The following is a 144,179-nucleotide window of genomic DNA, read 5'->3' on the forward strand; positions in this document are numbered from 1 at the left end:
TCTCCCCCTTTCTGTCTTTTTTCCTTCTGGGATCCTATTTACACTGGTACCCCTTTCTTCTGCCTTCTGAATATTTTATTTTGACTGACCTTCCAGCTTCTTAATTCTCTCCTCACCCTTCCTCAGCTTCTGTTTAAGTCACCCACTGACTTCTTAATTTGAGTTCTTGTTCCTTTTTGTTTAGAATCTCTCTAGTTCTTTCTTGATAGTTTCCAGTTCTTTAACTCTTCTTTTAGCTCATGAAACATATTAATCATATCTGATAACATCTTCATCTGAATTACCTGTCTATCTATTTCTGTTGTCCATTGTTTTTTCTGGTATGTATTCTATTATTTTTGATTGAGTGCTAGACAGTGTATATGAAAATAAAACTACTTTGGTGCATAGGATGATGTTTTCTTTCTCTATAGAGATGCTCATTGCTTTGGACAGTGGCTGGGGGAAGTAGACATCCTGGAACAATCTTATCCACTTGTGGAATTAATAAGATTTTAAGCTGAGTTTCAGTTCCCAAGAATGCTGACCTCTTTTTGGTCCTCATTATTATGTGAGTGAAGCTTTTTCAGGGATCTGCTCTTTGTAGACAGTGGACTCTGATTTTTGCTCACTATGTCTATGAGGTTGACAAAAGTTCTGCTCAACTTCTAAATTTCTCAATTCCTGCTTTGGAAATTAGCAGAAGCCCTTGGGGAAAATGCCCCCAATGTCAGGTTCATTAGCATGGTTTTTATATTCTCCTGGATCTTATCTTTCTTACCTTGTTATTTCTTCAGTGATTTTCAAACACATTAAGTGTTTTGTTTTCTTTCTTTAGTTGTTCTGGATGGCAGACTTGGTACACATTACCTAGTCCTACTAGTCTGCTAAGGCTATGATAGACAAATACCTCAGATCATATGGCTTAAATAATATAAATTTATTACCACATGGTTCTAAATTCCAAGATCAAGGAACTTGCAGTTTAGTGTCTGTGAGGATGTGCTTCCTGGTATATAGACATGATGGGAGGGATGAGGGAGTTCCATGGGGTCTCCTTTATAAAGGGTGCTAATCCCATCATGAGGGCTCCACCTTAAGACCTAATCACCTCCTAAAGACTCCACCTCCAAACATCTTGGTGGTTAGTATTTAAACACATATATTGGAGGGAAGGGACACAAATATTCAGTCACTAGCAAGGACCAAGTCATAAAACTCTTAGTATCTTTAGAACTTTCACATTGTTCTACTGACTAGTGCTATCTGCTCTTTCTAACAACAGTAGCAATAACAGAAAACCCAGGATTCTCTATTATAAAAAGTCAAGCCAAAAAAAATATTTAAATTGTCTTCAGGAAATCCATAAATAATTCACTAATTTGAATCTTTTAAAAAATCTGCTTTATGTAAATTAAGCAACTACTAAATGTCAAATTTATTCTTACATTGTTTACGATAGATTTATTTTCAGTAGTTGTTTTATTTTCTGCAAAGTTCATGCCAAAAATGTGAAAATGCATTTTCCATTAAATTATATAGAAGTAAAGTTTGTTTGACAATTTCTACATTTCCTATTTTCAAGAAAAATTTATGCCTAAACCTAGACTCTTGTAAATTGTTAAAAATCATCCAAGTTATTTGTTTTATGAAGTCTTAGTGTTTATGGAAAATAGCCTTTAAAAACTACCTTTCAGCGTGCAGAGGAAGAGTGCCAGGCCCACTCACAAAGACTGCTCATTTGTGGCAAATGTGCTTTGCTAAAGGGTAATCTAAATTATTTTCCTAAGAAATGTTCAGGCTGGAACACTGAAGAGGTTTACAGAGCTTGGAAATTAGTTGGTCCAAGCATAACAATGGTTATTCAAAAACTCTGAGAAGTGACAGTTCTGAAGAGCACCATACTGGAAAGCAATTAACGTACAACAGAGTTCTGGCATCTCAAGAAGGAGACGTAAAAATAAGAAAATAAGTGTTCCACTGCAGGTCCAGTGCCATGGTGTTTGGGTATGTTTTTACCATGGAACCCTCTCTTCTTATGTGCTCTTACTTGGTATCTCAAAATAGGAAGCATAGATAAAGGCAGAAATTTGTTGTTGTTTTTTCTCCCTTCCTCCCTTTATTCCTTCCTTCCTTCACTTCTTCTATTTTTCCTTCCTTCCTTCTTTTTTTTATCTTTCATTCTAGAATAATTTGTCGTATATACTCATTATTCTAATATTCCCTTGTTATTTACCACCCATTGGTAGCAGGATTTACGGGTGATTGGCAGGGCTTTATGTCAACCTCAGTCTCCAAATTTTGTCTGCAATGTATTGTGTTGACACTATATCAAGACAGACATGACCAGCCAGCACGTCTCAGTGGTTGATCGTGTACCTATGAATCAGGAGGTCATGGTTCGATTCCTGGTCAGGGCACATGCCAAGTTGTGAGCTTGATCCCCAGTGTGGGATGCGCAGGAGGCAGCTGATCAATGATTCTTTCTCACCATTGATGTTTTTTTCTCTCTCTCCCTCTCCCTTCCTCTATGAAATCAATAAAAAAATCTTTTTTTAAAAAAAAGACAGTCATGATTCACATGGGCACATAGTTACTTACATACTCTGTTGTATGTTGCTCATGCTTATCTTAAATTAACACACACACACACACACACACACACACACACCCTCTGGAGAAAAGCTATAAACTGCCTAAGTAATTTCCTATTTAAAGAGCTCAAAAACAGAAATAGGAACAGAAGAAAAACACTTACTCCATGAGACACCACGGTAATAACCACCACAGGCAAGATGTGCTTATGACATCAAAATCAATGGGCAAGACTTTAAGAAGCAGGATGCCTCCCTGGTCTCAAGTACCTGCCCCACAAATATTAAATACTGTGGTAATTTTAATGTATGTCTCCAAATTCCTGACACTCCTCAGTCAGTGCAAGCTCCTGACACGTGCCCCTTGAGTAGGGGCCACCCTTCATTACTCTAGTGAGTAGAACATAAAAGAGAACAGCAGTGACTTCACAGTGGAGGAACCTGGCTGAGTCAACTTCACCAACAATAAGCTGAGTCAACATCCTTTACCCAAATGCAGCATGATGGGGAGGGCTCCTCACCTTTGTAGGATTCTTCCCCAAACGAAGATAGCAAACAACCCAAACTGAGGGAGATCCTACAAAACCCCTGAATGGCACTCCTTCAAACTGTCAAGGTCATCAAAAACAAGGGAAGTCTGGTAAGAACTGTCACTGATGAAAAGAGACGTGTCGACGGAACGCCATGTGTTACCTGGGCTGGTCTCTGGAATATCAAAAGAACATGAGTAGAAAATGATGAAGTCCTAACGTTTGCAGTTTAGGGTTCCGTATAAATGTTCACTTCTTAGATTTGATAAATGGGCTGTAGTTATGGAAAATTTTAATAATATGAGGCAATGTGGTTTATCCATACAATGGAATATTATTCCGCCTCAAGAAAGGAAAGAAATTCTGGCATGTTGTAACACAGATGAACCTTGACATTATGCTAAACCACTCACAAAAGGACAAATTCTGTATGATTCCACTCATTTGAGGCATCTAAAGTGGCCAAATTCATGGATACAGAAAGTAGAATGGTTGTATCCAGAGGCCAGGGAAGGAACTGGAGAGTTATTGTTTAATGAGTTCAAATTTTTCAGTTTTGCAAGATGAAAAAATTCTAGAGAACTTACAACCATGTGCATTGAGTTAACTACTGGACTGTACAATTAAATATGGTTAGGATGATACATTTCACATTGCATTTTTACTCAAAGAAATATTATTTCTTTTAAAGTAGTCTCTTTCTCCCCAAGGAAACAAACCAACTTAAAAGGAATAACCTAAATCTTTTTGCTTCTTCCCCACCAAAGCTGTCTATTGTATAAGATTCATAAATACAAATCTTAGAGACAAATTATTGCACGTTTGCCAGTAGAAAAAATTGCACATCCTCTGCCTTGAATTCCTGTTGAGTTTTTTATATTCCAGAATAATAAGAATAGCAAAAACTCTTTGTCTTCAGCTCTGCAGCTGCACATTGTGTCCAATGCTTTGGGATTTGTTATTCTCCACAACAAAGCTGACGTCGCCTTCTTGTCAACAGACTGGTTGCACCTGCATCACCTACAGCTCTAATGTCCCTACCAGATACTTCCTGTTTTTCATCTTTGCTCTATTGTCCTTTATCCCACTGTGGTCCATGCAGCTTTTCATCTTTAATCCCCATTATTCAAGGAGTCCTAAATTCAACTGTGTTTTTCTTCTTTTTCATGGACAGTACATAATATAATCTGGAATGCCAACAGCTTTCATCTCTTCTAGGGAGGAAACTATGGGGATGCAGATACAAGATAAAAAACAACCATATGCTTCTTAGATGTTCAGACAAAGTAACACATCCAAGGGACCAAAGTGTTAGATCTGTCATTGGGACATCTAACTACAAAGTGGAAAACATTCCACCTTCCTGTTTTTCGTCCAGGTATTTGCATTTTTTTGAATTGTTCCTTGGCCTCTCCTCAGGGATTCATGTTGGCATTCTCCCAAGTGCTCAGACCAGAACCTGGGGTGATCCTGGAGCCTTCACATATCCTTTCTTCCACAGCCAGTCATTTGGTCACTGGTTCTATCAGCATGACTTCCTTGGTTCGCTGGGGCATCCTTGTCACTATTTCCAGTGTCACCACCTGCTTTTAGTTACCCTAGGTTACAGACAACCGCCTCCTAACTAACCCAGTCTCGTGTCCTCAGCAGCCCATCCAATCCAAACCATTCTCCCTGGGGAGCTATAACATATAGCAGTCTTCCTAAAATTAAAATTGATCCTGTCAATATATTTTTCCCATTTCTTAAAATATTCCAATGAGTTCCCTTTTCCTTTTAGCAGAACCAGCATAAGAGACACAAGTGCCTCATTTAAACCGGTAATCTGGCAAGCCTTAAATGTACTCTCTTTAAAACTTGTACAACATTTAATTAATGAGAAAGAAACTGGCCTTTAAACAAAGATTATCTCCTGTTCTGTATACAATAAGGGATTTACTACATGCATTGAATATTAACACATAATCATCTTATGTAGAATTCTTTGGTTTTGCGGCGTTCCCATATTCACAAATCATTTGTCACCTTTCTCTAGTACCCCTTTTAAATTTTATTTTCATGTTTGCCATGTCCTGCAGTTGTACTGAAAATCCAGAACAAAGCACCACAGAGACGCTGCTCACATCTCCATCTGCACCGGCAGAGGGTGGGTTAACTGATGCTCATTAACTGTCCCTCAAGGTGTTCAGCTGCTTCATGAGCAGTTTCCCCAGGTTTGTAAGGTGGTAATGGCAGCGGTCACCTGAATCAGTGCACAGCCTGTCTCCAGTTTTTCCACAGATTGGCTCCTGGAGCATCGGCTGTGCTGGCCCAGCCCGTAATCTGCCTCCAGCCTGGAGAAGCTCAGATTCTTCAGCAGGGTCCTGGGTACCCCACACTGTCCTCCTCCCTCCCCCAGATCTCCTGTGCTGTCTCCCTGGGCCCCCTGAGCCTGGGGAGACATTCCTGCAGGCTACACAGTCTACCTTCCTGGGTAGTAGAGCAAGACAGAGAAGGAGATGGTGGGCCTGGTGGGCAAACATCACCCAGCTCATCTCAGATCATGTGTTCCCACAGGGAGGGGAAAGGCTCTCCCCACGCTCATCTATCATTGCAATTATTAAACGTGCTCCATTGTCAGCTCCTCCCTGGATGGTAAGTTCCCGGAGGGGAGGAGCTGCACTATCCCTATGCTGGCAGAGACAATGCCGTCAGACTGACGGCTGGGGTGCTGGAAAAGACGTGGCCGTGAAGTGGACATTTCAGTAGAGTCTTAAATGGAAATAATTCTCCTCTCTAAAAAACAAAGTTTGAGAAAAACCTTTATGAGCCTTTCTAGAAAAGTCACATAAGTAATTTGTGCATAAAATCATTATTTTATTAATTAATTTATTTTTTAAAAATATATTTTATTGATTTTTTTACAGAGAGGAAGGGAGAGGGATAGAGAGTTAGAAACATCGATAAGAGAGACACATCGATCAGCTGCCTCCTGCACACCTCCTACTGGGGATGTGCCCGAAACCAAGGTATATGCCCTTGACCGGAATCGAACCTGGCACCCTTCAGTCCACAGGCCAACGCTCTATCCACTGAGCCAAACCATTTAGGGCACAAAATCATCATTTTAGAGATTGTGTGTGTAGGATTTACACACCTTCTTAATATTTAAAGTCTGTATAGCACAAGCACCTCTTCTTCCTGTGATGTGTGTTCCTAGTAAGTAGTTCCTATGTTTTTCCCCTATTTGAGTCTAGACTAGTTCATTTCCTGGCTTCTTCATGGTGTGTTCACATCACTTTATAGGATAAAATTAATCACGATTCATTAAATTTGCTAAAAAAAAAACCCCCACTCATATTCCTTGGGCCAGGTTCATTAAAAAAATCTCTTTGGTTGGATTATGAATTATTTCCCCTGAATCTGAAGGCAGCTCCTATGAGGCACCAGTGACAGGAGGCCTCCCAAGGCAGATCTGGGGACTGAGCAGCCAAAACTCAGGGCCTGCGTGGCAATTTCTGGATGAAAACATCGCCACGGGTGAGGACGAGGCATATGGTGGTGCTCTCTGCTCGGCATCACTGAACTTCCAAGCACAGACGGTAATTAGATTCTGCACGTTGTGCTGGGACGTGCTGCAGAGAGAGTCTGTGTGAGCTGGTGACACAGCTCCTGTGTCAGAGCGAATCTGTTACCCATTGAAGGACTGTAGGCATTTATCTTCTGAAAGCCACAGTTGGGAAGATGAAACTTTAGATCTAAGACATTTCTCCTGTATCCTCTTTTCTTCCAAAATTAAGGTAAATTCTCCCCAATGGATGGTGTTTCCACGTCTATTTCTATCCCTTGGTCTCTTTTGCAGAGGTGGGATATATTCCTGGTTACCTCTCAGATGAGTTTATTAATGTATGTTATTAATTGGTATATTAATGTATTTTATATATAATAATATATTAATAGTAATATCAAGAGTAACATATTTTTAAGAGCCACATGCAAATATCTTAAGGAAAATAAGAGTTGGTTTTCAGAATGCACATCACGAGAGGCTCTCTAGGTGTCATGTGCATGCCATTTCTGCAACTCGCATCCTGACAATGTCTCCACACCTATTGGAAAATGCGCCATTTGCCCCTTGCCAAGCATGTCCCATGTCTGAATCAGCAGGTTATTTATTCATCAGGTTAAGCAGCCCATGGCTGCCAGCACAATGGTGGATGCTGCCAGGGGCAGAGGGAGCAGAGATGCTGCTGGAGGTGACAGCTGAGAACACAGAGCTGCAAGCCCCAGGCGGCGAGCCCTCCAGGGAAATTGTACAGGAGGCTGGAATGACAGCCCTCCAGTGGAAGGGACACACCCCTGCTGGTCTCTGAGTCTCCTCTCACCTCCTGCTCTTGAGTCTGGCTCTGTCTCTGGGCTGCAGGGACCCTGCTCATGCCCTGTGCTCAGCTGCCCGTGGGGAGACTCCGGTCCTCTGTTCTCAGCCCCAGGTGGAACAGGCTGACTGGACCCTGATTTAGGGAGGGACACAGTCCCAGAGGCTCTGAGAGCTCTGCTGAATCATTTGGTACAAGTTGCAGAAGTCTTTGAATCCAGCAAAAAGTGGACTCTCAGAATAAGCTACCAAAATATTTTCTCCAAAGTGTTACTTAAAAGATATTAGTAGCCCTAGCTGGTTTGGCTCAGTGGATAGAGCGCTGGCCTGCAGACTGAAGAGTCCCAGGTTTGATTCCCATCAAGGGCACATGCATGGGTTGTGGACTCGATCCCCAGTGGGGGTGTGGAGGGGGCGTGAAGAAGGCAGCTGATCAATGATTCTCTCTCATCATTAATGCTTCTATCTCTCTAGACCTCTCTCTTCTTCCCTGAAATCAATAAAAAATATAGTTAAAAGAAAAGACATTAGTAAATAATGCCCGACGTCAAGGGATTGCCCCATGAAACAACCTCATGGGGCTTCAGATGTGATGGTCCCAGTTGGTTTCAGAGCATCCATTCCCCCAACTCCTAAAAATAAAAGTCACCTATACATGTTTTTAAAACAAATATATTCAAATTATGTTTTAAAAATATTTTTTGTTTTAACAGTTTTATTGTGATATCAATGAAATAAAAGATTATATGTATTTATGGTGTAAAATTTGATATTTTGATATATGTTGTGAAATAATTACTACCATAAAGGCAATTAACACACCCCTCGACTCCCATAGCAACCTTATTGGTGTGTGTGTGGTGAGAACACTTAAGATCTACTGTCTTAGAAAGTTTCAAGTGTACAATACAATATTGTTAACTATAGCCACCATGATCCCAAAACTTATTCATCTGATAACAAAATTTGTATCTTTTGACCTATATCTCCCTTTTTCCTGTTCCCCAGTCCCTGGCAACCATCATTCTATTCTTTGCTTCTATGAATTCAACTTTTTTAGATCCACATATAAGTGATGGTCACAGAATATTTGTCTTTGTCTGGCTTATTTCAGTTAGCATAATGTCCTCCAGGTTCATCCATGTCACAAATAATAGAATGTCCTTCTTTGTAACCTTTGAGAAAGTTAGAGTGGCTCAGTTAGCTGGAGCACTGTTCCATGCACCAAAAGATTGCCGACTGAATTCCTGGTCAGGGCACATACGAAAGGCAACCATTGACCTTTCTTTCTCCAATCAATGTTTCTCTCTCCCTTCCTCTCTCCAAGTATATGACCTCGGATGAAGACTAAAAAATAAAAATGATTGAGATTATGAAGCGAGAGAATTGGGGAGAGGGAGAGGAGTAATTATCTTTGATCCAATTAGCTTTTATAGATAGTATCAGTAACCTTCAGTTGGCTCTTCACATGTACTACTTCGTAATGTGACTAATTCTTATGCTTTGTATTTGGAAATAATTCTGAAGAAAGAGGAAGTTCTAACAATAGTTTTGTAGAGGCTCAGGTAGCCTTGACTCACCTTCCCCCATGATGTGAAGGTACAGGATTGCAGTTAAAGTTCAAAACCAGGATGCTGATAGGCAGTGCTGGGAACCAGACCATGCAGACCTTACTCAGTGATGACCATTTTTCACATACTTTAGTGTGTGTGTGTGTGTGCGTGTGTGTGTGTGTGTGCGTGTGTGTGTGTGTGTGCGATCTCATGCAGTCTAATCCTGTGAATAAACTTCTATAACCATCACATTAAAAATGCAGAGCTGCCCATTGCCACTGAGGAGCCCCCTTGTGCTGCCCCTTTATACCTGCGCCCTCCTCCAGCTTGCTGTGTACATCATGGATTTATTCCTCTCTATTGCCAAATAGTGTTCCATTCTAGGATGGACCACAGTTGTGTAACTGTTATGTCATAACTAGCTAGTTAATATTAATAACTAGTGGCCCAGTGCACATAATTTGTGCAAGGGGGGGAGGTTCCATCAGCCCATCTTGCACCCTCTCCAATCTGGGACCCCCCTGTGGGATCAGGCCTAAACCGGCAGTTGGACATCCCTCTTGCAATCTGGGACCTCTGGCTCCTAACCGCTTACTGGCCTGCCTGCCTGATTGCCCCTAACCCCTCTGCCTACCTGCCTGATTGCCCCTAACCTCTCTGCCTGCCTGCCTGCCTGCCTGATCACCTCTAACTGCCCTCCTCTGCTGGCCTGATCTCGCCCCCAACTGCCCTCCCCTGCAGGCCTGATCTCACCCGCAATGGCCCTCCCCTGATTGCCCTTAACTGCCTCTGCCTCGGCCCCCACCACCATGGCTTTGTCTGGAAGGAAGTCGGATGTCCAGAAGATGGCCAGTTGACCCAGTCTAATTAGCATATTACCCTTTTATTAGTGTAGGTAGATTATATAGGATAGGATTGCTTAAATGGGGGGTGGGGGGTGGGGAAGCCTTTTACAGCAGGAGGAGATGCTCTTGGCAGACAAAAATACATAATACTTATATCTGGACTGATAGCCAGCCATACGCACTATACTGCCAAACCGGTCATTAAAAAACTAAGAACTGCTTTCTTATACCTTACACCAAATAGCTGTTGCCCTTAAAACCCTTCCTCAGCCCCCACCTTAGGTTCTGCCTTGGCAGTTCACCCAGATTAGGTTTTGATTGGTCAGTTTCTATGCCAGTCAGCGTCAAAAGCTCTGCCTCCTAGATAGCCATTGGCTCCTCACAGTTCACTCAGATTTGGTTCTGATTGGTCAGTTTCTATGCCAGTCAGTGTCTCTGGGCCTGTCTCCGGGACTGATCAGAGAGGCGGGGCTGATCATCAGCCCCCATGCCCGGAGAGAAGGAGAGAGGCAAGGGCTGATCAACAGCTGCCACGAAGGCTATGAATCAAACCCCGCTTCTCCAGGCCTCTCTCCAGGCCTGATTCATAGCCCCCTTGGCAATCAGTGCTGGGTCGCCACTGCCCAGCACTGACTGCAGGATTGACTGTCAGTCAGTTGAGCCTTCGGTCATTTTGGACATTACAGACCATGGGTTTTTATATGTTAGGATAGAAAGGGAGCAAAGGGGAGGCCAGAAATTATAAGCATGGTCATCTGGGCAGTTTCACCAGGAAGCTACAGCTTCACACTCCCCAGGGAACCACCAGTCGAGCTCCTGCAGATCACTGGGGGAAGGAGTCAAACAAAGGAGAGATGGGCACATACACAGTGAAGTTGGGGTGACATAGGGAAGGCACTTGCCTGTCAATCTAGCCTGGGAAAAACATAATTATCTAAGGGGGTGAAGCCACTGTAAGCATGGGGAATCTTGAAAGGTTAATAGGTTAAGCTCCTGGTTATAATGCCCAAAGAGTTCTCTCTCTCTCTTGCTTCTCTCTTGCTCTATGAACCACACTCACCTGCCATGTGGCTGTAAGCAGCAGCATGACCCATGGCCATGTGGATTCCACATGCAATGAACTACAGCTGGGAACACAAGTTAAGTTAGCCAAATGCTGTATTGGACTTTATTATGGAGTGAAGACACTGGGAACTGGCCTTAATACAAAATTGGACCTTTTCCATGTCAGGACAGAGGGAAATAGGACATTGGAAACCCAGGGGTTTAAGTCCATAGAAATAAAGATTACTCATCCTCCCATGTGAGTCTCAGTGGTACTGTTGTCATTAAACCAGTTATTAATTATCAGGAAAGGGGCAAAAGGAAGGCCAGACAATAGAGGCATTCCATTTGTGCCAGAAAGCTGAAGTTTAACACTCTTTAGGTTTGCTCCCCACAGATCTTGGGGGAAAGGACTGGACAAAGAAAGATTAGACACATGCCCAGGAAGGTCTAAATGACAAAGGCAAGGTGATTACTTGTTAGTCACACCTGGGAGCAGGTTATTGGCCAGAATAGGTGTGCTCACTGCCAGGGCTCCAATCTGAGATACATAAGCTCCTGAACAAAGGAAGGCCCCTCTCTTCACCCTCTTGCTCTCTTGGGACTCTTGTTGTAGGGGTGTGCCCTCACACGCTACACTTGCCCACATGGCCTACAGCCCTGTGGACCCCACACAGTGGACTAATGGACTGTGACTAGCCTGATGCTACATCAGATTCAAGTCTACCATGGGACAGGAACTTTGGACACTGGCTTTGCTTCTAGCTCTGCTGAAACCCCAGCTGCACCCTTTCCAAGACTGGATTAAAGGATGTGGGACTTTTGAAAATGAGGGATATAACTTCACACAGATAAAAATCACTCACTCTGCCATGTGAGTGATTTTAAAGTCTTAGAAAATCCTCAACATCATAAGAACCCCACCTTGACTAGCAATGGATAAAATCCACCTGCTCAATTCTTGGATAACATTGGTGAATTCCTTTCCTTGTGACATTGTAAGAACTCCACTTCCACTGGTAACAGGTGGGGATGCAGAGAGCAACCCATCAATAACATAACCTTTCACCATTGAGGAAAATGTGTCCAGTTTTTTTGCTGTGATAAAGGAAACAGCTCTGAGCAACCATGGGCAGCTTTTTGTACATACCAATTTTCATTTCTCTGGGATAAATGCCCAAAAGTCCATTGCTGGGTTATTGGGGGTATTAGTATATGTTTGTGTTATATGAAACTGCCATACCCTATCCATTCCCACCAGCACTGAATGAGAAAGCTACATCCTTTCCAGTACAGATGCAAGAGAAAAGTATCCTTGCCCTTTCTGTCTGTCTGATTGTGGCAGACAAGATTGAATGGGTGAATACAGGGGGGAAAAAAGAAAAAGAAAAAAGAAAGCTACATCCTCCCCAGAATTTGGCATCATGACTATGAGGGGACAAAATTTTGCCACCCCAAAAGAGGCCTTTTGGGATATTGATTTTAAGCTGCTTATAAAAATGACTCAGAAAGAACCTTTGGCCCTCTCCTTTTATCTGCCTAAAGGAATACAGACCTGTTTCAGGCACATTCACCTGAGCATATGTGGACTGTGTGTGGTAGACAGGGAGAAAATCTAACAAAGCCTGTTTGTTGGACCCTCGTCTGAGCCCCATTGTTTCTGGGTGGCCACACAAAAATTTATCACATGTTTGCTCTTTCTCATCTACCTGTGAATTGTCTGCTTTCCCTTTTATGCCTTTGAAATTCCAGACCCCTGCCTGCCTCCCCTTTGTCCAGAATGCCTCCTGGGGTCTCAAATTCTTACGGAACCCATATATATACACATGTAATAAATTTTGAACATTTCCTCTTGTTAATTTGATGAGTACCCAGCCAGAAAAATTTAGACAGGTGGGAAATTTTTTTTCTACTTCCACAGCTCCTTTTTATTTTAAGTGTCCTACGAGGTGTATAGTAATATCTCACTGTGCTTTAATTTGCACATTCCTAATGGCCAATGGTGTTGAGCATCCTTTCATGTGTCTTTTTGCCACCAGTACCTTCTCCCTGGTGAATATCTGTCCATGCTTTTGCCCATTTCCTAAATGAGCGGTTTCTTTTTTTCCTGTTGAGATTTGAGAGTTCTTTACATATTCTAGACCAGTGGTCGGCAAACTGCAGCTCGCGAGCCACATGTGGCTCTTTGGCCCCTTGAATGTGGCTCTTCCACAAAATACCACGTGCGGGCGTGCATGTACAGTGTGTTGGAAACTTCGTGGCCCATGCTCAGAAGTCGGTATTTTGTGGAAGAGCCACACTCAACGGGCCAAAGAGCTGCATGTGGCTCTCGAGCCGCAGTTTGCCAACCACTGTTCTAGACCAAAGTCTTCTCTCAGATATGTGGCTTGCAAATAGTATCTCCAAGTCTGTAGTTCATCTTTTCATTCTCTCAACAAGAATTTTCAAAGAACAAATTCTGATACAATCTACAAAGAATTAATTCTGATATAATCTACTTTATTAATTTTTCCCTCTTTGGTTCATCCTATTTTCCTCTTAGTCTTGTAGTTTATAGTTACTTTTAAATCTACGATCCAATTTGAATTAATTTTTTTAATACAGTGTGAGGTTCAGGCCAAGGTTGTTGTCTCTCTCTCTCTCTCTCTCTCTCTCTCTCTCTCTCTCTCTCTCTCTCTCTTCCAACATCATGTTTCAAAATTATGGTTAAAAAAAACACCTACAATTTATCATCTTAATCATTTTTAAGTGTAAAGATCAGTGGCATTGAGTACATTCATGATGTTGTGCAACCATCACCAATCAGAATCAATCTCTGAAAGTTTTTCATCTTCCCAAACTGAAACTCCATAACCATGAAACAAGCACTTCTCATTTCCCCCACCACCCAGCCCCTGGTCTCCACTTTCTGTCTCTAAGAACTTGATTTCTCCAAGTACTTCACATGAGTGGAATCACAGTATTTGTTTGTTGTAATTGTCTTACTTCACTTGGCATAATGTCCTGAAGTTTCATCCATGTGGTACCATGTGTCACGTAGCATTTTTTTTTCTTTTTAGGACAGGCTAACTATCCACTGTATGTATAGACCACATTTTGTTTATACAAAAGACTTATTTAAAAATATGTTTTTATTGATTTTAGAGACATGAAGGGAGAAGGAGACAGAGATAGAAACATTGATGAAAGAGAAACATAGACTGGCTGCCTCCTGCATATCCTCTACGGGGAATCGAGCCTGCAACCCCAGCATGTGCCCTGACTGGGAATGGATCCATCAACCTCCTGAGGGTGCATGGGGAAATGTTCAACCAAGTGAATGATATTGCCTGGGCATATTCAAAAGAATTGAAAGCAGGATTTGGAGGAGTTATTTGCACACACATGTTCATAGCATTATTCACAATTGCCAAGAATTGAAACCAACCAAAAATGCCCAGTTTTTTGAAAAACTGTTCTTCCTCCATTAAATTGCCTTTTCTTCTTTGACAAAAATCTGTTTGGTGTATTTGTGTGGGTCTATTTCTGAATTCTCTACTCTGTTACATTGGCCAACAGTAAGTTGCCTTGATCATTGTAGCTATTTATTGAGTCTTGAAGTCAAGTAATGTGCATCTCCCCACTTCATTCTTTTTCAAAATTGTTTTAAGTGTTGTAGTTTCTTTATCTTCCAATATCAATTTTAGAGTGAGCTTGTTGCTATTGACAAAACACTGTGCTGGGATTTTGGTGGGGATTTTCAGAGGTCAATTTGGAGTAACATGGCATCTTTACTAGGTTGAATATTCCAATCCTCGAACACAGCATGGTTTTCCATTTATATAGATCTTCTTTAATTTGTAACTGATTTTTAACTACATATACGTCTTTTATTTTTATAGATAGGTTGAAATTCATGAAATCCTTAGTGACAGCTTTGGAATCATGTCCAACGAAATGCTAGAAATGGCTCATACCAACTCATGAGGGCAATTGTATGCCTTTCTTCTCAATTCTGACCTCGGTGATGTCATTGTGGTAGCCTGAAATTGGCCATGGACAGTGGGCAAATGGACAGTAGACAAATGCTACAAAATAGGCTCTTTCTCCAACCCTCTGTGCCTTCCTTTCTTCTTTCCTATTTCTTTTCTTCTTCCCTTTCCTCCCTCCTCAGTCTCTCTCATTATCTTTTTTACATTTTTAATTTTTTTTTGGAGGACACTGTTAAAGGATGAGTGAGAGACTGAATTTAGAAATGTCCCTTTGGTAGAGCCAAAGACCTGACTTCAACTTGTATATACATTGGAAGTGGCAATTCATTAAAAAAAATTTATATTCAGAAAAAGGACAAATTGGTCCTATTATCTATAATAATAAAAGGGTAATATGCTAATTAGACTGGACATCCTTCCGGACGTCTTTCCTTCTGGACAAAGCCGCGGTGGGCAGGGGTCGGGGCCAAGGCCCTTGTACCAATTTTGTGCATTGGGCCTCTAGTGTATCCATAATTACCTATTCACCTCCTCTTTAAATAAAACCTTAATCATAGTCCTATTGATTGCCAAATACAATCCTGTTGGCTAAAATTGGTATTTTAATTATTTACACATGTTAAACTATTTGGTCATTTAGGTAGTAATTTTGATCCAAAAAGGGAGTTTGGAAATTGAGAGTCAATCATTCAATGAGAGAAGATCAGCTGTCACACCTCTTTCCTCTCCCGCTTGAGCCTGGGAGCACTTGGTCGAGGTTGAACAGGGCAGCGTGGGACAATCTTAAAATTTGGAATCAGCTCACCTCATGTCTGAACTCAGATTCTGTGTTTGTTTTTTGGTTGTTGTTTTTTTGGTTAATCCTCACCTGGGGATATTTTTTCCATTGATTTTTAGAGAGTGTGGAAGGGAGGGGGAGAGAGAGAGAAACACGGATGTGAGAGAGACACATCAATTGCTTGCCTCCTGTACTGCCTGGGGCTAGGGATTGAGCCCATAACCGAGGTAGGTATGTGCCCTTGACCAGAATCAAACGAGGGACTCTTCAGTGCACGTGCTGATGCTCTATCCACTGAGCAAAACTGGCTAGAGCTGAACTCAGCTTTTGATGCTTCTTTTGTCTTTGACTTTAATAAATCGCTCTATTCCCTTTTATCAGTCTTTTTATCACTACAACATAAATGCTATCATTTTGAAATATGTTAACAGTTTTTAAAACATGGAAAAACAAAAGACTAACAGATGATCCTAAGCTCTTACTTTGAGGGTCCAGAGAAAGCAACAACTGCCATTTACATGAATCCTCTTCTCGGTCTTTCCCTGTGCCAGGATATAACTATTGAACTGTCTTCTTTCTCCTTTATTGCTTCCACCACCACCAGAAATATTTTGTCACTGACCCACATTTTGTCAATATTTTCCTTTGTCATAAAATAATGTTGGAGACTTAACAATAGCTGCAAATAAGTGAAATGATAGGCAAAACCCAGAAACAATAACCAAAAACAAACAAACAAACCCACCAATAAACAAATACTTCCCACGTGTCTGAGAATAAAATAAGATGATGTTGAGTTAAAATGGCAAAGAATTCTCATGGCTGTGATTATGTTTAGGACACAAGAAACACTTGGATTAACATTATAAAAAGGGAGGGTGCAACTAGGAGGATCCCTAGAATCTTTGTTTGAAAGTGATTATTGTGATGGATAATTTTCATGATGAAGCTGATGGAACCAGTCTGTCTTGTATGCTTCTAATACAATTCAGACTGGGGAGCCAAAGAGGATCTGGACAGCCTTTCAAGGTCCTTCCAAACCTGTGGTTCTGTGATTAGTCTGAATAATTGATGATCTAAATTGTAATTATTTACCCCTTCACGGTAGACTATGCATAAAGGCAGTTGTGGAGAAATATTGTTCAAACACTCCAGGGGTCACTGAGATGCTGATATTTCCTCCTTAGATCTGCTGTGAGTTACTGCTTGTGTAGAAGCAACTTTGCTTCAGGTCACATCACCTGACACCCATGACAGCCTGCCATAACTTATCAATAGTGCTTTTCTTGTTCTTCCTCTTCTTTTCCTTGTTTGTTTGTTTGTTTATTTATTTATTATTTTATTATTATTCTTTTTCTTAAAAAACAATGGATCATGGAGAAAGAAATTTATTTCCATCCTCGATTGGATGCTCCTTGGTAATTTGCATGTTGTATAAAAATTCCGCAGTCTCTTGTCATTATTGTCTTAATCTAGCAAAACAATACCTGTAGGGAATTGCTTCCCTGGACACAGCTAAGGACTTGCACAGACTCCATGCCTATGAACAGAGTCATAGACTGATGAGGACAGAGGTAGAGAGAATCTGACCTGGAATTAACCCACTGGGATGTGACCAGCCACAGATACTGCCCTTAAAAGTCACCCCATGCCCAGTACCCGACCTCTCTCTGCCTCAAGCACAGCCCATCACTCGCGGTCAGTGTTCTCACTCATTTTCCTCTATCTTCGCTCTATTTATAGTTGAGAACACTCCACTTCCCCCAGGTTGAAATACATTAGTTGCTATGGAAACGTGATGTCCCCTGCAGATGGAGTCTGATGTCATCTACAATTGCAGAGCACAATGGTGGGAACCCAATGTCCTGGCTGGAGAAATACCCGAAGGGCCAGAATGGGAAGGAGGACACGATGCGCAGCATAACTGCTAGAAAGGGGCTATGGAGCTCCTGGACCAGGTGTTCCAGAAACAGAACAGAAACCCACCCACAGCGAGGTAAAGGTCGCTCCATGGCCTAAAACCTCCAGAAATGTCTGGCGGGTCTCTCTTTTTTTCAGAAAATGAACACTGGTTTTATAGATGACAGCTGAAATACCTACATCTATGTATAGTCTTTTTATTTTATTTTTTAACCCCCACCTGAGGACATTTTTCCATTGATTTTTAGAGAGAGTGGAAGAAAGAGGGAAAGACAGAGAGAAAAAATTGATGCAAGAGGAACACATTGATGGGTTGCCTCCTGCATGAGCCCCGAATGGGGAGGAGCCTGCAACTGAGGTATGTGCCCTTGACCGGAATTGAACCTGGGACCTTTTGGTTCGCAGGCCAATGCTCTATCCACTGAGCCAAACCAGCGAGGGCTCTTTATATTGTCTTGATAAGTAGTATAATAATTTAATTTCAATTGAATTTAGCTTTTTTAAATGATTGTAGGGGATATGATAGCACTCTCTCCATAGTGTTTCTAGTTTTTCCTGATATAAGAGGTAGTTTGTACAGGTTATCAAGCTTCTCTCTAGCTCAGGCTTCCTTGGGAAAGTGTTCATTCAGGAAATTGAAAGTGGGAATGGATCATGGAGTCAACAGACAATCATCAGGTCTCTAACTCAGAACTGGAATAACAGGCCTTCTGATCCTTCAATGTTATCTCTCTGGCCTCCCCAGTGTGGGTTCTTTCTGGAGCAGGGCAGTGACCTCCTCGCCAGTACTAACCCCAGTGTTTCCATCCCAAGGTGCATCCAAATATCTCAGGTCCCCTCATCCATAATTATATCCCCACAATCTTAATACAGCTGGAGAGCAAACAGGTAAGTGAGCAACACTCACATGAATGATGTGCAATCCTGTTAAGGTAGTTCCATTCCACACAGATTTCATCCTTCTTGAGATATCACTTTCACATTCTGCTATATATAATATCTTTATTTCTTGAAACTTAGCAATGCACAATATACTATTTTATATATATACTAGTAGCCCGGTGCACAAAAACTTGTGCACTCGGGGGAGGGGGGTTCAGTTATTAAACATATATCTGCACAACACTGACCACATTGGTGGTGGTGGTGGTCTTGTCAGAATGTGTTATATTATGCAGATGAAAATCTATTTAAACAGATTTGACGTAGATATTTTCAAAGATGGAAGAATTATCCCTGTCAACTATTTTAGTTGATTCATATCTTCACTAATTGTCATCATTGCAAAGTTTTCAGTCCCCATATGGATTGCTGGATATAATAGATCATGTTCTGTCCCTGTCCTTTGTAGCCTTTGTTACCTTAAGGACTCTAGTTTTCCATTTATATGTTTAAGTACCAACCTTACCGGCTTAAAAATGTAAGCTTTTAACACTGCTCTCTCTGTTCCGTATCCTTCCAATGAAAAGTGGAGTTGGGTTGCAGCACAGGAGAGAAATTCAGAAGGGGAATATTGAAGTAATGATTGCAGTAGGAGAAGAGGGAACCTATTTCCCTGGCCACAGGTGCTGGCGTCCTGGACCACAGGGCTGGCAGCTTCTCCCGGTGGCTGCAGCCTGGGACCTCGGGCGAGTGGCTTGTCCGTCTCCTGGGCTGCAGCCAGCCGCAGGGACTGGCGCCTGGACCAAAGGTGGGTGGCTTCTTCTTCTGGTGGCTTCTTCTTCTGTGCTTCCAAGGAGGGCAGTCAGTTATGTGTATATGTGTGTGCATGCAAACATAGGCGTGTACACGTGTGTATGTGGAAACCTGCTGGGCAAGTCAAACCATAGAAGAGTTGCCCCCTATCTCTTGAATCTTCCAGAGATATCCCCCATTTTTTTATTCTATCACTATTGGAGAGTCAGTATTTGCAGCCAGCCAGCCAGTAACTCTCTCAGTGTCTATTTCTGACTTCTTCTTTCCCTGTCTGTCTTCCAACACCTAATCATATTTCCACCTGAATGCATCATATTTACTCCCAATATGCTGTATAGAGAAGGAGTCAGGATGCTGTCTTCCCATGAATAGTACTCAGTAACAAGCCAATTGCATTATAGTTGGGCAATGCCCCTACCCGCCCTTCAAATCCCTTCCACCATGCATTTCTGTTTCCCTTTTTGTTTGTTGGATTGTTCTGCTGCTCCTTCTCCTCACCCAACCACCCTTGGATCATAATGTAAAATTCTTTTACCATGTCAAGAAATTATTAAAAATACAGGTACTTTGAAAAAAAATACAGGTACTTCTCTGATCACCCGCGCACGGGGGGCGAGGTCGGGGGGGGAGGGCAGGGAAGACGTGGCTGCTGGCTACCCGAGATCTACGTGGCAGCACGTAGAGGCCAGGACCCGGTCTCACGGGTTTTATCCATGCAGTTTGAAAGGTGCTCGCGATCTATGTGGTGGCCTGGACCCGGTCTCATGGGGTTTGCAGTTTGAAAGGTGCTCGCAATCTACGTGGTGGCCAGGACTCGGTCTCAGGGGGTTTTACCTGCACAGTTTGAAAGGTGCTCACGATCTACGTGGTGGTCAGGATCCAGTCTCATGGGGTTTGCAGTTTGAAAGGTGCTCGCAATCTACGTGGCAGCACGTAGTGGTCAGGACCCAGCCTCATGGGGTTTTACCCACGCAGTTTGAAAGGTGCTCGCGATCTACGCAGGGGTCAGGGCCGCCTCTTCCCTGCCCTGCCCGGCTTTTCCGATCACTGATCACTGGTGGGGGAGGGCAGGGAAGAGGCGGCAACAGGCGCTGCCTCTTCCCTGCCCCACACGGCTTCCCTGATCACGGCTGGGGGGCAGGGCAAAGGTGGCCCCGGTTCTCAGATCATGGCTGGGGGGTGGGGCAAAGGCCCCGGGTTCTCTGATCACAGCTGGGGGGGCGGGGCAAAGGTGGCCTAGCCTGCGCCTGGGTTTCCGATCACCGTCAGCGGCAGGCAGCTTCTTCTGTCCTTCCCCTTTCGCCAGCCAGCATTGTGCCTACATATGCAAATTAACCGCCATCTTTGTTGGTGGTTACCCACCATCTTTGTTGGCAGTTAATTTGCATATCACCCTGATTAGCCAATGGGAAGCATAGCAAAGGTACGGTCAATTACCATGCTTGTCTATTATTAGATAGGACTAGGGGCCCAGTGCATGAATTCATGCACCTTGAAAGGAACCATGGGCCACGAGGCTGTGGTGGGCACAGGGGCAGGTCTCAGCCCATCCTCTGTGCCCCCACTTGGCACCTCCCACTGCAGCTCCTGGTCCCTTGTCTACCAGCAACCCTGCTCCCATCACCGCCACTCCCAAGCGCTGACTTTGACAGCGCCAGCCCTGCTCGTACCTGCTGATGACGCAGAGCGATTGGAGCCGGCGCCAGCGCCAGCAGTGGGTGTGAGTGGCAGCTGCTGCCCCAATTGCTGCTCAGGAGCATGGGGAGGTGGAGAAGCCCTGTGGGCGATCGGGGCCAGCAGCTGCCAGGCTTTCCCTTCTTCCCAGGTTCTTAGTCTGTTTTATTTTTGGCCTCTGTTCATTTCCTGAAATCTGGAAATTAACCCCCACCTTGCTGATTTGCAGGTCAACAAACTCAAGTCAAAAGTTGCCTCAAATAGCATCCTTTCTTTCTTTCTTTTTTAAAAATATATTCTATTGACTTTTTTTTAGAGAGGAAGGGAGAGGGAGAGATAGAAACACCGAGAGCCAGCAGTGGCTCCAGTGCCGGCAGCAGGTGTGAGCAGGGCTGGTGCTGGCAGCAGGTGCAAGTGCCAGGCAGGACCACTGAGCATGGGAGCAAAAAATTTTTAGTAACCACCAGAGGCTCACTCTGATGACAGCAACCATCACCCCGCTCACCTGCTCCACCATCCTGCCATGGCCAATGCCTGCCATGTTCCATGTGCGCCCTCTGGTGGTCAGTACATGTCATAGTGACTGGTTGTTTGGTTGTTCCTCATGTGGTCTATTTGCATATATATATATAATATATTATATATATAATATATATTATATATATTATATATATATACAACCTTCAGAGAGGGAGAAAGAAATAGAAACATCAATGATGAGAGAGACGCATTGATTGGCTGCCTCCTGCATGTCCCCTACTGGGGAATCCAGACCGCAACCCAGGCATGTGCTCTGACGGGCAATCCAATCGTGACTTTCTGGTTCATAGGTTGATGCTCAACCACTGAACCACAATTGCTGGGTCACAGTATACTATTTTATTCATTGTTTTTCTCTTTTCATGTGATGTTGGTGCTGGCCTTATGGATGATTCTATGCACTATTTTGTATTTTTTTTGTTCCTCAATATTTAGCAATGTATCATATAACCATCAGATTATTATTACTCTCCCCCCTTTTTGGAGCCTGAGTCTATAATATTTTATAGCATAGAAGGCAAAGACGTTTCCTTCTAATTGTTTGTATGGATCTAAGACCGAAAGAGACACTCACTTTTTGTGGATTAATTGGAAAGAACTTCCCTGGAACACCAAGAACTCAGCCCTGACTCTGCATATGGCTCAGGAGAAGGGAAAGAGCATGGGGATGGGTAGGGTGGGAATGGCGGATGCTTATTTAGCAATTTCTCTGTGCCAGAAACTAGACAAAGTGCTTTACATACAATGTCCCAATTTAATGTTTACCAATGCACTCTAAGGGAGGGTACCCATTTTTAATGTGGGAAAACGGAGTGTTTAAACAGTTACCAAATAGGGAGCCAGGACCCAGTCTGTCTGATTCCTGTGTCCTTCTCTCAGGCCCTACCTCACATATGGCCTTTCCTTAAATTGCTTCAACCAGTTCTACACAGAGGCAAACAACCACAGAGAAATGCCCTGCTGGTGGCTTTCCCTTCTTCCCAGGTTCTTAGTCTGTTTTATTTTTGGCCTCTGTTCATTTCCTGAAATCTGGAAATTAACCCCCACCTTGCTGATTTGCAGGTCAACAAACTCAAGTCAAAAGTTGCCTCAAATAGCATCCTTTCTTTCTTTTTAAAAAATATATTCTATTGACTTTTTTTTAGAGAGGAAGGGAGAGGGAGAGAGAGATAGAAACATCAATGATAAGAGAGAATCATTGATTGGCTGCCTCCTGCATACCCTCTACTGGGGATCAAGCCCACAACCCAGGCATATGCCCTTGGACGAAATCGAACCTGGGACCCTTCAGTCTGAAGGCCAACGCTCTATCCACTGAGCCAAACCAGCTAGGGCCATCCTTTCTTTCTAGTCTCTCCTCTCTCTCTCTCTCTCTCTCTCTCTCTCTCTCCCCGTCCCTTTCTCTCTCTCTCCTCTCTCCCAACTTCTTGCTTTATAGAGTTCTTGTCAGAGTACCAAGGTGATATTTCAACAACATAGGAAAACCTGTGGTATAAATCTAATAAATGAATAAAATTCAGCCACTGAACCCGCAACTTTGCTTCTCTGAAGTATTCCCGCTACACGGTTACACTTCCAGTTGGTGCCTATAATTGCAACAATATCAGCTGACATTCTTGGAGATAAAAATAAAAAATATATAAACCCTTACTTTGGTCTGCAGGGAAGAAGCACATGCTCTGCCTGCCAGTCTAACTGAGAAAGTCTGTTATCAGATCTGACTCTATTACTGGAGTTGAGTGTAATTGTGTCTCGGGTTGGGATGTAGGATGTGAGGATGTGATTAGAGCAAGTCATTATTCTGTGGATTAATGACACAAGGAGGAAGGGAGAGAATGACCTGTTCTCTGGATAAAGGACAGAGTAGAAGCTGCTCAGAGAGGATCCCAGTGTACTGAAATTGCTTATTTGCATACAAAGGTGTTTAATGGAAGTGCCATTTCTATACAAATATGTCATAAATAAATTAGTTGGTTAAATAGATAACTTAAATATAAACCCAATAAAGGTTAATGATCTTTTCTTTTCTAAAAGGCCACTATAAAATAAATCAAAGGCTTATCAGGTGATCACTTTGTAAGCTATATAAATGTCTACTCACGATGTTGTACATCTGAAACTAGTACGTCAATTCTAACTGAAAAAATACATTTTCATAAATCATCTGAAAAGCAAATTGGTCTAATCTTACTTTATTTGGCCATCAGGACAGGGAGATTCTTGATTACAGAGCTGTGTACAAGGCTATCAAACCCGTTTGTAGGTGAGCAGGTTTGGAAGCTGAGCCACCTTCCAGATTCATGCCCAGTGTAACTGGCCCCCCCACAGGAACTCTCTTCACCAACAGCTACATAATGGAAGTGGGTGGAGAGGAGGACCCCTGATTTGTAGGGGAAAAAAAAAGAAAGAATTCTTAAGTTCATCTCTACCTTTTGGTAAGGAAAGGCAATAAACATTGATAAATAATTATAAGGAATGTTTATCTGGAATTGATCTACCTTAAAAAAATAAAATGCATTATAAAAAGATGAAGAGCTGAGAAGTACAGATTGGCAGTTACAAAACAGTCAAGCATAGGAAATATGTTCAATAATATTGTAATAACTGTGTACGGTGCCAGATGGGTACTGAGAATATCAGGGGAAATGCTTTGTAAAGTATATGATTGTCTAACCACTATGCTGTACTAATGCCGGGGGTCTTACCCAGCATCTAGAAGGGTTCAGGAACCTAGAGAAGGTGCTGTGTGTAAATTAATAAAGAGGCTAGAAATATAAATTTATACAATCCATGGGGGAGCCAGAGAAGACCTAGCTTCAGTAACCAAGTTCTCTGAATCTCTGGACCCCTTGCTCTTTATTAATACAAATTGCCCTAAGGCAAAGCAGATATAGATATCAAAGGTTAAGGTTTGGTATACAGTAGGCATTGTCAGATTGGGGGAAACTGCCTTTGGCTGTCTCAGTAGCAGGCAATAACATGTAGTTTTTCAGGTTTGGGGAAATGTCCTTAGCTATTTCAGCAGCAGGTAATATGTATTCAGCCCTGCTGAATCCCCAAGTTCCATCAACCTTTTGATGAAACTTCTTGCATTTATGACATGCTAGAATTAGCTTCTGGCACTGTACACCTGACACTAATACAGGATAATATTGATTGTAAAAAAAAAAATAAAGAAAATGCTTTTTCCTGTATTTAAAAATAGATGATGTATGTCAAATTAATATGGGACTTATATTCTACTGGATACATTTAGAAGACTGGTATAATACTTTGTTTCTAGCCATACACTATTTAAAAAAAAAGAATAGCATTATCTCTAATAATAAAAGGGTAATATGCTAATTAGACCAGACATCATTCTGAACGTCCTTCCTGACAAAGCCGGGGCTGGAGGGAAGCCAGCCCAGGTCCCAGGTGCCTGCAGGTGGCCAGAGGAGGGAAGCATTCCAGGTCCCAGGTTGCCGGAGGGAAGCGGGTGCCAGCAGTCGGGGGAAGGAAGGTCTACTCTTGCACAAATTTTCATGCATCGGGCCTCTAGTACATTAATAAAGCTTCAGGTATTTAGTTAGCAAGGGTCATAGAAGAAGGAATGGGGGATCTTTCAGTTTGAAGAAGGTGCAGATCCTGAAATTGTACAAGATGGACCTGGGCTACACGTGGACTATGTTCTAAGAAAAAAACTGGGATCATGGAAGTTGTGCTCTCTCCTCCCAGCTCCTTTTCCTGCAGACTCAGCCTCCTGATTGCTCCTGCACCCTTCCTTTCAGAGGGTCATGTGTCATCTTTATTTGGCTCATTGAAAAAACAATTTTCCAAGGTAGGCTTTTGTATTTAAAAAATGAAAGTGTTAGGACAAGGAATTGAGGACAGGACGTTGCTCGTTAGTCAGCTTTCCCGACAGTGTGGCAGCGTGATGAGGAGTGCCGAGTTTGGACATGGAAGGAACTGGATTCAAGTCCTGCTCCATCACTGAAGGTCTGTGAGCTGCTGGTGGTGGGCCCCTCACTCACCCGCTTCCAATCAGTTTCTGCATTTGAGATGAAACGTAAGGGGGGAGTGGTTGATAATATTCACTGTTCAGAAATCCTCTCGAGATTAAGCGCAGTGTAGGTGGAAAGGGGGCACAGAAATTGTGGCTTATCAGTGCTTAGTACAGGAGAGCTGCCTTCACTGCTCCAACTCCACAGCCTAGCAATGCAGACCAGAAGAGGAGAATGGCACGCGCGATGCAGAAAAATCACCACGCCGAAGAATCAAAGAATGCTTTATTTACAAAAACCTTAGAAGCAGTCATCCACAGGAACTGTCTAAGTCAGGAGCAGGCTGGCTTCCTGGAGCATCTCGCAGGCCCCTGAGCTTGGTGCAGGGCTCTCCTCCTACTGTCTGGAGATTCTTAAAACCTTTTGAACAAGGGAACCCCCATTTCACTTCATACTGGGCTCTGTGGATTATATAGGCCGCATTGGCAAGGCAGGATGGTGTTTATGGGGGTGAGAGTGTAGCTGTTGGCACCCTTAGCCCTGGAATCTGACTCTGAGAAGCATGGCTCCAGCTGAGGGGTCAGAGTCAGCAAATGAAAAAAATTGCACAGATATACTCATACTAAAAAAAATTATTCATTGTTGATCTGAAATTCAAATGCAACTGAGCAATCTGTATTTTATCAGGCAACCCTACTCTCGGCCATCCCATCATTTTTATTATCCCAGGAAATTGAGGTGTATCAGGTATCAGCCATGTGCCAGATACCATGGTAAGTGGTCTGTGTCTACCAGCTCATTCAAAGCTGTTAGCACACATATCCCGTGAGTGTTATCATCATGCTTGTTCAGACAAAGAAACTGAGGCACAAGCAGGTGGATAAGTCCACGAAGAACCCATGACAAGTAAGTGAAGGTGCCAGGTGTCTGGCCACAAAGTCCGGCTCTTCCATCTCAGTGGCTGAGAGGAACTTTGCAGAGAAGATGAATTTGGACAGAAGCTGACTCAGAACTCACAGTCACTCCCAGGCTCTGCTGGGTCTGACTTAATAACCCAGAACCAGTCAAAGGGACAGATAAGATAGTTCACTTATTGTTGCAGCCGGTTTTGTGAAAGTAGTGTTTTCTAAGAAAAACAATCCATGTACAGGGTGAGTCACTCTCGAACTAGTTTACTCATTGCGGTGTAGGCAGAAATTATTGCATGTGGCAGAAGGTTGAGATTAAATTCCTTCAAGCACGTCTGAAATCTTATAGGTTCAGAAAAATCCCAAGCTTTTCATCCCGGTGCCTTTTTTACTTTGAGGATGAAAGCTGCATGCAGTTAGAAAGAAACGTAATCCACATATTCCAATGTCATTTCCACTTAATGCATCAATATGTCAGTTTGTCAGCTGATGTTTGTGTAAATATTCAGAGCTCTTTTGCTGCAAAACACACAAAACATTCTTCCTGTATATTTTGTGGTGCAAAATACTTATTTTAATTTCCTAAAAAGTGAGTACATCATTTTTATCTCTTTCTGCTGAAGCTTTGCAAACTGTAAACTGCAGTTTCACATTATCCGTGACTGTGCCCAGGTGTTTTAGGGGCACCTGGCTGAGGAGCTCCCCTCTCCTACCCATGAGTGGAGGTGGGTCTTGCCCTACTCCTCCTGACCCTGTGCTTCCTAAATTGCCCATGGCTTTTCCTTTTGTGTCTTTGCTCATTCCACTTTCCTGATATATTCTTCAGCTCCACCCAACATCTGTACAGAAGCACTTCCTACTTAAAGATTAACTTAAATATTAGTTTTTTTCTGCATTGAAAATATGTATTGAACCAATGAATCAGTCAATTGGCCTGTCAGAATCAAAAAAGGAAAAAGATCAGGGTAAGGCAAAAATATTCACTATTCCCTTAAAAAGAAACAACATTAATGAACTTCAACACATGGACAACCTTACATGGCTATAAATAAAGAAAGGCAATGGCTCATGTTCCTACAATGTCAGAAATCCCCAAATCACCCACATAACTCTTTAAAACAAAACAAAAAAGCAGAGGTTTTTTTGCACATAATTAAATGCCATTTGAAAAATGAAAACTTTCTTCTCAACTACAGCTTTAGTTTAGATTCTTTTTTTTTCCTGCAAAAGCCTCAAGAAATAGCACAGAGTGTGAGAATTTAACTTCTAAGACAGCGGTTCTCAACCTGTGCATCGCGACCCCCTTGGGGGTCGAACGACCCTTTCACAGGGGTCGCCTAAGACCATCGGAAAACACATATGTAATTAGATATTGTTTTTGTGATTAATCACTATGCTTTAATTATGTTCAATTTGTAACAATGAAATTGGGGGTCACCACAACATGAGGAACTGTATTAAAGGGTCGCGGCATTAGGAAGGTTGAGAACCACTGTAAATATTTATTCTATGAGAGAAGCAAGAAAAAATATTCCAAAAGGACATAAAGGGTTGGGAAAGAAGTTTTCATAAACATGTAAATATAACAACCAAGAATAGGCCAGGGATTACAATCTTCAATCTAAAATGTTTTTGTGTTTTTTAGCTTTTTAAAAACATAGCTCTAAAGAATGAGTGAATTCCCTGAAATCACTTTAGCAAATCCCTAGGCTATCTTAAATAATTGCTCCTGCATTAATATATTACTGTTACTGTTAATAAGGTAGAGAGATTATATTATTATTATTAGTTTTATTCTTTCAAATGAAGATATTGAGCTATTTACTGGGACAACCAAAGTTATTCAGTGAATAAGTAATTAATATAAAAGACAAAGCTAATTCTTTTGAGACCAATTAAACTATGGGTTTCTAATAATTAGTCTTGGAATTTATTTGATATTTTATACATTTTAAAAAATATTTTAAGATGTTTAAAGCATTAAAAATAATTTTACCTAATAGATTGGTGATATTATGTTTTCATGAGTTTAATTGGATATTTGTTACTATTGTTTAAATATCTGTAAAGATGTGCAACTATTTAGAAGGGTGGTTTGCTATTAAGGAATATTAATTGTTTAATAGATGATAACATTAATACATTGATTATCATAAAATGCATCACCAACAGGTTTTGCCACATAGGTTCCAGCTGAATCTGCTCAGCTAACAAACATGTCAAGTAGGTATAAAATTGTGGATTTGTCAGAAGACGCAATGTGACAGGGAGTGGAGTCTGAGTTAGACTGCGCCAAATATGGAAATGTTATTATAACAGGTTTTTGAAATTGTTTACTGTGGAAAATTGCCATTTCAAGGAAGATTTATAAATGTTTTACATAATGGAGTGGAGAAGTCTAGTTAGTTTGGGAAAGGCTGTATGCTCTGTCCTTTTTTGGGCCACGCAAGGCTCTTCATATTCCAGGTGCTGAGATATCCTGCATGGGGGCTATCAAACAGAAATGCAACAGGAAATCGAAAATGCCTTTTGGGTTTTTCTTATAATCATGTTGAAAAAAGAATAAAATGAACAGGTAAAATGAATTTGAATAATATATCTAACCCAGTATTTCCAAAATCTTATCACCTTATCACATAATTAATATAAATATATTAATGGGCTATTTTACTTGTTTTTCCATATTTTTTTAAAAATATATTTTATTGATTTTTTACAGAGAGGAAAGGAGAAAGATAGAGAGTCAGAAACATCGATGAGAGAGAAACATCGATCAGCCGCCTCCTGCACATCTCCCACTGGGGATATGCCCACAACCCAGGCACATGCCCCCGACCGGAATCGAACCTGGGACCCTCAGTCCGCAGGCCGACGCTCCATCCACTGAGCCAAACCGGTTTCGGCATTTTTCCATATTAAGACTCAGAAATCCTGTGTTTGTCTTTGTGCATCTCAATTCAGAACGGTCACATTCACAAGTGGTCCTTTACTGAAGAGACCTGTTCAATACTGTTCAGTGTCCACCATTTCACACCTATGTATGACATTAGCAATCTCCTCAATTCCTGCACAAATGTTCGCTTTCATCTGGAAAATTACTGACATCTCTCTGGACCCTCCTGTACACTGAAGTCATTTGTAGGACGGCCACCAAATGCTGGGCTGATGTATAAAATTAAAAATTTATTTTCTAATCCATGTGACATCTTCTTATTATTAAAGCACTAGAGGCCCATTGCACGAAGAGATTCGTGCAATAGGCCTTCCCTTCCCCTGGCTGTTGACACTGGTTTTCCTCCGGCACCTGGGACCCAGGCCTTCGCTCCGGACGGAGCCTTCAGTCTTCACGGCTCAAGACGGAGCCTTCAGTCTTTGCTCCGCCACTTTGCCCCTATGTATGCAAATTAACTGCCATCTTTGTTGGGTTAATTTGCATACTCTCCTGATTGGCTGGTGAGCATAGCAGAAGGATGGTTAATTTACATGTTTGTCTATTGTTAGGTAAGATAACTTCTTTTTCTAAAACACTTGGTGATCTCAAGCTACCTTCAGTCATCTCAGGATCCAAGGGATGATGGTTTTTTCCCCCCATCAAATTTCCTTGCTCCTCAAGGCTCCGCCTGACCCCAGCTCAGGCTGCTGAGGACCTGGAGCAGAGGGACCTGAGTCCGCGGTGGTTGGGACAATGTGGTTCTTTGTGTGGGACCTGGTCCAGGATTTCCTGTTCAAGCTCAACCTGGAACCTGCCGAGGGCAGCCCGCTGGGGCCCTGGGCCATGCACCGTGGCCACAAGGAGGCCGCAGGCAACCTGATGTCCATCTTCATGTACAATGTGAAGCCTGGCTCCGAAGAGCAGACCCAGGTGGCCAAAGCTGCCTTCAAGCTCCTCAAAACTCTCAGGTACCCCAACATTCTGGCCTACATTGATGGGCTGGAGACAGACAAATGGATCCACGTAGTGACGGAGGCTGTGACTCCACTGGGAGCAGAGGCTGTGGCCCCAAGGAGCTGGAACTCTCCTGGGGGCTGCACCAGACTGTGAAAACCCTCAGCTTCCCCCTCAAGGACTGCAATCTCATCTACAACAATGTCTACATGGCCACTGTGTTTGTGGGCCGCACCAGGAAGTGGAAGCTTAGGGGCTTGGACTACATGTACTCAGCCCAGGGCAATGGCGGGGCACCCCCTGCAAGGGGATCCCTGAGCTTGAGCAGTATGATCCTCTAGAGTTGGCTGATGACAGTGGCAAAGCCATCACAGAGAAGTGGTCAGCCGCCATATGGCGCTTGGGCTGCCTCATCTGGGAAGTCTTCAATGGTCCCCTACCTCAAGCCACCCCTCTGCACAACCCTGGGAAGATCCCAAAACTGCTGGTGCCCCATTATTGCGAGCTGGTTGGAGCCAACCCCAAGATGTGTCCCAACCCAGCCCTCTTCCTGCAGAACTGCCGTGCACCCAGTGGGTTTATGAACAACCGCTTTGTGGAGACGAACCTGTGCCTGGAAGAGATTCAGATTGAAGAGCCAACTGAGAAGCAAAAGTTCTTCCAAGAGCTGAGCAAGAGCCTAGACTCGTTCCCGGAGATTTCTGCTGGCACAAGGTGCTGCCCCAGCTGCTGACTGCCTTTGAGTTTGGGTATGCAGGGGCTGTGGTGCTCACCCGCCTCTTCAAGGTGGGCAAGTCCCTCAGTGCTGAGGAGTATCAGCAGCAGGTCATCCCTGTCAGGGTCAAGATGTTCTCATCCACTGATCTGGCCATGCACATACACCTCCTGCAGCAGATGGAGCAATTTATCCAATACCTTGATGAGCCAACAGTCAATACCCAGATCTTTCCATGAGTCGTGCATGGCTTCCGGGACACCAACCCTGCCAACCGGGAGCAGACGTCAAGTCCATGCTGCTCCTGGCCCCAAAGCTGAATGAGACCATCTTCAATGTGGAGCTGATGAAGCACTTAGCTCAACTGCAGGCCAACGATGAGCAGGGCCCCATCTGCTGCAACACCACAGTCTGTCTGGGAAAAATCAGCTGCTTCCAGGCTGCTAAGGACCCCTTTACCCCATCTCAGATTGCCAGTGTTCTGGGCTTCGCTGCCACCCACAACTTCTACTCAATGAATGACTGTGCCCTGTGCTCTGTAGTCTCACTGTGGATCCCAAAAAATCTGTGCAGGTCCAGGCCTTCAAGGCCATTTGAAGTTTCCTTTCCAAACTGGAGTCTGTGTCAGAGGACCCCACCCAACTGACCAAAGTGGAGAAGGATGTCCATGCTGCCTCCAGCCCCGGAATGGGAGGAGCCGCAGCCAGCTGGGCAGGATGGGCCATGACAGGGGTCTCCTCGCTCACCTCCAAGCTGATCTGTGCACACCCCACGGCTTCCCCTGGTGAGCCCAAAGTCTCCCAGAGACCCACACCCAAGGGACTTCCTGTCCCAGCTCCCACCCCTGCCTCTCCCACACCCATTACCTCAGGAAACTGGGAGGCACAAGAGGAGGGCAAGGACACAGCGGGGGACAGCAGCGCTGCTGACAGATGGGATGACGAAGACTGGGGAAGCTTGGAGCAGGAGGCTGAATCTGTATTAGCCCAGCAGGACAACTGGAGTACTGGGGGCCAAGCCAGCTGCGCTGGGCAGACCAGTAACCCTGACCACAAATCTCCCGAGTCGGACTGGAGCAGCTGGGAAGCTGAGGGCTCATGGGAACAGGTTTGGCAGGAGCCGAGTCCTCAGGAGCCACTCCCTGAGGGCACACTGCTGACCAGCAAGCATAACTGGGGTGGACCAGAGCCCAGTGACAAAGGCAACGCCTTTGCTGATCTGTTGGGTGTTGGGAGGTTGGCACCCAGCCAAGACCTGATTCGTGGGAAGACAACTGGGATGGCCTGGAGACTGGGAGCTGGCAGGTAAAGGCTGAGCTGGCCTGGAAGAAGCAGGAAGAGCGTCAGCGGGAGATGGAAGCAGAAGGCCGCCAAAGGTCCCATGATGCTGGGGACCCGGAGGACTGAACTGCTGGTGTGGGTGGTTCCCGGCCACAGAGAACAGCCCCATGGATGTATTTATTGCACACACCTTGCCAGCCAGCCAGCCTGGCCAGGCACATCTCACATGTACATAATCAGAGCCACAATAAATTCTATTTCTCTCTCTCTCTCTCTCTCTCTCTCTCTCTCTCTCTCTCTCTCTCTCTCACACACACACACACATTTTCCTTACTCTTCATAATTCTCTGCTGGGTGAACTTGAGCTGCAATGGGAGGACCAGGCCTCTGTCCAAGTGTTATTTCATATTTTATTTTCCATGACAAAGCCTAGCCCCTTCAGAGGATACATCTATAGTGAAATGTGGGTGCTCTGGGGGACCAAACGGGAAAGGGGTTTGGTATAGACAATCTTTGGGTGCTGCTACTTTCCAGGTGTTAGGCCGATCAGCTCCATCCCTCTGTGGTCAAGGCCACCTCTTGGTGGAGAGATGTGCACCCCAACTCTCTTCCACTAGTTTACATGCTATTAGCAAGACACCCCAAACAGCAATGAGCTGCTTTCTAAATGGAATTAGTCCAGTGTACCTTTAAAAATGTCAGGGAGAGAGCCACTGCAGAGATTCAGAAATCGAGGGCTTACTAAGAGATGTGAGAGAAGAAGCCTCACCTGTAGAGCTCTGCAAATTACCTGCAGCTTCTTTTAAAAAAAGCTCTTTGGCCTGGAAACATGCGAGGAGGCTGCTAAACCAGCAGGTTCAGAGAAAGCAGCACTCAGGAGATTGATTTGAAGCCAGAGACACAGCTTCTAAGGTGGTGACGGGGCCGAGGGGGTCACTGAGTAAAAGGATTTCTCAGAACTGCTAATGATCCCGATTCGGTCATTTTCTGCTTAAAAAGACACTTTGACCTTCTCCAAACCCAAATATATGCTTCCTGATGGGAGGTGGCTCCATGCATAACCTACTGAAGATTAGATTTATCAGGGAAACTCTGGTAGATCCCTAAACCCAGCAGGAGAGGCGATGCTGCTCTTATTAATTGATTAAATGATCTCTTTTATATGGCATTATGCAAACATGTATATATGGCATAAATTATGCAAAACCAGTTTCAGCATGGTTAATAAAAAGGCTGAATAAAAAGTGCTAAAGTAGGTCCTTTTATTGATTTTTTCTTTAAAAATTAAATGGCATTTTACTTAATAGCATTAATCAAACTGGAAGACCATCTGTATTAAAACTTAAAAAAACTGTTTTCGACTGAGGGGAGGCCTGAGCACCTGGGGTGTGAATCCGGGTTAGGATAGCCCTGAGATGAAAGGGTTTGCCTGGGATGTACATTTGCTTCTCAGGGTTCTCTCCTACTTAACACATTGCAGACGGATAACAAGAACTCTTGCTTCATGTTACACAGTGTTTTACAAAGTATCATATTTTAAAAAGCTATTCGTTTGTAAGAACATGTCATAAATAACTTCAAAATGCAATGGGTATTTAATTTTAAAGCATGACTTTAACATTTATGTAAAACATTTTTTGTACTTGTTCAATAGAAACTTATGTGGCCACTGGGTAAAGCTAGCAATAAAACTACTGGTCCACAATGTGTTAGGATGAGTCTAAATAGGAAAGAGTATTCAAACGATTTGGGGCTTTACTTTTTCACGATGGTCAATGCCTGTGAAATTGATCAAAAAAGAGAACACAGTTCACTGAAACTATCTCGATGTCAGATACCCAGAGTTTGATTTCCAGTAGGGGTAACAACTAGTTGTGCTACCTTGGAGAAGTCCCTTAGCTTCTCTCAGCTTCATCTATAAAATGAAATGAACATTTACCACTCATAGTTATGGAGAGAATAAAATGAAATAGCAGATGCAAACCTCCAAGCACCAAGCTGACAACTGGTCAAGAATATACACACAGGCTATGATAAACCATTCAGAGTACTAATGTAGCAACTGCATGGTAGGCCCAAGAGTTCAAATGTCATCCATGGGGCTGATGACCACAAAAGCCCCATCAAAAAAAAAAAGTATGACAAATGTCCAATAAGCACATGAAAGGATGCTCGATATCACTAAGCCTTAGGAAAATGCAAATCACAAGCACAATGAGATATCACCTCATACTCATTCGGATTCCTAGTATATTTTTCAAAAAAGCTGTTGGTGAGAATGTGGAGAAATATGAGCCCTTGGGTGCTGTGGGTGGGAACATAAAACGGTGCAGCTGCTGTGGAAAATAGGATGGTGGTTCCTCAAAAAATTAAACATAGGACTACCATATAAGAAATTCCACTTCTGGGTATTTATCCAAAATAACTGAAAGTAGGGACTTGAACAGATATCTTACACCGATCTCATAGCAGCATTATTCTAACAGCAAAAAAGTGGAAACAACCCAAGTGTCCTGTGGTTGCCAGGGGCTAGAGGAGGGGAGAATGAGGAGTTAATGTTTAACAGGGACAGAGTTTCCCTTTGGGAAGATGAAAATGTTCTGGAGATGGACGAAGGTGATGGCTGCATAACAATGTGAAGGTATACTTGGAAACAGTTAAGATGGTAAATTGTGTGTTATGTGTCTGCTACTACAATTTAAAAATACATACTGTGCTAATAAAGTCTTTTCACGTTGCAGAATAGTGAGGTAGTGATAAGCTTCCTTTTTGTCCTGTTTTCCCAGTGACAATACATTTCTTCACTCACATATTTGCTCATTCATTCATTTGGTGCTGAGAGTTGTGTTGAGCCCCTTTAGTACATCAGCTACTGTGGATGGCAAAAAGTAAAGAAATAAATGCAGCCTCGTGTGGCTCTTCCCAAACTTAAAGCCTTGAAGGAAGGGTATCACAGGAATAGATAAACACAGGATCATGTGACAAGTGTAACTCCTAGAAAAGCATTTGTAAGATACTGAAATAACATAAAGAACGGGAAACACGAGGATGAGAAAAGGAAAAGCAATGGCAAGAAAAAGAAGTCCATTTTACATAAACTCAGTGGATGACTATAGGCATCTCATTGGCCTCTCTATTTTAAAAAAGAAAAGATTAGATTTATGTTATCATTTCTGCCATTTAGTTCAATTTTTTATATTATAAAAGAACTAGAGGCCTGGTGCATGAAATTTGTGCATGGGGGATGGGTCCCTCAGCTCAACCTGCACCCTTTCCAATCTGGGAGCCCTCAGGGGAGCCCTCTCCAATCCGGGAGCCTTGATGGCATAGGCCCACTCTCCATGGTTCTCTGCTCTCTGTGGGGCCTGGAAGCTCTAAGCCCACTGCCCAGAGGCTCTCTGCGGCCCAGAGGCCCTCCATGGCTGGGGCGGGATGCTTGCCTTGTCGCCACAATGATGACGCAAACGTCCCTTCCCAGCCACTCCATGTGCACGTGCACTGCCCAGAGGCCCTCCGCATCCTGCCTTGGCCACTCTGCGCCCGCTGCCCAGAGGCCCTCCACGGCCGGGGCAGAACACTTGCCTCATGCTGCGGTGATGAAGCAAGCATTCTGCCAGGCCGCTCACGCTGCCCGCTCTCAGCAGCCCCCCTCCAGGACTGGGGGATTTTGGCGGGGCTGAGGGGACTGGGCGCCGCCATCTTTGTGATGGAGTGATGGTTAATTTGCATATTACCCTTTTATTAGATAGGATCATTGAATTGCTGAGAATGCTCAAGATAATTTAACCTACTCTGCCGGGGTCCAACCCCAGCAGGTCCAGGGGTCCCCAAAGGTGTGGACGGAGTCGGTGAAGAAGGAATGACACGGAGGCAGCATTCAGTTGATCAGCAGCCTAGCCAGGATCTCCAGTGAAGTTCTGGTCAGGATCTCCAGCAAAGTTCTGGTCAGGATCTCCAGCCAGGCTCAGGTTCTGTAGCCATGTTCCCTCGCTAGGTTCTCCAGCCAGGTTCTGTCCAGGTTCTCCAGCCAGGTTCAGTCACCAGGTTCTAGTCAGGTTCTCTTGCCATGTTCTATCCAGGTTCTGTAGCCAGGTTCTGTCTCTAGGTTCTTCAGCCAGGTTCTCTTGCTAGGTTCTGTCTCTAGGTTCTGTGGCCAGTTTCCGTCCAGGATCTTTTGCCATGTTCTCTCCAGCGAAGTTCTTCTGTCTCTAGGTTCTGTGTAGGTTCTGTGTCTAGGTTCTGTCCAGGATCTTTTGCCATGTTCTCTCCCTAGGTTCTGTCTCTAGGTTCTGTGGCCAGTTTCTGTCCAGGATCTTTTGCCATGTTCTCTCCAGCGAAGTTCTTCTGTCTCTAGGTTCTGTGTCTAGGTTCTGTCTCGGTTCTGTGTCTAGGTTCTGTCTCCTGTTGTCTTTTTACATCTGTATTTATACCAGTTGATTCCAATCTTATCAATCTCTATTCCAAAGGTTAGGGCATTTCTTATCTCCATTTCAGGGAGTAAAGATTATGTAGCTTAAGCATGATTGTTTGTAGTTAAAGTGATTAATTACCCGCCTGGCACTTAGTTAAGGGGTTTTATTCCCTCCCTAACTTCAGGGGAAAATCTCTACCTGGGGAAACAACCTTTCTCAGAGAGGTGACCTTGGTTAAAACACATAGTGCCAAGAAGGTGAGCAAACATATTAAGAACAGTATGCCATATATGCCAGGTCCCTTGAAACAGCAAGGATGGACCGGCTCCCGGCACTACTCCCTACACTATTTTGCACATGAAGAAACTGAGATAGAGTAAAAGGTCCCACTATAAAATTAGTATCTAGAATACAGATTTTTTCAAAAGTGCCTGTTTTTTTTGTGTTTTTTTTTTAAATACCATACTATTTTTTCCAAGGCAGCCAGAAATGTACCAGTAAGAACCAGAAATGATCCAGTTCTTACTGACATCACATGATCTCATGTTTATATAGCACTGTCTTAGCTTTTCAAATTATCATTGTCAGCAGTAAGGTATGCTTTTACTTCTGAGAGGGTCAATGACTTCATTCTGGTTAGAAAAGTCATGATCTATGCTGCTGACGTACTTGAATGTAAGTCTGTTCATTTACTTATTAGTCATTCATTTACTAGTAACACACACTGGGAGTTAGGTGCTGTTCAACACAGTGGGAGCACAATAATGAAAGGACACACATTGCCCTAACCCAGTGGTCGGCAAACTGCGGCTCGCAAGCCACACGCGGCTCTTTGTCCCCTTGTGTGTGACCACCAAGTTTCAATCACACTGTACGTGCACACCCACACGTGGTATTTTGTGAAAGAGGCACACTCAAGGGGCCACAGTTTGCCAACCATTGCCCTAACCGGTTTGGCTCAGAGGATAGAGCGTCACCCTGAGGACTCAAAGGTCCCAGGCTTGATTCCGATCAAGGGCATGCACCTTTGTTGCAGGCACATCCCCAGTAGGGAGTGTGCAGGAGGCAGCTGATTGATGTTTCTAACTCTATCCCTCTCCCTTCCTCTCTGCAAAAAAATCAATAAAATATATTTTGGAAAAAAAAGAAAGGACACACATAATTCAGCAGTCCCTTCTTAAATAAAGTGTTTCTTACCATCTTTAACAAGTGTCAGAATAAATTTTTTGGACAAAACCCAAGTAGAATTTCATAAGCAGTTATGTGCTTAAGTGCTCTTGATATATTAGCCACTAACATTTAATTTTTCTATAGGTTTTATTTCCTATTTGGAGCCTGAGACTAAAAATTGATCAGTATCATTATGTGAGATGGGGGCTCTAGGAAGCAGAGAAGATCTTACGGCAGGGAAAGATGATGACTTTAGTTTGGGACCAACTGAATTTGGATTTCCAGCAGCATGGCATCTGGGAATACTGGCAGGCACTTGAAAGTCTGAGTGGAATTAAATGGGAGGTCAAAACCAGAAATGGAGACTGGAGAGTGCCCGCAGAGCCGAGAGTTGAAGCGTTGTGTGATTATGCCTCCCGTCAAGACGGCCAGGACACCTCTGTGGTCCGACGAGCTGCAGCAGGCACATGCACCTGGGGACTGTGGGGCATCTCAGCAAGGGGGTGTTAGGGAGGACTCAGAGGATTGGGCTTATACAGGTGGTTTGGGGGAAGGTCAAGGATGCGGGGGTCCACCCTGGACGGAGGCAGGATAACTCTATGACTGGGTATCTTCATAAATCCTTTTTAGATGTAGAGCAGAATGGAGCAGGACAAAAGCTAGAATTAGAATAGAAGAATCCTATTGGTCTGAATAATGGGACGTTTGGTCATTTTTGCAGCTTGTACAATGTTCATAGTTTGTGTTCAGAAATAATTACCCTAAGGTCTTATTTGTGTCTTGATCCGTCTGGGTCTCAGAGTGGCCTTGATGGATGTTGATGTTCAGTTTTCATGAGAACACCCAGGCTTATCTGGATGTCCCAACTGGTCCAGGATGGCAGGGCAAGGCTTCTTTTTCAGGAGGAAGGAGGGAGGAGGTTCAAGAAAGCACCTTGGCACCCCCACTTTCCTCCTAACTTGCGATTTGGACAGTGACAAAGAAAGTAGAAGTGGAATGAGAAAAACCCAGAAAATGCAACATCAGCTTTCCCTGTTTCACACTTTAAAACACGCATACTCCTGTGTTGGAAACAACAAATAAAACAGTATAGTAACGTGGTGTAATTTAGAATCGCCATCCGGAAAAATGGGTGTCATGCAGAAAACTGTTCCCTTTGTTTATTATATTTACTTGGAGTAGGTTGTAGTCAGTCAGTGCCTGACTAAATCCCACAGTTTGTTCACAGCTTGCTCTGTTATCAAGACTCCTGCATCATTCTTTAGAACTTGCATCAATGAGATAAAATCGTGTCTGTCCTTTAATGTAATTTTCCATTTGCCTGTGACGATTTTTCTGGATCCTTCCTGACCTGCTTGGTTCTTGTTAGGTTGGATTTTAACATTCTTGCCTCTTGCTCAGACTCACAGGGATGTTGTGAACATGGGATAAATGGACCGCTACGCTTTGCTTTCAAGAACAGCTTCCCAGACTTGGTTTTCCCAGACCAGATTTGTAAAGTTCCTGCAAGCGCCATGGTTACTGCTCCTTTCTTCCACAGCTGATTCTGCATATTTGCGTGGGATGGGAATCTGCCTCCTAACCTCAGATTGCTCAGTTTCCTCATTGAATGTGAGTTTCTTTTCATCTTGACCCACACCTTCCATTGTACGGGCCATTGCGTTCTACACCCTCCATCTCGGCACCTCGGGGGGATTTGAATGTGCGTCTCCTCTCAACCCTCCTAAGATACAATGCCCGGGATGTCCCCTGCCACAGTGCTCCCTGGGGAATGTGAGAAACTCTGACACCCCTCAGCCTCCCTCTGTCTGCCTCAGAATCCCCATGACTCCCCAGAATGAACTCAGCGAGATGGAAGTTCGGGGAGAACAACCTGGCACAGAGCAGGCTGCAGCCTTCTTGGCCGAGTCCCATCTGCCTTTCCGGGTCATTTTCCCCTGGGAACAGCCCTGGTAGGGAGTGTGCAATGTGTGGGTGTTTTCCAATCGGGACTTTGCGCCGATTGCTTTGATGGCTCCATTCGTTATGCTCATTTTGATCTAGCATTTGAAGTGTGAAGACAGTGAGCACGGGATAGCCATAAAGGAGCTATTGTTGCCACATTTCTTTAGACCAGTAAGGAGGCCTGCAGACCGCTGGTAGACTGCCAGCTACAACTCTGCAAAGCTCCTCCCTCCGCTGGGGTCTAAGACATTTAAAGCCCAGAACTGCGAGTGGCTAGGAGCCATCCTCAGCCCTGTAGGAAGATTGCTTTGTGGATTAGGAATCAAATCTGAGCAGTTTTGGAGCCTGAGAGATGTCCACAGGCCATTGTCATTTAAATAAGGTCCTTTCAAGCGGCTCTTAGTGAGCTGAGGCCCCGAACACTGTGCACTTTTCCTCCCTGGCTGACGCATATGTGGATGTTTCCCACTACACCGGAATTACACAGGATCTGTCAGCAACTGACACTGTTAATAAAGGATTTACACATATCATGAAAATGCCTACATACAGCTGAAATGCATGCCAATTGGTTAAATTAATGTTGCAGCAAGATAGTTTGGAACTTTTATTTGAGTTCTTCTAAGGGGTAATTGGGCCCTTAAATAAAAACATATGGGTGGTAGAGATCCCAAGTGCTTTAAATCAGCAGAGGTTTGGCAATCCCATGGCTTTTAGTGTATGTGACACAAGCAGAGTTCATTAGATCCAGGCCCAACCTCGTACCTGACGTCAGCAGAGTAATTAATCTTAAGAATTCCCTGAGCCAACAACTGACAGTGCACTCATAATCCACAGCTGTGTCCTCTCTTTCACTGGGGCCACTGTGACTTTTACTACTTCCTAAAATGCCAGCTTCCAAGTTTCCTTTCCTCAAGTCTTCTGGTTGGGAAGGTCAAATGCAGATCCAGAAAATGAAAGAAAATTGTCCATATTATGTGTGGGGAATGTACTGATACACCTATGAATCCATATTAACAAAGACACACAACCCATTCTGATATGGTTGGATGCTTATTTTATGATGTAATATATTCCTGAAGATAAATAGGTCTATTATACAAGTTTGGCGTAATTGAGTGGAGACCTTGCAATTACTGGGTAATATGTTATTCTTTATTTTTAAATCCTCACCCAAGGATATTTTTCCATTGATTTTTTTTTAGAGTGAATGGAAGAGAGAGGGAAAGACAGAGAGAAATATCTCTGTGAGAGAAACACATCAATTGGTTGCTTCCTGAATGCGCCCTGACCAGGGCCTGGGCCAGGGAGGAATCTGTAACTGAGGCATGTGCCCTTGACTGGAATCGAATCCGGGACCCTCCAGTCAACAGACTGATGTTCTATCCATTGAGCCAAACTGGCTAGGGAGGTAATGTGTTATTATCAGATAAATAAAGCTGTGAGATAAAAAGCAGTGAAACAGAAAACCACAGCTTCTTCCTCAATAACCCAACGATTTTTTCCCATTTCCCTTACATGCTTGGGTTTTCTTTTTCATGTACTATAGTTACAGATAAATTTTATTCCCATAATACTAGTGTTTGAGAGAATCTCAATGAACACCAAGTGGAAAGAAGATTACTTGACATTTAAAGTTGGGAAACTCAGGTTAAAAAACCTATTTTTAGTAGCTAAGCCCTGTGAAATATAGCATACATAATCCATGTTAAAATTCCAGAAAGCAGAAAATGTCTCTTCAATTAGAAATATATTCTGTAAATGTCGTACTCTACTCTTGCCTTTCATTTTACCAGTAGGTTCTGCTTTAGTAATACAAATTTTAAAATAAAATTTAGGTAAGGAATCTAAATGCATATAATTATGCACTATTACAGTCTTTTCTAAACAATAGAAAATTTTTGCCAGTCCAAAAATAAATTATCACCAGTATATCTAAGCAAAAATTAATTTAAATTACAATTTATTTTATTACATTCTTTATAGATATAGCAAAATAAAATCACAGAAATGTTTTGTGAAAATTCTTTAGAGCAAGTTTATGGAAGCATTATATTTTTAAATTATGAAAACAACTGTATCACATTATCCAAACAATGATAGAGCTTTACATCACCACCTACAAGGATTCTGACTTAACCTTTTTTTTACTCAGAAAGAATATGTTATAATTATCTTAAAATTATCTGTTTTATACTATAAGGCATAGCCATTTTCAACTTTATGTCTTATAAATTCATTTTTCCTTAGGGCTTCATCTCAGAACTTTCATTGAAAGTAAATTGTTTGGAAGAAAAAAAAGAGCATTGCTTCTTGAATCCATAACTCATGCATTCTTTTATTATCTCAAATGATTTGAGAAAAAAGGGAAATGTTCCTTTCTGTTAGTCTTGGTTGATCATAAGTTTTTTGTTCCAAATTCCTACAGTGATCCCCTGCCGTCACTGGTATTTTTAGAAAGGCAACAAGGAGAAATCAAGAAAGAAGGAACTAAGTGACTGGTAGGGATTATAGAGATCATCTACTCCAACACCTTTAATGGACCTAAAAAAGAAACCATGACTGCAGAAGGTAAGGGAATGTTGGAAGGGCAATGGGGAGAGCAGCGTAGGAGGGTGATCGTTTGAAAGCTGGAGCTTCATGATCCTGGACCTGGCTGCGTATCTGCTGTGTGAGCTTGGGCACATTGCTTCCTCTGCCTGCTGCATTTCTTCCCTGTGTAATGAGCACCATGACCTACTCATAAGCTTTCTGTGAGCAGTAAGTGAGATGAGATGGTACACAGGGGATTGGTACTGAAGGAGTCTAAAGCTTGCCACACTAAAGCTGCCTTTTGGAATATTGATTTTAAGCTGATTATTAAAAAAAAAACAAAAGACTCAGAAAGAACATTTATCTCCCTCCCTTTCCTGCCCAAGAGATTCAGATAGAAAAACCCGCTCCAGGAAGGAAATCTCAGATGGTCACATTAGCCTAATTTGAATGAAGTGTGGTACATAGGAAGGTGCCAAGCAGGGGCCTGGAAGCTAGATCACCTCCTGTGTCACATTGAAGCAAAATTTCCCAGCTGCGTATGTTCTGCTCTTCCTCAAGTACCTGTTTCCTTTAAAATCCTTTCATTACCCCCCATTTTTCCTTTGTTCAAAATGAGATATATGCCCAATTTTATTTCACTGTCTTTGGGATTTTCATGCTTATGCATATTCACTGTGTGTACATATTAAAATTTGATTTTCTCCTGTTTATCTGTCTATGTTAATTTGATTTTTAGCCCAGCTAGAAGAAGTTAGGTGAGAGAAAAGGTATTCTTTTTTTAGCCTCCACATTCCAGAACATCCTCCCCCCAATCCCCACCTTGGATACAAAACTTCTTGGATGCTCAACTTCCTTATATAAAACTAGAGGCCCAGTGCACGAAATTCGTGCATGGGTAGGGTCCCTAGGCCTAGCCAGCAATCGAGGTCGATTGGGGCCTTCTGGCTGCCAGCCAGGACCTTCCTTCCCCAGCTGCCGGCCAGGGCCTTCCTTCGTTCCCCGCCACCTCCTGGTGGTCAGTGCACATCATAGCAAGTGATCAAACTCCTGGACTCCCGGTCTAACTCCCGAGGGGCCACTTTGCATAGTTGATGTAATATTTGCATGTAACCTATGTATATTCTCTAGATGATTATAATACCTGATACAATGCAAATGCTATGTAAATAGTTGTTACACTTTGTTGTTTAGGGGTCAACTTTCTGAAATTAAAAAAAAAAATTTCAATTGGTCGAATCTGCAGATACAGAACCTGTGTAGATGGAGACCAACTGTGTATGATGTCTGTTGCTGGCTGTTTCCTCTCTTAGGAGAAAAAACATGTGAGCTTAGGAAAGAGGGGATGAAAATAAAACACAGAACTACTGAAAATAGCCTTTGCCTAGCCTCTCTGATCCTTCAAACACCTCCACACTGTACCCCAGATACTGAAATTAGGAGTGCGGAGTGAGCAGAGTGACCCATTGACACGTGCTTCCACCCATGGCAACTCCAAGCCGCCATTTACCCCATTCATTGCTGACATGGAAAGGAGCTTAGACAGCAGATGATTTTTCTGGGGCCACTGATTTTCCTGGGGCCAGGATGACGCTCCCAGTCATAGAGTAAAAGAGTCACTGTCTGAATTTCTTCCTTTTAGAGATTCAGTACCTTAACCTAGAGTGTGATTCCTGTTGAAATGTAATGTGTCTGCCTATCTTTAAAGTCCTAAATCTGGTTCTTGTCCTACCCATGTGAATTCATTTTGCACAAAACTCCGACAGGAGCCTCTCATCCTCCTCTACTCATCCTATGTCAGAGCCTGGAGCTTTTGATCTCCCTGTTCCCACATCGAACAACCTTCTCCAATCCTTCTCATCATTCTAGGCTCCATGCATACCCTCGGCAAATCGGTATCTCTTCTTGAAATCTTCAACAGCTCCATTCCAAACGATTTCCCTCATCTCCTGAAGGCTGTGGCATTTCTGTTATGCACAGTTTAGCATCATCTAAGGAAATATGCAGGGGTTGATGACTCCAAAGAAAACCAAGAAAGCAATTCATTCATTCCTCTAGTGTCTGCTATTACTCCGTGCACTGCGGAAGGCACACACTGATATTGAAAAGTGATTAGATGTTTCCTGTTTCTTAAGCATATAAAATATTGTAGACTTAATAAATATTTGACTAGAAAAGAAAAAAAAATGAATGAATGGATAAATAAACGGCACAAGGCCTGTGCCTATACAGTCCTTGTCTCCAGAAATTTGCCATATGAAAGGGAAGATAAACTGTGCAATTTTCTCTAGCATAAGACAGAATGGCCACCATATCAAAAATATCTGTGAGTCGACAGAAGAGAAAAACTAATTATGAAAAGGCTTCATAAGGAAGATAGGATGTGAGTCCATTTTGAAGGAGTTCAAAGATGGAGACAATCTTGAAGAAAATGCCAGAAGAACACTGTGGGGGAATACAGGACCTGATGGAGCTAAGCCATGGAGGGCTGGGAATGCCTTAAATGCTAGTCTGTGTTTTACTTGTTTTTCTGTCCTCATTCTCATCCCATTGCCTGTGTGCCAGCATTGCTGCATCAGTATCCGGTGCTATGTACTAGTAGATGGGTGTGCTCCCAACAGGTGGGGATTTGGCTATTAGAACATTTGGCAGAGGTGGGAAGTGAGTCTCACAGCCCGAGGGAAGGTTTAGATGCTTGTCTCAGGATATAAGGCATGATAGGATGGTGAACAGGACACAGTCTCAGTCAGCTCAGGCTGCTATCACAGAACCCCCCAACCAGGTGGTTTATAAAAACTAAATTTATTTCTCACAGTCTGGAGGCTGGAAGTCCAAGGTCAAGGCACCTGTGGATTCAGATTTGGAGAGAGCCTGCTTCCTGGTTCATAGACAGTCATCTTCTCACTGTGCCTTCACGTGGCAGAAGGGGCGAGGGAGCTCATTTGGGGTCTCTTTTTTAAGGACATTTATCCCATCAGGAGAGCTTCACCCTCATGACCTTATCACCCTCAAAGGCCTCACCTCCTAACACCATCACACTGGGGGTTAGGTGTTGCATATGCATTTGGGGGGATGAAAACATTGGCAAGGAAGTGGAAATTTTGGAACCCTTGTACCCTGTTGGTAGGAATCTAAAATAGTATCTCCACTATAAGAAACAGTATGGCAGTTCCTCAAACAATGAAAAGTACAACTACCATAGGATTCAGCAATTCCCCTTCTGGGGATATACCCAGAAGAAGTGAAAGCAGGATCTTGAAGAGGTAGTTGTACACCCATTTTATGGCAGCATTGTTCACAATAACCAAAGGTGAGAACAGCCCAAATGTTCATCAACAGATGAATGGACAAACACAATTGGTCTATCCACACAAAGGAATAGCATTCAGCCATAAAAAGGGAGGGAATTCTGACATATTTTACAACATGGATGAACCTTGAGGACATTACGCTCAGTGAAATTTGCCAGTAACAAAAGGACAAATACTGGATGATTCCACTATATAAGATACCTGGTATAGTCAAATCCATACCGACAGAAAGGGCTGGGGGATGGGAGTGGGGAGTTATTGTTGAATGAGGACAGGGTTTCAGCTGAGGTGATGAAAAGTTCTGCGCATGGATGGCAATGGTGGTATCACAATATTGTGAATGTATGCCACTAAATTGTACACTTAAAATGTAAATATATGTAAATTTCCCCACAACAAAAGAAAGCCCTCTAAATCTCCTTTTTGTTTTTCTGGGAAAGATAACCTAACACAAATTAATAGAGAAAAAGCATCCTGAAATAACATCTGGACTTTCGGCTGGTGATGGTTATTTGACCAGACTTGGTGCACATCTTGTTTTGGCTGCAGAGACCTGGCTAGAATGTGAAGGATAAAAATAGAACCTCTGCTTTTAGCAATTTTTTTTCAAAAGTTGGAAGCACTGACACTTTTATGCAAAGGTCAACATTGTCTTCTTGTGTCCTCTTAAGAAGAGTCACTTCATAAGGAATAGCCCTCGATTTTGTACAACCCAACTGAGGGGCAGGGTAGAAATTAAATAGATACATTCAGATGAGATTTCCTAAAATCTGTCTTATACCATTAGGTTCCTACCACCTCTTCTGAGCTCCTAATCACATGAACATCAAACATTTGTTCTCCAAAGTACATTTTAGCCAGAAACATGCCGAAGAAGCAAACACAATAAGTGTGGTGCCACATCATGTACCTACAAGCACACAACTTTGATGAGCTCACCTAAGTTGTCAGGAACTACTCCCTCCCAACAGGATCGATGGCTCAATACAGTTACCTGAATGTCAACCTATTTTTCTTTTTCAGTTTTAGTGTCACTCCCCTGCAACAAGTAATGTGAGATTCTTTGAAATTCTCTGTGTTTTTGACACTGGTCTCCTAATGAGCATGAGGTTTTAATTTGCATTTTCCTGATGGTTAGTGATGTTGAGCACCTTTTCATGTTTCAGAGGGATTTTAACTCTGCATTCTCTTTGGTTTGAGATTGGCCTTTTACTGGGGAGTCTAACAGTGGGCTTATACCCCCAGTGGAGCTGGCATACACCCCAGCTCAGAAGAACCCTATCCCAGCTTTGGGAGGAGCCCCATCCATGGTGCACAGCCCATTACTCTGGTTTTAGGCTTGTTGCTGAGGTGGGTACACTGCTTACTGGTGTCGCCACTCTCTGACTTGTTCTGCCTCTGTGTGAAGTGGGTCCAAACCAAGGTCCTCCAAGGATTCAGATCAGGACCCCTCTGATCTGGCAGCAAACTGTCAAATTCACACCAGGAGCTAGGGGGACTTGAGGGGTCACCTAGACCAGTGGTCTGCAAACTGCAGCTTGCGAGCCACATGCGGCTCTTTGGCCCCTTGAGTGTGGCTCTTCCACAAAATACCAACCTCTGCGCATGGGCCACGAAGTTTCAATCGCACTGTACGTGCGCCTGCACGTGGTATTTTGTGGAAGAGCCACACTCAAGGGGCCAAAGAGCCGCATGTGGCTCGCGAGCCGCAGTTTGCCGACCACTGACCTAGACCACTGTTTGCAAACCCTCGAGATTCCCTTACGAGCCTCTTTCTAAATGAGGTTATGGTGGGACAATGCTTGTGGTGCAGCAATGGGGTTGCTTTGCAAGAGGGAAAGGGGGAGGCAGGCTTCACCTGCCCACAGGCCCCCAACATAATGAGCACAAGGACTCTGTTGGGGAATATGTTCAGAAACCATAGAGCTGGCCAATCTCTAATTATATGGATGGGCACAAGCTAGTCTATGGTGATACAGCCCGTTGGTGACTGATGGAAGACTAGAACTCCAGCTCCAAGCTCTCTTTCTAACCTGCCTCTGCCCTGACCCTGGTGACAGCATCGCCTGGGAGTGTTAAAGAGTTGGGGTAGAAGGAGGGATTACTACATTATCCATAGTTTTGAAAACAGAATTTATACTGTTGTAGATGCCATCATGATTTCTATATATAAATTATATGAATTTGATAAATGTTTATTTAGAAATATCTAAGTGCTAGGTATTTTGAAGGATATAAATGTTAATTAAATATAGATCTAACATATTCACCTCAGGGGAAATCAAACCATATGTGAGTTTGCAGATGCTTGGGAATATAAAGAAGGGAAAGCTGCCTTCTAAGGGGTGAGGAGTGGGCTCAGGGGCCCTGGTGCATGTGGCCATGGGGGCAAAAGAAGGCTCTGCTAGGAGGGAAATAGAAAAACATTCAAACAAACTAAACTGACTTTTGACAGAAGGCTAAGGCTTCAGTGGCAATGTGGTCAGAATGGGAATTGAAATCTGAGGCCAGAAGACCAGTTAAGACCATGTGAGTGCAGATTAAGGCAGTCAGAATGGGCTTATAAAGAAGCGGCCCTGTTTGTGGGAACCAAGACAAAACTTCAAGATGAGGACTATCAACTCCTTTAAAAGTTCTCTAGTAATATTTGCTAAGGACACAAAAGGTATAGAGTAATGAGCACTCAAAATATAAGGAGGATTCTAATGCTGAAGAAGGATAAACTGTTTTATTGGCCATCTTCAGAGAATGACCATCTTAAAATGAACAATACTAATGTAGACAGGGGAGAAAAAAGAATTATGTTCACACATCCATTAAGAGCAAGGATTCTCTAGAATCTAATAGTGGGAGCACAGACCATGAAGATTCTTTATAGAAAACTAGAATCATGTCCAAAGGTCTTACCTACCAGAGCAGGGAATAGATTACACTTATACACGGTTTAGCTACTTAGCTGACTTCGGTCTAAGTTATAAAAAGCCAAATGTTAGGAAAAGTTCATATTCAACAGCCTAAAAGATGGAGCTCTCTTCCCTCATCTACCTCCATTATCCTTCCCTCCCTTCCTTCCTCCCTTCCTCCCTTCCTCCTTCTCTTCCCTCTGTCCCTCCCTCCTTCCTTCTTTCCATCCATCCTCTTTTAGAGTGTGGAATTCTGAAGAATCCAAAGTCTTCAGCAATGTGCAAAGGTGGTGTTTATGGTACCTGGTGTTGTTCGTGCAGCATGGAGCCAGGATGCTGGGGCAACCAGAGATGTAGAGATAAGCTTTAAGGGACTAAGGAGTAAGAGAAGGACTCCTGGACGTCCACATGAAGTGATTTCTAAGTGGACAAATGGGTAACACAATGGTGAAAATGAAAAACAACTTTATACCATGCTTTGAATGCTGTGTGTACTCAGGATGGCCCAATAATAAAATGTTCTTGCTGGTGATGGACATGCTTATGGATGTTTTGCATACCTTTACAGATGCTTATGGATGTTTTGCATATGTTGTAAGGTACAATGGAGTGATCTGAGGGCATTCCTGGCCAATGAACCAAGGAGAAAGAGAGCTAGTCTAGGAAATGACAGAGTCTGTGAGCCACAGTCATGACTACCAAAAATAAATGCAGTGTTTGAGTGGAAAGAGTTTAAAAATCCTTTAATCCTACCACCTTGCTGAGAGGTGGGCATCCCACTATTTTGACAGATGAAAAGAGGGTTAAGTTACTTGTTCAGGATCCAATAGCCACTCTGAGGCAGGGCTCTTATTAAAACCCAGGCCTCTGATTCTCAGCCAAAGTCTTTCCAATATGCAGCCACCCAATGACCCACTGGTAGAGGTCACCCAAGCCCATCTCCTCCTGCAGCTGGTCAGCTCATGTCACTTTATCCTCCACTTGAAGCATGTTTGAACCAGGCACTACTCATTCGGCTTTGGACAACATGGAGAAATGACTTACGTACCACCAGCCTCTAGCCATCATTTTAAAGAAAAAAATCACCATTCAGATTTGGGGTTCTCTAGGTGACTATAAATGTATCTCATTGCATATTTTATTGGGCAATAATTTTCTTCCTGCATGTGCAATGATTCCTCCTAGATTAGCTTTACAATCTGGTGAATATTAAATTGTTATCACAGCGTGGCTCCTTCCACTTCATTTTATTTTACTACCACAGTTAAGGGCTCAATGTTGTAGTTACATTTAATTTCACTTACAATCAGGGTCTTTTTGGTCACCTGTTACCTTCCTCCAGCTTTGTGAATTGGCTTCTGTATCTAGGGCAAAGCCAGAACAGGCTGGTGCTCAGGCAGCAGGCTTGATGTAATATTTCTAAAAGAGGTGATTCCTCCTATTTTAATAGTGCCCCGGTACCCCTCCTATTAGTGGTGACATAATTGTATTCGTATAATTGACTTGCCTTGTTCCTTTTTCTGGATTCCCTAACAACTGTTCTCTCCATACCATTGTGTTGACCATGTGCCTAACATTTATAAACCTGATACTTTAACATGCTTTGTTCTGGACAAACTGATAACATCGAGTCATCACACCTCAGCCCTCTTCTCCTTGAGGGAGTCCTACTTCCTTGGGCATGCTTTTCAGATACAAGCTTAGCAGTCCAGAGCCTATATCCCAACCCATTCTCTATGGGGTTCTCACACTCCAGGCCACTGATCCCCTGCTCTAGTCACTCAGGGCTGATACCAGATAACCAGGGGCAGCCCCTATGGAAATTATCAAACCAGCGAATCCTAAGCCTGTTTGCCCTGCCTTGTTGTTCTTCCTTTGGAAACCACAATAAAGACTCTTGACCACATTCCCTCCCCCTCTGCCTCCTTGCAGAACCTGGTGTTTCCTCCTGTGGCCCTGCATAGCATGGTGTGCCCTCACCTCTTGTCTCCTGATTTGTTGGCCTTGGCATCACTCAAATTTTCTATTAATACATTTTATTTTAAAACCTTTATGTATCTTTACTTATTATCAACAAGGATATGAGTGAACAACAAACACACCCTTTTAAGGATTGTAATCTTTCAGGAGTACCCCTGATGTGTGGGAGGTGGAGTAGGCTGCACTTGGCGGTGAGCTGGGAGGTAGTGGTGGGGTGCAGGCTGGTTTGGTGAAAGTCTCACTTGGAAAGCTGTAGTGTTGTACTAGTTCTTTTTGTTTTGTTTTGTTTTTTTAAAGCTTTTCCAAAGTTCAGACTTCGATTATAGTACTACCACTAAACACTTACTTCTTGTAAGAACTTGTCAGGGTTCCCACTATTTTAATGTTTTCTACTCCTGGCCTGATATCCTAGCCATAAAGCACCTACACACCATTTCTCAGCTCAGAGGCCGTTTCTTTTTGGGAGAGAAGTGTGGCGAGGGTTTAGTATGTAGACACTTCCAAAGCTCATGGTCTCTTTTTTTTATTTGAAATTTAATAACTATGAATTATTACAAAGGTGATTAATTAAATCAGGCTCTTTCCTTTACTCTTCCAAAATAGTCTCGAAAAGCTTCCTAACTGGAAAGTCACTAAAAATGAAAAAGGGTGAGCTTTGGATTTACTCACACAGAAATGTTCCTGCCTGCTGTGGATGGCAGTAATAAGCAGATCTGTTGCACTGAGTCTTGAAAACCCCGGTGTTGCTATGCGATAGATATCAGAAGCATTCTCCCAACAAACAGCTGTGCGCAGGGCAGCACTTGCTGATGAATGTCCTGTTCTAGCAGGCTGTCCCCAAAAACTCGGTCAGCGAAACAGAAAACTAACACCAAAGGTATCACTTTCTCCAAATATGGGTCTTGTTTTAAAAAAGCCACTTTTAGAAGCACACAAAAGGAATATTTACAATGAGGACACAGGAAATAAGGCATTTGCTGGGGAGCAATGCAGCGAACCTCTCAGTAGAGAGACTTGTTCCTCAAGGAACAACATATATTTCCACTAAATAAACTCAGGGTGCTCAAGTGACAGCTCCCTCCCTCCACCTAGTTTGCATTTGCACTTGCTTGGAAAGGCTGACCAATGTCCTCACGGTCACCTTTGTGTCAATGCAGACACCGAGACTAGTTCCTACCCACCGTTCTTATGAACCCTGACTCAGGAGCAACAGATGACGAAGAACAACACGTGTTCATGACATACCTGGTACATGGGAGTAATGTGAATTTGGTGTCACCCCTTTTTCCTTTGGATGACAAACCTCCATTTTCCCCACCTTCTCAGCATGCCTGAAAGGCTATAAGATGCTGTTTGAGTACCTGACCATCCTTCAGGTTGATCCACTCAGTGGATGAGACCGTGAGGCCCACCTAGTTGTAAACCAGTTCTACTAACACGTTCATGAATTTTGAAGAGACAACATATCTGTATATAGTAATGATTTGAGATAATTTTTAGTTGAGGAATAAACAAAAATTAATGGGAAAAAACAAATCCTTGGTAATGAACACCATCATGTGAGGAACAATAATAAGAAAGGATATTGCAAAGTCAACAAAGTAAATGAAATTAGAAGGAACCTGTATCCAAACTAAAAATCCCCCACACCCCAATATCTCTCTCTCTCTCTCTCTCTCTCTCTCTCTCTCTCTCTCTCTCTCTCTCAAAAGACCAGGATAACCAGGGCTCCCCAATCCTGAAAACATCTTGTCTTTGCTGACTTGGTCTTCACCCCTCATGCCCATCCAAGGGCTCACCGAGTGACCAGATGCACAGGCCATGGCTAGACCCTCGAGAATGTCTATAGGACTTAAGGCTCAGCCCATAGGCTATGTTGTGCATTAACTCCCCACATTTCCCAGGCTCTGACATCTAGCTCTGGGAGTAAATAGCTACACTAACAATAGATAAGGCCAGAAGAGACCCTCTATCTTTACCAATTCTGGGGAAAACTGCTGAACCAAATGTAGGAAACTGTACTAGTCAAATCGTGGAATAGCGGCATTGGCACCACCAGAGGTGTGCATGTGCCCATGCACACACGTGTTAGAAATGCTTATTCTGTCCTGGCCGGTGTTGCTCAGTGATTAGAGCATTGGTCCATGCACAGAAGGGTCTTGGGTTCAATTCTTGGTCAAGGGCATATACATCGGTTGCAGGTCCGATCCCTGGCCCCTGCTGGAGCTCATGTGGCAGGCAACCAATTGATGGTCTCTCTCACATCTCTTATGTGAGAGAGATGCATTGATGTTTTTCTCTCTCTTCCTCTATTTACCTCCCTTATACTTTCTCTAAAAATAATCAATTGGAAAAGAAATATATACTTGGGTGAGGGTTAACAACAAACAAACAAACAAACAAACAAACAAACAAACAAATGCTTATTCTCAGGCCTCATCTGGCCCTGTGTGTCCAGAACTAGCATTTAACAAGGTCGTAGGCCATTTATTAGCTCATGAAAGTGTGAGTAATACTGCTCAAATCCAGCAGTTCTTAAATGTCTTGGTCTTAGGGTTGCTCTGCACTCTTAAAACTTTCACAGTTTTCGAAGAGTTCTTGTTTACTGTATGTGGCTTATGCTTATCTGTATTTACCGAATGAGAAAACTTTAAGATTTTTTATTACCTTTTTAGAAATTAGAATAATGAGCACATTCCATGTTAATATGAACAAGTGTTTTCTTGAAAAATTGCCATGTTTCCCATAAAACATTAGTGAGAAGAATGATATTATTTTATGTTTTGTGGGAAACAGCAATTCTCTTTCATGTCTGGCTTAACCCAAGGCAGCTGGGTTTTCATCTCTGCTTCTATGTTCAACCTGTTACGATAGTATACATCACATGACCTCTGCAATACTCCACTTACATTCATGAGAGAATGAAAGCAAAAAGACAAAAAGTACTGGAATCATTATAAAAATAGTTTCTACCTGACATGCTTTTTGAATATGTCTTGGGGATCCTCAGGGTCCCGGTACTAATGCTGCAGAACCACAGTTCTAGTCCATGCCCCAAATTGACTAGCTTTTATGTCTTTTTCAGCCAGTGGTAACATTTTCTATTTTTCTTACTTGGAATAGTAATTCAACACCAGGTTATACTTTCTCTGAGCTCCACCTCTGTTCTGAGCACTTTCACATCGTTACTATGGAGACAGACACAGAAAGAGATTCAGCAAATTCACTTGACTCGTCCACCTAATGAGAAGCTAGAATTCAAATAACAGATCTTTCGAATCTCAGTCCTACCTCCCAGAGTTGTAAGAATTATTTGTAAACTGCAAGTTGATGAAGTGCCATAACATACTGCCAAGTATTATTATTTGCAGTGTCTTTAAAATTCCTACCAGCTAGTCAGTTTAAAATGACAGGCTCCTCCATGAATACTGAGCAGAGAGAAAGGCACAGCCCTACAGGGACTCCACAGAGAAGAGACCAAATTTTTAATTTGCTAAATGCACATGAGACTCTGAGCAAGAGCCAGGAGCAAAGGGAGCCCATGCCTACGCCTAAATTAGCCAGACAGGTGGGTTAGAGTCGATAGGCCATGATAAAATATTGTGTAAATCAACTTCAGTTATGGAATTGGACAGTGTGATGTTTTGATTTTAGGAGAATTGGGGAAAATGGGATTTTGTTGGTTTGAAGCAGGATTCTTTAGTTTAATATTCCAAAGCCAATTCTGGAATAGATAGAGAGACCCAGTCAGGAGCAGTGGCAGCCACAGTGAGGGTCTTAGGGAGGCTCTGACCTTGACTCACATGTAATTAGGTGCCAGGTTAGCACAGCCTGCCCATAGCTTGTTGGGAAGAGCTGACCTCTCCCTCTCTGTCACAGTTAACGCTCATTCACTCTTTTGCTACAAGGGTCTTTGACCGAAGATCTTGCTGTCTCCTTCCCTTTTCAATAATCTGCTTTGCCAAAAAGTAATAATTAATCTATCCTACCTGTTGGTGTACTGGACAGTCCTACCTAAAGGAGAAATTAAGAAAAGGTTTTGGATATATTAAGTTTAACTAGAGATATAAGATTCATTTTAAAATTGTCAGACCCTGTGCTATGTTGTATGTTAAATACCCAACAGAGGACTTCACCTCAAAGTTCCTGCAATGATTATTATGTTTTCAGAGCAACTAGAATTCAGGTTTATAGCTACAGATAATTATGTAAACATGTGATGTCACTGGCGATTTCATCAGCCCCTGTTTGTGGTGCTGTAACAATTTACCTTTCATCAGCACATACTGTCTTTATCACAAGGTCTTCTGAAAAGTGGGGCAGCTGTTTGAGTCATAAAAGATAAATATATCCTGAAATGACTATTGTTTTGAGTCCCTGAATCATTTCAAAGGACATTTCCAGTGCAAATAGATGATGTAACTCAGCGTGACCTCAGTAATACACCTGCAAGTCCTGTGATTTCCCAGGATCACATTAAGTCTGCAAATAGACTGTCACTCACAAACAGTATTGTAAACGAGATCCACACAGTTCATGTCCTGTGCAAAGAACACTCACCTGTGTTTTGAGCCACAACAATGTTCATTTTCTTAAGGGAACGTAACTTACTTTACTTCACTAAAGCTTTTATTACCACCCACTTCCCACACATAAAATGCACTAGTAAAAATTTTGGTATACCAGCAGTCTGCATTACACAAAACCGATAAAAAACAGATTAAAAATTAAACATTTATGACCCAAGGAACTGCTGAACAGACTATGCTGAGAAGAACATCTGTAACCATAAAACTCAGTCTTGAAATCTGAATTTGCCTGTTGTGCTTACTTAATTACTGTGCAGACTAACTTGTTGGGTCCTGATAGGGCAATGACTGAGTTTTAGGAAATATTATTCCCTCAGGGATTTTCTCTGCAAATTCTAGACGGGAAAATTAACTTTCCAAGACCCAAGTGAAACTCCCATTACTATTAAATGGGGTTGTATACATGAAGCACTGGAGACTGGACCCCAGAGTAGATGAAACAAAGCAATAGTACTAACCTCCTACATCCATATCTGTAGTAGTCTTCAAATTCTAATTTCTTAACCTGTGAAAAAAGAATAACACTTGCTTTTACTTACTTATATGAATAATTGAGTTTTTTAAGTACTTTTATCAATAGGAATGTAGACTTAAAACTTGATGGTAAGTTAGGATTCCTTTCTCCCCAGGACCCATCTGGTCCATACTGATTGCACATGTTTAGTCATTAGAAACTGTGTTTTGGTCATTTTTGTGTCCTCCACGGAGCTAGCACAGATTCTTAATACCTGCTTCCTAAGTGAGCTGAAAAAATTACCCAGGCAATCAAGTTTTTTACTATAGTTCTATAGTATATTAGTATAGTTATGATTTCATATCCAAGTGGCAAATTCAACCTACATAAGATTTGAAACTATCAAATTTACCAAGTTTTTAATTTAGGAACAATGTAAACCTTCCACATATGAGTTTCCAGATGGCTGTGTCTAGTGGATCTCTGGTCTCAGTAGGAAAAAGAAACTGTGACCATCTTATCGAAAAAATAAGGAACAATGAACCAGAAAAGCAGGTTTCAGTTCCAATTCTGGCCCCAAGTATCTGTGTTATCTCGAGTTCTCTTGGTTGTAGTTCATTATTAGTCATCTTGGGATGAAAATATTTATCTCTGAAATAAGATAATAGGTGTAAAACTGTTCTCAAAAATTCAATATCGGCCACATGTGTTTGTAACATCTTTGCTATTTGCATAAAGAAGTATTTTCATGTTGTTGAATTATTCATGAATTATAGTAAATGCCTCTGACATAACAAATTGTATCCAGAGGTTGGAAATGACAGTTAAATCGCTCTCCTAGATTTGTTTTCAGAAACAAACACAACTTTGCAAATATTAATACACTCAATAATAAGCTGCCATGTCAGAATAGGAATACAGGAACAGTAAAATGGATTAATCTCTAGTGCAAAGATAATGAAGATCATCATGAAATGACACATGTTTTAAGTCATTGGAACCACACATAGAGATGTATAGAGCACACTGTTAAATGCCTTTAAATATATTCCCTCACTCCATCATGAAAACAACACTGAATTGTGCAAGACATTATTTGGAGTTACATTGCTTTGTTTCCTTCTCAGTAATTGAAAAGTGACAATCTAATAGTGGTATTTGTAAAATAATTCTTGATGAACCAGAGACTACGTCATTGATAAGACTGGCATATTTACCCATTATGCTCCATATCTGAGAAGTGCCTTTGAGAAAAGTTCCAAACATGTTGTAGGCTGGGATAATTTAGATTTTGGGCCTTATCCATATATTTGCATTTGAATTTCAGCTTTGTAGTTACAATGCCAATGACCTTGGGAAGTAATGTTGAGGAGGAAAGAGTTTCCTCTACCCTCATCTAGGTCTATAAAATAAACCAACAACAAGCAGGTTAACAGAAGAAATATTCTAAAATCTATTCATTTTTAATATTACATGCTCTAGGGCAGGGGTGGGGAACGTCTGGCCAGTGGGCTGTATAAAGCTATCAAAATCATTTGGTCTGGCCCTGCCAAGGCATTAGGGGTGAGTTAATTGCAGGTTTGATCAAATATAGCAGGCTAATTTTTAAGTTGATAATTTTGTATGTCTCATGAATGAAGTATAAATATCCAAAATGGCCCTTAGCATAAAAATGGTCCCCATCCCTTCTCTAGGCCATCACAGGAAAAAAGTGAACCCCCAAAGTGCAGGGAGATTTGAGACTTTATATACTGTCTTAATAGTGGAATGGGGGTCTGGGCATCTTCAGAGAGTAAGTAACTTTTAGGAAAGACAACTGGGCCCTTAGAAGAACAGATAGTATGGTGATAGTTTGTGCATGGTGCTGATTTCTAATCCCCTCGCTGGTGGTAAGAGCCAACCTTCCTGGGAGGTGAAGCTACCTGGAGCGGACCAGACCTATGTCACCTGAGCTCCTTTTGGAGGATCTGAGTTTAGGCAGATGAGGGGAGTTCAGAGAAAGCCTCTCCCTGCATCTGCTGCCTTCAAGTGCCTTCAGCTCAATATACCAAAGCAGCATATTTTGGGGATGTGTGTCCTAAATGTCTTCATTTACTTATCTTCTTAGTTCCCTCATCTCACTAATGGATTAAATGATCTGAAGTTCCCTTCCAGCTCTAAAATAAGTATTTGTTTTTTTAAGTATAGATGGCATACAATATTATATTAATTTCAGGTGTACAAAACAAGGTGATCACAACCCTAATCTTAGTAATCATCTATCTCCATGCTAAGATATCACAATATTACTGACTATATTCCGTTTCTTGAGATGGAGAGGGATGATAAATATTTGAAGGGCACCATTCAACCAAATTATAATACTAAGTTCAGAGCCTTTTAACTTGTCATAGTTACAAACTGAACATAAGAAAAAAACAAAAACAAAACCAAACCAGCAGCAGCCACCCAAGACAAAAATTGTTTCCAGTGAGTGTCCTATTTGTTTAGAATTAATATAAGTCAAAATAAAAAGAGTAACACAATTATCTTCCATATTTTTTCTATGAAATAGATGGCAAATGTAAATAAAAGTTTTCTCTATATTTTAAGAATAAATGGGAAAATATCTTTATAAAAAGAATATCTGCTCTCAGGTGGAAATCTTTTTATGCCAGTGTTGTCCCCAGCTGGTTCGATTTTACTTCCCAGCTGGTCATTTATTAGGGGATGGTAACAGGAATGCTGAAAATCCCATAAGGGCCATAATACTGGTTGGCATCCTTGAAATAACACAGCCTTTAATCACGACTTGTGGAGAGAGGGCGAGGAACGCTCTGCTGATATTTGAAACAGAAAGATGATATGGAAAATCCCTGGAGGACAAACAAGCATTTGGGGGATCTGAGCGAAGCATTTTACCAGTGACCTTTAGCCGGTACAGCTATGTCCCCCAAAATGAGAGGCTCATTGCCAGTGATGAATGGACAGTGGTTCTACCCACGTATGTCTGCCCCACAGCCATTATTCTGTGATGTGTAGTTCACAACGGTTAAGGTTATTAAGATAACAGTACTTTGTTATTCCGTATGGATTTTCCTAATTGCAAAACACCTTATGATTTATTATGCAGCCTGTGATTAGCTGAGGCTAGACCAATCGATATCCTATTAATTACTAGCCGCTGTTTTACATGCACTCTAAAATATCTGAATTCGGAACGTTGTGAAGTTATCTCAGCCAGCAGCCAAAATGATACACATTTTTCATAAACACAAAAGGCTCATTTCATCTAAAGAGGAAGCCATTACGCCAGGGAAAATGGAATGCCATTTCTATGGGAGCAGACAGATGACTCTGTGTTAAAGAGAAAGTCATCTAATTTGTGGGTCGTATCCTGTTCTTGAGTAGCTTTGGTAAGGATCTGTCTGTGAGACTAGCATTCTCCACCAGTAGATATTATTTCATAAAAATGAACATGGCCCATTTTCCCCAAAGATGTCATTATTCAATTGAACACCAACATCTTCTGACTGATAAAACCAAAATTCTAACAGTGAGATTCGTGGTAACCAATATTAATACACCCCGCAGAATTGGGCACACACGTTCAGGTGGTTGTTCCAATTATTTTCTGACTGAATAAAAGCAATTTGAGTCTTAGGACTTTTTAAAGCAAATTGCTTTCAAAGATAATTATTCCCTCTAATGATGTTAATAAGATTGATGGGGATAAAGCCTTTGGTTGCTGCTAACTAATATTCCACTTGCACTCCATCAAGCTGAGTGTCCAGCCAGACAAGTGAGGGACAGTGTGTCTGGGAACCTTTGCACAGGGCAGGTGGTGGTGGGACTTGAATCTCCTCAGGTTTGAGTGCTCTTCTCCAGGAAGCATGCACACAGGTTCCCAGCTGTGTTCTCCTTACTCTCTTGTACTATGAGACCACAGCAATGGACAGAGGCAAAGGGAGCAGGCATACCATGCCCTGGCTCCTGTAACCTGCAGGAGAGAATCTGGGTTGGCTGCAGAGCTGGGCCCCTTCATCTTAGTGCATGGAGGGTGACATTTCCTATGGCCCGAGTCAGGTCACTGGCCCAGGACCCAGCTGTGCAGTCAAGGCGTTGGCTTCTCCCCCTAAGTCAATGGAGCCTTAAATCAATGACACCCATATTTTGGTAAATGATTATTGTGTTTTGGGGAATAGAGACTAGGAAGAGGTGATGAGAGAATCTCCATGTTCCTGAAATAATTTTAGGGGTTAATGTCCCTGAGAAGGGGTAGCTTGACATTAAACTCATGGGCATAAAAATAAAACAGTTTTGTACCTTTGGTGTGTATTTTACTGAGAGATTTAAATACATAACTGAACAATCCTGGTAAGACCCACCACCCAATGGTATAGGCAGACATTCCAGTCTCTCCACTCCCTCTCTGACAGGCCCTGTCTGCCCCAGGCCTGACCTCTGGACACCAGCCCCACAACTAGAAGCTGGGGCTTCCGCACAAGGCCCATCCTGGTCCATATTCTTCCAGAACATGCCCTGATGGGACCTGCACTCCATGTGCCCCTACATGAAGATTGTCCAGAGGAGGGAGTGGGAAAACCAGACACAAATTCCCTCAAGGCCTTTGGTTTAGGCTTTAAAAAATTAAGACAATGTGTCTCCTTAAAAAGATTACCTATCAACTTATCTCCCTGACTTACAAACAAAGCAGAAGGAGGTCTTCCTAGATTTTGGCTATCCCCCCCGCCCCACACCCAGAAGAGTGAAAGGGGCAGCAGGAACCTTTATTCTAATCCTGGAAGTCCTATTGTCACCCTCAGAAGAAGGCCTGCCATGCTCAGGGACTCTAAAGCACAAATGCTGTAGGCTGCCGAGGTAACTAAACTAGATAACACCAACTTCCTAGGTAACGCTAAGTAAACTAGAACCAGTTCAAATAGAACAGGGAATGCACTGCCTCCAGAGAGATGATCACGGAGCCAACCCTGAGGCCGGCTGACCCAGAGTGCATGACAGCACCACAGCCCCTATGCCTCCATCTCTCTGCTCCACTACACTGACTTCCATCATGTGTTCTCTCTTTCAGGCCCCAAGACACCCTCATGTCATATCTGTAGCAGCTTCAAGAATCAAGAAATAGGACCATCAATAATTTGTTTTAATTATTAAGATTTAAGTAACCACAGGTTTTTGGGTAAGAGGCTCTCTGCTTTTCAGATTTAATCACTATGCTCTAAAATAGTTATTTTTCAGTTTGAATTTTCTTAGGAAAACAAAAAATTCAAACCTTTAAATTATATTTGCTTAACAGATTGAGTTATGGTTGTGGGTGCCAAACAGAATCATCATTTTCTATGAGAACGTGTTTTTTTAGAGAATATTCTAGGCATTGCCATTCTCCAACTCCTCGTCCTCAGAACCTTGATATCCTTGTTTAAATAAAGCCCTAACTAGGGTGCCAATTTTGAGCTTAGAAAAGATTATGGTAAATGAATCTTTCTTCTAAAAAGTTATGCGGTCTTATGATGAGCTTCATAACGGTAACTCTCCCCAGGAAACACCTGCAGTTCTGCTGGGAGACAAGTGCCAGACAAAGTGCAGATTCTGTCTAGGAAAGTCCCTAAAAAACCAGAAGTGTCACTGGCCACTCCTCATGAAGAATCATGTCTGCTGTGGAAGTCGGGTTAGGTCAGCCTCAGGTTGCAAATTCTCCCAGAGATCCAGGTTTGCTCTCAGTTAGCTGACTCCCAAGGTTTGGGCTACACTGTGGGAATATCTGGCCCATCCACCAATGGGACCTGAATGGATACTTGCCTGCCCCAAAGGAGCTCCTGGTCAACCAGCCATTGGGGTGGGAGACTTGAGAGAAGCTTTGTCAATCATATAGCTCAGGTGGTTCATTGATGGAAAAGGCCAAAAGAAACAAGGAAGTCACAAGGGAGGAGGGCCCTGAGGGATGATTACTAGTGGGGAGTCACCTGGGTAAGAGAATGAGTTCTCTTTTTTTCCAAAGTATTCTGGTTACAATCAGAGTTTAAAAATAGCTATGATCTTAAATTTCTGTGCTTCCCTATACTATCATTTATAAATGAGCATATAATAAATATGTTTTTAGATCAAAAAAAGGGAAAAGTAAAGAAATTAAGGCAGGAAGGAAAGAAGGAAGGAAGAAAAGGAGGAAGGAAGGAAGGAAGGAAGGAAGGAAGGAAGGAAGGAAGGAAGAAAGGAAGGAAGGAAGGAAGGAGAGGAAGGAATCTACCACTCTCAGACTCTTGATGGAACAACTACAAAAGGGGAAAGAAATTGATTCCAGGAAGAAAATTGAAAGAAAAAGAAAATCAAAGAAACTGGCAAACGTGACTAAACTAAACATACTTTGACTATTATAAAAACATCAAATTCTGATATGGGGGTTTGAAAACAAGGTGAAAGAAAAATATGACCCAATCATACCATGTCAGAAAGTAATGAGTTATCTATTTAAGGCTATCTATTTTGATTCTTGAATTACTTTTGAGAAATGTAGCAAACTGATTAAGTGTTAGTAAGTCATGTGCGTGAATAAAGTTGAAGAGTATGAAAAAAATAAAGCTCTGATATATTTCTGTTGGGGTATAAAATGATGCAGGTGCTTTGAAAAGCATTTTGCATGCACACACTCTTTACATGCTATTACACATGACTGGTGAATGAATAAAAACATTGCAAATCCATCCCTACAATAAAATACTACCGAAAGAGCAAAATAGTGATACCATCACAACATGGATGGATATCAAAAGTATTTCACTAAAGTTAAAAAGTCAAACACAGCCATGTCCTGGTAGTTCAGTTGATTGCAACATTGTCCCCATCCCATACACCAAAAAGCTTGTGGGTTTGATTCTCAGTCAAAGCACATACCTAGGTTGTGGGTTCCATTCCTAGTCAGGACATGTATAGGAGGCAATCTATTGATGTTTCTCTCTTTTCCCTTCCTTTCTCTCTAAAAAAATCAATAAACATATCCTTGGTTGAGGATTTTAAAAAGTCAAACCAAAAAAACTACATTATTTCATTCATATAAATTTTTATAAAGAGCAAGGCTAGAGTGACAGAATGCAGATCAGTACTGGTCTGTGATGGGGTTGGGGAAGGAAATTGATGATAAAGGAAAATAGGACACATTTCAGTGACGGAACTGTTCTATGTCTTGATTGTGGTAGTGGCTTTCCACGCATATACAATTACCAAAATATACTCAAATGTACACTTAAAATTATAATTGAGATCAATTCATCCAAAGATGTAATATCACAATTTGAAAAATATGCATAATAGTGAGGCTGTCTTTGAATACCAGTGGTTTCCTGAGCAATAGTCTCTACCTCTAGGGCAGCCTAAGACTCAATATCATTCACATTATATTTTGATTTAGAGAAGCACAGACTTTTGACAGCAGCTCTAAGCACAACAAATCTTGAATCATACAATGCTAAGGAAGAATATCCCCTATTTACCATTGTCCTCCTGGGATAATTTACTCCAAAGAATTAGTCTGAATATTTTGGAACTATTTTTTGAAACTACTTTTAGGACTCTGAGTACATTCTCCTAATCTGTCTCAATAATAGGAAGTCTATGTCTTGGAAATTGAGTTTCATTTTTGCAACTAGTGAAAAGCCATTTGAAGCTAAGTCTCTTGAAATAAGTGGGCAACTGAGTATTTTAAAAGGTGGCCCTCATTTGGATGCTCAGGCTCCGACAGGCTAGTCCATCAGCAGCCTGGGACTTTTGAGTTCTTCCCCATCTCCATGAGCTCCAGAGTCAGGTCTCCTCAGATGTATGCAATCAGGATGGCATACTGCACCTTAGTCAATGTTTGTTTTTGCTTTGTTCCTGGTGCACGTATTTCCAGTATGTGCAAAGAAAGTGCTGGTAGAGCAATGGTGAGCCACTAGATGTGGTAAGGAAACATTATTTAAAGCTGTTCAACCTTTAGAAGATGGTGCCAGTGATAAGCAGTGGGAATTTTAGGGTGAGACTCGGTTCCTGGAGATTCATCTTGAGCTTGACTGCAGTCACTTTCAGTTTCAATGGAAGAGTCAGGATGGTGTTTAGAAAGTGGACATAATCTGGAGTGAATTCAGTTCTGAAAATAAACATGTGCCACATAGAGCTGAGGTAGAATGGATCTTCAAGGGGAAATGCTGTATAAGAAAAAGAGGGTACACAGCTCATTCTAGAGAGACCACACATCACTCAGCAGCCTCCAGCCCTAATGTGGAAGCTAGAATTTGACATAAAAACACTTTGATTTTATTTACATATTTTAAAGGTTAAAAACTGAGAAAGGATGATGTTTATCTATTGCCCAAGTGAAAGTGCAGTAAGAAACATAGATTATCTTCATAAGATAATCATAGCACACCCTCTGCTAAAATGTAGGTCGAATACATCAGGTGTAATGTTGTTTATAGGTAGAAATGCTTAGCAGAGTTCTTACAATGGAGAAGCCAGTCTGTGATCAGATACTGGCCCACACTTGGACCCAAATGGTTATAGAACCACAGGGATACTATCAGCCAAACCCAGACTGTGGGAAATTCTATAGCACAAGTGAACTCGTTTCTTCAATGACCCAGCAAATAAATTCCATGAATAAAAGGTGAAGTGAGGAATGGGAACTGCTAAAGCTAAAAGAGATGAAGGAAATCTACCAACAAAATGCAACACATGGTTCTTCTTTGGATCATGATATAAACAAACAAATGGTAAAAAGATGTTTATTGTGAGACAATTAGTGAAAATTGAACACAGACTGGACAGTAGATGTTATTAAGGAATTACAACCAATTTTATTGGGAGTGATAATGGAATGTAGTTAAGTGTAAAAATGTTTTTTGGCACATAAACATTTATGGATGAAATGATGCATTGAGATTGGCTTTGAGGTTTTATAGTTAAAAAGTGGTAGGGATGATGAAACTGGAAAGGAAACACTGAAAACTGTCATAGACAGGTTATGAGAGCATGGAAATCTACAATATTATTTTCTCTAATATATGTATGTTTAAAGTGTTCTATAATAAAGTGTTCTTTAAAATAGCAAGTAAGTGAAATGATGTCTGTTTGGTAATCTTGGTTATATTGGCTTGGCTGAGATGTGGTAGAGTCCTTGCTCTAGCAATGTGGGGACTAAGGGCATGATGTTGGTGTCATATGGACAGGAGTTCAAATTCTGTTCTTCCAGGACAATGGTTGGACCTGGGTCACATTTCCTAACATCTCTGAGCTTCCCCCAGTGCCCAGAACACAGTAGGCACTCAGAATTTATTAAATGAATGCATGAAGGAATAGTTAAAGCAAGAGATAAAGCTTTTTAGCACAAATGTTGACAATAGTAGTCTTCATAAATATTTTTTCTAAGCAATTAACAACAAAAGGTGTAGAGCTAAGCCCTGGCTGGTACCTAAGTGGTTACAGCATCTTCCCGAGCACCAAAGGGTTTTGAGTCCAATTTCTGGTCAAGGGTAGGTACCTGGGTTGCAAGTTCAACCCTCAGCCCAAGCCCATCCCCAGCCTGGTGGATCCCAGGCTCCGGTCAGGGTGCGCATGCAGGAGGATGTTTCTCTGTCTCTCTCTCCCCCTCTCTCCTTCCTTTTCACTCTCTCTAAAAAATCAATGGAAAAAAATATCCTCAGGTGAGGATTTTAAAAAAAGGTGTGGAGCTGGGCTGGCCCCCTGCACATTGTCCTCCAACCTTCAGTGGGAAACATTTACATGCACAGAGTCTGGGGTGAGGGACAGACATGGTTTATGCCGTATTCAATGGGGCCTCATGTGCCAAACTAACATTTGAATAGGAGAAATTGGGCTACATTTATATTAAGCATATATTTTGAGATAAAGAAGGTTCCTCCCATTTGAAATTGATGGTGGGTATTGGTGTTTCTTTGCATATGTCTGTGATACTTAGCTTAGTGCTTGGCATTTAGTTGTCACAAATAGGGGTTTAATGAACTAAACATAACCTTATCTGTATACCTCTGACCTGGGCTCCTTATATTGAGGTTTGTTACAAAGCAAAGGTTCCCAAGGGGAGTGAGGACTACAAATCACCTGGGGGATTTTCAAAAATCACCTCCCAAATCATGACAAAAACACACATGTACATACACGTCCACCCATGGCTGACCTAGTGAACAACATCCCTGGTAGACAGACAGGCATTCTACCCCCTCAGAGTGTTGGTCCACAAAGTTTGGAGGGACAACTTTAGGGACTGGCTGAGAAACCCATATTTCTGTACCACACAACATGGCACTGCTTCATTTCAACCGTGAGGCACAAGAGAAAATACCTGGGTAACACTGCTGAAGGCAGACTGGACATGATACTATCTCCACTCCAATAATTAACAGACATGTACTGCTGCTCGGGGGCTTGGGGGGGTGGTGGTGGTGGAGTCTAACTTCTTGGTGGCCCAGCACTGGGTTCTCATGCTTGCTGACTTTAGGAACATGCCATGCCCACCTTTCAGGTGCCCAGGCATCCTGCTTTGGGTGTACTAGGACATTGTACTGGGAGAGGCAGCCACATGGAGGGTTATACAAGACCTCATGTAGCTTATAGCTTAGGCAAGGGCCACCCTAATGGACAACCCATGAAGACCTCCAACAGACATGGGGCCCAGTTCTACTCCGAGGGATGGGAATGTTCACTTGTAAGTGGTGGTGGGCTGGGGCATGTGTATCTTGGATTTTGGAAGCTTCTGGGTATTTGAGGAAAGATCCTATGTTTGTCCTTCAGTCTGTGAATGTCCTTAGTATTTCCCAGGCAGTGACCTCTGCCCCTATGGATGTCTCCCTCAACACCTTACCAGGCCCTTGAAGACTCCCCCTGGTCATTCTCTCACTGCTCAGCCTGCTTTCTCTTCATAACTACACTCAAGAAATACCCTATTCAGCTCCTTTCTAATCCGAACAACTCAACTCTAATGGCCCATAAAACCCAAGGCTTAAATAATCAGAAACCTTCTAACAACAGAAATAAAAGGTTGTTGTTTCCTAGAGGGTGGACAGGCTGAGCTCTGCATTTTAGGAGAGGGAGGGAAGATCTGGGGACCCAGGATGGCGGAAACACAAAGGAACAGGAAGAGAAAGTGGACAGTGGCATCTGGTACACTATTATTTTCACAGCAGCCTACATGCACTTTGGAATCAACCTTCCCTTCCATCTTGGAGGCAGCTGTAAATGTGGAAAGCTACTGGTCCTTGACAGGTAAGAGGATGGCACCTGTGGATGAAGAAAGCAGTCAAAGGTGTTCAGGGGTGAGAATGAGGACTGTGTGAGGAGAGAGTCCCGTAGCTGGTGCTGCTAGACAGTCTCCAAAGAGACTTTGCTCATGGTTCCCTTGTTCCCTGTATTATAACAACAGATAAGAGACTTAACTTCGTATAACCTCTTTTTTAAAATGAGGACCATCCAGCTAGAAAATAAATAAGTAATGGGGAAATAATGCACAGCATGGTAACTATCTATGATAATAAAAGTGTAATATGCAAATTGACCGAATGACTGAACAGCAGAACAACCATCCAGACGGCCATCTGGAGGACCACACTATGACATGCACTGGTGCCAGGCCAGGCAAGGCGGGTGCAATGTGATTAGTCAGGAGGCCCCACCATTGCCCCATGATTGCCCCCACAGAGAGAGGCCCAGGCCACCCTCTACAGGGAGATTGATTGGGGGTGGGGTGGGGTCTGTGATCTATTGCCCCAAAGAGGGAGGCCCAGGCTACCTGGCTGGCGGTGCTGCGGTGGGTGGGTGGGGCCTCTCTGCACAGCGATCACTTACAGGGCTCCCAGACTGCAGGCCAGGCGGAGGGCCACTCCCCCACACACCCAGTGCATGAATTTTGTGCACTGGGCCTCTAGTAGTTAATAATACAGTATTGCTATTTGAAAGTTGCTAAGAGAATAGATCTTAAAAGCTCTCATCACAACAAAAAACACACTGTAACTGCGTGTGGTATCTACTTTGTTTTTGGTAACTGTTCTCCAAATATGTTGGGGAAGGAAGAAAAAAGAGAAGGCAGGGAGGGAGGGAAGGAATAAGGAAGGAAGAGGAAGTTATGGAGGGAGGAGAAAAGAAGAAAATCAAAGCCAAGCCATTACCAGCTCCATATTGGTCATCCCCAGGGAGCAGAGAGCATCTCCCGGTGAAATGCATTATGCAGAAGACACTATTCTCTCCAGTTTGTTACCAGAACATTCTGCAAAGCAGTCTTTAAAGCATCCAAAGGGAACAACTGGGCTCAATGATTCTTTCACTCTATATACAACAACAATGGAAACTGATGTTTACAAAGAGGGAGATGGTAAACACTGAATATTGTTCATTAATCCAGAGATATAGTGGGATACGTACATAAAAATCAGTGATGGAGAAAGGCTGTTGGGTTGGTCACATTCATTCTGCTCAATAATATATGAACAACAGGCAGGTGATTAAAGGAGAAGGTGGCTCATTTAAGGCAGATAAAAGGGATTGTTTACTCACCATATAATTATCTTGTAAAAGTCTTCACTAGCGGGGTATTAGTGTGATAAATAGTTTCAACTGAGGATTAGGAATTTATAATAAGAATGTGTAGTCACAATGCTTAAACCACATTTAAGAGACCCATTTAGCTGTATGCAGCATGGAGGGTGCTAAGTGAAACTGAGAGTAGTGGAGAAACTTCCGGAAAGTTAAAGGCTGAGACCCCCAGTGTCCTCCAAACACTCTTGGGTTAGCCTCTGTATGAGAAAAATGTATTTTGCTTGTGGTGTTTTATTGTTTCTGTGCTGGATTATTTTTATTATTTCTTATTTTTCATTATGTGAACCAAGGATGCAGTTTCTCCCTAAGATTTTTGGCTAAATTAATTAATTGGTGAGAGAATCAATAGAGTACAGTAGGCATTAAAAGTAGTCAAATAGAGTTGTATTGGTCACAAAATTAAATCATTGCATCTCCTAAGTACTTTGGTGGTAATAAATGTTCCAGATTGATTGTGAACAGTGACAAAATGACTCTGATTGCTACTAAATGGCTGTTTATCTTCTCATGTGGATGCAGCCAGTAGAATGGTATGCTTTCCTCTAAGACATCTGGATTTCAGTTCTATTGGGGATATGATGAACCATGAGCCTGTGCTGGCTGACAGTTGGAGTAAACATTTCTCCCTGTTTGGCTATAACTGATGGCAAAACAGTGACAACTTTAGTGAAACCAGGTGCTTGACATGAAAAACACAGCAGCCACAAGCACAATCCCAAATATTTGTTTTTGTAGAATTGAAGTCTGTTAGACTCAATAGAGTTAAAGCCCTTTGTATATGTAACTTCACTAAGCCTGGTGTTCCTGAACCTTAGTGTAAGAACCTTAGTGTATTTGCCTTATGTCAGGCAATAAAGTACCTCATTCTAAAAGTTTTCATGTCCCTGTGAATGGGAAATTTAATGTACATACACACATGTATTTGTCATGAAGTATGAATTTGCAAGGTTCATCTAAATCTGCTTTTAATATTAACCAAATGAAAACATCGTTTTAATTAGAAGATTATAACACCTTTCTATTGCTACTTGCATTTGTTGTTTTCCATTATTAAGTGGAATATAAACTAAGCCTAAATAGTCACAGAAATAAATTGATTTTTTAAAAAGCAGCCCATTTTAATTTTGTTCTATTATTTTTAGGAATCAGCTTGGTTTTGTAAATGGATGGTTCATCATGAATACAAAGATTCTTTTTGATTTGTAAGGAAAAGGTTGAAAAAGGATTGTATTTTCACGTAACGGTTCAATGTGTATTTGCTGTGTAGAAGCATTTAATTCTGCCAGTTTACCATTTCATTGAGGAACCACTGATAAAGCAAAGGAATCACACACACACACACACACACACACACACACACACACACACACACGCACACACACACACAATGTCACAATGTAGAAGGCCCCTGCATTCTACACAGTATTGCTTTGAGATCAATAGAGGTGTACTCTCAGAGGAGGTGGAGACGAAAAACTCCCAGAAAAGCAACCCTTACCTCACACAGTCTACCCCCTCACTTAGGGTTGCTCCCTCTTTATCAACTCCCTGGCACTGATTTCCAGGAGTTGTTGCTCACACTTCTCTCCTTATTCTCAGGCTCAGGCTTATCCTACTTGGCCAATTAATGTTGACTCAATTTCTAAACTCAAATTTGCTCCAGTTTTGCTTCTAAAGAAATGTGAATCCTACTCATGTTGGCAAACCACTTGTCTGGCATTGATTCCAACTATACTCTGTTTTGGCCTGTGCTACCCAAGGCCAGGGGTGAATGTTCAAAGGGATTCTGGCCTGACTGAGAAAATAAATTCCATGTCTTATGGAAGAAAAAAAATCATTATGGGCTGAAATAATCATAGGGGTTCAAAGAGACCATAGACAACATCTTGGGCATTAAAAATAAGTAGAATTGGACACTGAACAAAGCTGATGGCAATTTTGGTGAAGGAAACAGTATGAGAATTAAAGTACCAATGTAATGTGTTCAAAGTCTGGCAAACAGACCAGATTTCTGGTATATTAGTAAGCTCCTGCTGTGTAACAAATTTTCCCCAACTTTGGCAGGTTGAAACTACGCATATTTATTATTTCACGGTTTCTGTGGTCCAGAGATGCCTGTGTGGCTGGCTGGTTCAGGGTCTCATGAGACTAGCCAGGCTGGGTTCTTACCTCAACTGGGGAGGGACCCAATTCCAAGAAAGATGGGCATTGAGGAAGTAGCATGTTCTTTCTGTGCACAGACCAGGGAGGGCATGAAGTGCTGGTGCAGCTCTTTGACATTGCTGCTCATCTGCTGGCCCAGATGGTAAGAAGGGGTGGCAGGTGGACCCACAGCTTTGCCGGCTCCCATGGAAAGTTCTGGATCAGCTTTTCAGCTGTAGGCCAGGTGGTGTGTCTCCATGTAGGAGGATACCTGCTTCTGCTGCAAGGACACCTCCCTTTTCTGAAGGTTGGAAGTGGTAAGGACCAAAGAGGAATCCAATCTGTCCTTAGAGGTTCCAACTTAGTCTTGGAGGTCCCAGCTCTCTTTGCTTCCCCAGCTCTTTGCCTTAGGCATTTCACAGATGCAGAAATAACAGTCTCACCCTGATTATTTAACCAGCCTGCACAATGGCCTAAGCTCAACTCCTGTAAGTATGCACTTGTATATTTAGTGGATCTGCTTCTCCAATCAAATGCTGTTGGCCATGGCACCACCAGTCTGACTGCAACAAAGCATTGGGACCTGAAAAGCAGACCTCTGAAGAGGCTTTGATAGCAGATTTAAAAGACTGGCTAAGCTAAGAGAGGGCAGGTTGTCTTCAATTCCTTATTCAAAAGGTTACAACGTTAAGGTTCTCTCTGTCCCATGGAGGCTGTGGAACATTTTTACTATGTTCTGGGCTAAGGAGGTAAAAGACATTTAGGAAGCGTTGCCATTGGTCTACATAGCTGTGGGATCTCTGGAAGCACTCCAAGGAAAAAGACCATCTTTTGGATGGTCTAGGACAGTGGTCGGCAAACTGCGGCTCATGAGCCAACATGCGGCTCTTTGGCCCCTTGAGTGTGGCTCTTCCACAAAATACCGACTTCTGTGCATGGGCCACGAAGTTTCAATCGCACTGTACGTGCGCTTATGCACGCATGTGGTATTTTGTGGAAGAGCGACACTCAAGGGACCAAAGAGCCACATGTGGCTCGCGAGCCGCAGTTTGCTGACCACTGGTCTAGGATATTTGCCTTATCCCAGCCTTTTTGATATATTTTCATTATGTAATAAAGGCTAAAACCCACCCATGTTGAGCATTCCATGCTTCAGCCATAGCTCCCCTGCCCCACACAACACCCAGGTATAAACAGATCTAGCTTTCACTCTTATGCGGGAAGTGTATGTGAGTAACCCAGGCCTTGTTATAAATGTTTAAATCTAGCTTAATATTTGTACAGAATAGGGAGAATATGGTTCAGGTTGATACTCCTTGAACAAAAAGGTCCTGAAGAAACCACCACCCCGTGCCCTCACATGCCCATAGAGGGGCCTTAGCTCCCTTTGGAGCTGTCTTTTATTTTATGGCTGAAGAAATGTTAACAGAAAGCCCTGGATAGGGCTTCTGGGAAAATAATTTTAAAGAGGATCATCATATATCTTTTTGTTCTTGGTTTTTCTATTTTCTTTTTGCCTAGAATGGCCATTGTAATTATTGGTGCTCTGGCAGCTATATTGGGACCATAAAGACACTCTAAGATTGAAAATATGTGCTAAGCATAGAAGAAGCCTGCATCCTAATGATGTCTTCTTTCCTTATTGGATAGAAAATCTGACCACCACTAGATTATGAGAGCCTTACATTAACTTGAATGCAGAATTCAGGGAGATACCTACATCAGAAGTGCAACTCTACTCAGAGGAAATCTGCATTGGGAAATCAGGAAGGTACCGATGTGGGTGTGGGTACAGCTTCTCCTCAGCTGATCCACTTGAAGGGTATCTGATTCGCCCATCAGGGGTGAGTCCCATGCCAGGAGGGATACATGGGATTGTACTCAGCAACACCCTCTCAGATCTCTGCCTTCTGACATCTGTTGAGCTACTTTCCATGATCCCCCTGGACAGAAAAGACACGAGAAACAGAACCAGTCCCTGTGATCCCTGAGGGAAGCCTGCCTTCCTGGGCTCAGCACCAGGCTGTCACAGTGCCTTGGGGGGGGGGGGGATGCTGGCAAGGCAATTATGCATGGCACATTTCAACCCATATGGCTGAGCCAGGTGGTGAGAGGCAACATTCCCAATTACAAGGCAGGTTTGGAGCCTCCAGGTGGGTTCCTGACCTCTGCCACTTACCACTGGCTCAGTGTCAACACGGCGTTGCTCCATCAATAAACTAAAGCATTGCTTCCTTCTGGAGGAAGTCCTCAACTAGCTATTCCAGTTAATTCCTGACTTCCATCCCCATTACCTGGGTTGCTCCTGCTGCTGTTAATTTGGTCCCAGTCCAGAGGAGAGAAGACCTAAGTGACACCGAAGCCATTAGGGCTTCTTAATTTGGAAACAATACCTTAGACTGGGTGTCTTGTGAATAACAAACATTTATTTCTGACAGCTCTGAAGGGTGGAATTCCAAGATCAGGGCACCAGCAGATTCAGTGTCTAGTGAGGACACACTTCCTGGTTTATAGACGGTGTCTACTCACTGTGTCCTCACATGGAGGAAGGGGTTAAAGCTAGGGAGCTCTCTGGGGTCTCTTTTATCAGGACACTAATCCCATCATGAGGGCTCTTCACCTCCCAAAGCCCCACCTCCTAAAGCCATCACCTTGGGGGTTAGGTTTCAACATATGATTGGGGGAGACACATTCAATCTACATATCAGTTACCTAACCTAAAGTGATATTAGAGAAAAATGGAAACAAATACTCTGACTTACCTAAATGGTTTATTTAAGTCCTTAACATTTTTTAAATATAATTGTAGAGTAGTGCAGAGGGAATCTACAACAGGTTTCCCAAACTCCTTGGCTCTTTGTTTTCTGTCAATCTAATCCCCTGTCAATAAAATGCTGTGAGCAACTTCTACCTTTCAAGGTCATTGTGAGGATGGGATTAAATCCTTCAGATGAGATTTCCAATGCAGTGATGTCTTGTCCCAGAAATAGGGACTCTTATACCATCTTTCACTAGAGTTTTCATCAGTTGACTTAAAAATGGGCGTTGGAAGTGAACATATTTCAGATGAACAGACGGAGTCTTAGACTCTTAGGTTTTGCTGGTGGCTAAATTTCCTCTACCATTTAGATTCAGTGATGGGGGCCTGCAAATGAACTGACAACAGAGAGGTTAACATGAGAAATACAAGGTTGATTTCCATGTGTTGTGAGCACTTAGTAATAAGATAAAGGTTGATACACTAACTTCAAAGGGAGGGCTTAGGACTTCAATGGGAAAGTATGGAAGGTTCTAGTGGGCTTTTTTAAACTGATAGGCAGCTGAATTCTCACTTCCAGGTGCTAAGTTAGTCTTTTTCCAAATAGGAGAGCCCCCAAAAGGTGGGGAATGGCAGCTATATTTTGGGGAGTATCTGCTTAAATTTAGATAACATTTCTTTCTGTGCCTGCTAGTTATTCAGATGGTTTTGGTTTAATGTAGTTTTAATCCCTTTATTCTCAAACTTGAGCATGCATCAGAATTGCCAAGAGGCCTCGTTAAAACACTAATTGCTGGCCCTACCTCCAGAGTTTTGGGTCTGGGGCGGGGATGACAAAATGACATTTGTATAATTTGAGAATCACTGACTGGTGATAACTGTTGCCTGCTGCACAGCAGCCTGAGGAATTAATAATTCATCTCTGCAATGTCTTCAGAGGAGCTGCTCTGTCACCACATCAATTTCTGTGCTGTGTGAGAAGGGCCTGAGGTGAGTCCAGTGTCCTGGCTGCTATCTGCTGGTGCTGTCACCTGGCTCCTTGTGCCTGATGTGGAGGGACCACAGACACTCTATGGCCATGTGCCTTAATGTAATGTGTGTGTGCGTATGTATGTGTGTGTTTGGGGTTGAAGACCAGTGGGTTAAATAATGCTTCTCTCAATAATGAGCCCCTGGACAGATATCTGTGGGAAAAAAAATAGCCCAGGCTGCTCTATTCTCTTCATTTCTATATCTGGCACCACAGAAGGACTGACATCATGCTGATACCTGTTAGGAGTTTATTCAAATACACCTCATTACATTATCTCCCAAATAATTTTGCCCAAGTGAAGCCCTGGGACTATGAGCAATTCTATGTTTCAAACAAAGTGATTTCATCAGAATTATGTGTGACCCCAAGACCCTTTCCCACTTCCAGAGCCCTATTCTCCTGAGGGGTAAGGAGGAGGAATGAAAGTGGGAGGGGCAGAAGCTCTGGCTGCCATGGAGAATTTCTCTTTCTCTTTATTCTTGGTTTGCTGCATTCAATAATTTGCAAAGAGTACAGTGAAATTGTTCTTACTCATGATACCCAATTACACCCTGATCAGAACTAAATTCCCTTCAACAGCTAATGTAACAGTATCCAGTGCCCTGGGGACACTAGATTTACTGATCCCCAGATTTTGTGCTGGCCATTGGCCTGCCAACATGGATCATGCCTCTCAAAGGAGATTCCATGGGGTAACCATTCTTTGGGGTCATTTTAGTTCACAGTTACATCTCAGACAACTAAGTGGACCCAACATTGTAATATCTACTCTTAAACTCCAACCAAAAAAGTCACAGTCACAATAAGAATTATTAAAAACTGGGATTTAGTGCATATCCATTAAGAGTCTAATTTTGTTCAGAAATATGAGCTAAGTAAAACTCATTTTTTGAAAAATGCTGTATCTTCCGGGGAAAAGATTAGATCAGCAAGTGAAAATCTGTTCCTCAGCTTTAGACCCTAGTTCTGTAATCTTAGGCCTACCCATTACTTGTACATCTTCTTTTTCAGCCTTTGTAACCTTTTTATCCTAATCTCTACCTCTCTTTGCCTCACAAATCCTGTCTCAGGACCAACTGGGGTAACCTAGACCAGGAAGGTTGAATCTGAAACTGTGTCTGGAATTATTATTCTGTTATCCAAACAAAGATGATAAAGTTTGAGTACACAATCTTGAATTATTGTCATAAATGGAACAAAATTATGCAAAATAAAAAGAGCTACAGACTAGTGTAGTGTGCTGAGTGGTATCCATCTGGAATGAGATTCCAGACTCTCTCCCAGTTCCCCACCCTTGTGAGAGCATCCACAGGAGAAGGGCAGCTGAGCAGGGCAGGTAATCCCTTTGCTAATAATGGAAAGAAATGGGGAAGAGAAATCCCATAAAAAGTATGCTATTTTCTAAAGGGACTTCCTTGGCTATAATTCCTGAGTCACATAATAATGGGATGGTTCTGATTGGAGTTTAAAAAGAACCATCTGTGTGGGTGAGAAAAGTAATCCAATGACCTTAACCATCGCAGAGGAAGCAACAGCAATGGAGTAGGATTAAGCTGGCCTTCCTGGTCTATTTTGAGCTGAGCCCTTGGGAGGTCAGGTAGCTTATCAATGAGTCAGGTTAGCATATAAAGGCACATACCTCTCAGAATTATGAGAAAGCTAAATAATTTAGCATGTATGAAGTCCTAGTAGATGAGAGGCACACTAGAAATGCAAATTATTATTTTATTAGGAGACACCATCAATCCAAGCAAAAGTAGAATGCTCTTTGATGGATGCCCATTTCAACTGACGAGAGCATTATGCTCCCATCTCAGGATCTCTGAGATTTAACTGCCGCAGATAATTGCTTATCCCCCTACTCTGTTTCATCTCTTCTACTTAAGAATTATCTTCGGTAGTTTCTCTTCAGGGGCTACTCTGCTCCTGGCATTCTGACATTCCTCAGAAAATTAAAATAAGTTGGCATAAATCCCCAAGGGAAGCCATGCATCATCATTATGGTGATTATGTTCTATGTGGAGGCTTTTTCATGAAAAGAAATAGGTATCAAAGTTTTAATTTAAGTTCAAAAGACAGTAAATTGCTAGTGGCAATAACTTTAGCTGAAACCTACTTGTTTGAGGGAGAACTTGTCTTTTAACCTAGGAGAATTTTTTCAGTAGGCTGCCCTGCCTGGTTAAAAGGGTGGCTCCAGTTTAACCTCAGTAAACAGGATCGGAACCCCAATCATCCCAACTAGAAAGCGGCAGCCACCCTCCTTGATGCACATAGTTAGTTGACTCCCTAACTAGGGGGTCTGGAGTGGAACCCTTCTCCCCACTCTGGCTTCTTCATTTGGTCCTGGGCAGGGGTCTGGCCTCTTGTCCACACTCTTTCAAAAAGGTGACTAGATGCACCCACGGTTCTTAGCACAGCCTCCAATCAGACCAAAGGCTCTGGTTAGTCAGTGATCAAACTAGGGAGAGAACCTAAGTATTTTTATGCTTTAGGAGCATAGGCCAAAAGGAAGGGACCACACAACTTTTGTGGCTCAAAATTCTCATATTTATTGTGAATTATAACATTTTCTTTAGCTAAAACCTGGAAGATGGCCCAACAACAACAACAAAATCTTTGTGACATCTCTTGAATTAAGCAGTCAAGAAAAAAACAAACACACACAACACTGAATTTTAAAATGTTTGCCTCCCATTCATCACAGCCTATATCAGTCTGTGGCAACCAGGTGTTTCTGAAGGTGCAGGTTTATGTTCATTTAGAGCAGCAGTTCTCAACCTGTGGGTCGCAATCCCTTTGGCGGTCGGTCGAATGACCCTTTCACAGGGGTCGCCTAAGACCATCCTGCATATCATATATTTACATTACGATTCATAACAGTAGCAACATTACAGTTATGAAGTAGCAACAAAAATAATTTTATGGTTGGGTCACAACATAAGGAACTGTATTTAAAGGGCCAGAAGGTTGAGAAGCACTGATTTAGAGGGACAGCTATTAAAGTAATTGCCAGATATGCCATTTCATTAGGAAGGCTAGATGTTGAACTCATGCCATTTATAATATATGTGTAAAAGAGTAGAGCCAAGAAATTAGAGTCTGGTCTTTGCTTTTTTTTTCTTTTCTTATAATATTAAACATATCTTTTATCTGAGTACTTTATACCTGAAGAGCACACATATACTTGAAAACGCCTTATATCTATACAGTTTTTATACTTTCAAAGTGCTTTGATGTATGTTATTTTATCTTATCCAAACACCATGGTGCGTTAAAGGGATGTTTGGGATGAGGAAACTTAAATTCAAGAAGGTTAATTGATACTCATGAACTGATCAGCAGGTTGGAGGCAGAGCTGAACACAAATCTGCTCTGGTTCACTCCATTGCTAGTTTTCTTTCTATTCTATAATGGATTCCTGATTTAGAAAATTAACAGCATGGAAAGCATATATTTTACTGTTGTCCAATTGCTAATTTCCATTGTGACTATGCTTCCAAAGAGAATCAAGAATAGAACTGGCATTGATGAGTTTCATGTGGTGAATAGTTGTGTCTATGTACACATGTATATGCATGCATTTTATCCCCTGATTCTTGATAAACTTGTTTTGAAATACACCATAATTAAAATGAGGATAATAAAGCTGTTAAGCTAGATGGACACAGGATATAAACTTGATCCTTATTTAAAACAGAATTATTAAGATTGCCTGGACTAGTAGGTTTGTAATGCAAGCATGATGACAAATGTCTATTTTAGGTTAGAGGCATCATCGCTTCTACTTCTGATGGCTTGCAGTTGGGAAGTCTATGTCATGAGTTTTGATTATGCTTGTGGTTAAATAGACCATTTTATGACATTAGATTATGGTTGAATTTCCAAGTCACTTGTGTTTTGGATCCTATGGTATATGACCAATTTGTTGAGTACCAAATTCTTTTACAAACATCGTTTTATCTATTTTCATCCTCACTGGTACCCTATGAATTAGGAATAATCACATTGGGCTTCATGACAGGGGCTCAGACGACAGACATTTATCCCCTCACAGTCCTGGAGGCAAAAGTTGACGATCAGATATGGGCAGGGCTGGTTTCTCCTGAGGCTTCTCTCCTTCGAGTGTAGAGGACTGTCTTCTTCCTATGTCCTCACTTGATCATCCTTCTGTGCATATTTTTGGCCTGATCTCCTCTTCTTATAAGAACTCCAGTCACATTGGATTAGAGCCCAACCCCAATAACCTCATTTTACCTTAATTTCCTCTTTAAATACAGTCACATTCCAAGGTTCTGGTGGTTGAAGATTCAACTCATGACTTCTGGGAAAACACAATTCATTTCATAAAAACCTCTCTTCTGTCCTTCATTAAAAATTTTAAAAATGTATTAATTTGAGAGAGAAACATCAATTTGCTGTTCCACTTACTTATGCATTCATTGGTTGATTCTTTTTTTTTCCTGACTGCCACAGTTTATTTTATTCTTTTCACTTTTTTCTTTATTGTTGAAAGTATTACAGATGTAACCCTTTGTTTGTTTGTTTATTTCCATTGGCCCCCTTCACCCCACATCTGCCCCTCCCAGGCCTTCACCACTTTATGGCTGATTCTTCTTTGTGCCCTGACTAGGGGTAAGACCCACAACCTTGGTGTATTGGGATGATGCTCTAAGCCAGTGGTTGGCAAACTCATTAGTCAACAGAGACAAATATCAACAGTACAACGATTGAAATTTCTTTTGAGAGCCAAATTTTTTAAACTTAAACTATATAGGTAGGTACATGTTATTAACTGTTATTAACTTAATTAGGGTACTCCTAAGGCTTAGGAAGAGCCACACTCAAGGGGCCAAAGAGCCGCACGTGGCTCGAGAGCCGCAGTTTGCCGACCATGGCAGTCTAAGCCAATGGTCGGCAAACTGCGGCTCGCAAGCCACATGCGGCTCTTTGGCCCCTTGAGTGTGGCTCTTCCACAAAATACCGACTTCTGCGCATGGGCCACAAAATTTCAATCGCACTGTATGTGCGCGCCCACATGTGGTATTTTGTAGAAGAGCCACACTCAAGGGGCCAAAGAGCCGCATGTGGCTCGCGAGCCGTGGTTTGCCGACCATGGGACTCTAAGCAACTGAGCTTCCCAGGCAGGGCTGTGCTTTATTTAAAAAACAAAACAAAACAAAAAAAACATCTCTGAGAGTGACAAAGATGACATGAACACTCTGCTTTCCCATCGCCATCAGATAAGCTCTTCATCATCCTTCATCTTCTCCCTCCTTTGGACCTTGGCTCACGGTAACAGAGGTCAGCTGGGAGCAGGATGACTGGTATCTCTATTAACTGCTCCTTGGTGGTGAGGTGGACCTCACCAAGGCCGCATCTTCCAGGAAAGCACCAAGGGCATTGTTGGAACACCTACACAAGCTTTTCCTAGCACTGCACATCAGCATGGCAGGAGACAGAGGCTGTTTCTCCTCTTTGTCTAATTTTGCTGGAGAATGAGGTTGTCTTCCTGATGGTGGTTTCAGCTTTCTGTGGTTATTATAGGGTGATTTCCTACACTCTGGTGTGTAATTCAGGAAAAGTATTCATTTCAGAAGACCAAGTTTATCCTCTAATTTGCTGGGTGCTTGGAGCCCACATGGCTCTGCTTCTGGAAGTTTCCCTTGAGTAGCAGTGGGAGTTTGGAGTTGGGGGGCTATCCTAGAAGCGGGGCCATAGAGGACTTGTGTCATCACCTTCTACTAGTACAAGCTGAATTTTCTACTAAAACATCTTACCTATCTGAAAAAGATGAGTCAGCTCTTACAAATAAAATGATACTGATATGGTGTCCCAAATCTTCCCATTTTAATAGCTTAAGTTGGTCTATTGGGGTTGAATTAGCCAGTTGTTATTGCAGAGCATGAATCAGACCTGTAATAACTACTTTCTGAATTTATTGAGTGACCACAAAAAAGGGAGACGTAACATCAGTCTCTTATTGTCATAAGCCTGGAGGACAGGGTTGCTTTCTTCAGAAAGATATTGTCCTCTAAAGCACACAAACATGTTCTCTCAACTAGAAATAGAAATGTGTGCGTGTGTTGAGGGGGTGAACCGGAAAAGGAGAAGGAAAGCAAGACCATACCTAGTCCTTACTGCTTTAGAGATATTGCAAAATTAAGCAGAAATGACTCTATAGTCATTTGTCGTTTGTGTCTCACTTAGCCGTGACCCCCTCCTGGCTCCGTCTCTCTTCCATGTGCATTTACTGAGAGTGTGGCAGATGCTGGGATAAGGGAAGGAGTGGGAAAGGGGCAACATGTTAAGGTAGCTGAGACCAGCCTCCTGCCTGCAGGAGCACCGGACTCTGCAACATCACAGGATTCTGCACCAGACTCCTTGGCCTCTGAGGAATTTTAGAATATTATGTTTCTAACTAAGACCTCTGAAAAGTTCAAGGATAATGTAATGTGTAGAATCACAGACTGCATACAGGGCCTGGCTCTGAGCTACACAGGAATAAGGCCCCAGACCCCTTGGTATCTCCTGTTCCAGGTGCGGATGCCAATATCACCCTCGGATCTGATTCCACTACTTCAGCCTGAACATCTCATAGTCCAACTGAGAAATGTCTTTCTAATCTCCTATTAACCTTGACACTTATTTTGGGGTGTCTTATATTAGAATCTGTTTTGTTTAGAATTAGAGTCCCATTTCCCCAGTACGATGATTGCAGACTCCCAAAGGGACAGACACATCTTATACGCACAACTTAAGAAAATCTCCCTCCACATCTAGAAGGAATTACTTAGTCATGCACTTACCAGTAATAGTTCTTAATAGATGTATTGTGTCTGCTAGTTAATGGTTTCTTTTTAATACTTTTTGAAGAAGAGGCTAATTGGATTTTCTTCATAAGCTTTACAAATTGTGTGAAGAATAACTTCCAGGGGACATAAGTGGAGGCAGGGACATGAACTAGATTCCTGATATTTACTGATATTCCTGATAGTAGATACTGAATAAGCTGGTCCAGGGATGGAGGAGTGTGGTGCATGAGGAGAAACAGACAGACGGGAGAGAAGTTGGATCCAACAAGGCTTTGTGTTATGGAGGAGAAGGAAAATAAGAGGAGTTGAGAAAGACTCCTATGCTCATGGTTTGAGCCAAAGGGGTGATGGGGGGTGAATTTTGTCATTAGAAGGTCACATTTTCCACTTTTCAACTCAATTTTCTATCTATTCTATTGTCTACCCCATAAATTTTCACCAGTGTGCCAAGATGCACTGATGTGCCATAAGAATTTTTAAAACATGCAACACCTGACTATTTAGTCAGAGGCACTGACCTCTTTTCCCTTAGATTGTCAAATAAAAAAAATGACAACAGTCAACACAACAATTGCCATCCAGTGTGAATGAATCAAAATTATACCTATTTTTTTGGTAAGAGTGGCAAAAAATATAATGTTTTTTTGACATGCTACAGAATTTTAGTAATTAGTTTATATGTGCCATGAGATGAAAAAGGTTAAAAATCGCTGGCCTATCCCTTGGAGCTGGAAGGCAGAGGTGGCAGTGTCATAGTAAGAAATACTATTGTTTTCTTAGAGAGGTTTTGAAGTATAGAAATTGAGATGGGAAGTGAATTGCTCAGATCTCCCTACCCTGTGAATTTCTGTTTCACACACAGAGTTTCTCTAACTTCTATGTAGACTTTGAGTAGTTGGGCAGAGATACTGCTCACAGATAAATCTCTTGTGGAATCTCAATTGTTCCTATAGCCCTAAGCCCGTGGTCAGCAAACTGCGGCTCTCGAGCCACATGCGGCTCTTTGGCCCCTTGAGTGTGGCTCTTCCTAAGCCTTAGGAGTATCCTAATTAAGTTAATAACAATGTACCTACCTATATAGTTTAAGTTTAAAAAATTTGGCTCTCAGAAGAAATTTCAATCGTTGTACTGTTGATATTTGTCTCTGTTGACTAATGAGTTTGCTGACCACTGCCCTAAGCAAATCAAGTTGGTAGTCCTTTTCCAGGAACTTGTAAAGCAGTGGAATATTCCAGTGTGAAGAGCTCAAACCCTGGCAAGACTGGACTTGACTGATGGTTTGGGCACGATGGCATCAGGCTTTCCTTATAGTGCAGCTTTCCCCTCCTGCTCCACAGAAGCTAAAAAGCTAATAATTTACCACTGCAGTATTTTTTATTGTGAGAATGCCACACAGGCCAAGCAGAAATTATGGCGGGTCAGCCTGACGTGCAGATAAATAAAAAGTTAAATTGGATTTTCACCTAAATTAAGAAAAACTTTGCAATGTGCTTTGCCTGCCTTACTTTTTTTTTAAACACTAGACATTGTTTTTCAAAATGATTCTCATTTAAAAAGAAGCTGATACTATAATTATTTTACCTTGTTTTTTCTTATTTGTGGTATTTTTCAAGAATGTATCTAAATAACGCCTGATTTTTGGCCCATGTTAAAGCTTGCTAAAATTCAGGTGTTGGTTCAGTGGGGATAGAGTGAGGGCTGAGGCCCTCTTTCTATCAAGCTCGCAGACAGTGCCCTGCTCCTGGTCCATGGGCAACACCTGGGGAAGGACACCTTTCCAGGGCTGAAAAATGTGCATCTGGGCTGCAGGTGATGTCAGGTGGCCATGCAGTTGCCAAAGCTCCCAGGGGAGTTTGGGTGGAGGGTGACCCTCACTGAGGTAAGAGGAGTGTTACACCTCACACCCAATGGTGTTTGGGGGGGCTCCTTGGAGCACAGCCCTTTGGGTTGAGCATTGCATGGAGAGGCACTCAGCTGTGGGACCGTGCCAGGTCCTGAACAGTGCCCACGCAGCATAAGGCAGCAGTGGACCAAGATCTAGAGGCGCCAGTGGGGGAGGTTGGCAGGTTGGTGTAAATTGAAACTGGAGCATCTGCCTCCTCCAGCCAGAGCCAGGATGCAGGTTAGGAGAGCGCCTCAGACCTGTTCATAGCGAGGCCTGCAGCCTCAGTAGCGTGGCTGTTGCCACCAGAACATAACACGTCCCCAAAGAGGGTGGAAGCCATCACATGAAGATGAGATGGAGTGGAGCTTGGGGATGTTTATGTGGCTGTGGCCTGTGGTGTGAGCCTGGAGTAGGGACAGACAACGCCCTCATGGGGAATTCATGGGAGGCCCTAACCCAGTGATGGCGAACCTTTTGAGCTCGGCATGTCAGCATTTTGAAAAACCCTAACTTAACTCTGGTGCCGTGTCACATATAGAAATTTTTTGATATTTGCAACCATAGTAAAACAAAGACTTATATTTTTGATATTTATTTTATATACTTAAATGCCATTTAACAAAGAAAAATCAACCAAAAAAATGAGTTCACGTGTCACCTCTGACACACGTGTCATAGGTTCGCCATCACCAGTTGGCCCTTGTAGGAGCGTGAGCCCTGCACAGGGTGCTGCATGGGGAATGACCGCCCCCCCCCCCATGGACATGGGAGTTACCTAGTTTTGGACCCAAAGCTTCACATTTTCACTTAATTGTGCAGCTTTGTACCAATTCCTTAACCTCTCTGAGTCCCAATTCTCTCACTGTAAGCAAACATTGGTATAACAACAACTCTGGTCTCCCTGGTCATGAAAGGTTGAAATGAGATGTCGTCCCTGGAGTCACCAATGAGGCTTCCTTTTCTTTTATTCCCTCCCTGGTTTCAGAGAGAAGGGGGCCAGGCCTTCAGGAGGCAGTGAAATGCTGGTGGGCCCACAGAAGTGTGCAGTACAAAGAAGTGTGTGCTGCGGAACACACCCAGCAGGCAGAGCAGAGGGGACACAGGGCAGGCCCTGCTGTCATTGGAAGTGGCAGCATCAGGCTCTGGATGAGACCCTTAATCCCCACCATTAGGGGACCACTGAGTATGGCAGAAGCATGGCCAGCCCTGCATTTGGGTGGGGGAGTAGGAGCCTACTTCTGGCCCAACCTGCCTAGGAAGGCCCTGAAGCCAGAGGCAGGATTCTCCTCCTGGGTACTATGCCTGTGGGCAAGGCTCCAGGGTCCAGGCTGGTGGCTTAACAAGATTTACCAAGTCAATTGTACGCTCTCCTCCTGCTCAGCTTTCTGCCACAAGCATGTGGGGCAGGCATTATTCACAATGAACAGATGTGAAAAGGGATGACTTGGTCCTTAGTCCCAGAACAAACAAGTTAGTTTTTGTTTTGTTTTTTCTTTCCTTCTTTGAAATTGAAAGGCGTGTTTAACTGACAACGACCGCTTGGTGTTGTAAGGGTCATTCTTATCTGACTGTCGCATTAATGTGATCCGAGAAAACTGACCAAAGGATGATGAGGCTAGATGTTTTGTTTTAAAAGGCACTCATTTTGGTTGAGATAAAACTTCAAGTTTTAGAAAAGAGAGGAAAGGAAAATGAGTAATATCAAAATGAGAGTGTGAAGAAGCTTTAACCTGAATGAGACCAGAATATACAGGGTTACATGTGTGTAATGTGTCAGAGTAGGGTTTGCATATTCTACCAGGGCACTGTTGGTGAGTTCTGCTGTGGACTCTTCATTCCTGGTTTATCCTCCTTGCTGTTTATGTGACCTCATGTCCCCAAAGAAGCAGGGCTCACAGGCCCAGCCCTGCACATGTCACTGCACCATGGCCCCAGGTTATAGCAACTGGTTTTCAAATATGCTCTTTATCGTGTACAAGGCTAGATCTTTTGAAATCCCTGTTGAGATATTCACAGTTACATGGATCCTCCTAAGAAGTAAGTATGGTTTTCTATGTTCACTACCAACAGCACAGTCCCTGTTTTATATTTTGAACATTCCCGAGGTCACAGGTGCATTTTTCCTTTTACTGTATCTGAGTCATTTAGTGATCCGAAACTGGTGACCCCTGGGCCTAATGTTAATTAGTACGTTTAGAAAAGAAAAAGTATAATAAATTCAGGCCAATGAAAGAACCTCTCTACTTTTATTACCTTGAGAATCAACCAAGTAGTTCAGTGCAAATACACAGAAGGAGAGCGCACCATGTTCATGAGAGAGAACAAGGGGCTACGTGCTTTCAAATACGTGAGAGATGGACTCGGCCCTGGTCCATGGGAGATAAAATGTGTCTGTGCGCACAGAGGCAGACTGCGAAATAATTCAGTACATGACAAGGGCTTTGGGAGTGACAAAGATCATAAGTTCTGCAGAGGCTCGGAGGAGAGATGGATCGAGGGCTTTTGAGACAAGACTGGCTCCTGGGAAGAGGTGTGAGGAAGCAGGAGTGTAAGAAAGCAGGACTAGTTCAGACAGTTAAGAGGGAGGGCAGGTTTCCAGGAGGAGAATGGGGGAGCCCCAGGTGTGAGCGGCGCATGTGACTGTGTGTCCTGATATAGCCCTTTAGTCTAGCCTGGCTCACCCGGGCATCATGAGATTAGTATCTGTCATGGTTAAATTTGTGTGTCCACCTGGCTGAGCCATGGCACCAGGTATTTGGTCAAACATGCATTTAGACGCTGATATAAAGGTATTACTTTTAGTTGAGATGAACATTTATATCAGTAGACTGTGAGTGCGGTGGGTTGCTCTCCAATGTGGGTGAGCCTCATCCAATCAGGTGAAGGCCTTCAGACTGACTGAAAAGGAGGGAACTCTGCTAGCAGATGGCCTTCAGACTAGAACTGCAATATCAGCTCATCCTGAGTCTCTAGTCTGCAGGTGTAGCCTGCAGATTTCAGACTTGCCAGTCCCCATAATCAAATTTGCCAATTACTCTGCAGAACCCTGACTAACACAGCTTCCAATAAAATAGATATCTGAGCACCCACGCTGGTCATGGCCCAAGTTCTGGAGCTCCTCATGTCCTCACTCCTCACTCCTTCTCTGCCCCATTGACCCTGAGAGTCAGTGTAACAGTGGGGGTTAGTAAGTCCTCTTGGGTATAGTTTTAGACACACCTCTGCCTCCCGTTACTTAATATTCCCTTGAACCTCATCCTGTCCTCATCCCCAGAGACCTATTCAGTTCTGAGATATGAAGGGAAAAGGTGATAAAATTTGGTGAAAATTCAGTTTGCAGCTGCTCTTTGAGGGGTCAGAGCAACTGGCCTGGTAATGCCAACTCAGGCTGTCTGCTTGGGAACACAAAGAAGCAGTGAGACACACAGAGTGGTCAAGCATGAACACTGCTCTAGGGGAGCCGCCAGCTCTTTCCTGGGAAGAAGGAAGTGGGAGAAGTCCCATCCGTAGGCCACAGGGAAAGAGGAAGGAGTCCAGAGCCACAGAGTGAATTGTGTGAACAAAACAATCCTCACCCTCTTTCACCCACTTTAAACACCTTGTTTAGCTCTTTCTCAAGCCACACCCACACTTCTCATACCAAAGGTTTCCTGGGCACTCAAATAGAAGGTAGGGTAGGGAAGGTGAGAGCCACCGGCTGGTGTGACATTACACCTGTATGACCAGGTACATGCATTCTCGAAGCTCCCTCCCCATGGACAGGAGACAGGAGGGAAAAGTGTGTATGTCTGGCCCCAGCCTGCTGGGGACGGCTATCAATGCATCAGGATTGTGGCCAATAGTCACATAGTGCATGAGCTTGAGTGCCAGCAAAGGAGAATTGACTTTGATGTGAGTGGCGGGGAGCCATGTAAGCTGTTTGAACAGAGCCACTAGGAAGTGACTTGTTGGGAATGGGCATGTGAAGAGCTTCATCTGAAGGGAAAGTGCAGGAAGGATGGGGACAGGGAGAGAGAGAGAAGTTAGGACAATTGCCACCTTAAGTATGAAGGGCTACAAAGGTTGTGCCAGTGAATGGAAGGGGCAATTGATTTCAAAGAAAAGATCAAAAGAACACAAACTATGAACCACAACCAATCTGGAGTCCAGCATCCTCACAGGTGGTTTTGAGCAGCCATGGCTTCTGTAGATGAGGACGCTAAGCCCACAGAATGAAAGCACTTGGGGGCAGTTCTGAATGGGAAGGCAAAGGGGGGTGGGAAAGGCCTTTGCTGCAGGTGGAAAGTGGGGGCTCACTCTGGGAAAAGAGCTCAGGTGACGCCCAAGGGCTAGCATTCCAGCTGGTGGTGTGAGGTCCACAGGAGAGCAGATGATCAACTCATGCCCCTCCAAGTGTGAGCAGCTCCTGCACCAGTGGATGTCCAGCACCTGGAACATGGACGATAATGGACGATAATGGATGGATGGGGCTCTGACCACCCCTTTGCCTTCTTGGTTCTCATCCTGACTGTGACTATTCTCGTCGGTTTTGTCTTATTTCCCCTAATACACTCCCATCTGAAACCCATAGGAAGTCAGCCCTGCTTAGGAGACTGGCTGCAATCTTGAATTTCATCACTGACTGGGTGGGGGCGGGGGGGTCTTTTAACTACTTGGACCTCAGTGTTTCTATCTAAAATAAAGTTGGGTTGGGTGATATTCATGACCTAGTAACTCAACTAAATGCTTCCTAACTGCCTGAAAGCAAGCAATTTCCTGACTTTAAACAACATGTAAAAATCAAAACAAAAGTAGGGGTGGCTTTTGGAGACACAGAAACCAGGTTCTGGTCCTGCTGGCTTCTTTCAGATGCGCCACACCCTTCTCAGGAGGGAGGGATACAGCAGCAGACAGGCATCCTTCATTTCAGTTCCTCTGGCTGTGGGTGCCCTTTGTGAAAGCCCGTCCTCCTTGCCACACTGCTATCTGTCCCCTGGTGTTGGCTGACATTTAGGGTCCGCTCTTCTTCCTTTACTAACTACCGCCCAGGTTCACTCTCGTCTTCTTTCCCGAGTCATGGTGTGAACCTGGGAGCACAGGCCCCTCCATGTGTAACAGTTTCATGCCTCCAGGACTCATGCCCAGCTTCCTGTCCTGGGTCATAAGATTTCTACTTGTTTTTTCATACAAGATTGAAGGAGATGGCGGAAATACTTTATTTTGATAATAAATAAACTTCATAGCTGCCTGTTTTCAGGAGGAAGTGCTCCTGGAGGCAGAGTGATGTGCTTGGTAGAGTTCTCCCGTCCTGGGAGTCATCAGCCCGCATCTCCCCTGAGACGCACGTGGTGTGAGAGCCCCATCCATCCATTATCGTCCATTATCGGGTGGAAGCAGCCCAGTCTCCAGCGAGCACTCAGGAGCATGGATGTCCGCATGGGCACAGAATTATTGAGCGTGCACTGAGGAAATGTATTTTCTTTTCCTTCCTCCTGTGACTGGAATTACTAATTAGGTGAACATAAAATTAAAATGATTCCAAGACCGAAACACTTGGGGAAAGATCTCCGTTTTTCATCACTGAGCTGAGGCTAAATTATGCTGTCAAAATGCCATATTATTTCAAATTAGCCAAATTAATTAATCCAGCTCAGCTCTTGGCTGTGTGAATCATCTGTTTTAGGATTTTATGAGAGAAAGAGCGTGACTTCTCCAGCTCAGTGTGTGTGGATGAACTTCCCTGACAGGTGGCTTTTCTTCTGTTCAAAGCCAGTGCTTTGGAATCTCAGCAGTAATAGGACTGCCTCAAATGCACTCATAGGAAGCTTCACAGTTTCTTAGTTTGTTTTTTGGCATTTGAAAATATCTACTTTCCTGCTCTTAATGTTGAAAAGAGTGTTGTTTTTTTCTTCTTGAGCACTCAAACGCGTTAAAAAGACTGCCTCATATACAACCCATTTTTCATGATAATTCTCTCTTAAGGACTGGAAATACAAAAGTAAATGCTGAAGAAGAGATTTCATTCATGGCCCATGGGAATTCCAGATCCTCCAGAAAGTGCCCAAAGCTGAATAAAGGCAACATGAGTCACCACCACCTCTGACTGACTCCTCACCACGGTCTCCAATGAACCCAGGACAACGAACTCTTCCAGCTTATTTGGTGATTATGCCTCCTTACTCACATTTATCAGCAAATGCTATCAATGGAAAAACACCAACCATGTCTAATACTAATTTACTACTAATGATTTAATAATACAAATGGTGATATGTGCAGGCGCTGTGCTGAGCCACTTCACTAGCCGTCATTATCACCCTCTTATAGATTAGAAAACAGGCTACACGCCAAGTTCACGGCAGTGCCATCATGACTGAATGGCCTGGTAATCACAGGAAAACAGAGACAGGCTCAAACATTTGCTGCTGCTCCCAAACTCTGAATTTCTAAGTGACCAGGTGGAATCGGGCCAGTAGACTCGGTCCCTTGCAGTGTGTGGAGCAGATCCCATCCAGGCTGGACATCTTTGGAGAGGGCTTCAAGGAGGGTGACGTGCAGTGGCTGCCATGGCAGCTGCAGGCTCCTCCTCCTCACCTGCGTGGCCCTGGTGGTCTGAGCCAAGAGTTAAGTAGGGGAATGGAGAATGGCCTGGACGCTGACCAGGAGCCCTGGCCTCTTTCCCTGGCCTGGCTTTGATCTCAGATCCACTTCTCTGGACCTCAGTTCCCTCAGAATGAGTGGCTTAGATGTAGAAACCTGCAAAACCCATGGTTCCAATTACAAAGGATCTGAGGAGCATGAAGAAGAGGGACATTTTCTCTGCTATCACTGTCCCAGCCATTCTGACTGAGGTGATACAGACCAGTTCTCCTCTAATCATTATTGCCAGTGAACTGGTGGGAACAGTTTGAATTCCTTTGACAGGTTTCCTGGAAGGGGCCCAGTTTTTATTATTCTGGCTCATTTCTGCTCTGCTGTGTTCTGGTTGATACCCGGCCAAGAAGTGGAAAAATACTGAAAGGCTGCACTTGTGGTATTTCTGGCTTCACTGGACACAGGAAATACAGAAATCTTAGGGAAAAACATGTTTACATATTTTTCTGAAACCGTATCTCTCTTTCTTTCTCTCTTAGAATTGGGAGGAATAATGTTTACTGAAAGATTTGAAACTAGCCTCAAATTACTGACCCACATTCGTTTTCTCAAAATTGGTTCAGCTACCACCCAAGCAGTTCCTGTCATATTTCAGGGACCAGAGAAGGTGGCCTGCACTCCAGTCCCCAGAGGCCACGAGGAAGGCTTTTCTGGGAGGCAATGGGCAAGAACAGGACTTTGCAAAATCTCCTTGAGAAGTGAAGTCTACAGCGGCCCACACGGACGGTCAATATTTGTCTGGGCAATGACCAGATTATGAAATCTGTAAATATCAAAAACTATTTTGGGATTTTGTTTAACTTGTGTCAGGAAGAGCCTGCGAAGGTGCCTTCTCACGGGCAGGTGGGATTTAGAATGATCAAAAAATGGAGTTATTTTAACAAAGCCATGACTCTCCCTGACCTCAATTTTCATTTAATCAGTAACATGTTTTAGTATAATCCAGCTCAAAATTTCTACAAGTCTTCCTGGACCAAGCCCACATTTCCTTGGCTATTGCTCTGACCCTGAAATATGAGTGACCTTCTGTACCATGTTCTCTGATTCTTGTTTTCATCATGCATCAGGTATAGTTCTGTCGAAAGCACTGGTTACCAGATGTTGGTTTGTCATGAAGTTCCTGCTCTGATAACTCTGTAACCTAAGGCCAGCACTCCACAGATGTGCACAAAATATATGCTTCCTAAAGACACAATGATGTACATTATTTTTTGGTGAGATAATGCTTTCACTGGAATCAAAATGTTAGCAGTATTTTGAAAAAATCATGTTAACAGTTTGAAAACTCTATAGGAGACTAAATTCCCATGTAGACGACCAGCTCAGGCAAAGCTTGGCAGTAACATCAAAGACATAAAAGGACCTACTAGGCTTTTTAAAAAACGTATTAGGATGACAATAAATTGTGGCTACCTACAGTAAAGTTACAAAAATGTAATATGAAATTTATGAAGCATTCATAAAGCTGGCCCACACTTTTCACAGTCTAATTCACATTTTATTAGATGATATTTCTTTACTCTATTTTAATAGCTGTATTACTTAGTGGCTTTATAATCTTATTCATGTGTATCTCACAGATTTTAGCAACTATCGGTGAAAGGCAATTTAATGGTGCTTGGGTTATGGAAATAAGGGGTTAGTATCCTCACCATTAGGAATTTTAGGTGGCAAGGTGGCACACACGCACACACTATACACACTAGCACACAAACATGTACAATTTCAGCCATTTGGGATCTTGACCCTTCCCATGCCTGAGGAATTCCCTGTGTGAGTGTTGGGGACACTAAAGAAGACCCAAAGTCTGCATACACTCATTCTTCACTCCACCCTCCCTAAACTGGGATGCAGACCAGGATTACATAAGCCCTGTTTGACAGTTTGTATGCAGAAGTAGTGGTACCAGCTGAATTTTACCCGCGCCCCCACCCCCCCAAATGCATGTGTTCAAGTCCTAGACCTAATATCTGAGAATGTCACTTTATTTGGAGATAGGTCTTTATAGAGGTCACTGAAATGAAGTAATTAGGGTGTGCCTTAATCCAATATGACTTTTATCCTAATGAAAAGGGAAAGTTAGGACACAGAAATGCAGAGAGAAGACGATATGAAGAGACACAGGGAGAAGATAGCCATCTACAAGCCAAAGCAAGAGGTCTGGACTAGATTCTCCATCAAAGCTCTCAGAAAGCACCAACCCCGCTGACACCCAGATCCCGGACCCTGGCCTCTAAATGTACACAGTAAACTTGTGTTGTTTAAGGTGCTCAGTCTATGGCTCTGTGTTCTGGCAGCCCTAGCAGAATAACAGGGCTAGTGATGCAAGATGGAGACTGAGAAAGAATTTCAGTAGAAGCAGAAGTGATCACGCTCAGTCCTGGGACCACAACAGCTCAGCAGTCTCCTGTGGCCAGTGCTGATGGTGCTGGATCCTGAGCCTGGTGTCCAGGGATTGGGGTGGTGTCAGAAGTGCCTCCAAAGACCTATCTGTGGGACAAGTTTGGCTGTGACTCTGGCTGCTAAGCCTCGGTTGCCTTGGCCCATTTCCCAACCTCCCAATAGCCATTTAAAATTTTATTTACTTCTTACACTATTCAGAGTTACTATTGGTTACAACTAACAATCTTGATACAGAAATTGGCACCAGGAGTAGCTGTTTCGCCATCAGACACAATAATACTTGGCAATTCTGTTATAGCACTTTACCAATTTACAGTTTACAAATAGTCCTCACAACTCTGGGCAGTAGGACCAAGATGCAGAAGTCTCTCTTGTTTTTCCTTGTTCTGTTTTCCTCTGGAGTCTGTTAGGGAGAGGATGAGGCTAGCTAGTGAAAAAGAGGTGCCATAGTAAGCCCAAGCTACTGCTGCCTGGCATGGATGGAAGCCTGAGAAGCCCCGGGCCAGAGAGAAACTCATCTCCGGGTCTATAGAACAACATCACCAGTGGAGGTGGGCTCTGTGGGGGCCCCATCACAGTAACTTTATGGGGACATTTATCCCTTTTATTTCTCAGGGTTTTACTGAGGATAATATTAGATCCTATTCTACCTTGAAGTCCAAAACCAGTTACAGTAAATAGTATTAGGCAGGGAAACTATGACAGTAGTTTCACACATACACCTTTAATGAATGAATGAGAAATACATCATGTCGCATCTTCATTGGATTTCTATCAGGAGCAATGGAGGCCACATTTAAGAGATAATTCCAGCACTGTTCTTGGCACATGGTGGACCCCTACGCTTAAAGATTCTCGTGTTTGTGTCACATGTGAGTAACAATAAACATTTAAAGACAAATGGCTATAGTTCACACACTGACAAAGCAGGGAGGGTTTTAGTTTGATTACTTGGACCCAGGAGCTATTAGAAGATTGTGTCCTGGAAAATAGGATAAAATACATAAGACAACAATTCCAAGATGTTATGTACAATGGGTAGCCAAACTAGAGAGGAAATAGAAGCTGTTAGAACAGATGAAGTCAAGAAAACACTAGACAATGCTGGAAGGCTTATCAATGAGCATTCAAGGGTTATCTGCAATACCCCAAGAATGAAAAGACAAAGAAAGAAGAAGGAAGCTGGAGGAATCATAATACCAAGACAGCCTGGCACTGGCACAAGAAAAGGCATATAGATAAATGGAACAGAACGGAGAATCCATAAATCACCCCAAGCCATTATGTACAATTAATATATGACAAAGGAGGCAAGAACATAGAATGGAGTAAGATAGCGTCTTCAATAAATGCTGTTGGAAAAATTGGACAGGTACATGAAAAAATGAAACTAGACCACCAACTTACACCATATGCAAGAATAAACTCAAAATGGATAAAAAGACTTAAATATAAATCCTGAAACCATAAAAATTTTAGAAGACATAGGCAGCAAAATCCCAAACATCTCTTGTAGTAATATGTTTACTGATACATCTCCTAGGGCAAAGGAAACTAAGGAGAAAATAAACAAATGGGACTACATCACAATAAAAAAGTTTCTGCACAGCAAAAGAAACCATCAACAAAATGAAAAGAGAACCCACTGCATGGGAGAATATATTTGTCAATGATACATTCAATAAGGGGTAAATATCCAAAATATATAAGAACTCATACAGCTTAAGAAAAGGAAGACAAATAATCCAATTAAATAGGCAAAGGACCTAAATAGACACTTCTCCAAAGTGGACATATAGAAAGCCAAGAGACATGAGAAAATGCTCAAAGTCACCAATCAACCGAGAGATGCAAATTAAAATGACAATGAGGAATGGCTATCATCAACAAATCAATAAATGACAAGTGTTGGTGAGGATGTGGAGCAAAGGGACTGGTGCAGCCACTGTTGAAAAAAATATGGAGTTTCCTAAAAAAATTAAGAATGGAACTTCCATATAACCCATTGATACCACTTCTAGGAATATATCCTAATAAACCAGAAACACCAATCAGAAAGAATATATGCACCCCTACATTCATAGGAGCACAATTTACAATAGCTAAGATTTAGAAAAAACCTAAGTGCCCATCAGCAGATTAAAAAACTGTGGTACATTTATACAATGGAATACTATGCAGCTGTAACAAAGAAAGAACTCTTACCATTTGCAATAGCAAGAATGGACCTGGAGAGCATTATGCTAAGTGAAATAAGCCATAGAAAGATAAGTATCATATGATCTCACCCATATGTGGAATCTAATGAACAAAATACACTGACGAACAAAATAGATCCAGAGACATAGAAGCATGATAAATTTCAGAGGTAAGGCGGGGGCCGGGCCTTAACTGGGGAACTTATATGCATACTAGAGACCCAATGCACAAAATTCACGCAAGAGTAGGCCTTTCTTCCCCTGGCTGCGAGCACCAGCTTCCCTCTGGCACCCAGGACCTGGGCTTCCCTCACAGCCAGGGCTTCATCTGGAAGGATGCCCGGTCTAATTAGCATATTATGCTTTTATTATTATAGATATGGACATCAACAATAGAGTGATGAAGGCCTGGGAGGGGTAGGTGTGGGGTGGAGTGGATCAATGGGAAAAACAAACAAACAAACAAACAAACAAACAAAAAGGGACATCTATAACACTTTCAACGTTTTGTTAATAAAAGAGTAGAGAGATATTATAATCTTGGTGCTTATTGTATCATGAAAATTAGAAATATCCTAGAGTTTAGGATTCCAGTAAAAAGTACTGAGAGTGTCTGGTGTAAATGGAGTTTTGGGCTTCAGATGAAGGAAGGCCTGGGGTCTGCTGTATGTCTACACATTTATCCTAATCTCATGGCCTTAACAACTTCCTCTCTATAGTGTCACCACACTGATAGCTCTGCTGAACTGTGTGGTTCCAGGATTCCAGTGTCACTCAACAGAGACTGGTGATTCGCTGGCACCTTAAGTCTAAGAGATCCAAACCAAACTCATGCCTATCCCTGCTGTTACAAACCCTTTTTAATAGTGCCTTCCTTTATAAACTCAGCACCACACTCAGTTTCTCATCAACTGCCAAACCCCAGGGCTTCTCTGGCCTTCCTATATCTCGTCTCCACAAGTACATCAACTGCTGAGTTTTGTGGACTCAATAACTCCAACCTCTATCCCATTTGTCTCTATTATTTTTTCCATCAATGCTCTCATAAGTCATGCCTTTTCAGGTGGTGTTTTATTTTCCTCTATTCTCTTCCTTCTCCAGTCTGATTTATATGTGTCATAGAATAATTATTCCAGAAAATCAGCCCTAATAATGACCCTCAATTGCTGAAAATCTTTGAATGGCTCTTTGTTCTTGAAACTAAAGTATATACTCCTTTGCATAGCATTTTAAAGTGCTTCAAGATCACATCTGTCAAATATCCTAGCACATTTCACATAGTAAATGTTCATTCATCTATAATCAAATGCATTTTAAAAATCTGGAATATTAAATGCCATTAACATAAAGCCTATTTAATACTATATAAACATAACTGTGTACATATTTCACCAAAGAAGATATAACATGACTAATAAGCACATATAAAGATGCCCAACATCCCTAGTCATCAGGGAAATGAGCATTAACACCACAATGAAATACCACTGTACTAGATATCACTCACTAGAAAAACTACAATAAAAAAGGCAGATAATAACTAATTTCTGGAAGGATGTGGAGAAACTTAAACCTCTACTATATAATGGATGGGAATATAAATTGTGCTGCCACTTTGGAAAACAGTTTGTCAGTTTCTTAAAAAGTTAAATATAAATTTATCTTGAGATCCAGCAATTCTAACCCTAGGAATCTACCCAAGAGAAACAGAAATATATATATTTTTAATTTTTTCTTTATTGATTAAGGTACTACATATATGTCCTTACCCCCCTATTGCCCCCCCACCCCCCTATTCATGCCCTCACCCCCCTTGTGTCTGTGTCCATTGGTTAGGATTATATGCATGCATATAAGTCCTTTGGTTGATCTCTCCCCCTTACCCCCACCCTCCCATACCTTCCCTCTGAGGTTTGACAGTCTGATCAATGCTTCTCTGTCTCTGGATCTGTTTTTGTTCATCAGTTTATGTTGTTCATTATATTCCACAAATGAGTGAGATCATGTGATATTTATCTTTCTCTGACTGACTTATTTTGCATTATTCTATGTGAAATAAGCCAGTCAGAAATATATATTCACACCAAGACTTGTATGGGGATGTTCTTTGTGGCTTTCTTCATAATAGCCCCAAAGTAGAAATAATTCAAGTCTGCATCAACTAGTAATTGATAAACAAAATGTGTAATCCTATTTAATAAAAGCCTAATATGCAAATCGATCAAATGGTGGAGCTACTAGTGAAACGACAAGTTGCTATGACACACACTGACCACCAGATGCTCAATGCAGGAGCTGCCCCCAGCCCGCAGGCCCCAGGCCAGCCACCAGTCACCCCACAGATCGGCCCTGATCGTTGGCCAGGCCTAGGGACCCTACCTGTGCACGAATTTCATGTGCCAGGCCTCTAGTATTCATATAATGGAACATTATTTGGCAATTAAAAAAATGAACTACTTATATGGGCTCCAACTTGGATAAACCCTGAAAACATGCTGAATGAAAAAAGCCAGGAACAAAAGACCACATAGTATATGATTCCTTTATGTAAAATATCCAAGAAAAGGAAAATCAGTAGAGATTGAAAATAGATTTCTGGTTGCATTCAGGAGGGTTGGTGTGGGAATGAGGAGTGACTGCAGATGGGCAATGGGGTCCTTTTTTGATTTTAAAATCGGATTATGGTGATAGTTTCATAGCTCTGTAAATTTACTGAAAATCATTGAATAGTACACTTAAAATGGGTGAATTTTATATTATGTAAATTAGACCTCCATAAAGGTGTTAAAAATTTGGACTTCCAGGTTGTACAACCTTTATATATTGGCATAATAAAATAAAACTAGCTTCTTTTAAAAAAAATACCATAAAGAGATAAGATACAGAATTTGTCTAATTCTAGTTTTTATGTTTTAATAGGATAGCTGTTTGGACTAATGTAACAATATAGAGGGGATATGTTCTTCATATAAGCCATTAAAATAGAAATACATTTTTAAAGAAAATAAATCACATTTATTTTTTAAACAATAGTTTTGTAGCTACCTTAAATTCTCAACAATTAGGTTAGAAATAATTGCTTTACTAAGACTTTATTGGAGCTGATCTATTAGTTGTCATATAAATGGTCAGTACATAGTAATCTTGTACTAATTAATTATTCATCCCCAGTCTATTAGCAAATATTTACCCCTTATCGCCCAATTAAAATTGAACCCAGGCTGCTATCAAATACAGGTCATTCTAAAGCTCTTCTCAAGAGAAATATAGGCTTGTTAATAGAAGCATTGCCAAGAAAGTCCTACTCAGAGGGTAGTTATTCAGAGATCAATAAGAAATTTAGGGACAAGGGCCACATTCAACACTTACAACTCTATTATTGTTCATTTTAACCAATATCACATTCATTGAGGCTGGGTGATGACATAAATCTGGACAGAGGAAGGTGGGTTTCCAGGCAGTAATGAGTAAATCAATATTTCCATCATAAAGCACCAAGACCATAAGTCTGTAAGTGTACATGGTGGCATTTGATTGGGAGAGGGAGTGATTCCCATCCCTCCCCCCTCTCCCATTAGCCTGTCTCCTTGAAAAAGCAATAGGCCAAGAGGGTGTAAAGTCTCTGTTCCTTGGAACTGTAGCTCAGGGGACTCTCCAGAGGAGACCATCAGAGGCTGGCTGTGACCACGAGGGAGTGGGCATGTTTTCCCGTGGAACTCATCTCCATTGGGGTCCTGGAGGTTCCCCTGAAGCCACCTATAGTTGAACCAACAACTCCCCGATCTTTCTCAGATTCTGTGTCCCCTAAACCACCAGTTGGCTGTCATGTGCATTTCTGTGCACGAGCCCAGCTGGACTGATGTCTCGTGCCACATATGAAATTTATGGCAGCAGCCAGTATCCACCTCAACCCCAAAGAGTTGACATGAGTCTTCCCTTGAAGAAAGATGTCTTCAGTTAGATTAGGCATCTGGTCCTGCATGACAAAACAATAGCCCTAAGGGTGGACTGCCTGACTCATCATCGCCAACGGGGGCTTTGGGGCCTTGGCTCCCCAGGACGACCTTCATCAGTGGAAGGGTGAGTAGACTAAAGCCCCGTCCCCTATGTATCTGTTTGCATCTTCACTACAGCGGTTTCTGTGTAGGAGTGGGATAGTAGGGAAGAGGGGGTAGATGTGCCTCTATTAGGAGAAACGATGTAGATTGGTTTAGTGGAGATTTTGAGACTTCTGAGAGGAAAGGGTGGAAGCATAGGGAAGGCAAAATTTAACCTCTAACTTCATAGAGTTTTCACCTGGGCCTGAGAATTACATTGACATAAGACACAGGAGAAAAGCATACAGGTCCATTAAATATACATTTTATGTGACACAGTAGCTCTCATAAGGAAATGAAGACTTACTAAATGCTTTTAAACTACATTGAACAAAGAGAGACAATTGTGGTAAAGTAACTAGACTATTTGGGAGGCTGAAGATAAAAAATAATTTTAACAATGTCAATTTGTACAGAATTTCCTAGACTTCAATTCCCTCTCCTGGATGCTAAGAATTCTCTTCCTCCTGGTACAGGGGAGACACCTTCCACGTGGGAGTCTTATTGCCTCTTCCAGGAAGAAGAAGAGTGAGGACTGAGCACCCTCCTAGCCCTAATGTTTTGTTCAGTGTCTAAAGCTCAAAATAATCCTTAGGCTCAAGTGGCATATTTTGAGGTGGTATATTCTGTCCCTCTTCAGAAGAAAGAACATAAACAAAGACTTCACATTTGTTTAATGGCTTATACTTTTTCAATATACATTTTGAATATACATCAATATACATTCTTGAATATACATTTCTGCATTTGCCCATCACAATTATCCCATAAGGTTGACCAAGAAGATGTGGTCATTTCCATTCTCCAGCTCAGAAAAGTGAGGCTTGCCCAGGTCAGAAAGTGGAGCTAGACTTGGAGCCCTAGAGCCTTCAATCTTATTCCATGGCTCCCTACAATGCAGAGTAACAACATGTCTTTTAAAACATGCTGGAGAAGAGCATAAAATAATTACTTCAGGGGTGTCTCTCATGGCTCAGTGCCTTGCATGGGCTGATCCACATGGATTGGAAACAAGATGGAGATGGCAGGATGTTGTCCTTTGGGTTTTTGGCACTGGGACGCTGGCACAGCCATGCTAATGCAGTACCAGATGTTGGCACTGCAGGCTCCCCAGGACGACCTTCACCAGTGGAAGGGTGAGTAGACCAAAGCCCAGGCACCTCCACTTCCCAGACATGCCCTGAGACTAGTGTGGATGCCAAGGCCGACTCATTATGCAAAGACGACTATCTACTCTGAAAACCTCAGGCAGCCCTGGCTTCCCTTGGCTCCTCACCCCCATTCAGCAAGCTTGGGTTTTAATGACAGGAAGTGGCCAGTTGGCTACAAAGGATGAGAGAAATGGTGAAATCATGGATAGAGACTATGATTTCCACTTTCACACCACCCTCTTCCTTCATTCATAAAGTCAAAGTAGTCATTCTTTTTAAGTAGCCAAAATATGTGAGACTATTTTTGTTCTAACAATAAATAAACATAAAGCTCCCCAAAGTCAAGATTTCCCTCATTGGTAAACAGGGCATGTCGGTTTTAAACGTGCAAGGCTGCACTGTAGAGAATGTCAGGGAAGGTCCTAACAGCCCATTCCCATGCATGCCGGAGAGCGGCCATCTGCAGTTTATTAGTGATATTCCCATGAATGGCTGCTGTCGACAGGCCTCCAGCTGGCTGTGTGCTCATGCATTAGTAGAAGAGACTTTGAACACTCCACAAACATTGTAAATAGCCTCAGTGTAGCTGATTATTGTTCATAATGGCATTATTAAAATGGGGGGAAAAAACTTACATTAATGAAGAATGCTAACAGACAGCATTCCATGGAAAATGTTTACTTGTAGGTTTGTGGCCCGAACTGTGAAACTGGCAATTTCAGACAGAAACAGCAATGAGTCCGTGATAGCTTCGCATCCTGAAATGCAAGGGTTAACAGCTGTATGAAAGTATCTGGGGGTGAGCTGCTGAGAAAAGCTACAGTCTGCATGGAGGTCAAATGATGTTTCAGTTTAAAAGGGAGAGTTCAGTTAACCATCCTCTACCCTGGAAGAGAAAGAAAGTCACCTCCAATTCAACGAAAGGGTCACAAAAAATCTAAGCTTTCTTTATGTGCAGACGCTCCAATTAATCCACTGCCTTCATATACTGGCGGCCTTTCCTTGGGGTTCTGTAGGACACTTTTGGCTGTACAGCTTGATTGAGATGGCAGCTGGATGCAGACAGGAGAAGCTGTGCAGAAGGGTCCTCCCCACCCCATGTCTGTGCAGAGATCCCTCATGATGACAACCTAGAGTTGAGCAATTTGGACAGCACATCAGCCTCTTCCAGACAAGTAAAGAGCCTGTGTGCCAATGGAGTCATTGTTTCAGGGTGTTTAAAGAACAAACGAATGATAATAGAAAAAGAAAATAAGGACAACAATAAAACTAGGTCTCTTTATTGTAGGAAAGCTTTACAGTGTAAGCTAAGATGCCACATTGCTCCGAATATCTAAATCTCTACGTAGTTTTATCATTATCAGTGAATATATATAAAGCACTCACTGAATCTTTGTCTGCTTTTGAATTTACAGGCATAGAGAGTCTATGTGATATCTACCCATATCTCAGAATTACATTTTAGTCAATAACCTATTTCAGCTCAAAAAAAACCCTTTGGCTGAAGCTACTAATCACAGCATATTTCACTGGTTAATGTTATTTTCCTTCTCAGGGTTGATTTTATAACTGTCTAGGGTTGAGAAAATGCTAAAAAGAAATCTTCTTCCATCAAAATTCTTTCCCCATTTACCTGCCTCTCTCCTACTGCTGAACACCCATCTGTAGACATCTGTTTCTTTTTAGCTGCTACAAGAGTATACTCTCAAAATTATTCATCAGGAAAATATCTATTTATAATATCTAAGACACTACTAGTAATTATAATGTTTATTATTCTTGTTCATAGAGATAGAAACAATGGTTAAAATTGTTGTGTGCCTATCAGTAGGCTAAGAATCATATTATCTCATTTAATCTTTCACCAACCTCATTAAAATGAAGCTACTGCTATATAACTTGGTAAAATAGCTAGGATGTGATAGACCTGTCCCATTGGGTGAGCACCTCCCTCCTTTCTTTCCCTTTATTCAACTTACATTTACTTCTCATTCTTCCTTCCTCCAAGTTATTCTTTTTCCTTCATTTTCCCCTTGTGCCTCCCTCTCTTTTCCCATTTAAGGCAGAGAAAGCTCAAGAACCCTCCTTTTCTAAATTGTGTCATTAGAACATATATTTAAAAATAGGATTCAAATAATACTTTTTCCCCCCCAATTTACTGTTGTCCCCAGCTACTAAGGAACTGGACACTGACATCCTTTGTTCTTGCTGGTTTGTCGCTAAGGACTAAGTGCAAGTCATTAAGGTTCAGAGAGTTCAGGCTGATTGTGCCTCATTTATGCAATTGCCAAGGACACACAGTGGTATGGCTAATTATTGCTTAGAAGGTACTTGAAGTTCCTCCGATGAAAATGGCCACGGAGGAGCACAGAGTCATTACCGTAATCACAGCTGCAAAACAAACACTTTCTCGTGGAAGGTCACAAACCTATGAACTGAGTCACACCGTGGAGGGTGGGATTAACCTTACAGAGCTGGATGTGATGACTGGCTGCATGTCTACATACCCTGACTACCCGGTACCTGAAAGAATGAAGGGCCCTGGGCAGGTTCTGGGAGGATCTCAGAGGAACAACTCTTCTTTCTTGCACCTTCATGCAAGGCCCATAGACGCTCAGCTCCATCCACCCTGCCTGGAGTTGCGCCAAGGGTGAGACTGGCATTCACAGGACCTATCAAACACTAGGAAGTTGTCCCTGGCCCTGTTCCTCTCCCTCCTTCCCTTTCCTCCAAACACTCTGTCCCGGTTCTGCCATTTCTAGTTCAGAGCTCCCCTCTGTCCCAGGAGAAGAGGGCTTGTCTGTGGATCTCAGCAAATGTCTTAGCACTTGAAGAGGCTGCACTGTGAAAAGCTATTATAATGATCAGCCGGCATTTCAACTGTCGTGGTTTGTTTGCCATGCCGTGTTTGATGGGCTGTAAACATAAAAGAGTAACTCTCAATACACAGTGTCTGTGATTTGCTAGTTAGGGGTTTGATCACACAGTACCCACACTCACCGCCACAGATAGCGCAGTGATAGCGCTGGTACCCTGACCGCCTTCCCTGAACTTTTGGGGGAACCCACCACTGTACTGTTCGCCACCCTCCTCTGCCTGCTGTGCCCTGGTATAAATACAGGAACCCAAGAGATGAAAACCTGCCTTTCTCTTATCATCGAGGATGCTTAGCATGCACAAGATTACATTGGAAGATGTCCAGCTTCTGCCTAATGGGCAAGTCCACAGTGAGGGGAGATCAAAGGCATGGAGCTTCCAAACTGCAGTTACATTTAATATTGCAAGAGTCAGGAGGGCAGATTAAAATAGGCTTTTCTTGAAGTAAAATGTGGGGGTCTGTTCCGCATTGCTGAGTGTTTAATCCAGCCAGGAAGCCGGGTTTCCACAGAGCTTCTGCAGGCCTCCAGCTCCCAGCTCCATCTCACAGGCAACGCCACTTTCTCTTTGATGGAAGGTCTTCCCTAGAGACTGTCCTCCCTTCCCAACAGGGGATCCAGCTTCAGAACAGCACTTTCTCCTCCATGGCAAAGGCAGCAGGACAACAAAAACACTCAGCTTTGGGAAAAGAATTTGTAAACAAGTATGACAGGATATTCAGAAAACTGGTGCAAAGTGCATCACCTTATTCAACACAAATTATGTGAGAGGTGTATTTGTATTGTGTTGGCAATTCCCTCCTATCAGGTAGGTCTTCGGTTTCATTATTATGATTAGTATTATTATTATTATCATCACCTTTATTTTATTACTGTTATTATTATTAATTCACCATCTGCTACTGCAAAGGCCAGAAACCATAAATTCTTAAAAAACCCAGGGAAATAAGTGGCCCCAATGTCATCATTTCCAGTACCTGCTGCTGGGCAGAACACTCTAAACCAGAAAGGCCTTCTTTAAAAAAAATTATTATTGAGAGTATTACAGAGGTCCCCTCCCCCCTTTGGTCCCTCTCCACCTGGTTCCCACCCTGCACCAGACCTTCCCCCGCCCCATCGTCTGTGTCCATAGGTAATGCATATAAGATGAAAGGCCTTATTCTTGACGGATTATCGAGTGGATTCCAGCGCTTCCTTCCATAAAAACCTTGCAGATGCTCAGGAGGCTTTTCATCTCTGGACCAAATTTCTCTTTCTTTCATGTAATTCAACTTCATTTAAGGAAATTAGAGTATACAGTACTGGGTAAAACAAGAAGCACACAAATGTCACTTCTGAGAGCTCATAGTTCAGGAAGGTGTGCGTCCTCAGGTGTACTGCCCTGCTTCCTTCTGAGGGTGCACACACAGCACTTTTTCTTCCGGCCAGAGCTCTGGGTGTTTGCTGTCACCCAGGGGCACATCTTAGCCTCTTCTGGCCTCAGCTTAACATCTTGATGAGATATTTATTAGCAACTTGTGTTTGCATGTGAAAGTGTAGCTAAGTTTGCCCAAGGACACACAGCCATTAGCTGGGGAGGCAAGAGTTAAGCTCTGGTAACATCTGATTCCAAATCCTAATCATGGCTGCTCACCAACCATCCTGAAATCAAAACATAGTTCTATTCACGTCCAAACTAAGTTGGCAGAAAAAACTAACCAGAATTTAGAGCATATTTCTAATAATTGTTTAAGTTCTTTATTCTAATGTGTATGCAGTTAGATAAATAAATATTAATGTGTTTTGAATACAGAACACTGCCTCAGCACCTGTTGGTGATGTCATATAAAATATGGTGAACACACCATATTACCTCTCTAAAATTAGATGAGAAATAAACTCTGAAAAAAAGAAAAAGAAATAAACTCTGAAAAGTGTATGGGCTCAAGGGTTTTGCTTAGCAGACTGTGGATGTGTATTATAACTTATGACAGTTCAACTTACAGTTTTTTGACTTTACGATGGTGCAGAAGTAACATGCATTCAGTAGGAACCATACTTTGAATTTTGGTGTCCTGGGCTAGTGACATGTGGGGCGATACTCTCTGCTGCTGCTGGATACTCTCTGATGCTGATCAGAGAGCAGCAGTCCTCCCCCTGCCCCCGCCCCCCTCCGCCCGAATCAGCTATACAAAAACACGGGTCAACATCTGATACTCTACAGTGTACTGTGTTGCCAGCCTTTTTTGTATACTGTGGATTGTGTTTTCCCATCCCATAATGTCTACAAATGCCCATCTGGGTCTCCTGTTTCCGGCAAGAAGAAGAGGAAGGCAAATACTATTGAGTTGAAACTCAAGATAATCTCCCAACTGTGGGCTAATATAAACATTCTGAGCATGCTTAATGTGGGCAAGGCTAAGTTGTTATGTTCAGTAGATTAGGTGTGTTAATGCATTTCTGACTTAATGATAGGTTTATTGGAGCAGAAACCATCTTAAGTCGCGGAGCATCTGTATACACTCATTCTAACAATGTTGCACTATGACGGCACCAGTCCTTCAGATGGCTGAAAGCAAAGAAAACCTCTGTCCCTCCCAAAGCAGAGGCCAAAGCAAAGGCTTTGAAGCAAAGAAAGAATTGCTAAGAGACGTCCACAGCCACACACAAAAAGATTCCCACATCACCCACCTTCTGACGGCCCAAGACACTGCTGAAGGCAGCCCAAATATGCTCAGAAGAGTGGCCCCAGGAGGAACAAACTTGACCACTATGCCATCATCAAATTCCCCGTGACTACCGAGTCAGCCATGAAGAAGTCAGAAGACAACAATGCTCTGTGTTCATGGCAGGTGTCAAGGCCAACAAGCACCAGATCAAACAGGTTGTGAAGAAGCTCTATGGTATTAACATGTCCAAGGTCATCTCCCTGATCAGGCCTGATGGAGAGAAGAAGGCATATGTTGAACTGGCTCCCGACTATGATGCTTTGGATGTTGCCAAAAAAATTGGGATCATCTAAACTGAGTCCAGATGGCTAATTCTAAATATAAAAACATTTTCATAATCATTTATTTAAACATTTCTTAAGTGACTTGAGATCTTTGAATCAAAGTTTTAACCCATAAATTATATGTCATTCAATGGATACTTTTAGCTTTTATTTTTTTTTTTTTAGCTCTGATTCCTCCCCCACCCCCCCACCCCCATTTTATAGATGAAGCTTTAAAAATACTCCACACATTTATGCCAAAACCGGTTTGGCTCAGTGGATAGAGCGTCGGCCTGCGGACTGAAGGGTCCCAGGTTCGATTCCGGTCAAGGGCATGTACCTGGGTTGCGGGCACTTCCCCAGTGGGAGATGTGCAGGAGGCAGCTGATCGATGTTTCTCTCTCATCGATGTTTCTGGCTCTCTGTCTCTCTCCCTTCCTCTCTGTAAAAAATCAATAAAATATATTTAAAAAAAAAAATACTCCACACATTTAAAGGGAAAAAAATTAGCAGAGTAGATGCTGAATAGATTCCAGTGCATTTTCCTCCTTTAGATCTTCTTTCAGAGGGGAATGAACTTCTCTGCCAGGGTATAGCGACTGCTTCTTCAGTCTTCAGTTTGTGACTGGGGAACTCAGAGGGGTGTAGTAGATCTGGCTACCAGCGCGGAGAGGTATGTTTCTGAAATGTTCTTAGAACTAATGAAACTATTCACACCTGAACTAGACTTTTAAAAAAATGAATTTACAGAAACCAAGAGAATGAGATTAACAAAGGAGCTGGAAAGGCTGATTACTATTTCCTGGCAGCACTGGACCATTGAAATGCCCCGGAAGGTTGAGAAAGTGTCTTAGATTGTGGGGCGGTTCTTCCTCCCCAGACTAGGGGAAGGTGCACACCAGCAGAGATGGGACTTGCCCTGGATCAATCCTGTGACTGGCTGTGACACTGTCATTCCCCACATCATGGCTTATTCTAAGATTTGAAAGCCCCAAAAGAGTAATTAACTGCTTGCCTCTCTTGTCCCCCTGCCATGATGCAATATGCATTTTTGTTTCCTGTGACTTTTGCCCTCACTGCCCTGCCTCAGATTCAAACCCCAGAGCCCTTCCCAGACAGGAAACTTGTATTGTGCCCTGGGCAAATGTCCCTGCACCAGACACCAGGGTTGTCCCTCACCTCACTTTAACTTGGCTATCATGGTGTTTGCTCTTTACTTCCAACCTGCAGCCTTCCGGCATGGTATGTCACTCTCTAAGTATGTGAAGGAGTTTTACTGATTAGCAGCCTCCTTTATTGTAATTTTTGAACACAAATCCTACTTCTTTAAAATATATATATATATACATATATATATATATACACATATATGTATATATATACATATATATACACATATATATACATATATATATGTATATATTGATTTCAGAGAGGAAGGGAAAGGGATGTACAGAAACATCAGTGATGAGAATCATTGATTGGCTACCTCCTGCACACCCCACACTGGGGATTGAGCCCACAACCTGGGCAAGTGCCTTGACCAAAATCGAACCATGACTTCCTGGTTTATAAGTCGATGCTCAACCACTGAACCATACTAGCTGGGTTCTTCCTACTTCTTTAATCCTGAATTACATACACACCTGGAGCTATTCCAGAGTTCTCCTGGCTGACTCCTCCCCCCAGGTTCTCTGACCTTCTCTGACAGGTGGTCCTGGGAGGCCCTAGGGGGTGGCGACTCACCCTAAGCTGCTACAGAGATGAGGCTGAGGACACAGTGCTCTCTTCACTCCCAAACAGAACAGTCTTTGCCATCCCAACCAGATGTATTCCAGACTACACTTGCCCACATTTCATTCCCTGATAAAGAATTTGCCCACGGCAATGCTGCTTTTCACTAAAGCAATGTGCAACGAATTTCCTAAGCCAGGCCCATTCCTTGGTCGCCCACTAACAGGAGGCTTGCTGGAAAAGGACATCCTGGTCATTGGTGAACCACTGCTTTCTTCTCTTCTGAGTGATCTTCCATGGCCATGCCAGGAGATCTGTCAACTTCAGAGATGGCACATAGATGTGAGTTTAAATTCCCAACTTTCCCCCACTTTCCTATTATTCCTGTCATTGTCAGGCCCTTCCCCTTGCGGGGTCCCAAGCTGCTTAGGAGGCGAACTCACATGGATGTGAATCTTGTCTCTGACCCTGTTCATTGTTCTGTGTCTGTTTCCACAGGCAATGTGGGGCAATCCCAGGACTTATTTCACAGGCTTGTGGGAGAATCCCTCTGTCACTGGGATGGACTATCTGATCAAATGGAGATGGTGCATTCACTCCGATAAAAATCAGGTAATAGGCTTTGAAAAACTCTTCCCTCTGTTTATTCCCCATTCAAGGTGACATTGATGGAAAGTGGTCCTGGTGGATGCTCATTACTGCTGGGGGTGCCGAGGGAGTGTTCAGCAAGTGAGAGGTACAGGTCTTAGTTACTCTCAGGATCAGAGGTCATAGCTTCAGACTTATCAACATACGGGTCCTGGCTCGGTTTTCTTAGCCAAAGATAAGCTCGCTGTTGTCATATTAGTGATTACATCCACTGAAAAGGTCCATATGACGGTCAAATACACCAAGAGACACAAGCCAAATGAGATTTTAATATGCTGAAATAATATATTTCTGACTTTGAAAAGTACCCTGCATGGTTAAACCTCGTCCTTTTTACTAAAGAGGGATAATTTGCTTCAGATTAAAGTCAAAACAATAAAGCTGCGGATGGAAAATGACCTTTCTTGTCCTTACACATATCAAGTAGCTGCCTGGAGTAGTGAGCCCAGCAGGAATTCCATTTAACTAACTGACTGAATCCACAGGACTCCAAAAACTCGTTCCTTACTGCTGAGGCACTAAGCCAAACAATTCTGTCACTAGGAGCCCAGGAGTTTTCATGGCGACACCTTGGTGTGATGGCATTTTTGTGTACCAGGCTTGGTGATGTTAGCTTTGTAAATTTTTTTAACTCCAAGTTTATATCTCCACTTTTAATATTTCACATGATCCTTGTTTTGATGTGATGTCATCAACATATTGGAATTGGAAATTTGGTTTAAAATCTACTTCCCACACCTCACATAAGGTTGAATATACACAGCAGGTGATGATATATTTTGACCTGCCATTTGCTTCTTTCTGTAGAGAGGTTTCTTGCAGCCATTCCAGACTTTAGCATTCCTGTGCAATTTAATATATTTTTAGGTAGGTCCATGGATAAGAAGCACCATGGGTAGCAGAGTTTCATTAACTTCTGAAGAATCATTTGGAATTCCTAGGTGTAGCTGAAAGACATAAAACTCTAATAGAGAAATATAAAGATGAAAATACTAGCCTTACTCTAAGTAAGTAATCCTATCTAATAAAAGACAAAAAGGGTAATTAACCGTACCTCCACTATGCTTCCCATTGGCTAATCAGTGAGATATGCAAATTAACTGTCAACAAAGATGGCGGCCGGCAGCCATGCAGCTGAAGTGAGCAGGAGGCTTGCTTGCTCCAGTGATGAAGGAAGCCAAGGTTCCCCGCCTGCCGTGGCCCAGCTCTGAGCCTGAAAGCAACAAAGTTTCAATTATAGAAGGTAAATAAACCCCAGATACCTGCTTTCAGCCAGCCAAGGCCTCAGAGCTGGAGCGAGCAGGATGGCAACGAAGTTTCAATTATAGAAGGTAAACAAACACCAGAATAAAAAAGAAAAGAAAAAAAGGAGAGGCTGGGAGCTTCAGTCGCCAGCTTGGCCAGCCTGAAAACAGCCATTAGCCACTCATCCAGGCTGGCCAGGCACCCCAGTGAGGACCCCCACCCTGAAGAGGGTGTGACCAGCTGCAAACAGCCATCAGCCCCTCACCCAGGCTGGCCAAGCACCCAAGCGGGACCCCCACCCTGATCTGGGACACCCTTCAGGGCAAACCATCCGGCCCCCACCTGTGCACCAGGCCTCTATCCTATATAGTAAAAGGGTAATATGGTAACTGACCCTAACAGCAGAGAGACTGGGAATGACTGGTCACTATGACACACACTGACCACCTAGGGGCAGACGCTCAATGCAGGAGCTGCCCTCTGGTGGTCAGTGCACTCCCACAGTGGGAGCTCTGGTCAGCCACAAGCCAGGCTGATGGCTGCCAGTACAGCGGTGGTGGTGGGAGCCTCTCCTGCCTCCTCAGAAGCACTAAGGATGTCTCACTGCAGCTTAGGTCTGCTCCCGGCTGGCAAGTGGACATGCCAGAGGGATGTCTGATTGCCAGCTTAAGCCCAATCCCCTGGGGAGCAGGCCTAAGCCAGCAGGTGGTCATCCTCTGAGGGGTCCCAGACTGCGAGAGGGCATAGGCCGGGCTGAGGGACACCCCCCCACCACCACCACCAAGTGCACAAATTTTTGTTCACCGGGCCTCTAGTCTTGTATAATTGGCTGCCTCTAAAATAGGAACACATAGCAAGTAACATGCTTGTAGCATTATTTGCTTCTGTGTCCTTGCGCAAAAAAGGTGGATCTTGGCTCTTATACAAGTGTGCAGATAAAATATGCATCAGAAGTCAGAACATTTATCCTAAAGTGGGTGTGTGTGTGGCCAGTCTGGCTCTAGAAAAATAAAAAAATAAAAAAAAACTCCTCTGTGTCACTTTTTTTTCTATTTCTGTGATGATTCCTTCTTGTCAAGAGCTGTGAAGGGTCTGTGATTTTACGCAACTTGCAAGCTAAAATGTTAGCCTGCTGCAGTTTCACAGTTGCTGGCAGAAGATGTGACATTCTTGGGTCAAAGGTAAAGGGTGATTTATTACTCACAGAAATTGTAGTTGCTTGATATCATCATTTTTCTTGTGCGGTTCCTCAAAGATCCAGTTCCCATGAGCAGCATGAACAGGGCCAGGCGATACCAGCACGTGCATTAGGTTGCTGATTAGTCCAGAGAAATAGAACCAATAAAACATATTGTCTCTCAGGGTGTGCAGGAATTCAAGAGGTCCATGAAGAATTGCCTTTTAGCACTTTTTTCTTCCCCTTTAAATCGATGGTATCAAAACCGGTAGCTAAAATAAGGTATTTGTACCATAATGAGAATGCTTTTCTTATGATTGCTCCTCTTCAGGCTAGTTTATATGTTAAAAACAGCATTGCTCATTGTAAAACTGGAGATTCAAAATTTATTGGGTAAGATGGAGATGGCTTTGGGAGCCAGGACACCTGCCTGTATGGTGGGCACAGTGGCAGACGTGGGGTAACTGCCCACCAGAATTCATGCTCCGCACTGGACGTTAGGACATTGTTCTCAGCCGAGATCACATTTTCTGTCCCGTCTTGCAGTTAGAAGCATCACACTAAAGAGTTTTAGGAACAAATGTGAGCAGAAGGGATGTGAGGCTCTTACAGAGGCTAATGAAGTCTTCATGAGCACTCTCCCACATTCTTTTTCCTTTTGGCTAGCAAAGAGGGGAATGGCCATACAGAGACTTAGAAGCTAATAGGGAAGAAGGTTGAGACTTTTGTGGATGGTAAACACCTATTAACTCATTCACTGACAATTCTGTTACATTACTTTATTGTGCTTAAGCTATTTCATATATTTTGGAGACTACCTACTATGGCAACTAGCCTACCCTAATTCACACTAGTACATTTCATTGGTTAGTAGTGATTTTGCAGGAATGAGGAGTCATCTCTTGACTTCTCCAAAAAGCCTCTGTTCTTCCTTGGTCATCTATTGTAGAGGTTTTAGAGTCCCCTTTTCTTTTCCACAGAAAACTATAAATTTGATTAAAATGAACAATACAGGGAGATGAAGATAACAGAGATGTTTACTGGCTCAAATACCTTCCATACATTTAAGGATGTAATTTATGCTATATTAGGATTAATAGATTACCCAAATATGGCCACTCATAGTAGAGATCCCACAGTTGACTGAATCTCCATAGATCTCAGGCAACAATATCTTTGTCAACTTGTTAATACTAAAACATTTAACAAAACCCCAAATAATAAAAAGGGTTGGTGGCAGCCCTTTGAATGGTAATCACAAATGTTTGCCTTTCTGGAAACAAATGCCCGCTGCTAAATAAATAAATAAATAAATAAATAAATAAATAAATAAAATTTTGCCCTTGTGGGAATACCAGTGCCCTGCCTGCATACTCTTTAACCGAGAAATAAGTGCATACTCAGCTCACTATGGTTCAGAACTGTATGTATTGATATAAAGCATTTCTATAAAGGGGCAAATAGTAAATATTTCAGCCTTGATGAGCCAGATGGTCTCTGTAGAAACTTGTCAACTGTGCTGTGACACCCAAGCAATCACAGATAGGACATAAATGAACATAAAAGTGGCTGTCTTCTAATAAAACCTTACTTACCCAAAAGGACTTTTGTCCGTACCCTACTTTGCTAACCCCTGACCTAAAGAATTTATATTCTGTCTGCATGAAGATATAATGACTATTGAGCTCTGGAGACGAACTGGATTGGTTTGTATATCTGACTAGCATGGGATGCACTCAAAAGTTAATAACTATTTACTTTTCAAATTCAAACTTTCTGTCATCAGCAAGGTGAAGTCACAAATATTAATGCCTTATAGTTGATATGCATTTTAAAAAAAATGATCTTCTCAAGACAGACTTTCTCCTGGCCACACAGATATAAGTCAATCTGATACTTATAAGACAGAGATCCAAAGAGAAAAAGGTACCGCTGGCCCCATAAGTAGAACTTGCAGCAGGAGCTGAGATTTAAGGCAGTAAGTCTTTTTCAATGTTGCTTATAAAAATTCAACTTCCGCATGAAGCAAACTTCAGGAATAAAAACTCAACAGGAGAGATAGGAGTGTATATAAATAGGGTACCTGCAAAAGCCGATTACAGCTTTCACTAGGATCCCACGCAGCAGATAAGAATGATAGAATGCAAATGGGGGAATTCGGTGTCACTGCAGCTAAAGGTGTTGTCATAGGGTGTTTGCATCTCCCATTCCCAAGCAGCGAAGTAACCAGCAGATTACTACCAGCTCTCCTAGGGCGGTGCTGCTGTAACCATAGGTGACACATCTGCGCATTTCCCAGAGTAATTAGAGGGTGATTTTTCAGGGAAAGTGTGCAAAGTTTCTATTTTAGACTGGGTGTGATGGAGAAAATTTAAAAGGAGACAGCCTTGGTCATAAGGCTACATTTCTGCTAAAATTAGTAATAAATTGGAGATTTGAAGGAAGGAGTAAGCAGATTGTAGACTTAGGCTGACTTCTTTGGAAGTTTTTCCAGAACCCAGTCTTATGTCTTTGAAAGTTTGTGTTTGCCTTTGTTTCTCTATTCAGATAACTAACACTATACCTGAAGCCATTAGAAACTTTTTTCTCTAAAGTGTAAAGATGCCTATTTATTTGATGATTTTCCCTCTGTGACTATTAAAGTGTTATATAGTATGTATGTATATTATGTATTCTAACACTCATACATGGCTAAAGAGTATATTAAATGAAAATTACAATATTTCAGTTTCTACTGACTTAGGTAATTTTAAATATACGCTACTTAGCATAACTTTTTAATTGTTCACAGACTATTACGTGTCTGAAATTCTTTCCCTCTGTTTAAGGATAAAGTGAAATTCTTTATACCCTTGTTTGAGGTTTTTTCACTGTTATGATAAGCTGATGAATACTTAAGTGGAAATTAAATGCATATGGTTTCAGATCCACTGAGTCTGGCTCACAAAGAGTTGTGTTAAAAAAGCACTTTTGAACTTTTTATAAGAAGCCTATTGAATATCTTTCATGGATCCTTAGAGGAGTCAGAAATAGAAAGTTCCAGAATCCTAGGAACAGAGAAAACTTGACCCAAAAAGGTAAAGTTACACTGAGGCTTGGAAAACAGGAAATTCTAGATGGTTTTTGGCAAAACATGCAGTGCCCCGCCTCCGCTCAGTGTGTGGTAAAGTTTCTCCCAGTCTGTGCATTCCTTCTAAGTCAGAAATTCCCATTCCATGACTAGGAATAGTAGCAGCAGCAGCAATACAGCCTTCATGAGGATGAACAAAGAACACTGCCCCTGTGGTTCCTCAGCAAAATATCACTCATTTCAAAACAGACCTGGGGATAGGCCATTTCCCAGACACTGGGGAATCACCTTCCTAGTGGGAGGGAGAGAGCCATTGTTCAGGAAAGGAAGTCCTGTGTGAATGAGCATGTTTGTGTCTTCTGTTGGATCAGCCACAGAACTGGGCCGGGCAGGGCCGCGCTTCTTGGAAATCCATGTTCCTGTGTGGTGGTCATTCCCTGGAGATAGTGGGAGCTCAGAGCACCCTGCTCTTCAGCCCAGAGGAAAACACCCAGCGACAACACCAACACCAACAAGAAGGGTAGAAACAATGGGTGTGTTTGAAATTCCATTTGCATGAAGAACGCTGGGGAAAGCCTCCAGTGATCCTAGCTGGTGGAAAACAGATTCCTAGGCTCATTGTTCTGCTCCATGGGTAAGTGAGCAAAGACATGTGGGCGTGTGCAGTTTGGAAGAACATAGACTTGCGCGAAACGTGGGAATTGTCGTTTTTCATTGTCCAGGGGATAGATGTGGAGTGATTTGTTAGCTCCTAAAATAAAAAACAAAACAACAACAACAACAAAACAAAAAATAAAAAACAAGCATGTATCCTCTATCCCCCAGTGCATTTCCAAAAAAAAAAAAAAAAATGTCCAAAAGTCAGGCCCCAGCCTCTCTTCCTCCACAGGTCATGGTGAATCACAGTTTTTGTGGTTATGCTATTCAAACAGGCAGGCACTTGGGGTTTGTCTCTTGTTTAATTTACTACAAGATCACACAAGATATTTTCAACAGAGCTTCAGAAAGCATCTTGGGAAATCCACAAAAACGGGCTGAGTCATCTCACCCACAACAGCCAGGCTACATCTGACTGAATCTTCCTCTTTTGTCTCTTGGGAGAAAGTGCTCAACCTCAGCCAGATGTGAGAGCAAGGATGCAGATATTGATTTGGGTCAGGCAGGAGAGCCCCAGCAGAACATGGGCCCTGCGAACCCACGGGCTTTTCCATCGTGAGGGGAAAGCGGGAGGGACCCTACTCACCATTGGCTTTCGGAGCTCAAGACTCAAACCACAATGGAGATAATAAGGGAAAAGTGACTGTATTAGGAATCTGTTGCTAAAAATCACAATTTATGTGGAGGGAGCTGCATTCCATCCATCTCCATGTCATCATATCACATGGTACAGACCGAGCTAGGTTTTTTTGTTTGTTTGTTTGTTTTTAATTCAGGTTAAGCACCTTTCTAAATCCACCAAGCAGGTTGTATTTCTTTTTTGTCCTGTGACCTGATCCTTAGATTAGAGGAGGTGTTAATTTGTTTGCTCAAGCACAAGCCCAAAGAGAATTTGGCTTTTTTATTTATAACAGAATTGGATTTCTGGCTTCTACCAGTTCAAACTAGTGTTCAAAATAAAATCAGTCAGGAAAGGCGAAGGAACACAGTGAGTAGATGAGTTGTTTGGTGTTTAGACACTGTCTCTTTTCATAGGAGAGTCACATTTCAAGCTGGGAGGTGTTTCCCCTTTTCAAAAAATGCTTGTGAAATGCATGACTCATCATGCTATTGCAAACAGCCAAAAAAGTTCCAGAGTACAGGGCAGGACAAACCACAGTGAGTCTAATATTTTAGACACTTGCTGAGACAGTTTTTCCCACTCGGGTCCCGAAGGGGTGGGAGAAGAGGGTCCCTGCTTCCATCCCCAAAAGTTGTTCCCGTCTTAAACCGAAACAGGTCTAATAGGGAGAATTCTCTGACACGTCCCATGACCGACTTTCACATCCCGCCTGTAATTCTCCCAGTTGGCAGAGCTTTCTCTATTTGAAGAATTTGGCTCAGAGCATGAAGTGGGCGAAGGAGGGAGAGGAATACTAATACTTCAGCTAGTGAGAAAAAAAGACAAATAGGTTTTTTTTCTATAGCGTGAATCCCAAGTAAGAAAGTGCTTTATTTCTAGCTCTGAAAGAAAAAAACACACACACACACACACACACCAAAAAACCCAAAGGAGATCTTCCCTTCACACATGCAGAGATGCCACCTTGAGAAATGGATGTTGGCATAAGTAGATGGTGGGCCCTGTGCTGTCAGGGACTTGTGCTTTCCTATTTGCCATTATGCCAACACAGGCATGACAGCATCCCTCTTCGGGGTGGCCGATTTTAGCTTGAAGAACAATAAATGTGACTGAAATGCCCCCAGCCAAGCACCGCATGCATTTAACCATACCTTCCTTATGGGGAGCTGGATGCCCAGGGCCACTTAGTCCTGTGCTGCATGTGCACTGGGGCAGGTGCTGTGACGGCATGGTGGCCTCGAAAAGCCATGCTAGGCATCCCCGTCACCAGGATTGATGTCCCAACCGTATGTAAGAATTTGCTCTGGGGGAGCTCAGACCTACTGGAGAGTGAAGGCCAGCGAGGGGCTCCTGTGCCACAGCCCCAGGACCTGAACCCAGACACCAGGATCTATACATATTTTTTCCTGGTACAAGGTAGACATTGAGTTTCAAAAGGGACTCATTACTTTTAATTTTTTTTTTGCTTACCAACAAAAAGGTTAAACAAACTGTGTGTATGTACTCAAAACTACAGAATAGTAAATACATGCATTTTGGTAAACCTGTCTCTCAGAACCAGCGACAAAACAGCCTGATCCTGGCTCAGGGCGCCTCACCACTAAATGCCACCGCTGACCACAACAGGGTCCAGGTTTCTTCCAAGCACATCATCTGTTCTCACTATTTTTTGCATTATACCCCTTGTGCCATGATGCAATTTCTCCTATTCAAATGGATTCTCCACCAAGTCTCTAATTTTGATCAAAACTTTTTTCATTATGCTCTTAGTCATTTTTTAAAAAATCCAAAAAGGTTTTACTCACAGGCATCCTGCAGTGTCTCAAAAACTGCAAGGAAGCTGGAGGCTGGCTGTATTCACACGGACAAACCCTTCAAAATGTGTCCAAGCTGCCACTTCCCTTCCAAGACACACGCCAACACACACACCGATACCCTTTTCCAAACAAATGGTTTGCTGTTCTTAGTTTCCATTAGTTATTGAACGATATTTTTTCTTATCCTATCCTAGGCCCATGACTTCCAGGAGAGTGTTTTCCAGTCTCTGTAAATGGCTTAAGGAAGTAAGTTGTCGTTTTTATTTGGTGTACTTCTTCTCTTCAGCCTGAAAGTTAAATCCTGAGCCTAACGCAGCGGGGCACCTCTGGAGAAAACATTATAGTTATTAGGAGATGAAGCTGGCGTTTTGGTTTTCAAGGCATTCAATAAACTCTGCTAAAATATACTGACTAACCCACAGCCAGAACTAAAAATCCTCAACAGCAAATTTTTGCTGGGGACACGGGGGAAGAGGGGCGGGAGTGTGTGTGTGGGGGGCGGGACAGTCTGAATAAGGAAATCCTATGCATATTGGCTTGGCTGTAGGGAAGGTTCTGGAAGCGAGAGCAGGCACATTGTGTTGAAATAGTGTTGGCGGCAAACAGAGACGCTCAGTTTGTGGTGAATTTACACTGTTACCAGGGATGGAAACAATGAGAGTTTTATGAGGCTTGTTTACATATCCAGAAAGTACGTGTAGCTTTCAGAAGCAGTGTGCTGTGGCAAATGTCTGACATTTGGTTGCTATCCCCAAAATAGCTCCCCTCCCACTGGCACGGGAGTTCTGAACGTCCTCCTCTGTCTCAAGGTACCAAGAGCCATAAATCCATTTTTAATTAGCATTGAGTGAAATGCTGAAGATGATAGGATCTTTGTGCTAAAAATGAAACCCAAATGGGTCTGGCTGATTTATGTCTAATTCAGAGTTGTGAGTTAATTAAAACGACATACTGAATTAAAAAACAAAAAACTGGCAGATTCCTTCCCACGTGAAATTTAAATTCAGTGTCTTATGGCTTAGGTATCTCCACATTCCATTTCATTGTCACATTGCTTAATATGTTTATTCACTCCTCTTCCAACAACGTACAGCTCACTTTCTGAACTGGCTTGTTTCTCATAAAATCCTTGCATTTCTTAGTGACTCAAAGCTAAAGTTTGCATACAAATACATCTTTGCATCTTCCTGGGTGATGTATCTGATGGTTCTGTAAAGATTAACACTCTTCCTTACCAGGCTTCTATTACGGGAGAAGGTTAATGTTAACTTTAAATATAGGGTATGGAGACAAAGTTCCAAATGAAAAGAGAAATAAAATGATGTGGATTTTTAAACTGTCAGAGGGTGAAATCCAGATAGTAATATGGAAGTGAAATTTTAATAGTACATTTGAAAAAGGAAATTTTCCCATCAAAACCCTAATTGTTATGCCATTTTTACAAGAATAAAAACAAGAATTCCTGTAAATTAAAGCTTCTATCTTCTTCCACTCTTAGAAGTACAAAACATTTTAAGTTAAATTAAGCTATAGAATAACATAACTTCAGGAGCAGTCAACGAATAATTATTAAATAATTTGAAAAATGTACTTATGCTTGTATTTTTATAGATGCTCAACTTCCAAATGCCAGGATGCCTAAGCACTTCATTTTTATTGACATGTAAGTTACAGACAATAACATGCTGAATAGCTACCTTCTGTGTAACCATCATGCCAAACAATATATAGAGCATATCTGTCACCGGGAAAAGTTCCCCTGTGCCCTTTCCAGTGAATTCCCAAAAACCGATTTTGGCCTCTTCCCATTTGTTGGACACACGTGCTGGAGGGTCTGTGCTGCTGTAGGCATGGGTGGTGCATTCCTTCTCACTGCTGTGTGCAGGCCCTGGGGCAGGGCCACGGGCGGTGCTGGGCTCCCTGGGATTCTCGCCCATCAGGCCAGTCCACTTTGGCCACCAACCCCAGAGAAACCAGCTGGTGGCTCCTCCTTCACACCTAGATTGTTCCCCCTTCTTCTCCCTTCTCTGCAGGCATGAAATCAGACAGTATTTTCTCCTCAGGGAAGGGCTTCTCACTTCTCTATCCTCAATTCTCTGGATGGTTTTAAAATCCTCTGATTTTGCAGACTGTCTGGCTATGTTCCACTGTTAGGATGAGTGTGACTCTCTCCTATGATTTTTTATACTAACCATAAGGGACAGCCCTCCCCAAGTACCTCTAATATATACATTATACATTTTCTTTATAAAAAAAATCATTTTTTCTTTATTTTCCTCCCAGTGGCAGCAGGTACACAGGAGCACAGGGAGCACGGTGAGAAGAGGGTCCTTCAGGACACCTTTTCAAAGAGCTGCTCCCTGCCCCCTCAACACAGTCTCTCTCACCTTGATGTGAGTTGCCTTCTGGAGGTGAGTATTTTATCTCACCCTGGAATAGGTACTCTTATTCGGTAGAATCAGGGAGACTTAGAGATAAGTAGCGATGATCTGATTTAAGAAAATTTTTATTTTATAGGTGAGAAAACTCATAGGAATGATCTTATATGAGCAGGCAACATGGAGACTCTCACATATCAGAGTGTTGAATGGGTCTTGAAGAAGGAGTAGGAGCTTGCTAGGTAAACAGAAGTGAAGGAGGGGATGAAGGTTCAGACAGAGGAAACGTGAATGGGATGGGGTGTTCAGGAGGCTGTGGAGAGTAGAAGCTAAGATTAACAGTAAGCATTACTGCCAACATCAAACAGGTAAGGACCACAGACAGGCCTTTAGGAACTGGTGCTGAGGCATGGCCAGCGAGCAGCCCTTGCACTCAAAATACCCCGAATGCCTACATACCCTTTTATTTCCTCTTCTCTTCTGACTTTCCTACTCCACCCCCTCTCTTCTTGCAGGAACTAGGGGACAGTTCAGAATCAAGCCCTTCTTTTTCCCGCTAGACTAGACTGCATATATTTGAAAGGTCGGGCTGTGTGTTTCTCACTGTGGTACCCATTGCATTTAGGCTATCTCATGTGGAATAAACACTGGAGTCCTTTCATTTGTGCAACAAATATTTATTGCTGACCTGTGATGAGGCAGGTGCTGCTCTAGTTCTTTGGGATACATCATTACACAAAAGAGTCAAACTCCCAGTCTTCCCATAGCTTATGTTTTGTCAGGTAGAATGAGGAAGCAGTGGTGATAGAGGCAGAGATGACAATAAATGTAATATATGAGTAAGTTATATGGTATATAGCACAAGAGAAATCCCATTTATGTGTAACAGCAACTAGTATACACAATAATATTTCAAAGGCTTGGTACAGAGGGAGGGAGGCATAAAGTTTAATCAGAAGTTTTGTGATGGAGTCTAAAGATTAAAGCCAATATATATTTGTGATATGCTGTTCTCTTTGCAAAATATTCCTTGAAATCAACCAATTCTCAAACTCTGAATAGATATTCACCAACAGATCCCACGTACGCAGGAAGACTGGGGATTGAGTGCACATCCTGATTTAATGCTTGCAAATAGGAGATAGGGGGTGGATGAATGTCCTGACCCAGAAGAGAGGGATGAATCCCGATCTCAGAGGCAGCCTTGTGGTGTCACAAACTCCACCATCCACCTATAGTGTGGCCTTTACAAGTTTTGCTAGCCCTGGATGTCTGCCTCTGCAGACGTGGGGAAGCATAACACACCACCACTCAGCGTGTCATGTCACACACCGGCATGTCATCTACTTGGTCAACTACTGGCTGTTTCCTTAGGAAACCTCCACTGAATATCTGACATAAGATTTTTGACTAAAAGATATGTTATATGTTTAATCAATTAACTAACCCCTGAGGTGTGTCAGGCATTGTCAGAGAAAGAGGGAGACACATAAACAGATGCCCCTTGAGAATACATTCCAGTAGGAAATGTGGTTAAAGCCAGGTTTCTGCTGCTTCAACTCAAGGTTACGTGGTTTCCTCTCTTCGTTGTCTCAAATTCTGCCAGTTGGTTGTGTTTAGAATTGGTTGTATTGGCTTTTCCCATTCGTCCCACCCCTGCTCCATCCTTTCTCCATGATCATGATATTCATCCCTGTCCTAAGAGGCTGACTCTTAAGGACAGCGTGAGCCACCTCTCTTGTTGGATGGCTTCCTGTTTGGTTTGGCCAAGGAGACTCCTGGAGACACAAGAGTGTGGTTTTTCTTTCTGGGTCTTAAGCTCTTGCCAATTGGACTTTTCATGAAGATCTCTCAGTTGAATGATCTGAGTGAATTCCAGTGGGAACATTGACTAATGTTCCAATTTTGTACCAAGTTTAGGAATCCTGGTGAAGAGTGGAGAAGTAAACTTGTGTTTAAGTTAAGGCATGCTGGTATATACATGTTTATCATATCGCCTGTTGAACATAGTGACAAGAACACATATAGATAAATTATTATACAGGGGTGGGCAAAAGTAGGTCTACAGTTGTGAGTATGTGAAACAGTTTACTCATTATTAATTAATGTATTATTTTTCTATACAAACAACTGTAAACCTACTTTTGCCCATCCCTGTATGCCATCATCAATCTGTTCAAGACCGGATCCATAGTGGATATATTTGTGGGGGAAATTATGGGGACCATGTTTGTGTAAGGCACTGTGTCCTTTCAAGCAGCCTGAGAAAGCTTCAGGAAACAGGTGTATAGGAACTAAAAGTTGGTTAAATAAAGTCAAGTGTGCAATATGCTGGTATTCCACTGAAATGCTGAAAGTTCAGGGACAGAAAAGAGTGTTATAAGTCAAAGCTGAAAGTGAGAAAGTTCCCCAGAGTGAATATGAGTGACTAACCTATAAAGACTAGGAAAGAAAGATTAAGGCATGCCATTTTGGTGGCAGACATGAGTTGCTGCATATTTGGGCTTTATGGAGAGAGCTGAATGATCTGAGTGGAATTCCAGTGGGAACACTGACTGAGGTTCCCATTTTGTATGAAGTTTTGAAGAGCCATCAAATGGCCAGAAAAGTGCTAAATTCTGTGGGTGTTCTGAATAACACTATTGTCTGATGAGAAAATGGCTGGAAGGGAACCGGAAACATCTGCATGCCCCTGGGACACACGGGCAAGCCTTGGATGGATCCAGCACAACTTTAAATGTGAGGAATTGGACTTGAGAGGCAGGTCAATCAAGATTAGGTGTGGAGGCTGGAGCAGGGGAGAAAGTCTCATTGTAGAGTCTGGAGTGTCTTGTTGGGGAGACTTTGCTTATCACATTAGTGGGGCATTGGATCAAGGTCCATCAATGAAGGCAAGAGATGGCTGCTGCCTCCAGTCTGTCATCTCTGGGTCTGAAACATATTTCCAAGAAGCCTTATGGGTAAGTAGTCAGAAAGAAAGGAGCTTTTCTGGCTCAGTTGGTTGCACCAAAAGGTCATGGGTTCGATTTCTGGTCAAGATACATGCCCAGGCTGTGGGCCTGATCCCTATTATGAAGCAAACTGATTGGTGTGTCTTTCTCATATTGTTGTTTCTCTCTCTCTCTCTCTCTCTCTCTCTCTCTCTCTCTCTCTCTCTCTTCCTCTCTCCCTTCTTTTCTCTCTAAAATTGATAAAAACATATTAAGGAAAAAAGTATATACTCTAATGTTAAAAAAAAGTGTTGATGCAGGTCAATTGTTTGCATCTCTCTATCTCTATCTCTATCTCTATCTCTATCTCTATCTCTATCTCTATCTCTATCTCTATCTCCCCTCCTCTATCTCTAAAATCAATAAAACCATAGCCTTGAGTGAGGACTTTCAAAAAGGAACATAGGAATTATGGCTTTGTCAAAATACCAACTTAGTGGACCCAGCTGGCTTCCCAAAAGGATTACGTGATTATCCCATTTCACAAGTCAGTAATGACAGAAACGCTGGAATTACTCATCAGAGTTGAGAAGTAGAATGTGACTTTGTTTTTAAAATCTCTCTCATGAATTCTATGAGTTGTAAAACAAATACATGGGAGAGGGTGTCTTAGTCCATTGAAGCTGCCATAACAAGATACTATAGACTGGGTGATTTAAAAACATATTTATTTCTCACAGCCATGGAGGCTGGAAAGATATTAGCAGATTAGGGTCTCAAAAAGCCCCTTTTCCTGGTTCATAGTTGGCATCTCCTCGCTGTGTACTCATGTGGAGGAAGGGATAAGAGAACATGTGTTGTCTTGTTCATTAATGTACCCTTATAATTTCTAACACTGACTGGTATACCTTAAGTGCTTAGGTTAATTTATTTGGCCAGAAAAGTGCTAAATTCTGTGATCATTGCCCTATAACAAATGCCCCAGGCTTGATGGCTTTAATGATAGACATTTAATATCTTACTGTCCTAGGCTGGAAGTCTGAGACCAAGGTGTGGGCAGGGCTGGTATCTCCTAAGGCCTCTCTCATTGGTGTGTAGATGGCTGTCTTCTCTTTGTGTCCCCAAATGGTTGGCCCTTTGTGTGTGTCTGTGTCCTGATCTGCTCTTCTTATGGGACACCATCCAGATTGGATTAGATGGTCTCCTTTTAACTTAATTACCACTTTAAAGACCCCCATATCTAAATACAGCCACATTCTGAGGTCCTGGGTTTAGGACTCAACATGTGAATTTAGGGAGGATGCAATATAAAATGGATAAATGAATGTACCAAAGAAAACCTTTATAATGATGGAATTGGATAAGAATGTTAGAACACTCATTAGGATGCAGGTTGGAGGTGGGCATGATACCAGTTCCTTGGGGGTCTGGGAAAGCTGTGTTTACTCTTTATCCCCCTCTTCCTGAGAGAAGATATATGGTATCCCCCCAAAATGTATGCACACTTTTTTTTATAAATATATTTTATTGATTTTTTACAGAGAGGAAGGGAGAGGGAGAGAGAGTTAGAAACATCGACGAGAGAGAAACATCGATTAGCTACCTCCTGCACACCCCCCACTGGGGATGTGCCTGCAACCAAGGTACATGCCCTTGACCGGAATCGAACCTGGGACCTTTCAGTCCCCAGGCCAATGCTCTATCCACTGAACCAAACTGGTTAGGGCAGTATACACACTTTGATTATAAAGTCAGTGTTTATTAACATAGAGTTCATTTTCAAAATTTAAAAGAATCTACAGAAATGAATACTTGCTTTTGTCAGTGCCTGTTTTCAAACTGATGACTGTTCTGGTCCAGGCACCACTGATAATACAAAGCAATAGAATCACAAACATCAAGAATCATTTCATTAGGGATTTGTGTGCCCTCAATTTGTTACTGTTGCAGTTTTGTACCGTAAACTTTACCTTTTATGTATCCCCATAAAAAAAAAAGTCTAGTGGCACTTTAGGATAAATTTTCTTGGTTCAATGCTTAGTCTGGCTTCACCCATTATGTCAAGTCAGTTAAACCTGAAAAGGAGTGAAAATTGAGTTCTCAGCTGCTGAAGTGTGTATACATTTTTTGGGATACCCTGTATATTAGCCATTCTTCTGAGGGATTTGATAGGAAAGAACGTAAGGGGCGACTTCATCACCTTCCAAGGACCACAAAGGAGAAAGCGATAGGCCATCTGCCCATGCTCACTGAGGAGGCCCCACCTCCCAGCAGCACAACCCAGGACAGTGGTGATGGAATAGAAGAGCCAGCGTCATGGGGACTCTGAGACGTGGAAGGGTGCTGCCCTCTCGGTCAGCTGCTGCTTAGTTACGATCACACCTCAGTCAGAAAAGTGTGCACACATCTCGTGTGTGTAATTCATAACTCGTTGAAACCTGCCCTGTTTTTGCACTGAGTTTGTAATTAGATCAATGCCCTGAGGAACTTGAAAAACCTGCCATGAATGATCATGCATGGTTAAATAGAACTGATGTAGAGAAATCTTATTAAAGTACACAGTGCAGAATTTGAGATCATTTATTACATGCCACCGTCAAGAGAGGGGGAAAACGTTCGGTGGATTATGTTTCTTTCAAGCCTAAGTCACTAGGTATTTTAGGATCCCATTTTACAGCAATCACGTAACACTGCAATGAACGTGTATATGACCGCATTTTGCTTTCCTGTGCCATTGGATAAACACCCGAGTCAGCACTAGCTCAGGAAATACTCATAGGCTTTCCTTAATTGTGCTATATTTATGTAGTAAATTTATGTGCAATTAACTCTGTTGTAGATCCACTGAGGTCATTCAAGAGTGTCCCATGGCGAGGTGACTGAAGATGAAAGTTAGGGTTAATCTAGGAGCTCAGAAGCTTTCTAGGGTCATTTATGACGGATGGCCTAGATATTCCTTGCTTATGAGACCAAAAATTAGACGGCAAATGGATTCTTAAGCAAATAATTACTAGTACGGGCCACATTAATATATAGGATTAGTGGTCTCTTTTCTGAATGTGTGTGGGGGGGTGCTCAGGAAAAGTCAGTTTGGATGCTGTGCGTGTAGGATGTGGAAGAGGGAGTTATAATAAAGCGCATGCTATTGCCAGGCCATGTCTGGGAGGTCCCTCATCAGAGAAGAGAAGTCCATGGAAAGCTCCGGAGCACCTGTGAGCTGGGCACTGGGATAGCCCGGGGAGGAGGCCCGGGCTAGAAGGACCTCACCCGGTCACCTCCTTGCTAATACCCGGCAGGAGAAGGGGTGATTTTCTCCATTTAACCCCTGCATTCAGATCTTTCCTAAGAGTCTGTCTTCTTCTCACTGACCTGCTCTGTGGGACACAAGGAACCTCGTCAAGCCGGGGGCACCAGTGACGTGGGAGGTGAGGCTGTGTGTCGTGGAGAAATACTGATGTTCCACTTTCTCTGTTGGGGCCACCAAAAAATTCCTTCTGGCTGTCCCAGTCCTTGCTTTTCTTCATCCTTTCTCCTCCATGCTCTGTCAGGGAAGGCGCTGAGGGTTTCTTAGAATCTATAGCAATTAAGTATGGCCGGTTGCTATTGGTCCATTATATATTCTGACCCTCACAACAGGTGGCTGGGGTTTAAAATTCAGTATTTCCTGACTCCAAACTCTAGGCTGTTTGAAGGTTACCCCTTACCCCTAGCTCTGGTTTCTTCTACCTTCTGGTTTCAAATAAAGTGAGTTCCAATCCTACTATCACTGCTGTCTATGTGTGATGGAAACAGACTTAGTGTCACCTTGCTTATATTCTCCACAGATGCTCTTGGTTATTCTAATATTCCATAAACAAGGACAGAGGAATAGCATGCTTATTTTTATAAGGATATTGCCACTCAGAAGCTGGTGACTAAGCTTATACCCAAATCTTAACCTACAAAGCCTTCTTCATGCAAGAAAACAACACGGAGGGGACTGTGGTTTCCAGGAACTGCTCCAGGCCATGAGTTTATGCAAACTGGTAATTATAGTTTCAACCCCAGCATTTCCAGTGATCAAGCCTTTGGAATGTAATCTTCACAGGGGCCTCCTCCAAACTCCAGGATAATAAACAATCATTTGTGATCATTGCAAACAGCAGCCTCTCCTGGTCCCAAAGAGCTGTGTCCTAGAAGGTCTGCATCTTCGCCTCCTGGAAGGGGGGCCTGTGGCCAAATCCCTCTGTTTTGACCTCCATTTCTGCATCTGAGAAATGAGACGCTTCCACTTCACCGCCCACCACTTTGCGCTGCTCAAAAGCCACCTTCTGGGACACACATTCTTCAAGGCGGAGCAGTGTCTATTTCTGCTTTTTCTCTTCCTCTCAACACCCAGTCCATGTGACTCCACAAATATGGCTAACAGTTCGAAATAACTTAAAGCATTGAACACTAAAGACAAGCTCCAATGTTCCATGTATATTTTGAGTATTTTGTCACAAATGTCAAGATTTTATGCATGGCAATATGCATATAAGATCTTCCCTGTGTCTTATTTTGGGATTTTATAAAATGTGTAGCAACTAGTTTCTCACAAGTCTATTTTGTGCTGAAGAACCTGTTATTTCCCATTTCTGTGATTTCTTGGGGCCTACCTTTACCATGACCGGCTTCATTCCCAGACTGATATTCCCATTTCTATTTGGCAGTTTCCCTTTGCTGCTGTCTTTTGGGCTCTACTCAGTCCTTTCAAATGCCATCTGGTAAGAAATCAAGGGCAATTTAGGAAGATATGTAGATTAGGAGCTATAAATAACAATTTAAATAGAAAAGTCTTTTTTACCTACAGGGAACCAGAGAACGTGTGTATAAAGATAATGTTAAGACTATAATTGCATATTTTAAAAATATGTTAATGATTTTTAGAGAGAGGAAGGGAGACAGAGAGGAATAGAGAGTTAGAAACATCAATGAGAGAAACATCAGCAATCGGCTACCTTCTGCACGTCCCCTGTTTTATTGTTCAAACTTCCATGTAAATGGCATTTTGTGCCCTCTTCTCTTTTAAGGTAGAGACCAGGTCCAGAAGTCACCAGGGCACAGTGTCCTCACCTGGTCATCTCCATGTGCTTGGTCTGTGTTCATGCAGCAAAGGCAACAACCAGGGTGTGGTGTGTCCCCTTGTCACACAGATTGGAGGAGGCACACAGAGAACTGGGGCCTTTCTCTCAGGACGCTCTGGGCTCCCACCCTCCTGGCTTGAACACTTTTACTTATGGCCAAAATTGAGATACTCAAATGCTACTGAATATGTTCCAGGCTGCAATGCAGCTAGAGAGTAGTATTAAATTCTTACCTGGCGTTATCTAAACGTAGTCAAGAAAAAGTTGCTGTTCTGTTTACTTACAAAACAGAGCCAGTACTTTTGCCAGTCTATTTGCATTTGTCCATTTCTACTCATTCTACGTTCTGAGGATTTTCATTGGCAAAAATGCAGCTGTCAGTGTCTGTGGGAACCTGGGAGAGTCCCGTCATGGGAAGTTGGGATTGCTGTAGTGACACCTCTGGCCCATCTGCCCTTAGTTTTGACACTGTTGCTTTAACAGGGCAGCTTAGGTCTTTATAGCATCACAGCAGCTATCATGATAAAGCATATTCAGGAATGGACTATGTGTGAGATTCTTAATGCTGCACGCACAGTTCCTCATCAGGCTGGCACTGGATTGTTGACCTCAATGGATAGCTGTCCAACTAAAGAAAGGAACATTTTCAAATCAGATTCTTAAAAAGTTATTGCTTCCAATATTATAAACCACACTTCTCTTAGGATAATATTTAGCAGAACTATCTGGTCATCAAAAAAGGACACTTTCTTGTTTAAAATACCCTATTATATTGATATCAAGTATCTGAGAAGGTTATAAACACAGACATTGTAAGTAATAGATGGGGTTATTTGATTAAAGAGCAGAGTGATGCTGATATCCAAAATGCCTTACGTTTTTATTTCTGGCAAGGAATACATTTTCCTTCCTCAGTGAGTGAGGTTTCTGACTAAGATTGTCAGATCACAGCAGCTAGCTTAAGGATTGAGAGCTCTTTGGACAATTACGATTAAAATGACTTCCATTCAGGTATATTTTGTTTGAGGAAAGGGGATGGGCAGGTGGTAAAATCAAACCAAACCAAACCAACCAACCAACAAGTTTATGCGGAACAACAAGAACTCACATTCACTGTTGGTGGGAACACAAAATAGTGCAGTCACTTTGAAAGATAGTTTGGCAATTTCTTATAAAGCTAAACATGCTCTTATCGTAGGGTCCAGTAATGAAGCTCCTTGGTATCTACGCAAATAAGCTGACTACTTGTGTGCACATCAAAACCTGAGCAGAGATATTTATAACAATTTATTCGTAATTGCCAGAACTTGAAAAAAAAAACAACAAACAAAAACAAGTTACCCTTCAATAAATGAATAAATAAACTGTGGTCCATCCAGATAATGGAATATTATTCAGCACTATAAAGAAATGAGTGATCAAATCATGAAAAGACATAGAGGAACCTTAAATGCATATCACAGAAGCCAACCTGAAAAGGCTACATATTGTATGATTCTGACTCTATGATTTTCTGGAGAAGGCAAAACTACAGAGACACTAAAAAAGTCTGTGGTTTCCAGGGGTTGGGAGGAGAAAGAGATGAAGAGGCAGAGCCCAGAGGATTTTTAGGACAGTGAAAATCTCTCTCTCTATAAAAGCCTAATATGCAAATTGTCCCCTTGGAAGTTCAACCGGGCCACCGGGAGTTCGATCACTCGCTATGATGTGCATTGACCACCAGGGGGTGGGGTGGTGTGGAACAGAGGAAGGCTGGCCGGCAGCCGGAAGGCCCCAATTGGCCCTGATCGCTGGCCAGGCCTTGGGACCCTACCCGTGCATGAATTTCATGCACCAGGCCTTTAGGATTCCTTATGATATAAAAATTATGGGTACAGGTCATTATACACTTTTCCAAACCCACAGAATGCACAACACCAAGGGTGACCCTAATGTGAATGATGAACTTTGGGTGATGATGATATCAATGTAGGTTCATCAGCTGTATCAAACCCACCATTTGGTGGGGACTGATGAGAATGGGGGGAGCTGTATAAGTGTGGGGGGCGGAGGAAATAAGGGAAGTCTCTGGCCCTTACCTCCATTTTGCTGTGAACCTAAAACTGCTCTAAAAACATAAAGTCTTTAAAAAACACACAATTGTGCTGGATGGTGCATGAAAGCGGGAGGCACTTGCTCCTACTTGGCTCTGAGCACTGTGTCCCCAGCTTACCCTCAGCCTGGGTGCAGTTTCCCACCACACCATCTAACCACGGCTAAATGAGGCACTTGGGTGTGTTTTATTTTCCAGCTGTTGATCAGCAGAAATAATTGATCACAGGTGTCTCTGTAATTGGGCTGCTCTAGGAAACATCACAGTATCCATAGCCTCCAAGTTCCACCCATCTGGGAAAAGGAGCCACCGCCAGCCACAAGGAAAGGCTGGACACCCTCCCTTGAACAGTTAAACCTGGGAGCACTTGGCCCACTGTTGTATATCTGCTCAAGGTTGTACCGTCTGCCCACAGCATGTTTATCCAGGTGGGGGCTTGTGTTATGTGTGTTTTTCATTAAGTATATATTTAAGGTCCCAGTAGTTTATAAAAAAGCAAAAAAAAAAAAAAAAAAGGAAAACCAAAACGCTGCTGTCTGAGACCCAGGGCGGTGCCAGCCAAACACAAGTTTAAACCCTGTGGCCTGGAAAGGAGTCAGGAGCTGATGCAGAGGCCAGGGCTCCGGTTTCCATGGCAACAGTGGGTTTTCCCAAGGGTTTCTCCCCTGGCGGGGACTGTGCGAAGGACTGCAGATTGGGGGTTAGGGGTCTTTCTTTTTATCCTTTTCTGACTCTGTGTTTGAGCTGGTGGCACTGCTCCCCATGTTAGGTGTTTGTTTGTGACACCCAAATTCCTGGGCTGACCAGTTTATCCTAAGTTACTTAGAGAGAAAACGACCCACATATTTTTTAACAGATATATTGCCAGGTGTGAAGAGTGAGGTGTTAGAAGGGAGTGAGAGAGGGGAATTCGCTCTGCCCAAAGGATAGCTTTGCAAGGACATGCTAGAGGAGACCACAGTGAGGAGAACAGGATGCAAATGCATCACAAGGACCTGCGGGCCAGGAAAAGCCGGTGACAGGAGGCGGCTGCTGCTCTGCAGGCTCCCCTGTTGACAGACCAGATCTTCTCCCAGGCTTGCCTCCCTTGTCCTTGCCCTGCTACAACCTTCTGGGTTCTGCCCTGACATCGTTATGGCTGCAGCTGCTGCAAACTGCAGAAGGAAGATCTGCCTAGAAAGAGGGACACATGGGCCTTGCTGCCAGTGGCAGCTCTCTGCCCTCATGAACCTTATCGCAAGGCTCAGGTAGACCCCATTTCCCTTGTCAAGTGTGAATATGATGGAAAAATTCTGAGTTCAAATATAGACAAGTTTGCTCTGTGAGGTGGAAACAGTTCTGGCAAAACTCAGGGTGACAGGCTTGTATACTCAGTCATGACTTAAGGGAGCTGTCACAGCCCAGGTGCCTCTAGGCCAGGCAGGAACCATGTAAATCTGGCAAGGGTGAGGCAATCGGGACTGGTGAGGCTTGTGACTAAGGGTATGTGCCCTCCAGACTAATGATAATAGCTGGCATTTACTGAGCCCTTATTCTGTGTCAGGCTCTATTTGAGAACCTCACTTATGAAATCCCCACTCTGTCTAAGTCTATGGGGTCGGTGTTCGCACCAGCCCCATTTAGAGAGGAAGACTGAGGTGAGGAGAAGTTAAGTAATTTTCAAGGTCACATGGCCGGTTGGTGCCAGAGCTGGGCGCCAGAGCAGGTCTCTCTCTATTGTCCACTGTCTTAGTCCATTCAGGCTGCTGTAACGGAACAGCGCAAACTGGGTTGCTTAAACAACAGACATTCATTTCTCAGTCTGGAGGCTGGAAGTCCAAGATCAAGGAGCTGGCAGGTTAGGAGTTTAATGAAAGCTCAATTCCTGATTCACAGACAGTGTCTTCTGGCTGTATCCTCAAATGAAGGAAGAGGTAAAGGAGCTCTCTGGGGCCTCTTTTATAAGGACACTAATACCATCAGGAGGGCCCCACCCTCATGTCCTCATCGCCTGCCAAGGGCCTCACCTCCTAATACCCTGCAGGTTAGGGTTTCAACATGGGAATTTCGGGGGCACACATTCATTCAGTCCATAGCACCCACTCCTACATTTGCACTGGACTGCCTGCAGGTTCTGCATCTGAGAGCACATGTTGAATTGAGACAGTTGAGCAATATGATCATGAAAGATTTTATTTTTTAATTTATTTTTATTTTTTTCATTAATCCTCACCCAAGGATATTTTCCCATTGATTTTTAAAGAGAGTGGAAGGGAGGGGAGAGACAGAGAGAAACAACGATGTGAGAGAGACACATCAATTTGTTGCCTCCCACATGCCCCCCAACCAGGGCTGAGGACTGAGCCTGCAACCGATATGTGTGCCCTTGACCGGAATTTGACCCGGCACCCTTCAGTTCTTGGACTGACTCTCTATCCACTGAGCCAAACCGGCTAGGGCATGGAAGATTTTGATGAAGACAGATGAGGGGGTTATAATGGCTTCTCAAATAACTCACTGATATGTGGCATTGATGATGACAAGGAAGGTAAGAAGTTGACACAAGACCATGCTCAATGGCTGGCACAATAACTAACCTTAAGAGCAGAATCAAGAGTACTGGACCCAGAGCAAGCCTGGGCTTGCTACTGCTCTCTGGGAAGGCAGAGGTGCTTTGTCAGCTGTGTATATGGCAGGAGAAAGAATAAAGTCATACTGCAGACACACGGTGTGATGTTAAGAGAGGACTGACAAAAGAACAGATGACAGAAAGCAAAGCTATTCACCTCCTATTTTACTTGCCTTTTCTGCATTAAAAAATACCCTTCACTCTAAAAAAGGTGAAACTAATTCAGTGTGAGGAAATTGAAGCCCAGATAGGGGGAAGATAACGAGCACATGGCCAACTTTTTTGAGTTCCAATCTCAGATGCTGAAAGATTGTGCAGAAATGCCAGTGACACCTTTCATATCCAATTCTGGGAATTGGGAGAAAAAGAGCAAGGCGCTAGAAGCTGTAAGGTATTTGATTTTCTCCTGCTTTGGACAGCTGGAGTCAGTGGGTATTCTCAAGCTGACCATGGGAGGAACAACTGGACTGTGTGGCTTAGTCAGTATGAGGTTGAAGTATTTTGCCACGAATTCCAGATTGAGCAAGAGCAGAGAAAATGAGAAAAAAAATGCTGGGAGAACTGGGAGGGGGCTGAGGTAGGGATGACTTCATGGGCCTGGAACCAGCACAGTCGCACTGGGTCCTATGCCCAGTAGGACCACAAGTCCAGGAGGGTTCCTCATCCAGGAGGATCCCATTCCCAGGAGAGCCCCATCCCCTGGAGGCTCATCTTGAGGATGACCCTGACCACAGAATGACCCTTTCCCCAGGAGGGCCTCAACCTCTGGAGGGTCCATCTGCAGGTTTGCACCCATGATCTAGCGCCCTATGTTGGTCAGAGTGCTAGATCAAGGGGAAGGCCCATGAGAAGGGGAGGCTGACTTGACTCCTTGCTCCCGGCCAGCTCCACACTCTCATTTTGCACCAAGCCCTAGCAAATGATGTCACTAGCCCTGGGGTGAGAGGAGAGTTGATAAGAACTTTGTAGTGTCTCAGTTTGATGGTTGATTAGGACCAATTTGTGTTCATGGCCAGGTTTACTTGAAGTAAAGTATAAAATGTGAATTGCTGAATCAGACAAGATACTCAGGTAGAGAGCAATGAAAAATGCAGAATCGATGCAGAACAGTATGAAGAGAACTCAAGGTGCATTTCCCCTGGAAAATACTGGGTGATGAGGTGAGAACCTTTCTGAATATCACACCAATACTAAATGTTTAGAGTACCCTTTGGTGCAGTAAGTATGCATATTTTCAATGATAGTAAAACAGGTCCAAATGGGTCAAGCCCAAGTCCACAGCCTGCAATTCGTCTGGTTGCATTTAATGATTAAATCTAGACCAGAAGAATGTGTGAACTGCCTATCTTTTGGCCAATGCTTTCAGAAATATTATTTCTCAGAATTAGGCTTTTGAAATAATTTGAAAGAGCAAATAGTTTAAGGTTATTGTGTCAGCAATGTTGTGTAAGCATATAAGCTTGAGATATCACCAATATCCCCTCATGGGATTCATGGACTGCCCAAGACTCCAACTTGAATGGAAACCACCTCTCACTTTACATGGAGGTGGGCAACAGAAAGCTATAGACAACACATTTATCTTAAAAGATATCTATGGGTCGGTATATCCCATAACACTAATAAATGAACAATCCAAGCTCACAAGTCTACATTACAGAATATAAAAATAGAATTTTGACATTATACAAACTGGTTAAGAATACACTGTATGTCCCTAAGCAACTTACATGCCTAAGTCTCAACTACTGGTTAGGGAAAATATTAGTACCTACATTGTTAGGGGTGTTGTGAGAATTGAGTGAGATGTTATATATAAAAAATTTCATTCTATCATAAATCAGGTCACATCATTTACGATCACTAATATATATATCCAAGAGTAGGACTGCAATCATTTAGTCTGGAATATTTAGAAAGTGTCAACAGCAATTGTTCATGTGGGCACACACACACACAAAATCTCAAAATGATCTTTGTAATGATCAACTTTTAAGCAGTGTGGCTTCCCAATATACTTCTGAGGATTAATAAGTTGCCAGATACAGCTCTATTTAACAAATGGGTTGATCCGATTTACAGAGTTATCTGACATAGACAATTCACTGTTGGTTTTAGAGCAATGGATTGATCACCAATTTTTTCCTAGCTGCTGCAGAGAATAGCTTCAGCTCTCCTCTGGATTCAGTAAGCCAGGGGAGGTTGGGGGAGCTTTAGTTCATTCAAGAGTGTTTTCAAATCAAGATACAAAAAAAATCAAAAAAAAAAATCAAAGGGCTGGAAGGTAGTTTTGTTTTAGTGGCCAAATCTATCTAGACACGGTTCCAGTTGCCCTAACTCTCCTTTTAATAAAAGAAGACACGGGTTCTCTGTAAACTAGTCCCAATAAGCTCCTACTGAGTTCAAGCAGCTTGGGCACTACTGACTCATAGATGTTCCATGGAAGCAGATTATACGTCCACAAACGGGGCGTGGCCCTAGATCTAGAAGCATTGTTCGCCTTATCATTTATGCCTTACTTTGTAAGGTGGTTTATATTTAATAAAATTAGAAAGTCCTGTTCTATTGGGAGACTCAAAATTTGTAATGACTCTTGTTCAAGTCAAATGAAGCCATGCTTAAGTCTGCAAACCTTGAAGTTACATCTACCTAGGTTAAAATTACAGTCTGACAAATTCACAGCTGTAATTTTCTAGAGAAGTTACTTCATCCATCTGAAACTCAGCTTCCTTATCTATACAAAGAGTGTGATAGTACCTGTCAGTTTTTGTTGTGCAAGATAACTGTATGCAAAGCATTTAGCAAGTCTGGCACAAATTACACACTAAAAAGGGGGAGGTGTTATTATCATTTTGATCCTAGACTTAGAGCTATCATTTAGTAGCCTGAGAGGTGGAGGCTGTAGTGGACCAGATTATCTGGTAAACTCTCACCATAAAGCATCTCAACACCACATGACATTGAAATGATACTGAAGCTTTACAATAAGTACTCAATGAATGGGAACTGCTATCACTGTTATTATCCTCATTACTATTATTACTACTTAACCTAACATGGAAATGTGTTTTCAAGAGTTTAATTTCATTTTAAAGATTGGAATAAAATTGGAATGAAAGTACAATACAGACATTAATTCTATAGCAAGAGGTTATATTATTTTAATTGAATATAAAGAGGTACATTATTCTGGGAAAAGAATTTGTACTAGAAGCCAGAATTGGTTTTTATTCATTGTTATCATCTGGTCAACAGAGACACTTCGAGTAGCTCTGTGCATTAAACATCCTAACAGTGAGTGACAACATTATTTAGAATATGTAAGAAGCACCATATAAATGATTGAAATAGTGGTGACAGGAATGGAAAGGCTGCCCTTCTTAAAGCATAGATGTAATCAAATATGGGATTTACTCAATGATATTTAGGTTTAAATTTATAAATAAATAGTAAATGTATCAGCTGACGATGAGAACAGCCTCTGACTAAAATAAAACTTTGCAACTGTAAATCTGATACAATCTAATCTCCATCCCCTACTTTTCCCACCCAAACAATAGTTTGTAAAAGAATCTCTAACAGTGTAAGCTTTCCTGGAAACACAATGGTCATGGGGCAGCCAGAGTGTTATCTCTGTTGTTGTGACAATAAAACATTGTTTCTAGAAATATAACGGAAACCAACTCTACATAAATGAATTTCGAACACTTCTACTTAGGTACTGGGAACAGAATAAAAACTCTGCATTTGTAGACTTCAAAGTCCTAATTTTTTTAGATTGGTTTCTTTTGGAATAGCTAATTTCTACACCAAATTCCACGAAGGGAAGTTACTGCAATAGAGTTAAATAGTATCTTACAGTTAGTTGTGAGACAGAATTTTCAAAGTGCTTTCACATAAAACATCTCATTTGGTCTTATAACAATGATGGTGTCAAGACAGGTATCATTATCCTCATTTTCAAGTGACTAAATTAGAGCCTGAAGTAGTTAAGTGACTTGCCTGAGGTCACAGCATCTCTCTGGTGCCTCCACCCTTGGATACTTCTCCCTCCAAGCCTGTCATTAGTTTTCAACTCCTTGCTTGTTTGTTTATATGAGGAGGATAATCTTTCTGGTCAATTTGAATGTCCATTGTCTTGCTAAGGAATAGATTTCCTTTCAGAACACTTCAGTCATGGAAGAGATAATTAAATGAGACCATAGTGTAAATCCTCTGCCTCATGAAATAATCTACTCCAAAGTTCAGAACTTCCAAGAATCCAACTCATAGCTGAAAGCATGGATGATAACATAACGAATGAAAACTGTTGCGCTGTTACTGTTAATACTGGAAGATGAATCCAGAGTAGCCACCATGATCGTATCCTGTCTAGCTGGCCGGCCCATACTTCTGCTTTCTGCAGTCCTGGTGCTTTTTCCTCTGCACCGCTCGACCAAGAGTATTTTAACAAACTACGTCGAGTGTGAATTATTTTGTTCTTGTTAGACGTGTGCGACCATCACAGAGAATTTTTGAATCCTGGCAGACTGCTTTGTTCTCTCTTGCCCTTGATTGACTCATTGCCATCATGTTCTGTTCTGTGAATTAAAAATGCGTTCTAAGTATTTAACTCTGAGATTTCTTAGGGTGTTTTCCAGTAAGAGCACATTTCGATCCATGAGAAAGAAGGTTGTGGATGAAACCACACTCATGTGGATGACTCTGACTCATGTGGTTTCTCCAGGTGGAGGAAGCAGTGAAGGGGAGTGTGGTCTGCTGTTCGCAGGGCAGCCCAGCGGAGTTGCACATAGGCACTCAGCACAGGAAAAGTGGCTTCTCGTCTGTTGTGGGCAGCGATGATTTCCTCAAGAAAGTAACTTTATCATGCTATTCCATGAGGGGAAAAGTAAGCTGTATATGCTGTGTAATACTGAAATCACATCAGGCTTCACAAATGAGTCATCATGCTGGTTTGGCTTTAATTTTATTTTTTTCCTACTTTAGGGGCTGAAGCCTGAGGGAAACAGTTAGGTGAGGGTAGGGGAAATGGAAAAAGGAGGAAAGACCCTCATAGATATGATAAGAGAAAGAAAAGACAGTGGATTCCACATACTGACCCTGAGACCATCAGCAAGTAACTTAACCTCTGCATCTTAATTTCCTTACCTGTGATATGAGAACACTGGAAACTAACTTGCAAAGGTGCACTTCCCACTAGGTCAATGTTCAATAAATTTTTATTTTGTTATTAGGGCTATTACAATTCCAAGAAAATTTTCACTTGAATCTATGGAATAACTGTCAATAGAATGGCCCTTTAATACCTTGCCAATTGCTCAAAATAACAGTATAGATGTGACTCACTTATAAACCCACATAAATAGATCTGTTTAGAATGAAAACATGTTCAACCACATTTACTCTGCTATTTTGGGAATTCAGTGGGGAGTTTGCCTAAGAAAGAGTTTACACCCTCTGGGCAGAAAGGCAACTGCATCCAACCCCATGCCCTTTAAATCAATTTGAAGTCTTGTGGGACATATGCTAAACACACACACACACACACACCAAAACACAAACCTTCTCTTTTCTAAAAATCAAGGATGAAATGAGGAAAGAACAACAAAGACTAACTGGTAGAAATGAGAGCCCTTGATTTAGACCCAAGATTTAAAAAGAAGTTAGAAGTGTTGATCCTTCTATCATTTTTACCCATGTGCAGTAAATGCATAGATGTAACAATCTCATTGTTATAAAACCCAGAGAGTAAACTCTAATGGAGTGTTTGGGGCCCAGTATTATTCAGGCTTTCCAATGAGGCATAGGTGAATCACCCCTCATTCAAAAACAAGTTTCCAATGATAATGCTCTACATCTTCTTCTGTGTCTTTTTTAATACTCCTTCTGTATCTTTTTTAATTGTTGGTTTTGTTGCTTTTCTTATTATAAAAGTAATGTGATCAATACAGTTCAAGTTGGATCAATATGATGAGGAAAACAAAAATTTCTCCATCCTCAAACCCAGAAATAACCACCCTAATGTTGTCTCCTGACTTGGTAAAGAGCTTTCTGAACATCTGTTCCCAGATTCACTCAACACTGTCTCACTCTGGGTGAGGACAAAGGATGTGGTATCTGTGTGCATCCCAGCCATGGATACAGACCATATGCCAGGAAATAGAAAATGCCAGTATCATTACAACGTGCAGTGAGTTAGGAGAAACACAGCCTTAGTGCCGAGATGGAGAATAAAGGGCAGGGGAGGAAGGCATTTTCGGAGAGCCTTTCTGGGGAAGTGGTGTTTATGTGGAGGCCTCAGGAATTAGAAATGGGGGAAGAGCTTTCCAGGCAGAGGGAGTCAGGCATCAAAGCCCAACCCAGGAGAGAGTGTGGCTTATTTGGGAAGCAGAGAGGGGCACACAGTGCCTGCTGAATAAATGGAGAGTTGTGAGATGTGGATGGGTGTGGTTTTCAGACCTTGGTAGGGACTTGTTTTTTTGTGTGTGTGTGTTTTTTTTTTTTAAATAACATGAAGCCTTTAAACAAAGGGGAAAATGAACCCAAGTTTGCTGAAGTAACTGGGTAGATGGTGATCTGGTTTACGGAGATAAAATGGCTGTGAAATATAAGGAATGGCGTAGATGCAAGTGCTCAAAGGTTGGTTTTCCCATATTGGGCAGGAGTGATTTCTAGGACACTTGGTTGGAGATGGTGTGTGTGTGAGAGATGGGGAGAGTTTGGAGTTGAGAGAAGAGGGTGGGACTAGACATACATGTTTGAGTCAGTAACACACACGAGATACTTAAAGTGATGGAGATGGGCACACTTAGAAACAGAGTGTAGACAAGAAACAGAGAAGGAACATAATTACCCTCTGAAAAGTCAACAGTCAGAGCTCAAGTTGAGAAGAAGACACTGAAGAGACAGAGAAGGATGGACAGAGGAGCAGGTGGAGGTCAAGAAGGCTTGCTGTCTCTGCAACTGAGGGAGAAGGTTCCATGAGGGCCGACAAGGGTGAGTAGCGACATGAGAGGTGGAGGAAATTGAAGGCAGATGGACAGATGCTTGGGCCTCAGAGTGATCCCAGACTGTGCACATCATTCGCTCCATATTCAACCACAAGCCACAGATGTTGTCTCATTACTATTAATATCACGACTCAGTTGCCAGTGCAGCAGCCTCCTGGGTTACTAATCAGCCTCCTCTTGGCTGAGATTCACCCAGTCTGGCTCCTCCAGGGAATCTCCAAACTGAGCCAGAGAGAGGAACTTTCAAAACCACCTGCAGAGAATGTCATTTAAGTGGTCAAAACCTGTCAATATCACACCTACCCTACCCACTGTCTTCCTTAGTTTAGTACACAAAATAATAAATATTTAGTTTAATATACAAGGCCATTGATGAGCATTTAGGTTATTTCCTGTTTGGAGCTATTGTACCAACATGACTATGAACATTCCTACATGTATTGTTTGGTACTTGTGTGTATCTGTTTCTGTTGGATGTATACCTGGGCTGAAAATCTGAGATCTAAATAATCCATTTTAGATGACAAGAAAAGAAAATCTGACTAAAACCACAACGATTAGAAGTGAGGTGTTAGTAACAATCAGGAGTTATCAAAGAAATATGAAGTATGCAGTGGAGGAAATTAATAAATCCAAAATTTGGTTCTTTGAATCAACTGATAAAACAGACAAAAAACTTAGTGAGACTGATCAGTAAAAAAGAGGGGGCAAACCCAGATGCATAATATTATAAATGAAAAGGAGGGGACATCATGACAGATCTTAAAGACATTAAAAATAATGGTGGTTCTATCAGTGTCCTTTGGCAATGTAACAGATTGCCACAAACTTGGTGGCTAAAAACAACACAGATTTATTATCTGACAGTCCAGGAGATCACAAGTCTGAAGCTGGTTTTATGGGGTTGAAATTAAGGTGTTGGCAGGCATGTGTTCCTTCTGGGGCCCTTGGATAAAAGTGGCTTCCTTGCCATATCCAGCTTCCAGAAGCACTCACATTCCTAGGGCACCTCTGCTTCTGTCTTCTCAGCACCTTGTCAGACTCAAACCTGCCTGCCTCCCTCTTTCACTTAAAAGGATGCTTGTGATTATGTCAGGTTCATGACATAGTTCAGGATAATCTTCCTATCTCAAGATCCTTAACTTACATCTGAAAAGTTCTTTTTGCCATGTGAGGTAACACAGTCACAACTTCTAGGGATTGACAAATGGGATATTATGAACAACATTTTTCAATTTGAAATTTAAGATGAAAGGAACAGAATTCCTTAAAAAACATTTTTTTTTCTAAACGAAAACAAGCAGAAATAGAAAATCTTTTTAATCCTATTTCTGCAAGTGGAATTGAATCTGGAATTTAAAACATTCCCAGTAAAAAAAAAAAAAAAAAAAAACAAAGAAAAACAACAACAACAAAAAAAACCCTCAAGTCCCAGGGGAGTACAGTATTGAATCAGTAAAAATACCTAAGGAAGCACTCACACTAATCTTACATTAACTCAATCAGAAAACAGAAAAAGAAGGAAAACTTCCAGAAGCTTTCTATGAGGCCAGTAAAACCTCAATGCCAAAACTTAACAAGGATTTCATAAGATAGGAAAATTACGGGTAAATTACTCTCATAAACATAATTATAAAAATCCTAGACAAAATATTAATAAAGACAAATGATGTGTAAAAAAATAACACATCATAATGGTGTTGGGTTTATTCTACAAATGCATGTTTAAGACTGAAAATTCAAACGGTGTGATGAGAAAAATTACATGAGATTCTCAATAGTTGCAAAAAAAGTACTTGATATTTTCAGAGCCCATTCATGGTAAAGCAAGCTATGAATGGAGGGATATTTCCTTTATTTAATTAAGGGCTCCTAAAAATCCTACAGAAATATTATACTTGATAGAACAACTTTAAAAGCTTTTGCTTCAGAATGGGAGCCTACCCCAATAGCTCCCATTCAGTAGCACACTGGAGCTCTTATCCAGGGCAATAAGGCAAGCACAAGAAATAAAACGCATGAGAAGTGAAAGAACCCACACTGTCATTTTTCATAGAGAGTATAACTGTGTAGATTCATTAGAATATACAGGTAAAAAATTAGAATAAATAAGTGACTTTAACAATGTTGTCCCAGAAAAAAGAGTGGCGATATCCACAAAAAGATATTTTTTGAGAGTGCTTGTAGTAGCTTTATTCACAACAACCCAAACTGGAAGCAGCTCAAATGCCTATTAACAGTATAATGCTAAATAATTGGGGTATTATTCATACAATGGAATTCAGACAGCAATGAAAAGGGAACAAACTGTGTATGCACACCCATCAGACATAGCACAGTTAGTCACAAAAGAGTACTCTGTGTGATACAGTATGATTCCATTTATATAAACTATAAAAACTGGCAAAATAAGTGTATAATGGAAGCTGTCAGAACAGTGGTTACCTTCTAAAAGGCTCGGATTTGAAGGGACTGGTGTCGGTAATGCTTTATAATTTGATCTGGATGGTAGTTCTATGCATGTGCTCATTAAAAAATATATAATGGACCAAACACTTATGATTTCTACACTTTACAATGTGAATGTTGTATGTAAGAAAAACATTAAACTATTTTAAGGATGAATGAGTACAAGGAATATAATAAATAAGTACAGTATATCTGTAAACAATTACATAAGGGAACTTGTTTGATGTAATAACTATAACTTCAATTACAACAATGTATTTTTTTTATAATAGAGATTTTTAATTTTTCTGGATTTTTCATGAAGGTTGTCTATACAGGTAAACCAGGTACTTGAATCTAGCTAAATGGCTCTGGGCAGGAGTTAGAAAAGCTGGAGGACTATCGGATTGATTCTTCATCTACTTTAAAATTGGTCATAATGCCTGGCTAATGTGGCTCAGAGGTTGAGCACTGACTTATGAACCAGTTCGATTCCCAGTCAGGGCACATGCCTGGGTTGCAAGCTCTATCCCTGGTAGGGGGCGTGCAGGAAGCAGTCAATTAGTGATTCTCTCTCATCATTGGTATTTCTCTCTCTCTCTCTCCCTCTCCCTTCCTCTCTCTGAAATCAATAAAAATATATTGGAAAAAAATTTGGTCATATGTTATAAAGATTTAAAAAAAAAAAAAAAAGACAGCATAATCTGCTATCTCCTGGAAACAACTGTGACTTGGGACTCAGAAGACAAAAGCCATAATTCAGAATCCTACTCTTGCTTTGACTGTTGGTCATTCCCAACGCTGTGAGGTCTCATTTGTGTTCAGGCCTGTGTCCCCAACCCCACGTTGTTGTAGCAACACGTACTGTAAGAAGCAGTTGCTGGGAAGAGAACATGTAAAATATGAGGGGAATTTTGCCGATAACATGTAATATGCCAGTTACCACAACATTTACCAATAGGGAACCACGCCTTCTTTGACATCCTCAAATGAAAAATCACCCTTTGTTCCCTCTGGGACACACAAAGCCACTGTTCCTATAGCAACCCTGTCATGTGATGTCAGAAATCAAGGCTAGACCTTGAGTGATAAAACAAAAGAAAGCATTGGCTAGCTAGCAAGGAGAACATCGTGAAAAGATAATGCCAGGTCTCCAAGAAAAGAAGGGAACAGTGCACGCATATGTACACACTGTGCATTTCTTTGTGCTTGAGAATCATAAAAAATACATTTTGAAAAACGCATTGTTGTACAATCAGTTTTTTTTTTTTATGTATCAGATCACTTAGAAAATAAGGTTTTCCTTTGGCGTTCATGAACATCTATTTTTCTTTTGTATGTAGTCAAAAGGAAATTGTGGACAAAAGAGTTCATTTGCCCAAACCCTTGATCTTTGACACTTGCCCTGAGCAGGGAGTCAGTAATTCTGAAGGGAGAGGTGAGGGGTGAAGATCTAAATGGCATGAACATGTATATTTTTATGACATGCATAGATTTCTTATGACTTTTTAAGAATTCAAAATATACAAGATATTATAGAAATATATTATGGATTTTTTTAGAGACAATGTTTTATGAGAATTCTAACAGTTGTCAAACAGAGACTGACTTCTCTTCCTGCAGCTAAGAGAGAGCACAAGGAGCCAAAAGTTCCACTGTGACCCTTTTCACACACCCAGTAATTGAATAATGTGTTAACACTAGACAGAGAAGCTGATTCCTTATTCTGCTTTTTAAAAAACAGGTTTCATACAGAAGATGGAACATTGATATAACCCAGAAGGGATTGAAATTGCTGTTGAATTTGAAGATTCTCCAAACTAGTGTGAATGATGTGACTTTAACCTACAAAAGAAAGTTTTATCAGAAGCTCCACATTTGCTGAAATAGTATCTTTTGGTACTGTAGCTTTGTTTATATAATACTAGAGGCCCAGTGCACAAAATTCATGCACTGGGGAGGGGGATTACCTCAGCCCGGCCTGCGCCCTCTTTCAGTCCGGGACCCCTTGGGGGATGTGGCAGTGTGCCAAGTGGCAGGTGGCCAGGGAGAAGCCAAAATTGGGGCTGGGCACTGTTCACACTCATCCCAGCCCGCTGCGCCTGCTGCCGTGGAGTTGGGAGACTCTCCCACCACCGCCGCTGTGCTCACCAGCCATGAGCCCGGCTTCTGGCTGAGTGGCGCTCCCCCTGTGGGAGCGCACACACCACCAGGGGGCAACTCCTGCATTGAGCGTCTGCCCCCTGGTGGTCAGTGCGCATCATAGTGACCAGTCGTTCTGATTATTCCACCGTAATGGTCATTTAGGCTTTTATTATATAGGGTAGAGGCCCGGTGCACAAATTCGTGTACCAGTGGGGTCCCTTGGCCTGCTCTGTGGGATCGGGCCAAAACCGGCTCTCCAATATCCTCTGAGGGGTCCTGGATTACAAGAGGGCACAGGGCAGGTCGAGGGGTCCCACTGGTACACAATCGGGGCTGGGGAGGGACAAGGGAGGTTGGCCAGCCGGGAAGGGGCTGCAGGAGGGCTCCAGGGTGTGTCCGGCCTGTCTCGCTCAGTCCTGATCAGCCAGACCCCAGCAGCAAGCTAACCTACTGGTTGGAGCATCTGCCCCCTGGTGGTCAGTGCACGTCATAGCAACTGGTTGACTGCCTGCCTCCTGGTGGTCAGTGAACATCATAGCGAGCAGTTGAGTGGCCTTAGCATATCATTAGCATATTATGTTTTGATTGGCTGAATAGCTGACCAGTTGACCGGACACTTAGCATATTAGGCTTTTATTATACAGGATAGTTGGAGAATTTAACATCAATGCATTTTGCCAAAATCTTTAAAATGACTAAACTTATCTATATATACACACATGTAAGCATATATGTATATGTTCCAATGGTATAATAATATTTAGTATTCCTATGATATATAAAAACTTAGTAATAAATCTCATTCACCTTTAAAATCCATGAAATAATGTCTGCTTCAAGTTACATGAGCCTAGGGGAAATTGTAAAAATAATACATTTGTATCTTGAATTTTAAAATGCCTTTTACCATCTGCTCACACACACTAAAAATGTAACATAGACAAAACATGGAAATGATTAAGGTAAGTGTGTGGCAATAATAGGGATAGCTACACTTATTGATTGCTTATGGAGTTGAATCAATGGGCTGAAGCAGTGGTTCTCAACCTTGGCTGCACATTAGAATCACCTGGGAATCTTTTTAAAAGCCTGATTTCTGGGCCTCATCCTCCGGAAATTCTGTTTCTTTGTTACTAATGTTGTGGCCTCACCCCATAACAAAGAAACAGAATTTCTGGAGGATAAGACCCAGAAATCAGGATTTTAAAAACATTCCCAGGTGATTCTAATGTGCAGCCAAGGTAAAGAACCACTGGGCTGGGGGCTTCTGAATTGTTATCACCTGTAACCCCACAGCAGCTCTAAGAGTGCATGTGGACACTCCCCACTTATTGGGCCAGTCACAGCTAAGTTGATGGCTGAAACTGGCTGACCTGGGTGTCAAACTCAGGTTTTGCTAATCCCCAAAATAAAAAAT

The 144,179-nt window shown here is 42.4% G+C and overlaps 1 pseudogene across 1 annotated transcript; it reads left to right on the forward strand.

The window, feature by feature from the left end:
• The first annotated feature begins 30,053 nt into the window (after nt 1-30,053).
• Nucleotides 30,054-105,106, forward strand: LOC308531796 (N-terminal kinase-like protein; annotated as a pseudogene). Its single transcript has 2 exons — nt 30,054-32,422; nt 104,937-105,106. The product of its transcript is annotated as an N-terminal kinase-like protein (transcript).
• Nucleotides 105,107-144,179: the final 39,073 nt, after the last annotated feature.

Source organism: Myotis nattereri, assembly GCF_964212035.1.
Source record: "Myotis nattereri genome assembly, chromosome: 1".
NCBI classification, from domain to species: domain Eukaryota; kingdom Metazoa; phylum Chordata; class Mammalia; order Chiroptera; family Vespertilionidae; genus Myotis; species Myotis nattereri.